Here is a 144179-nt window from a genome sequence, read left to right as displayed (position 1 = left end):
CTATAGAGCTGGAGGCTCGCGACTTTAATTTAATTGGGAATCAACTCTATAAGCGAGGAAATGACAATCAACTTAGAATCTGTGCAAGTGAAAGTGAATACCTGCTGATTCTAGAACACGCACATGGAGGCATAAGTGGAGGCCATTTTTCAGGCGATAAGACGGAAAAAATTGTCTTAATCACAGGAATATGGTGGCCTACATTGCATATGGATGCTGAGGAGTTTGTAAAGCGTTGTGACACATGTCAGCGCACCAAGGTGCCGATAAAGAGAGATGGGATGCCAGTACGGCCAATGATGGGAGCAAGGGCATTTGTAAAATGGGGCATTGATTTTGTGGGACCTATTTCAGCCCCTGCATATTGCACCCATACCCAATATATCATTGTGGCTACGGACTATCTCACAAAATGGGCGGAAGCCAAGGAAACACAAAAATCAGACGCACGAACTACTACACAATTTTTGTATGAGAATGTCTTTGTAAGATACAGGCTACCAATAGAAATTGTCAGTGATCGAGGAACACATTTTCTCAATGAAGTCATTGAATATCTGTTAGAGGAATTCATGGTCATACATAGAAAATCTGCTCCATATCATCCACAGGCAAATGGACAAGCTGAGGCCACAAATAAAACACTATGCACTGTTCTGATTAAAATTGTATCAGAGTCAAGGACAGACTGGGATCAACAGCTACACTCAACACTATGGGCATATAGGGTAGCTTACAAAACATCAATAGGAACAACACCACAACATGGTGTTTGGTCTAAACGCTATATTACCCATAGAGTTTTAAATTCCAACTCTACGGGTAGCGAAACGCTTGGAATGGACCGGGCATGAGCTCTGTTCAAGAATAGATGATCTTGAAAAGCTAGATGAACTTCGATTGAGAGCTGTAGCTTCGATCTATGCTAAAAAGAGAAGACAAAAAGAGTTTCTTGGCAAGCATGTGCGCACGAAAGAGTTCAAAACAGGTGATTATGTACTTGTTTATACCTTTAAGCAACATGCCAAGAAACTTAAAAAGCGAGGGATGGGACCCTTTGTGATTAGTGACTTATCACACAGTGGAGCTGTCAAGCTTGCTACATTAGCAGGAGAAGAAATGCCAAATTGGATTAGTGGGTGTCGATTAAAAAAGTATCATTTACCACTAACACAGGATATGCTTCAACAAATCCATCAAGAAAAACAATGGATAAAAGAGAAACAGAGGGTACGAGAAGAAGCCCAAGCAGAAGCAAAAGAACGCATAGCAAAAAGAAGGCTTCTATGACAACAACAACAATGTGGATCACCGTTGCGAATAAATGCTATTCGACTAACAAATTTTGATGAAGACAAAGTGGAGCCAATAATTGCAGTCAAAGTGGGTAGCAATCAAGTTGAATCGAGAGCATTGCTTGATTCTGGAAACTCAAGCAAATCTGATCTCTTACAGATTATACAAACAGCTCAAGCCCAAAGGTCAACTACATCCTACTCCACAAGTGCTGGAAAGTAGTACATCACATTCGCTAAAAACATTGGACTGGATTATATTACATGTACGAGTACATCAATATATTTACCCACACAAGTTTAATGTGGTAGAGGATGAAAGCACACAACACCCCATGTTGTTGGGACAACCTTGGCAAAAAGAGTATGATGTGCAGATAGATTGGAATGCGGATGCAGTTAAAATTCAGCATGCACAAGAACAACAGGTGATAGCCTTTGCTCAGCAACCCTGGAAGAACCAGATGGCAGCACCACAATCACTGGATAAAGAACCAAAAGGATGGGTTCCACTAAAGAACAACACGATACCCATGGCGAACAAACAGGGAACTGCCAACCATGCTCACTACAAACATAAAACAACATAGAGTGCAGTGCCAAGATCAAGGTTAGCAACACGCGACAAACAAGTATGGGTGCGGAAGGATAGAGATGACATGACAGACAAACCGCAATACAACAAAAGAAGTCAACAGAAGCACACAATTCAACCAACAAACAAGGGAATAAAAAAGATATGGATCCCAAAGAGAATGCTCCGTAACAACTTCAATGCGACTCGCATTTGGATCCCGAAAACAACGCAACAGGAACTCCCTTCAGTACAAGCAACATTGGCATGCAGACACACACTACATATGCAACCGGCAAACCGATCTATGTGGGTGCCAATCAGCAGCACAACAATGACAACCGCGGACGTAGCAATAAACCTATAAGAACCTCCAAAACAAAGCTACAAATGGAAAGCAAAAGAGACAAAGACTATGGCCAATTCTGCCACGACAATTCTCTCCAAGGAGACGACCATAGCCATTTCGATAGAAGTGGAAAACCAAGCAACTTTTGCAAGAAAGACGATCAAACAGAGAGCGGTAGAGTTACAACTTTTACTTGCAAGGAAAATCCGCCAACCAAATCACCAACACACAAGAAACCTCGATGGCGAATGCCAATAAGCATCTTGCTTATACCCTCCTCTTGCACAACATTGACCTTTCCATGCATTAACCGAGTATGCATCATATAGGGCCACATTACACGGCCGAGCATTAGCACAATTTTTAACCCATGCATGGCACATACACTGAGGCGATAACTTGTCGTCCGGGAAGACTCCGGCTAGGAGGGGGAGAGGCATTCTCAAATGCGGACCCAATGGTAAAAAGAGCAAAAAAGGGCATGTTTTTCGACTATTTTAGAGGGTTTTCGTTTGATTGCAAAATTTTCTGGACTAACCCAAGTAAATATGCCCTTATACAACATGAATCTACAAGTATATGGGGCCAAACACCAAATCAAGCCCCTAGGTGTGTGTATATATGTAAAAATAGCCATTTTTCGGGTAAAATATTGGTAAAATGGATAAATCCGGCCATAAAAATTGTATGTGAGTGTATATAGTGTTTTGCGGTGATGTTTTTGAGTTATTATGATTTTTGGGGATTTTTTGGGTTTAATTTGCTATTTTCTTTTTAATTTTACTAATTATCGACATAAAAACTTCAAAAATACAAAAAGCAGGTGAAAAACGATCGTAATGGAAAAAAAAATATGGGGATAATCAATGACTATAAGAAAACCTATGGTACAATGGGGGTGCAATTATGTGAATGGAGCGGAAAGCGTGTTTTGGTCAGATTTTGACCGAAACGTCAAATTTCTCGGAAACTGGGCAAATGGAGTCCAAATCAAGAATTTTGGAGCCTAAACGGCATCTCGCAAGAAGTTGGGAGCACATGTCAAATTTCATGGAAAGTGGTTCGGGGACCCCCATTATAAGATTTTTTCACTTCATTTAAAGCTCATTTTTACTATTGCCTTCTTGAGGAGAGCTCCTGCCACCTAGAGCGAACCGCACTTCCAGCGGCTTCTACAACATGCACAACCACCCGACAGGCTCTAGACATGAGAGGTAGGCTCACCACCTTGAGGTTTTTGCGTATAATTGATGTTTTGTCGCGAAAACTAGCGTAGGGTTCACACGGGAAGCGAGCAATAGAGACCTATAGGTAGAAGTGGCCACCTAATGGCTAACCCAAAAGCAATAAGGCTTCATCCGCGGCTTACCCTAGCATAGGAGACCACTTTTGAATGCCCAAAGGCGGTGGAAAACCATCGGGAAAAGCCCTAATTTCTAGAGCCCTGCAAGAGGCCACCGAATGGTAAATCGGCGGAAAAGCGCCCAAATGCTACCAAAACTCATGGTTAGGAGCATCTTGACATGCTCTTCAAGTCTATATAGCCCACATGGCCATAAGGCGATCCGAAGCGGCACTAAACTTCAGAAACGACATCAGACACACAAAGCATCAAATAGCTCTCATGGCCAAACCGCATGTCCGTTTGCCACCAAACTTCACGAGCGGCTTTCCTAGACCATCAACAACCAAGTCCTATGGTGGTAGACCACCACAAGTCATCGAAGACATGTAAACGCAACCACGGGCGCTTCCAGAGTGACAAATTGCCAAACGGAGCTCCGGTGAAGCCAAAGTCAACAAAAACCACATGGCAAGGATCCCCAAGGGACCGTGAAGCTATGTAGACTAACATCAAGAAATTTCATCGCCGAAAAGCACTCCAAGAGTCATAAAACGGCTCAAAGGTTCTGAAAGCCAAACATGGAGTTTCTTTCTATGTATTTGACTTTTTTGTTGAAATAGGGCTTAAAAGGGACTCAGGGGGGCTCAGTGCAGGAACCAGTAGCACTTATCAAATAAATTTCATCAGGAGACATCCTATGCGTAGGATGTCTCAAGGCCATATCTGGGAACCAAACTCAACATCTCTTATCACACATAGCTTCTGAATATCCTATACATGCTAGCCACCAAGTTTCATCACATTTGGACAAAAATTGACCTCATATGCATCAAAAAACGCAAAGTCAGAGCATAGAGGTAATAATGGGTCATAGACCTACCGAAACTAGTCCAAATCATTGCCAAGCTAATTGTGGGGTCAGATGTGAAAGTTGATGAAATAGACATCCTACGCGTAGGATGTCTAAATGACCGATTTGGCCCCCAGATGGTATTTTTGAGTTCCAGATCTCTTTATAACACCTTCCTAAGCTCATGTGTCAAATTTCAAGCCATTCCCATCACCTTTGGCCCCCAAAACCTCCAAGATGCACTTTTTGAGCCTAAAAACACTACACATGCTCTTAACGACACCAATGCTTATCCAAATCAAAATCCAAGAGCAGGGCCATGTTCCAAATGCTAAGGGCTGCCCCCAAAACCAACTTCAAGCCATTTTGATAAAATAGACATCCTACGCGTAGGATGTCTCCAGTGTGATTTTGACCTACTGTACAGGATCTGACTCCATGGAAACCATTAACATGGTGTAAGAAGCCTGTATATCAACTTTCAACCCATTTGAATATCATTTTCCACCTGTTGAAGACATCCTACCCAATTTGTGAGCCTAAAGCCTAAATCTGCCCAAAATTGCATTTTTTTAATGCCCAAACCCAATTCCAACCACATAGCCATGTTGCACAAGTCAAGGGCCACCAGCCTACCAAGTTTCACAAAAAACAGACAAGTTAGACATCCTACACGTAGGATGTCTAAATGATAATTTTTTAAGCCAGAAGCTACTATGGGAAAATGCAGAGTTTCCCTAGTTTCTTTTAAGTTTTATTTTCAATTTTCAAGTCATTTGGGTAGTTAGAACTCAGTTTATCAGCTAATATGGAAAAAACGCTAACTTCGGACTACTGAGTGCAACAGGACCCATGGCAGCCACAAAATCACCTGCAAAGAAGAAGAGGATGACAATAAAAGACTACTTAGAAGAAGTGGAGCCATTTGTGATAGCAAAGGAACCCTGAAGCCCACCAGCACATGGATTCAAGACAATCTGCTAGAGTCCAATGATTTGATAATCTACCAAGGGGTATTTAAAGATCCTGAAGGAAATGCAGTGGAGCTACCCATGATACCACGGGAGCTCAATGAATTTGTCAGGAGCAAGATGGGGGATTACCTGGAAAAGCTGGATCTACACAACTACTTTGAAGCTTTGCTAGCGGGGATTGACATCAAAAGAGTGTGGGAATTTGTAACCACAATCAAAGAAGATGGAGTGGCCCGAGTCACAGTTCTGCAAGGCAAGCCAGATACCATGATTGTCATCATAGAGAGGGTGGTGGCAGCCGTACTTGATATCTCAAACAAAGGAGACAGTGTGACAAAGAGGCGAGATGAAGTCAAGGTCTACTCGGAAAAGAAGAACAACTACACATTTGAAGATATTGCAAACCCAAAAGTGGCTATCATGAGCGAACTCTACAACCAATACTTCCACATGTGTACAAAGCGGCCATAGAAGTACAGGATGCCACTTGGAGCCATTGCCACCACTTTCACCTGGGCAATGCAGAAGGGCAAACCAAAAGAGATAAATTATGCCGCTTACATCCACAACAACCTGGTGAAGATGGGGAACATAAATCCCACTTATATTGTACCTAGTGAGCTGATAACAAAAGTTGTCTATGGAGCATTGCATGCCAAGGGAAACTGGCACGAACCTCCCTCACAGAATGATTGGCTAATGCTAAAGGAAGATAAAGAAGAAGAACCTCCCAAAGCACCCAGGATAGCCACAGTGCGATTAAAGCGCCGGTTAGAGACTGTGCTAGAAGAGCAACCAGAATCAAAGAAGGGAAAGAAAGAAAGAAAGTCTACAAGTGCCGATCAAAGAAACCAAGTCACGAAAAGCGGCGCGGATAGAAAGATTGATGGAAAGCTTCAGAGCCGAGAGAGAACTTAAAGGAGATTTAAGCGAGTTGTGGAAGCCATCCCTTGAAGCCATGTCGGGATCATCTTGAAGAATTCACCGGGATCAGTTTGAAGACTATATCAAAAGCTTTGAGATCCTAGATGCTACAACGGAAAATATCCTGAATGTCCCATTTACAGAAGAAGAAGTGAATGAAGTAAGATGGCAGCTGCTAGAAGAGTAGGAAGGCCAAGAACGAGAGAGAAAAACCAAGGCAAACAGAGATTTCCAGAAGAAACCACCAACTCCACCATCAAGCCGGGAATCCAGCCCACCCCCATCACCGCCTCCTCTTAGCCCTCCACAAACCGAACAAAAGGAGGAGCTGGACAGACCTGATGAACAAGAAGATTCCAAGCAAGAGAAGACCAAAGAGGAAGAGCAGAAAGAAGAAGTTGAACCAAAAGATGAGCAGCTAGATCTAAAGGAAAGAAATTTTAGAATATTTCTTGATCTACTAGCTGCGGGGTACTCTCGAGAAGAGGCAATTACGGTAGCCTTTGAGTTGACAAGCATAAAGCCCAAGGAAGAGATGCAGAGCCTTCGGTTAGTGGAATTGAAAGAGATGGCCACCGATATAGTGGACCTACAACCATCGACCAATGATTGGGATGTGGTAATGCAAAAGCTAACCGGGCTCAGAGCAAGATCAATGGCCACAGAGAGTGAGATTGATACTCTCAAAACAAATGAAGTGCATATCAAGGCTGAAGTCGACTCACTACAAAAACAAGGCCAAGAGCATATAGAGAAAAAAACAGAGCTGCAAGCCAGTTTAGACACGGCAATACAAAGATGCCAGGAGATGGAACGACAGAATCAGGCAGCAGAAAAGACACTTCAAAGAGCAGAGGAAGAATACAAGAAAATCAACAAGTCATTGACAGATGCAGAGACAGAAAGGGACAACCTAACTCTACAACTTGCTGAAGAATCCAAAGAGGTTGAAACACTGAGGAATGCCAAGGAAAAGGCCAAGATAGAACATGAGGCAAGCCACGATGAGGTAATAGAGCTAAAAGATCATATTAAAGTAAAAGATCAGACCATCCAAAGGCTAAGGGCATCTCCGGCCAGAGTCAGAGCTGCTAGCTCGACTGGCACAACTTCAGAGATTGATTTGTATGAATAACAAATGAAGGAACTCCAAAAGGAGTTGACATTAGAGAAAAAGCAAAGACTTATGCTGGCTGAGGGATCTCTTGTAATGCAAAACCGCTTGGAAGAAGAGAACCAGGCCATGAAAAATGAGCTAGAAGCAGTCAAAAGAAAGATGGACAAGGAATTTCAGAGATGGCAAACAGAAAACGAAGCCATCAAGAGAAAGCTTGAGGAGGCGGAAAAAATTAATGCAGATCTGAACAACCTCCTAGTAAACACGGGAGATCAAGCGGAAGAGACAAAGAAGACATTTCAGAAGCAAATAGATGAGCTGAGAGGCCAACAACAAACTGAAGAGCAACAGTTTAGCACCGGGCCAACATCAATGGAGGGTATTGACATAGAAAATGTGTCAGATCCAGTGGACACCACCATGCAAGAGGAAATCCTTGTGGGACCCTCACAAGAACCCCAGGATCTGACACAAGAAGAAGAATAAAAGCTGCAGAAGGCCATAGAAGCGGCAGTAAGAGACACGGCCAAATATCGAAGATTATGTTTGGTTGTTGTGGGTCCGTTATGGACAGCCGCCTATGTAAGAAAGGTTGTGGGAAGAAGTTGAGGCGGTTATATTGTCAGATTGAGTAATTTGTGGTTATGTATGGATATGTGGTCAATGTATTTTGGAAAACTGCAGCCTTTGTGAGGGTCGAGTGAGGTTTTTTGAAGCCTTGCCTTGGGAGCTTTGGTACCTTGGCAAGATGGATTAGGTACTGGAGCGAACCCCCGACTGGCCCCGCAAAAGACCTCATATGTCGTAGACGTCTATGGGAAGAAGGTGGATGTATGGATATGTGGTACAGGACAGCGCATGGATTGCATTTGCATACACGTCCATGTGGACATTGTTTTAGAGTATTTATGCATAGTACTGAGTCAGTCTGTGGAAAAGTGAGTCAGTGGATTTTCCCTTTGCAGTGAGAGATTTTTTGTCAGTGTTTATGAGCACTTTGGTTGAGATTATACTTGAGATATTGTCTAAATACAAACTAAACTCTGCCAAAATTTTGTCAAAATCCTTTGGAAGAAATTGAGAGAGTGAAGATGGCAGAAAGTTCAACTCAAGTCACACAGATTGTTGGAGAGAAGCTAACTAGAGAGAACTACAGCATATGGTCTTACAGGATGGAGAACTTTATCATGGGCAAAGGTTTATGGGATTACATTATAGGTGAACAAGAGTGTCCCGAGGTTGGTTTGGAACCAAATAGAGAGAATGTTGAAGCACATAAAACATGGCAAGCAGGAGTAGAAGCTTACAAGAAGTGGATCGAGAATTCAAGGAAAGTGATGCATTGGATTTCACTATGCATTAGTGACTTCTTTATACCACATGTGAAGAAGGCTCAATCTCCAAAGGAAGCATGGGAGATACTAGCAAGAATGAATAGCTCCAATACAGACCCACGAAAAGTTCACTTGAAGCAAAGGTTACATTGTGTATGCCGAGGAAATAGATCCATATCAGATTATGTGACAGAGATAAAGCAAATACAGGAAGATCTTGCGAGCATTAATGTTGAAGTTCTAGATGATGACTTAGTTTCAGTGACATTGAATGTTTTGGGACCGAAATACAAGTCATTGGATACATCTATATCTACTCGAGGACACATGCCTGATTTTGAAGAGTTAGTAAACCTTTGTTTGCAAGAAGAGGTGAAGTTAGGCAAGTCAGGTCCTTCTACATCAAATAACAATTCCAGAGATCAGGTTTTTTACTCTAGAGGTCGTGGAAACAATAGAGGTGGAAGAGGAAACTATGGTCGTGGAAACAATGCTGGAAGAGGTCAATGGCAAAATCAACAAAGTCAAAGTTACCATGATTATAGCCAAAGAGGCAGGGGGAGAGCCCGAACTCGTGGACGTGGAGGTGGACGATTTGTACATCCTCAAAGAGATGGATATTGTAACAGATGTGGCATTTATGGTCACTTTGAAAGAGAATGTTACACAAGGCTAAATCAAAATTGTGATCGTGGTGGAAGAGCCCGAGGTTATGGCAGACATGGAGGAAACTTTGTTGGATACAATCCTCATGATCAAAATATATATGACAATAGATCGAGTGGACATTTATTTCCTATGGAGCATGTTGTTGGAAGCATGGTTGAGCCACATCATACAGATGATTGGTATTTAGATAGTGGTGCCACACATCATATGACATATCATGGTGAATGGTTTGACAGAAAAGAGAAGTTAGAAGAGGATGAGTTTGTCGCTACAGGTGATGATACTATGCATCAGATTACACATGTTGGTTCAGTTCCATTGCTAGAAAAAGACGGGACATACAACACATTGGGAGATGTTCTATATGTGCCTTCAATCACAAAGAATTTAGCATCAGTTGGACAGATGACATATCAAGGGTTGCAAGTCCGTTTTAATCGTTATGGTTGCTTCATAGAGGAGTTTCACAAACGCAGACCAGGCAAGATATTGGCACGTGGAAGCAAGAAAGGTCGCTTGTTCTCATTGGAAGCTGGAGATCCATGTTTACACAGTGGTATGTATGCAAACAAATCAGCCACTCCAGATAATTGGGCAGAGTTATGGTATAAGAGGATTGGTCATGTCAATTTTAGAAGATTAAAGCATATGCAATCAAATCAAATTGTACGTGGATTACCAAAGTTTGGCAGATTGAATTTTGATCATGTTTGTGAAGCTTGTCAATTTGGAAAGCAATCTCGTTTACCATTTCCAAAGAGGGAGAGAATTAGCCAAAGTCCTTTGGAAATTGTTCATTCAGATATTTGGGGACCTTGTGATCATGCTACACCAAATGGTTGTCGATATTTTATCACATTTACGGATGATTACAGCAGAATGACATGGGTTTACTTTCTAAAGGCAAAGTCAGAGGCATTTGAGGTATTCTTGGAGTTCAAAGTTATGGTTGAGAAAGAGAATGTTGTCAAATTAAATGCCTACGTACAAATGGAGGGGGAGAGTACATGTCACACAATTTTGATGATTACTTACGTGAACAAGGCATAAGAAGACAGATTACTTGCAGATACATACCACAACAAAATGGAGTTGCTGAGAGAAAGAATAGAGTCATAGCAGAGATTGCAAGAGCCATGATGAATGAGATGAATATGCCATTAACATATTGGGCTGAAGCAGTTCATACAGCAGTACACATTATGAATCGAACACCAACAGCTGCCATTCATGAAATTTCACCTTATGAGAGACTTTATGGGATCAAGCCAACAGTTTCCTACATGAAAGTTTTTGGATGTGTTTGCTATGTTCATGTGTCAAATGAAGCAAGAAAGAAGATGGAGCCAAAGGCAGTGAAGTGTATATTCTTGGGCTACCCAGTTGAAAAGAAAGGTTATAAGTGCTATGATCCTACAACAAGACAAGTTTATGTCAGTAGAGATGTCAGATTTTGTGAGCATGAACCATGGTACAAACCAAAGCCAGTGATGATAGAAGATGAGTATGAAGAGCAAGAGAATGTGCATTATGTTGTTGATAAGCCAGGACCATCAACAAGAACTATTTCAGGACCACATATGGCAGAGGAGAGTATAGGAAGTGTCAACCCATGGAGCGGTCATTTGCGAGATAAGAAGCAAGACGAGAAAGGCAAGAAGAAAGTGGTTGAAGAGAGTTATGGAGATGAAAGCCTCGATGAAGAGCATGTTTTACCACATTTGAGGACACCTGGCAGTAAGCATATTGAGAAATATGTACCCCCATATGCAAGAGTTGAAGAGAAGAGTGCACCAGAGTTGAGAAGATAAGAGAGGGTGCGTTATCCAGTTGATAGATTGACATACAACAGTTACATGCGTACACATTATGCATAAATGGTTTCATGTGTGCAACATAAAGAGCCTACATGTTTTCAAGAGGCAATTGGAAAATCAGAATGGGAGTCAGCTATGGATGATGAGATGGATACTCTTGTGAAGAATGACACTTGGGATTTGGTTCGCTTGCCAAGTGGAAAGAAAGCAATTGGTTCAAAATGGGTATACAAAGTCAAGTGCAAGTCAGATGGTAGTGTGGAAAGATACAAAGCGAGGCTTGTTGCTAAAGGTTATTCACAAACAAAAGGTCTTGATTATGATGAGACATTTAGTCCAGTTGCAAAGATGACAACAGTTAGATTAGTGATAGCAATGGAAAGTATGTTTGGTTGGAAGTTACGGCAAATGGATGTGGATAATGCATTCTTGAATGGTGACTTGGAAGAAGAAGTTTATATGATACAGCCAGAGGGTTATCAACATCCAGAGTTTCCATATTATGTGTATAAGTTGAAGAAAGCATTGTATGGTTTGAAGCAAGCATCTAGAGCTTGGTGTGAAAAGATAACCAGATTCTTGAAGAAGATTGGATTTAAACAGTCTACTGCTGAACACTCATTGTTTTTGAAGCATGTTGATGGAGAGATCGTCGTTATTGTTATTTATGTTGATGATTTGATTCTCACTGGAAGTCATGATGAGCAAATTTTGCATGTCAAGAGGAGTTTGTTGAGAGAATTCAACATGAAGGACCTTGTTGAGTTGAGATATTTCTTGGGAATTGAAATTGTCAATACATTATCAGGAATTTGGATGATACAAAGACAATACGCATTGGATATGCTTGAGAAGTATGGAATGACAGCATGCAAACTGGTTGATACACCTCTTGATCAAAATGTGAAGTTGTTTGATGATGGACATTACATTGAGGATGTCACTATGTACCGCAAGATGGTTGGAAGCCTTATTTACTTGACAATAACAAGGCCAGATTTGAGTTATGCAGTGGGTGTTGTGAGTCAATTCATGCCAAAGCCATGTAAAAGTCATCTTGATGCAGTGAGATGGATTATGAGATATGTGAAAGCCACTGTCAGTTATGGAATGTTTTATGAAAAGAATGGGAAGCTTTGTCTTTATGGTTACACAGATGCAGATTGGGCAGGAGATTTTATGGATAGAAGATCTACAAGTGGTTATGCATTTTCCATTGGTAATGGTATGATAAGTTGGAGTAGCAAGAAGCAATCAACTGTAGCATTATCAAGTACAGAAGCAGAATATCGTGGAGCAGCTTTGGCAGCATGTGAAGAGTCATGGTTGAGAGTACTCATGGTAGACTTTGGTTTTGACTATCATGACAGTGTCATTATATATTGTGACAATATTAGCAGCATCATGTTGGCAAAGAATCCAGTCTACCATGCTCGCACTAAACACATTGAGGTACATTATCACTTCATTAGAGAAAAAGTTTTGGCAGGTGAGATTGAGTTGGTATATGTGAAGACAAATGATCAAGTTGCGGATATATTCACAAAAGCTCTTGGAAAGGAGAAGTTTTTCTACTTTCGTGAAGCATTGGGAATCCATCATATGCAAGCTCACTCCAAGCTTGAGGGGGAGTGTTAAAGAATATGATGTTAAAGAATATGTCCATTGTGCTATGGGCGCCCGGACACTGACTATACTATGTTGTAAATATACTTTGGATAATAGTTCAAAGTGAAGAAGAGAAGAGTAGCTCGTTGAGCGTAGTCTTCTTTTCTACCTTCTCCATCACCTGCGCACTCTACATTTTATAAGAGGGAAAAGAACATAGGACAATAATGCCAAGGGGTATAATGGAGCCTTAAGGGCAAGGTCACATGGATTGTTCTGGGTCATGGATTTTTCTAAAAAGACAAAAATCTTTTCCTATATAAGCTATGGTTGGGTGGAGAATTACACACACTATGCTCATTTTTTATCTTCTCTCTCTCATTTTCTCTTGGAGTGAATAGAGTCCACAGATTTGCCATGGTCGTGTGGGTGTTACTTCTCACATTTGGTATTAGAGTCATGCTAAATGCAACACGGACCTTGTGCTTAACCAAAATTTCACCGGAATATTCCTTTTCGTCGGAATATTATGGTCGGACGGCGGCCGGAAAGTGGTCGAAAAACGACTGGTCGGTTGGTCGGTAGTCAATAGCTGGTGGCCGATGGTCGAAAGTCAATGGCCGGTGGCCGAATTCAAAAGTGGACTTGTCTTCTCAAGGGTGGCCACACATGTGTGGATTGGAGGGTCCGATTTGGACTTATCTACACAAGGGCGGCTACACATGACTGTCTCTCATGAGAGAGGGTAGCCCTTTTGGCCTATTAAAGGAGGCCATTTCTACACACATTTCATAGTGTGAAGTTGATGCAACAAGGTGGGTGTGAGGTGGTGAGAGTGAAGCAAGGTGGGAGCTCTATTAAGGGTATAATCCCTTTGTAAACTACTTCTTGTTTTGAAGTACTAAAGCCATTGAGTGGCTGCTTTCCCATGGACGTAGCCCACATTGGGTGAACCACGTATATCGTGTGCTCTCTCTCTCTCTCTCTCTCTCTCTCTCTCTCTCTCTCTCTCTCTCTCTCTCTCTCTACTCTATAATCTCTTGTGTGTGAAATCTATCTCTCTCCCTTAAGTAATCTACTCAAATATCTATTTGGGTAAAGGCATGTTAACGTGACACGCTTTTTGTGCTAATTAGCATATCCAAAAAAACTTGGGCACACGATAAAATTTTCACAAATAATATCAAAACTTGTCGAAATTTTTAATTTTAGATTCCTTGTTTCATGAGCTTTCTATTGATATATCATATGTCATAGATCCTAGAGATCTAGCTCGTGTTATTGTACTAGTTAGCATATGTCAAAATTGTGCTAACTAGCACTCTCCGGGACATCAAAAACCATGTCATGTTAACATGCTTTCACCCATTTAGCTACGTCAGATTTCCTAACATAATTTCTCTTATTGAGCCTGTGGAAGAAGTAGTTGCAAAACTTCTAAATTTGTTTTAAGTATGAGCCTTTATGTCATTTATTTGTTGTTAATAATTTGTAAATATGTAGCTTTGCACACTATCAACAACTGCTTCACAGAAAGTTTGATTCATATTTATATTCTTTGTCAAAGCTTCCAAGAGAAAATAGTGGCAATGGGGTAAATGGGCGTCTATCGCTAAACCGCAAGCTCAAGGTGGGTTGGGCATCCTTGACCCTGTTACCCATGACCTGGATTTATGTGCTAAGTGTTTTTTCACCCTCACCATTTCTAGTGAGATTTGGATTGTCATGCGAGGGAAATGGTAATGGAAGCCCCAATGAAATCTAAAGGTGGTTTATGGTCCAATCTCAACATACAAAACAAACTTCTCCCCCCCTCCGTAGTAAAGCCTCATGTAGGTGGATTTACTGGAAAGTTTATTGAAAATGTTGTAAAGCCATCATTGCACTCAAGTGGAAAGAAGAGATTAGGTACTCGAAAGGGACAGCTAGGCACTGGTCTCCATGGGGCTCCATAGTGGAAGATTTGAGCCTTAATAACCATTGGTTGGAATTTATCAGGAATCTGAACAACAAGGGCCTGACACCTTGAGATGCGCTGTGGAATGATAAAAAAGGTGATTGGAAAACCTTGGTGCATCTAAAAATTTGTTGCAATATCTTGCTCCAAGAGGAATTCCTCATTGGAAGACGATATCTAACGTAACCCTTCCTCCCTGCTCCACATCGCTTGATTGGAAAGCTTGGAAGTGGTCTAGAGATAGACTATTCAACTCTCCTAGGAATAAAACTATCTATGAAAATTTTTGCTTTGCAGATGAGTGGATCGAACATCTCAACATGGTTTGGTCCAAAAAGTGGACATCAAGCAAATGGAGTCAAGTACTTGGTAACATCTGGAGGGCCAAGTGTGAAGAGATGAACAAAGTCTTCCTCTAGAGAGTTCTGTTTGGTTTCATCCCAACTAGAGATAAAGCCAAACCTAGAGGTCTTGCCAAAGGTACCTGTATCAGGTGCAAGCACTCGAATGAATCCCTCCCATGCTTGTTTTGGGAATATCTAAAAATCAAAGACTTCACAAGATCAATCTCTAGGAGGGTGTGCACTCATTTGGGAACTCCTTGCTTTAGAGGTGACCTTGCTATGGGCTCTAGGTCCATCGATGTTTTGGATCTTCTGACTGAGACAAATACATAATAAGAGCTAATGCATTGAGAGTTATTTGGTTATCCAAAAATGCACTTCTGTTTCAAGGGAAGTGTGATCCCCTAGTCACAAATATTGTTCTGGAAACGTGCTGGTAGAAAATACATTGTAGTAAGAACAACAAGTTAAATAAGCAAGGTTTTTCGGGATGGTCAACCCCTCTGATGTGTTTTTTCTTGGATAACCCTGTGCAAAGTTCAAATGAGAACTTTAAAAAAAAAAAATTCAAAGAGAAAATGAGAGCAAGAGTCTTGTTGTTGTAATAAGTTTTGGGTAGAGAGAATTAAGTACTAGCAACACTTAAAGTAGGTGTGTTGTGTTGTGTTGTGATAATGATGTAGGAGGGTGCTGCGATAGTGGCATATCAGGGTGCTGCAATTATGGCATAAAAGGGTGTTATAGGGAGCTTGAGGTCTTGCATGCAAGCGACCTGTAGGTTGAAAGCCTATCAGTTCTTGCTATGGATTTTGTGCTCCAAGGGTCAGCTCGTTGGCATTTTGCTCCTTGTATGTGAGTGGTGTGGGGGTTTGTGTGTGGGGCTCTGAGTCACTGCATCACTGCCTGCAAGGTCAACCTCATATAAACTTGGATTCTTACTCAACCCACAAATCACTATCCATGCCACGGATCACGATCGACCAAGTACAATAATCTATTGCAACACTGCAACAACCTGCCGAGCACCAAGTTTCCTTGCGAGAGTGGGTGGGTAGACTTCATAAGCTTGGAAATTGTAGGTCTCCTCATCACTGATCGCAATTCATCCCATGGATTGCAATCGATTACCTTCAATAATTTACTAATGAGCACCAACTAGTAGAAGTTAAACTCATCGGGTGACAATACTTAGGGCTTGGTTACACCGATCAGTAAATGGCCATGGAAAATGCAAACAAGCCAGCTTACACAGACGTAGTGGTGGGAGCCCAAGGGGAGGCAAAGGTCCCCTCACTCGAGGGGAACAATAAAGAAACAAAAACAGTTGGGGGCGGCTAGGGTAGGGGAGGTGGTAACCCGAAAGTGACCGCCTCCCAACATAATGGGGGTGCGCATCTTGGGGCTGAATAAAGAGAAGTTGAAAGGGGCAAGGCTCAGATTGAGAAAGAACTGGCTGAGAGTATGAGCATGTTGTCTCTGAACAAAAGGATGTTGGAAGAAGCTGAGACACCCACCAGGTCTCAGGATGCCGCCAAGGGGGACAAGGCCAATCAAGACTTTAAAAAATTTATCGCACAAGGTGTGGAAATGGAGAATGCACTCATCGTTGCGGTTCCTCCTACTTTGATTAAGAAATAGCTTGTCTAGCTTGTTAAATCCAAATTGGTGTTCAATTTCATGGATATGGTGCTTGCCAGAGCTGAGCTTATCAATTGGCTCCACAATCCCAACGTCTTGAATCAGGGTGGATATGTCTCTAACGCTCCATACCTAACAAAAGGCTTCTTCTCTGTGTAATTCAATCAAAGGAGATGGTGGCCAAAGTCTTAACCAAAAGCCCATTGTTTCTAAACGGGTAGCTAGTATGCATGCTCCCTTGGGATCCCTCCTTTGAGTCCCCCGATGCATTCTAGAACATGTGTCCCGTATGGGTGGAATTCGTCAGCCTCCCGATGTGACTGAGAGGTAACTTAAAAGACCTGGCAGTAGCCCTAGGTACCCCTCTATTTGTACCATTGAACAAAGCAGTATGCACTACTGCCAATAAGTTGTGTATCTGTTGGGATCTTGAAAAGTCCCAGCCCAAGAATCTTGTAGTGAACAAGGAGGCTGGTCTAAATTCCATTCGCTGAACTTTGGCACCTTCTTTGGGGCATTCTATTTGGGCCTTTTACTAGATCATGTCTAGCTGCTTTAGTAACGGCCCCATTCTTAGTAGCTGGTGAAAAAGTCATGCAATGGATATTGAAGAGGACAATCTCACCTTGGTGCAAACTTGAAAACAATCTCACCTTGGTGCTATGCAGTAGTCCACAAGCAAGATTTTCACATCCGGCAACCTATTTTGCACCAGATCTGCAGTAGGTGAGGAAGAAAAGAGCAAGAGAATAGGTGCAAAAGAAGAGAAATGCGCAAGGAAAGACTCGCGGGTTTGTTTTTTGCAGGGTCCGTCAGTACAGGTTTCGGTACAGGCGTCAGAACATACATCTATACAGGCGTCGAAAAGTGCATCGAAATAGACGTCAAAAAGCGCATCAGAATAGATGCTAAAAATTCAAAAATGAAAAATTTTAAAAACTTCATCTCCCTCCATACTTACCTACACATATACCGGCGCCCGCCATTGATGCCAGTAATTTGGCACCGAAATTTAAATGACCTCTTGTAGTAATTTATGAAAATTTTGTTAAGACTGCACTAAAATTCTATGATTTTTTCATCTTAAATCTTATCATTATAATCTTAATTTGGGATTAATTTCGGAAAAAGTAAAATTTGGCTATGTTCTTCACCTCATAGCTGACCTAAGATATGAACGTGACCTATGATTTTTTTTTCTAGATTCACCAAATAATTGTGACAAGTTGCTAGAAAAACAAGACACTTTAGTGTCTCAAGACATTTGAGTGTCCGATTACAGAACTAGTGTTAAGGTCTCTTTGGATAGTTTTCACTACGACGTTGAAAATCCTCTTCTTCTTCTTCTTCTTCTTCTTCTTCTCTCTCTCTCTCTCTCTCTCTCTCTCTCTCTCTCTCTCTCTCTCTCTCTCTCTAGTTTTTAGCTTTGTCCTCTCTTGCCTCCTTAGTTCCCCTTCTTTGCGTCTCAAGCTCCCAATACAATCAAGTGCAACGGCCGCTGTTGTTGAGCACCTCCGCAGATCGAAACTACACGAAGGCACCATCCTGCACCATGTGTTCCATTGGTCCTACGTGTGCCTTGCACATTTCTTGAGGCTATCGGAGATCAACTAGCCAGCCTACGCAACCTCCAATTTTTGGCGTTGAGCCAGAACGGCTTCACAGGCCCGCTGCCTACTTCCTTGTTGAGGCTCACCAGACTGGAGTACTTCCTCATGGATAACAATCTGCTCCATGCGGCCCTACCATCCTTCGTACTGGGCGGAATATGGCTGCAACTGCGAGAGCTAAGCATGACACATTCCTTCGGATCCCCCCTCATATATGGGGTCTTTTGTAAAAGATGGATCTAGAGTGTTTGTCGGTTGTTTACTCTATATTATCCAGAGCCAAAAAAAGTGAAGCAGTGAGCGCTCCCTTGGGTTTCCATCCGATTCTCTTTTCTAATACAAATATTCACCGACGCTTTTATGACTCGAAAACACACCAAAAAAAAAAAACCCCCACTTTGCTTGCATATAGTTGTAACATGTGAGCAATGCTTCAATGCTATTAATGAATACACGTCATTGTTTGTGCCACGATTAGACATAATCAATGTCAGGTTCAGATCACAATTGTTCATGCGCATGGGATAAACACATAATAGTATCAAGCTTTATGTTCAAAAAAAGATGTTACATGGAGAGAACAACTCCTCATGCATTTTGAAAGGTGCCGGATGGTCAATTCAAATATAAGAAGTAATGAACGTCATCTATAACGACCTTGTGTAAGAAATGAACAGTGGTGTGGCTCTACTAATTTACTCAGGCTTTCGGCGTTTGATGCAACAAATGGCCCAAATGGACTATTGAATCAGTCAATTATATTGACAGTAAACGAAGACGAGGATGCAGAGACATGTGGAGTAGACCAGTTGATGATGAGGTGGTGGCGAAGGCCGGCGAGAAGCGGAGTTGGGGTGGCGAAGAAAAGGTGCACCACCTTGGCTGCTGCCAATGATAGTGGAAAGGGCCGCACACTTATCACAAGGGTGAAGCTGTTGAGCATTGAATAGCTGCTCCGAGAAAGAAAGAGCAGTGGTGCTCACACACAAACCCAGATTGCCATGTAAATCCACTCAAAAAAATTTGGCCGAGGTTCATGTAGCTGAGGAGTTGTAGCTGCTCCAAGGAAGGAGGAATGTTTCCTTGTATTGTTGTTGCTCAAGTTGATGACACTGATGTTGAAGAGGGTGTGTAGGTCGGTGGTAGAGATGGGTCTGGTAAAGGATCGATTGGGGCTGTAGCACGAAGGCATACATAGTGTTGAGCCTTCGAGGTTGGAGGAGGACTGTCGGGCAGCCAGTGCAGGTGGGAGTTGATTGTGGTGCAGAGCTGCCAAGGCAGCAAAATCAAGTGAGGAAGATAGGTTGTCGAGCCTGAAGAAGGGTGCTTCCAGGAGAAACCGATGGAGGGGTGGATGTTAGCGCATGGCAGGGCAGAGCCGAAGGGTGCTGCAAATGGGATGTGGGCGTCGCTACTGTAGAGTAGAGTGAGACCAAGGCCAAGGAGGCACAATGGTCCACACTGTTGCTACGGACGATGGAAAAGGATGACCCACAGCTCCACTTGTGGAGAGAGAGAGAGAGAGAGAGAGAGACGGACAGACATGCTGCAATTAGTTTGTGAAAATGATTCTCGATCTTGGTTGGTCCTCAGAACTCTCTCTCTCTCTCTCTTCGCACGCTCGCTTGCATCATGTGGTGCCTCTTCGACACTCTCTCTCTCTCTCTCTCTCTCTCTCTCTCTCCAGACTCCCCCCCCACCCCGGATTGGCTCTCCACTCTTGCAGGTCGATCTGAAAATCAGTAGACGGCAACTCTGCAGCCTCACGTTGGTCCCCTCGGATATATAAAAGCTGCCTCTCCTCAATTGGAGTCGAGACTCTCTCTCTCTCTCTCTCTCTCTCTCTCTCCCACCGACCCAGTCCCCCCCCCTTTAAGTGCCACAAAAACCTTAAAGATCGATGGGCCAGTTGAATGAGTGTCGTTGATCCCATGCTTATGGACCCGTGGCACTTAAAGGGGAGGTTCTCTCTCTCTCTCTCTCTCTCTCTCTCTCTCCCTCCCCCCCCTTCCTTTTCGCCTCGCACACCCTTGCCTTTCCAACTCCCAAACGGTCAGGCCGCTCCTCAACTCTAGGCTCCCATCCAAGACAACCATCTTCTTTTTGGACCACGAGGGCTGCTTGAATCTTCATCTCCTTAATAGATAAGGGAAAATTACCAAAATACCCCTCTAATTTGTGGAAATTCCAAAAATACCCTTGTATCTATTTTGGTTGGATTGTTCAATATTTTTTAATCTTTATTCCTTTTTGACAATTGAGATCCGTTTTTGCGTGCTTAGCATGTAATTTGTCACAAATTACCTTGCAAAAGAAGGCAATTATGTCTAAAGATTATGAAGCAATTAATCTCCAAAGCCTACATACTCAACTCAATTTCTAGATTAAGCATCTTATATTGATAAGCAATGAGTCTTCTTATCAAAAGCTACAAACTTTTTAACCTTTGAAGAAATTTAATTCACAACTAGGGGTGTTTTGGGAATTTTGGAAAATTTGAAGGGCATTTTGGGAATTTATGACAAAATCTTAGGGGTATTTTGGGAATTTTCACAAATTAGAGGGGTATTTTGGTAATTTTCCCAATAGATAATAGATAGATAGATAATATACAACCTTTTGACCGCAAGCTAGACCAATGGTGCTCTGGCTTGCAAGTAACTTTTGCAGTTGGGAGTTCACATGCGCAACTTGCAAGGAGAGAAGAAGAGGAGAATCCATATAAAGTACTAGGAAACAAAAATTATTCCAAGAGGTATACATGAAGGTTTTTACATTCAATTTCTCTAAATTGTGTAGATTTTCTCACGATCAAATTTAAAATTAAAGGTAAATTTCAAAATTTGTAGGTGAGAATAGTTTAAACCTAGGTTTTTTTCAAGCAATTAAGAAAACCGACAAGTGCAAAAAAACAAAGAGGTTTTTGGCTTAATTTTGAAAAAAAACACTAAAATCCCCCAAAATTTGTAGGTTTTTTCCAGCTCCAAAGTTTATTTTTAAAGTTAAATTTCAAAATTTGAAGGTGGGCTTACACAGAGCCTAGGTTGTTTTCGAGCACACCATCGGTAGTTCAAGTTGATAGTTCATAGTCGATAATGGTGTGTTCATTGTTGGCATGGCAAATTGCAATGGTGAGATGGGCCTTGATTACAATTGGGATGAGTCCTATGCCCTCATGCGTAGTGATAAAGGTGTAGCGGGTTCAATTAGGGTGCCTTGGCGGCCAAGCCGTGACAAAGGTGTAGCAGGCTCAATTAGGGTGGTGCATTTAGACTGCTTTGGGCTACGGTCTACCAACCTTCCAGCTCTCATTCACACATCAACGAAAAATTGGAGGGTCACTTATAACGAATCAAAAGTGATGTAGTTGTGGCTAGATCTCAAGTAAGGCCACTAGAGTGGCTCACAAGCCACGCCCACATTTTGTGCTGAAAAAGTATGATCATGGGCATGGTTTTGTTCCGGGGCAAGTGGCCACCTATAATCTCTGGTGCTTCCAAAAACGACAATGCTTCACTCTCACTCTAGGCTAGAGCCTGAGTGAATATTCTTACATAGCACCTCTTCAACACTTGATGTTTGGGCCTACTTAGTGAGATTGTGGAGAAAAGTTGAAAATGATATGCTTTACTCTCAGTGAATATCCTCGATCTTTGGGCGGTCTCAACCCTACTTTAATGAGATTGTGGAGAAAGGCCTCCACATAGTTCAAGGCCATCTTATGCAAAGAAACCCAACCTGTCTATAGAATCCTCCGGAGGCCATTGCTTCATAATTTTCTCAATGCTACTGATTGGAAGATTGGGTTTTTCAATGCAAAAGATTGCAAAAGTTTATTTCTACTTTCCATCATAAAAAAGAGTAGAATCTACCCCTCTAAAAGCAATTCTTTGAGAGCCCACCCCTCCACACCAAAACTCAATGACATCTAACATTGTGTTGCACTTATCCCACATCTTACCTCACTTGTGTGGCATTACCACAATCTGACAACACTCCAATCACCACTCACATACCCCTCACACATGAGAGACCATTGTGGAGCACTGTAACCATGGGAATACCTACCACATACGAAGGAGCACGGTAACAATGGGAATATTTGTGCGGCGGGTTCCTTTTAAGGGAGTAGAGGAATGCGATGTTCTATCAAGAATTGTACAAATCCACCTCAAGCTCATGCCGAGCCTTGGGTGAGAGATAGTTACATTAGAGCCTAGCCAACCGTACGACGTACCGAACTATTAACTAACCTTTACATAGGACGACTCGATTGGATGGCAAGAGTGGCCCTAATCCAATCAACTGAGCTTTGCCCGTTTCCAACTGCAAATATTACCTCCTTATTTTCTTGAATTATCTCTGAGAGACTAGCCACAAGTAGGTCACTATCAAAAACCCAGCAGTTCCTGGCCTTCCAAAGATTATTGAAGAAACAATATTTGACAATTTGAGTACAGAGTAGAAGCGTCAGATTTTGAAAATGTTTCCCACCAAAGCACAGATCCTTCTTAAAGAATCCTATCTTCCACGTTCTTTGCATCCATTTGCAAACCTTCCCTGGCAGTCCTCTAATTGTCGGGCATTCTATGCACAGGTGGGGGAGTTCTTCGCTAGCCAAATTGCACTCCGAACATCTATCAGACCAATACCATATGCCTAAATCTTGACACCTGTCGGAAGAACCCCCCACAGCACCTTCCACAAAAAAACCTTCATGAATTGCGGCGTGGCCACTTTGGTTTCCAAATGTTCTTCGTGACTTAAAGCCATCGAGCTTCCAACCATTGCACCTTCCACTTTTTGTTCAAGGGGCCGAACCACAAACATGCATCCTAAGAATAGTATGTGTAATAATTTATAAGTACTACTTCTCAACTTCTTAGAGGCTCCCCCATAGCTCCTCTAAAGGTGTAGATGGAGGGTGCTCAAAGTGGGTGATGCATACCTCATACACCATGGATGTTGCAATTTATTAAAGCACTATTCAATGCTTCATTTTGTTAAGGGGGTGCCTTAACCACCCCCTACCACTCTAAAATATTATTAAACCTCGCTCTTCTAGGTTAAAACCTCTGCTCTTATGTGCATGCCAAAGTTTCAAATTATCTGCAAAGTGTGCATAACCAATTTGTGAGGGGTAGTGTTTGGGAAAGTCTTTTTCCCTAGGCAGCCTTGTTTCTTCCTCCTTAAGATGCAAGTCGGCTCATCTACTAAATTCTTCCAAATTTGCAAGATTTCTGAGCTATTTCCTTGTAATTTTTACCGGTTTTTCTTCCCTTTTTCTTGGTTTCAAACCGGCTAATCTCAAAATTTGCACTAGCTCTAGGCTAAGCTGAGACAGACCTTTCATATCAATGGTGCTAGGTGTATGGGGCTTACACATTTGGTGTTTTTAAGTAAAAGAGTGCATTTCCCTTTGCAGTTCCATTTATAGGACCTATGGGGGAAGTTAAAACTCATACTAATTGGAAGACCAATTGATAGTAGGTTGTAGATAAGAACAGTAAATTGTAGCTAAAAACAAAGTAATGATGGAGTAGATTGGGAGATAAACAAATCTACATGTACTTTATAGAGCTACAAGGCTAGTTAAAGATTCATACTTGCAGTCTTTCCCTTTTTCTTTTAAAGTGCTCTCTCTCTCTCTCTCTCTCTCTCTCTCTCTCTCTCTCTCTCTCTCTATATATATATATATATATATATATATATATATATATATATATATATATATATATATATATATATATATATATAAATTGTGGTAAGGGGAGTACTCTACTCTGCTAGCGGTGCTTGAAAAATTGTTTCTCTTAAATCTTGAAGACCTAGGTATGTAATATATTAGAGGTACACTAACCATATTTGAATATTTCAATACGCTTTCATCCAAATGTTTGGAGAGTTTAGTATTTAGAGGTCAATTCCAAAATTTGTAGGGCGGGTTACACTAAACCTAGGTTCCTTTATAGCATTGCGTATTGTCATGAGGTCGACTAAAGGAAGGCAAGTGTTTCTTCTTTGAGATCCCTAGGTTTATGCGCATAAGGCCTTCAAAGTGGACACATAGGGGTGATAGCATGAAAAGGTGATGCAAAAAGTAGTGTCCTTGACACTTCTTTGTGAGGCATTTATTCATGGCAGCTTTAGCACACTTTTGAAGATGCTCCTGTGAGACTACGCTTTGTGTGTTTTTTTTTTGCAACGTTCACTCCAACCACTTTAACAATTTCTTGAAATGTCTGTCCATCTACTTTCATGCGTGCAGCTGTAGTTGAGCGCCTCCCTTTCTCTCTCTCTCTCTCTCTCTACTTGCATGTTGTTCAACAATCTACCCTCATCTCTCCTTCTCTTGTCTACTATGTCCCACGTTGGTGTGCCTCAAATTCTCTCTCTCTCTCTCTCTCTCTCTCTCTCTCTCTCTAGCAGGCGTATGCAAGTTCTACCATAGGTGCTAGTGCTAATGGGATGAATATCTCCTATGCAGCTTAGCGAGCAAGAGCAACGAGGGCGCAAGGCCTATAGGACTCTTTGTCATAGGCAGAATGGGGCCGATAGCTGTCAACAGAGCTTGGATGTCTATTTTTCCTCCGCGATTTGTGGAGCCACGGTAGCCATGGTGTGAGGTGCATCGTGCAATGGTCGATTCATGGGGGTAGGGCGAGAAGGTGCGACGGGTAAACTTGTAGAGGCCACATAGGCAAAGGGAGGGAGGACATGTCTCCATCTAAGAAAGAAATTGGAAATTGCAAGGAGGATAGGAGCACAAGGGAGGACATAGCCTTGAACCCCTTCTCTTCTCTCTATGAGCATGGTGAGGGGAGTGGGAGCATTGTGCAGATGAATGCGGGCTCGAAATGCATTGAGAGGGCGTGAACACCATGCAAGTGAAAACACTCGGACTTCAGAAAAGCATGAGGAGGGAATATCAATAGATTCCTATTAATGAAATGAGGTAGACCCAATAGTACGTGTAAGGTGTATGTGTGGATGATTTTGAAACATTTCTTTTGATAAGATCAAGCAAGATGCACATGAGAGGTTGAAGCAAAAACTAAATGAAGGAAAGCAAAGTAGAGGCCGCTACAACAAATTTTAAGAGTTTTTCCAAGGATTGAGGATAAAAATTATGTTTGTGAAACATCGAATGATATGTTAAGGTGGATAGGTTAATGTGCCATTCATGGCATAAGCATGATCAGAACAGAGTTAGCTTAGGGCTTGAAATTGGACACAGAGCACAATAGAGTATAGTTACAACAATAATAGACTTAGTTTTATTTAGCATAATGTGCCTCTACAAGTGGCTATGCTTTACACATGGGTTGTAAGAGATTCTTCACATAGGTTATTAATACATCACTTTTCTATGTGGAAGAGGTTGTTCACACAAGAGATGCAACAAAAGCCCGCATCCCAACAATCCTCCCCTATGTGAGTTTTTGTTGCATATCACTCACACAAGATTATCCTCCCCTCAAAACACACTAGGGTGAGGCACACAAAACACAAGCCTCCCCTTGAACAAAACTAGGTGGAGGCACACACAATCCTCCCCTACACACATAGAGGGTAAGGTACACAAGAGAGAATACACACATCACATTTCATTTATTATTTGTTGGAGGATTTTCTTGCCCATGTATTGCAAAGCTTGTTGTAATTTGTTTTCATTGTCCTTGCCATATCTTGATGCTGTTGTTGTCGATGTTTTGATTTAATGCAGTGTGAAAATGCAAAAGAAGACACAATGCACACTTATGTACAATGGAGGGACAAACCACGTGGAAAAAATCCCTCTAACTATTTATGCTATGCAAAAGGACTTTTAAATTATTTTGAATGTGTTGGAGAATGTCCCTCAACGGTTATCCTTTTTTTATAGTTTCCTTTGAGCATTTCTTTTAGAGGAGTCCAATTGATCTTGGATACCTCATATGCAAACAAAGCTCCGGCAAGATCATTTTCTACTACTTCTGTTTTGGGCCCAAAATCGGGTGGATACTTCATGTGCTCATGGATAGCATGCAAGATGTACTTGCCGGGAAAATCAAACCGTCACATTTGTCGTCGTAATTGCATGATTCTATGCTTGACCCTTAAGTGCTGAGAGCAATGCAAAATAGACTTTGAGTTTGTGGCATGTGAACCACCTTTAAATGAGATCGTTTTCAATGGAAAATTTAATGAAAACAGTTAAATTTCTTTCTAGTAGTTGACTTATTGCGGTGGTTGTGGGAATATTTTTATTCTCAGCTTGAAATGTGTGTAGGTTGTGAGCCTATGTTGTCACTGTGTGGGAACAATTCTTATATTTCAAGCCAAATAAAGCAAATAAATGGCCGAATCTCTGACGTGGAATTCAAACGAGGCTACAGATATGGGCACGTGTAGAAATTTGACAGCGTGGTTGGTGGCGGGGCCAGTGATCCACTGCAGCTACTAAGCATCAGGCCACGAGCGTGCTCTAAGATTACGAGGAAATGTTGATGCAAGCAGGTGGCCAATCAACAATGGGTTTCAATTAAGGGCGAGTGGTTTGATGATGGCAATGGATGAAGCTTGACAATCGACAGATTTGACATTGTGCAGATGTATGTCGTGAGCACAGTGAGGTTGATGATGCATGGGCCGCGATAGCTGAATGGGTAGGCAATAACGTAGTCGAATGGTAATCGATCGGTGGAACTCAAGACCTATAGGAAATACTTGCTTGTGACCAAAAAAATCCAAAGAGGCCCAATGGATCAACCTTTCTCAATCAAACAAGAACTTGTCCTTATCTAAGAGTCGTTTTCGCACAAAAGCGCGTGCACACACACACACACATATACACACACCTGGAATTGGCAAAGGGTGATTAGACCTCTGTTTTCAAAGGTTAGGGGCTCTAAACAAAGTATGAAGAGAAGGCTACAAACACACACTTCCAATCCAAATTGATAAGGCTTTGTATAGTATGAAGACTCAAAGAAAATAAGACACTAAAGTATTGCAAAGTAGAGACTACTTAGCACTACAAGCTTGTGGACATTAGCAGTAATTGAGCCAATAGAGGCTCAATTGTAGTAGCCAAAGAGCTCACAAAGTGGGATTAAGCTAGGATGCATGCTAAATAAACATATAATCTATTATAATCACTCTAGCGAGGGTAGTGGCTCGAGGCATACACCAAGAACGTGTCCAAAAATAGTGTAATTAGCAAGCAAATTAACGCTTACCTTACTGCAAATGCAAAGCAGTTGATTCAATCTTGTGAGAAAGAGGGGTCTCACATGATCTAGCATAGAGGGGATGAATAAATGTGGATCGATTAGGGTAATTAGGAAATGATAATCACATTGCAAGCTCTGATACCACTTATAGGTTAAAGGTGGATAGGTAAGTGTGTCATTCATGGCATAAGCATGATTAAAATAGAGTTAGCTTAGGGCTTAAAATTGGAACACAATACAATAGAGTATAGCTGCAAAAATAATAGACTTAGTTTTATTGAGCATAATGTGCCTCTATATAGACATATACAAAGAAGCAGCCTTTTGACACATGAAGGATATATGTGGTTGCTTGTGCACAAACACAAGTGGCTATGTTTTACGCATGGGTCGTGAGAGGTTTTTCACATAGGTTATTGGCACATCACTTTTTTAGGTGGAAGAGGTTGTTCACACAAGAGATGCAGCAAAAGCCTGCATCTCAATAACGAATGCTTTGCCTTGTCTCTGTGTCTCTAGAAGCTTTTGAGGTGACAAAGGAGGCAATCCTAAATGATAGATCTCTCCTTCTCTTTTGATGCCTCTTGCATCTTCTTATTTCTTGGTGTAGGAGATCTCCAGGTGGCAGATCTTTCTTTCTCTGTCTCTTGCCCAGATAGATGTTTGAGGCCTATTCGAGTTAAATATATGCCCATGTTGTAACACGGGCGCCTACGCTTCCTATGTGGTGATGCAATTGAGGGCCTTGTGGATTCGTAGCCATGTGGGGTGATGGCATTACAATCATGGCACCAAGGGGTGGCACCAAGGGGAAGAGATTACCCTTGTGTGTGTGTGTGTGTGTGTGTGTGTGTGTGTGTGTGTGTGTGTTGGGGGGGGGGGGGCATTGGGGGAGATAGTGTAGCGACAATGTCTCGATGAGGGGAGGGACTTGGAGCACCGGAATGCTCTAGGGTGTGAAGGCATCACCATAAGGGCAGCAGGGGAAAGAAGTTATTCTAGGACGAGGAGGCAACATAATCTCAGAAGATTCATACTAATAAGGCCATAAGGAGCCAGTTGTATGTGGCAACGATTCCGAAGTGGGTTTTTAGAGAGAATCTCAATTGGATTTCATGTGAATTAACACAAAAAAAGGGTTTCCACTTAGGCTTTAGCTCAAAAGGTAAAACGAAGCCAAGTGGCAGGAAGGATGCCAGGTGGAGCTGGGTTGTGCAAGCCTCGAGGGAAGAAAAAGAAAAGTAAATGCCTATATGGCGCAAGTGGCGGGACTAAGGGGAGGGTTGAGGTAGCGCAGGTGACAGTCGAAGGCCGTTCGACGTCACCGCGTGGAGGAGATAGACCTAGTGGATTTTTTAAATATGCATGGCTTCACATATGGTACATGCCTCGTGCTGTGTGATGCTGGCTCGGGCCAGTGACCTCTTCTCTGATCGTGAGCTTGTGAGCTCTATGCCTGCATTCGCATGGGAACCCTCTCGCCCTGCCGTGGAGATGTTGTTCCCTTGCCGTTGCCGGCTACTATAGTAGCCATGGTGCGCCCTCCACGTTCCCCAGTATATGCACACAATGCACTGCCTGCATCCTTGCTGCTGCTCGTGAGACAGTCAGAGAGAGAGCATTGTCTCCATCGCGAGAGAGAGAAACGCTCCTCTTGCCCAGCCTCGATCGACTCACCACGAAATCCCTCGCAAGTGGTGATGGCGAGAGCGATTCAGTTTGCAGAGCATTGACCTCCCCCTTTTCATCTCTCTCCTCCACCTCTCATATGTTTACCACCCTCCACGTGCCATCGCGCTCTTTTTCCATCCTAAAACCCATGAAAGAATCTTCCTTTATTCCATCTAATTAGCTCCATTTCGGAAATTGGCAGGGCCTATTTTGGGTTTTTCGTCACTTTTTCCTTGGTATTCCTAGGGTATACTTGCAACATTAAGGTTAGTCAAGAACAACATCCACACCTCAATCTCATTAGCAGAAAACATTGTAGAGGAAGATTAAAGAGAATAAAAAGAGTGTGTGTGCGCTCATTTTGGGGGGAGGGGGAATAAATCAAATACCCCTATATGTGAGTCTATGGGTACATGGTTCATAAAATTGGAGTAGGAAAGAACCATAATACGTGGTGAACTTTTCTTTTTCAAACTCACAAATTGTGAGTGATAAATGTATTAAAAATAAAAAAAGTTACATAGGAGCTATACTCCGCTTGAGCCATGGCGTCTGTCAACATCCTCGTCATAACCACCACATATATCAGCTGATAAAGGGTGCCTCCCTATGATCGTTAACAACAGAAGGGAACTTAGGTTGACTTGGGGTTGTCACCAAGGAGATAGCCCTGCCACCACGGCACACCCCTTGACCGTCAGGCAAGTGCACCGGAAACATAACGTCAAGAGGATAAACAACCAAAATCATTTTTCTTTTTCTTTTGTGTAATTAAACTAAAATGTTCGTCATAGTAACCACAACATGAACAACATGGCTGATGAGACTAAAGCTTAAGGTTTTGATCACCGTCTGCATTCAAGCCAGGTTGACTAGATTCGATCGACATCTCTTGAGCGGGATAGACGAGCGATTTTGGTTTATCTTACATCTCTGCTGATAAGATTACTGTCTCTTTGCTTATCTCACTGCTAGAAGGTCCGATTGGCATGACTGGTTCCTCTTGCATCTCCATCACCGGGCAACCCGTCTCTTCAGTCGTCTCTATTAAAGATAGGTCCTTCTCTTTGGCCTTATCTTCCGGCTTAGGGTCACTTGCAAAGGGCCTAACCTCCCTAGTAAGGCGTATCCAAGTTGTCCCGACCATCGGATTATGGGCAACTTCCATCTTGGGGTAGTCCTTATCATAATGACCAATTCTAGGGCATTTGTAGCAAGCATTTGGAAATGAGGAAAATGTTAACTCTTGCCAAAAGGTGCCAAAACTACCCATACTCAAATCTAGATACTTGGGAATTGGCTTACTCATATTCCATAGAATACAAACCTTTATGTCTAAGCCCGATCTTACTCGCTTCTGCAATTCTGGAATGAAAAGCACCCAACCCAACATAGCAGCAATGGAGTCCACATAGTCATTCAATTAGAAAGGGAAGCCCTTGGAGGTAACCCACACTGAACAGAAGTCCATAAACTCTTCGTTAGGTTAGCAGCCAGGCGTCCAAGAAGGCACATAGCATAAGGAAAGTGTGAAGCTCCCCAAATGGCCCCTCTCATAACCAACTTATGAACAATTTTCTTGGAGGCACACCCTGCCACATAGAAGCCTTTTCCTACCGCAGTAAATTGGCAGATTGCACTTCTGTTATTTTTCGCCACTGCTATCCACTCATGAGTCAACATTCAACAACCCATAAACTAGAGCATCATTGAGTGAGCATAACAAGTCTATAGGCTTTATATCGTTGAACTCTACCTACAACACGTACCCATCTTCAGCTTTATTCTCACTTAGCCTAATTGCCCGTGTAAGATTTCCTCTACCAGTGTACGAGCTCCAAAGTGAGAAGGTTTCAGAATCTTTTCTTGATTAGTAGTGTTTACAAATGACTAAGAGGTCCTTTTCCTCCCTTTTGCAGTGAACACAAAGTCAGTTCGTTGCCTAGAGGGATCTGGCAAAACCACAAAAACACACACACACACCACCACACCCACCCACGGGGGAAGAGAGGGGAGGCGGGGGGGGGGGTTCCAATTTTTCAATTGTGCCCGAATGGATCGCGATCCTTGGGGCATCAGTTCCTCACTCAAATACAAACTAGGCTACGACGGTTCGCGATCCGTGGGAAAAGCAAAGATAGCCACCAATACCTGCAGTACCCTCCACCAACAGAGGAGCTCAAATGTGCAAGCAACGACAGTTTCTGCTGGATCACAATCCGTGACTACTGATGATGGATCGTGATCCACAACCTAAGAAAACTCACAAGCACCACCCAAGTCAGGACTCAGGGAAGTCCTGGAGTAGCTCACCCGCCAACTCAGAGGCACACCTGCTCTGTTATACCCTTCCTGCTCACTAGGCCTGCCAACTCAGAGGCCCTTTCTACTCACTGGACCCGCAAGCGGCAATCCCCTTAGCACTGAGACTGAGCCCTACTTACCAGCACACCATCGCCATTACATACTCTGTCACGCACCATTGCTCGCCTACTCTGTCGCTCACCCTTGTTGTTGTGTAGAGAGCTGTCTCATCTTTTATAGGTTTAATGAGCCCTCTCTTTATGCTTGAGTCCAAAGCCCCTTCGACAAGGGCTTGGTTAGCCAGACTTATAATTAGGGACATGAGATCAGCCTTGAAATCTTTGACGAACTCTCCATAGTGCTTTAAAACCTCAACGTTTTTTTGTCATTGTAGGTAACTCTTTTTTTAAAAAAGAACATCAACAATTTTGACTCTTTTATCTTTGTTATATTAAAGATATCAAGAAATTGTGACTGATAATTGTATTTAAAACAAAAAGAAGTTACATAGGAAGCCATGTTCCACTTGAGCCATGGCATCTGCCCACGTCTACACCACACACCATCAGATATATCAGATACATTGGCTGATGAAGGGCACCACTCTTTAGATTAATTACAATAGAAGAGAACTTAGGCTAACTCGAGGTTTCCACCAAGGAGTTAGCCCTACTTTAGTGCCCCCCTTGACCACCAAGCTAGTGTACAAGAGACATAGTACCGAGAAAAAGAAAATTAACATAACCATTAACCTCTTTTTTTTTTCCTAAAGTAAACTAATAGTGTTAGTCATAGTGACTGAAACATGAACAACATGGCTGACTTAAACAATGTTATTCACAGTGCCTGAAACATGAACAACATGGACTCAAGCGTAAAGAGAGGTCTCATTAAACCTATCCCGAAGCAAGTCTACTACTTGCAATTGAAGAATTGACGTCCCATATCTATGATGTATGTGGCCTATAAAATCATTGCCAAAGCTATCTTCCTTAGGCTCTACCCCCTCTTGGACAAATCCATCTCTCCACATTAGCACGGACATATAAACAAAAGGCCAATTTATGACAACAGCTTGGCAACAATGGTTAAAATTGAGTATGCAACCCTCACCAAGCAAGAGTGAATTCTTCTACAGCTTAACCTGGACAAAGCTTATGACTCGATTACATGGTCTTTCACAGAAGATGTCATGAAATCGTTGGGCTTTGGGCTTGGCTTTGTTGACTGGTTGAGACTCTTGGCGCTAGTAACCATTTTGAGCTCCTATTCAATAATAGAATTGTGGACTCTTTTGAAGTCAAAAGATCTATAAAGGCCATTGGATCTCACCCTCTGATTACTATGCTCGAAGCTAGTGTTGTCAGAGGGAAGATCTAAGGGTTGATCTTGCCTAGAACCCAACTCCTGGTGAGTCTTCTCACGGATGACTCCCTCCTATTCTTGAAAGCTTGCCCTCATATAGTTAAGAAATCTCTAGAGATTGTGCAAACATTTGTTGTAGCCTCGGGATCAAGGTGCAATTTTGAGAAATCAAGTCTGATCTCTCTCTTTGAAAACGACTCTTTTGACCCATCTTTCTGGATGGGAGAGATTGAATCAAAAGGAAATATATTTGATAACATCATGCCCCCCCCCCCCCCCCCCCCCCCCCCCCCCCCTCCCCGCAGTTGTCTAACCATAATTTGCAAGAATAGCAAGGATAAAATGGCAAAAAATCATGCACTACTCTAAACCTTAAAGCTGTAAGAATACCAAACATAAATTGGCAAAATACCCTACACTGCTCTAAATCATAAATTTGGAGGAATACTAAAGATTGATTGGGGAAAACTCTATACTTGGCAAAAATAGGTTGAACAAAACTTTTATTTTTTTGAAAGAGTAGAAATTTGGTTAAAATAAGGATAGAAGAAAATTAGGTATAGCCTCTTTCATCGTGAATCTAGAAAGATGGAAAAACTATGGTACAACTTTGCTCCATTGCTGCCATCTGAAACATCTCTGTATGGAAGAGACATTTACATTTTCATAGGCAGTATCATTGGCTTGGTTACACAAGTGACAAGCTGAATGTGCTAGATTCCTTTTGAGTAGAGACAAAGGAGGTGAAGAAGGATGTTGAAAGACAGTTGCATTTCTATTTAGCCATGTGAACCACATGATATGGCCTCTCCAAATATTCCAAAGGGGGATGTCTATTCCCTTGAAGTTTCCTAGCAGTAGGTCCTTGAAATTCAAAGGCCTTAGTCTTATTTGAGATAGCACATACTATATTCAGTTGAATGATTTCTTAGTTCTTCGAGAAGCTGAACCAGATGTGAGCACAATTTTCATTTGTCAATTTGCACCTACTACCATTATACTTACCAGCTTTGAGAGCCCTTTCACTAGTCCAAATGCCTTGATCCAATTCACCTTCCAGATTCTGTTAAGTTTTTGTTTGAGGGAAATCTCCACTATCCCTTTCGATTTGATCTAGTTAAACATTTGGGAGGCAATGTATGAGATCTTGCTAGAAGAGTAGACTGCTTTTACTCGTATATTTAAACTATTTAAACATTTGGGAGGCAATGTATGAGATCTTTCTAGAAGAGTGAACTGCTTTTACTTGTATCTTTAGCTTCCCCATGCACCTCTTGGCTCTTTGGAGACACCAACTGACATTTGTAGCTAAAATTGAGAACTCCCTTTGAAGAGAATCAAAAGATTTAAGCTAACCATTCTCAAGCACATCCTTTCACTGTGTGATACTTGTAGCATTTGTGGGCCTTCCTACTAATTCCCACTTTGTCCTTTCTTGCAAAAGATCTAAACCAAAAGGAATCCAGCAGAATGGATAAATGGTTAGAAGAAAAGTCTCTGGTAGGTTTCTAATTGGATTTGATAGAGTTCCAAGCATTCCAAAGTCTTCATACCAACTTGTACCCATAAGGGATGCATAATTAAGGAGCAAGCAGTACATCTCTGAGTTGTAGATTAGACCAAGCTCTGTATTTTTGCAGCTTGAATTTTTGCACATCCCTTTTGAGAAGTAGAGCCCAGTAATCTTCTGAGTCTGATGCTTTGTATATCCACTTAGTTTCCATTCTAATTGAAATATGGGAGAGATTGAGAATGCCAATCCTTCCTTTTTGTTTGGGAAGACAGCATATGTCCCAAGGAACTTTAGAAATCTTTGGATGATCTATATTTCCTCCCCATAGGAACGATCTTGCCAAAGTAAACACCTGATTCAGCTGATATTTGAATGGGCACCAACAAGACAAAAAATAGATTAGACAGGGAAGTAAATAATGATTGAGAATAAGGCCCTCAATGATACAAAAGACTGTTGGTACTGCCATTTACTGAGTTTATGTCTGAATTTATGCATGACCCACTTTAATGTTTGAGCATAAGTAATCCTGAAGCCCATTGGGATTCCCAAGAGTCTGAAGACCTGGCCATCCCTAATTTCTTTGCATCCAGCTTGAGGGACTGCCCCTTGGAGGCCTTATATCTAGTCTTGTTGTGATTGATTGCAGAGACACTTTCCATACAGAAGGTGTCCAAGCATTTCCAAAAGCATTCTATTGTTGCATTGTCATTGGACATCAGAGAGTTAGTGTAATCAACAAATTGTTGAATCACTAGATCTTTAGTGGCTCCTAGAATTTTAATCCCTTTCATCATCTCTTTTTATAAAGCATCTTGCACTAGCTATCCTAGAGAGTTAGAGAAAATTGCATACATGAGAGGTGCTATAGGCCCTGTCTTATGGATCTTTTCAAAGGGAAGATATATGAGAGATCACCATTAATAGAGAATCTTGCATAAGCATTGCCAAAAAGAATCTAAATGAGTTTGATAAAATTCCTTCCAAAACCATTATCATGCAGAGATTGGAAAATAAAATCCCAATTCCATCCTGTCATATGCATTGTCAAAATCAATTTTAAAGAAAATAAAAAATCATGTTCATCGTCCTGAATGGTAAGCTGCACTAAGGAAAAATCCATTATGATGTCTGATCATGCTCTTGTCATTTTTTACCTCCTGAAGGATGAATGTAGCTATAAAGTAGGTTGGCCGCATTTGGATCAATCCCTTCTGTCCATAGCAGTTGTTGTCAGAAAAAAGATAAAGGACATCTTTGATGACTCCTTCTTAGGTAATACCTCTACTTTTAAATCTTGGGATCATGTCATCAAGTAAACTCAAAATTGCTTGTTCTCTATGTGATGAAGGACTAGCTTTTGTTGTCTAGCATACGAATGAGTACCGCATTTGGAGGAATTTCAAACTCCGAGCAAACCTTTCCGAGCAATCATAAAAGCGAGCAAAAACTCACAAGATACATAGAGCTTAAATCATAATAGAAACATTTAGAATCAAATTACATACTAGAATCTATCTATCACTGTCTCTAAACGCCTCAAGCATTCCTCATGGAAACTTTAATCATCCACTCTTATAATAAATCCTTGATTATCCAAGGTTATGCTCCCTACTCAGAATCACAACTCATGATCATCAATAGTCAAGCCATGATAGATGCTTGGACAAGTAAAAAAGTGTTTGTGTGTGTGTCAAGAAGGTCAACTAGCGTCATTTTGACTAGCGATCAAATATAAACAGAACCCTTAAAAAAACTCTTTGAATGACTCCGCATTGACGCGGACTCTTTTTGAGAAATTTTCAGAGAACTATGGACTCTTTGAGAGATTTCATGGCGAGTTATAAAAGAGGAGGCCCTTATCAGGAGGACTTCGTGCCAAGGGCGGGGGTGGTGATGAACAAGCTGCCAACATGAGTGGTAATCACCACTTGCAACGCCTTTGCAATCACCTCGGCCCTATCTTTCGACAAGAACTAAGATGAAGAGTTTGTGTGTGTGTGTGTGTGTGTGTGTGTGAGAGAGAGAGAGAGAGAGAGAGAGAGAGAGAGAGAGAGAACAAGGTTTGTCTTCCATAGTTGCGTGCTTACAGCCAAGGAATCCCTTCTCAAAAACTCAGCCTTCTTGGTCGCCTGTCAAGATTAATGACCCTGATACGCCGATGCCCTTGTTCAACAATCCCTTCATCTCTACCTCCTTCTAGAGTTCCACAAAAGCAAGCAGTGAGCAAGTCTAGCCAGTTACGCTCCCTCTCTCCTCTCAGACCAAGCGCATCAACGGCCGAGTTGAGTGCATTTTCAATGTTGAATAATTACCTCCCGCGTATCCTGCTACAAATCCACCTTCTAACCACTTATATTCCCACCCGCACTAGCTGAGCCTGACCGCCTATTTACCACTTTCAACACTCCATATATTCTACCCGTCTCTTGCCCATACCTCTACCATTATGTGCCTTTGAGTTGGCAACACAAATAGATGTAGTCGAGCCCTAGCTCACAACAATTTGGAAGGAGGTGTACCCGAAAATCATGGCATCGAGGCAAAGATTCTGCAAAATATAGAGGCATAAGGTCTTGACGTAGTCGGAGTCTAGCTCGCAGTACTTTGGGAGGAGCCGGCACCCGGAAAACGCTGCAACAAGGTGGTGTGGATAGGGTAGAGATGCATCTATATAGGGAGATAGACTAATATATATGATATCAAGGTCTTCTCTCTCCTCTTCTCTTTCTCTCTCCCATATTTGGGATGCTCCAGCCGGCTCATATTGGCATGCAAAGTGACATGACACACTCACACATGTACAGAGGTGCCTGGCACATGCTCTTCCCCATAACCTTGACTTTTGAACTCTCGCCCGCCTCTCTGATCTAACACAGCGCTAAGTTCAGGTTGCCAGCTTTCCACCCCTCCATCTCATCGCCCCCATTGGCCTCCTCGAAGTCCTCATGAATATACTCTAGTCTTTCAGCTGACCGGCGCTGCCCCTATGAGACCATCTTCAACGAAACTTCATTATCAGCTGCGCCTGCTGTTGTGGGATGGAATGACACTGGCAAGCATCAGGAATGACGCTGGCAAGAATCGAGCTCTAGTGGTAAGACGTTTGCCTGATGTTGGTCCCCATCGATCACGATTACATCAAGCCTAGTACAGGGACAATCCTCATTACTTTGCATTAAAAACTAAAGCTGCTCCGAGTTTAATATCATCAGGCTAGTACCAATGCACGCCTCTTCATGTGAGTTTCAACTTTCCATGTTCCATGAGGAATCTGCAGCAGTCATGGAGGGATTGATGAGCTCATGGGCTCGGCCTGCGCTCCATCAGCTATCACCAAACTGCGACGCAGATTGCCTTCAAAATTGCATGATGCCGCACGGCCATCGTGGAGTCCGATCTACCCACTACAAAATTGCAAGACCTCCTCAGCTTGCATCAAGCGTTGACGGGGATCAACACAGGTCCCGGCACGCTCCTGGCCTGCTACAACCAGGAATTGGTAATGGCAACGGAGCCCCAGAGACCGATGCATGCCGAAGCAGCAACAAGAAATCACCAGGTCCTCGCGTGGCCACCCTTGAGAAGACAAGTCCGCTTTTGAATTCGACCACCTGCCAACCGGCCATTGACTTCCAACCACCGGCCACCGACCATGGACTACCGGCCACCTGCCAACCGGCCAACCGATCGGTCATTTTTCGACCACTTTCCGGCCCCTTAATTTTGGCCGTGAAAATTTTGGTTTCCAGCGAGTGATTTTTATTTCCAGCAAGTGATTTTCCTTCATGCACGATGGCTTCTCCTCATAATGGGGGCCTTACAAATGTGCATTTTTACCACAAAAAATTACAAGGGGTAAATTAGGCTCCATACTTAACAGGAGAAAAACAATACTAGAGACTTGTTGTGGATAGCTAAGAACAAGTGTGAGCAAGCCTTGGTACACTACAAGAGGCTATTCATATTAGCGACGCTCACACAGCGACGCTCAAAAAAAAAAATCCCGGCATCACTATGAGCGTCGCAAATTTTGCGACGCTCATAGCGACGCCGACTGGCTAAAAAAATAACTGAGCGCGCCCAAAAACTCAGATCTCAGATCTGAGTTTTTCGACGCCCTCAAGCAAAGAGCAGGTAACGCTCTCTCTCTCTCTCTCTCTCTCTCTCTCTCTTTCTTCTCCACACACACACACACACACACACGAGGAGAGGAAGGAGAGCCAGGTATGCTCCTTCCCTCTCCTCATTCTCATGTTCCCTTCCCCTCTTTCTCTCTCCCTCTCTCTCTCGCTCACACACACACATACACACACACACATAGTGTTTTTGAGAGAGAGAGAGAGAGAGAGAGAGAGAGAGAGAGAGAGAGAGAGAGAGTACAAACATAAACAAAAACGCATACACACATACATAAACAAAGAATGCACACACACATTGAGAGAGGAAAAGAGAGAGAGAGCATGCATAAACAAAAAAACGCACGCATTGAGAGAGGAAAAGAGAGAGAGAACATGCATAAACAAAAAACGCACACATTGAGAGAGGAAAAGAGAGAGAAAACATGCATACGATCCAAAAAAACGCACACACATTGAGAGAGAAACTAATTTAACGTCGTAGGAAACTAATTAAAATTAAAAGACCTAAAGATCTAGCCGACGAGGAGTTGAACTCAAGACCTATTATTCAAGAGGGAAATGGCATAATCAATCTATCATACTTGGCATGGGTGATAGAAAGGTTATACCATTTATCTCTTTTTATTGGCACACACATCCACACACGCGCACACACACAAGAAGAAGAGAGTTATAACGTCGTAGGAAACTATCCTAAAAGACGTTAAAGATTAGGTTAAATGTAGACTTACGTTAAATTAGATTTAGGTTTATTTAAGTTAAATTAGATTAGATTTAGGTTTATTTTTAACTAGATTTACGTTTATTTACACTAGATTTAGATTACGTTATATTAGATTAGATTTAGGTCTCCATAGACTGCGATGCCTGCATGAAGCGGGTGAAGAAAGCCCTCAATGGAATATAGGGTATTGCTGCCTTCACTCATGGTGGGCTCCGTCGATCCAAAAGTACTGGTGAAATGTCTTCAGAAGATAGGGAAGAAGGTGGATCTTCAGGGCGGCAAGAGTCACTACATCCCCGACACAATGACCATCTAGACAACCTCTAGTCATTCAACAACAACTTCAAAGTTAGTAACAAGAGCAAGAACGGTCTAAAGGGCCAATTGCTGTCGTCAGATGTGGATGGAGATGAGGCAGCGTCACCGCCAGAAGTTAACTCTCACATCTTTAGTGATGAGAATGCCAACTCTTGCCAAGTTATGTGAAAAATTATGTGTTAAATAAGTTTTAAGGTTCTTATAATCCCTGTTAGTTTAGTTCTTTGTTTTTAATATAACATAATTTACGTTAGATTTAGATTTATGTTATATTAGATTAGACTTAGGTTTATTTAGGTTTACCCACACACACACACACACACACACAAGAAGAAGAGAGTTTTAACGTCGTAGGAAGTTCTATCTCAAAAGACGTTAAAGATTAGGTTAGATGTAGACTTACGTTAAATTAGATTTAGGTTTATTTTTAGTTAGATTTATGTTTATTTAGATTTATGCTTATTTACGTTAGATCGAGTCCACGCAAGAATTACTTACGGTTTAGGGTTTAGAGTTAGACGAACAGTGAAAAGATCTACTGTGAAAAGATGTTAAGATGCTGTGAAGTGCTACAGCTAGAGAAGAGGCAAAGGGGTTTTGTCCACTACATGCAGTATCATGTAGACGTGGGTGTGTAGATTTCTTGTACCCACAAATATAGGTATTGACCAATAAAGACGAGATTATAACCCGGTGGTTCTGATCTCCATGCACCTCTAGACCGAGGTGTGCGGGGATTGGACATGACTAGAGAATGTGAGGTAAAGAGAGAGAGAGAGAGAGAGAGAGAGAGAGAGAGAGAGAGATAAGACGAAGAATGCCAATAGAATATTAAATTTGTTGTCCAGGTTATAAGATTTTTATCCTCATTATGAGTAGTGACGAGGATGTGGGACCGTCCAACCGAAACACCTATCTCTCAACGAGGGTCTTATGTCCTTGTAATCAATGCAAGCATGCTGTGCGACGGACAAGACGTGTTTCTTTGCAGCACGTTCGCGAATTTGGCGAGTTCGATCCTTCTATTATAGATCGAGTTGTTGCCAATTATAACTCGTCGGACTCTGACGCTGGCCAACAAGCAGCAATCTTGCAACCCAATAGACGTGCTCGCAGGCGCTTTGGTCAAGCAGCATATGTGAGGCCACAAGATGTAGCCTCTGACAGCTCGGGGGATGATCATGCAGAGCACATTCCCAACGAGGCAATGTTTGAGCCCGAGATTGATGAAATGATTGAGACGATCATGGATTCAGAAAGGCTTATCTATGATGATATGAAAAGTGAAGCCGATACGCCATTGTATAATGGAGCACGTATGTTTAGATTGAAAGCACTCCTGGTTCTTCTCAACATGCAGGCAAAGTTTGGATGGAGTGACACTAGCATCACAGTGCTTTTCAGGTGATCTATTACAATTAGTTTACTTTAATAAAACTCTAAATGTATAATGATCTGATAGATTTTTACACGACTGTATCGTATTTTTATGTTGTGTAGATTGCTTAAAGAGCACATACTACCAGCCGACAATGTGATGTCAGATTCCCGAGATGAAGCAAGAAAGATTTTGCGAAACTTGGGGATGGATTACAATTCTATCCACGCTTGTCCTAATGACTGCATTCGTTTCAGAGGGGAATACATAGACATGGAGAAGTGTCCGAAATGTGATTCCGAAAGATATCGAATAGATCTCCACGGGACAAAAATTCCACAAAAGGTTTTGCGACATTTTCCTCTGCTTCCTCGCATCAAGCATTTCTTCGAATGTAAGTCCATGGCCGCCCTAGCATCATGGCATGAGGAGAATAAATCTTCGGATGGTGTGCTACGAATTCCTGTAGATTGCGCAGCCTGGAAACATATAGATGGAACATGGTCGGATTTTGCCAGGGAAGCTCGAAATTTGCGCTTAGGCCTGGCTATGGATGGCGTAAATCCATTTGGTCAAAGATCAACATCTTACAGTGTGTGGCCCGTTGTCATCGTCAACTACAACATTCCCCCGTGGTTGACTACGAAGAAGGGGCACCTATGGCTAAGCTTGATTGTGCCAGGGCGATATAAAGTGGGGAATATGGATGTGTATCTTCGCCCACTATTGGAAGAGCTACAACAATTGTGGATTGGCATAGAGGTGGTGGATATGAGCCGACACACAGGACGACGGAATGCTTTGATCAGAGGCATTCTAATGTGGACCATGCATGACTATCCCGGGCTAACAGAATGCTCAGGTGATCTATTGACACTCCTCACTAAGACACTCTAAATCTTGTTTTTTCCCATAGTTGATCTATTATCATGTGTATACATGCAGGGCTTCAAACAAGCGGATACAGAGCATGTGTCACATGTGGACCTAGACTGAATGCACGTAGGGCACCCTCACTGAAGAAGCAAATCTACGAAGGTCATCAAGCGTATCTTTCAGAGAATCATGTGTTACGCGACGGCTTTTTGGGAAGAGAGCCACCAAGGATGTCTGCACAAGCATGGTTAGAGCAGAAGGAGATGTGCGATGACGGATTGCCTCCAGGGATGAAGAGACTATCTCTATGGTACGAGTTACCATACTGGCCCCGACTCATGATCAATCACTTGCTCGATCCAATGCACATATTCAAGAATGTGGGTAATCTACTATGGGACCATCTGACCGGCAAGAAAGATACTTTGGGAGCCAGAGTTGACCTTAGAAATGTGGATCGTATGGAGCAATATTGGCCGCAAACAGCGTCTGATGGATCGATAAAACTCCCTAAAGCACCATGGATTTTCACAGGAGCCCAAGAACGCAAAGTAAAAGAGACCATTCGATCTTTGCGGACCCCCGCTGGTGTTATGTGGCTCTGGCAGGTAATATTTCATCCTACAAAGTCTACATCAAACTGGTGGTACGTCATAGAGGTAGCCCCTCGTAGTGCAAGGACGTATGAAGGCTACCATGTGCCAATCACAACGGCATCAATGGAGGAGATCAGAGAAGATGCTCAATCAGAAGCCGCTTCGGTGGTGCCAGACGAGCATCAAGATGCTACTACTCTATATGGGGTGCATGCAGAGGAGCTACAAAATGAAACAGAGGATATGTGTTTAAATGGAGAGCTCTATATAGATATAGGAAGTTATGCCGAGTTATGCGAGGATGAGAGAGAGATCTCTTAAAGCCACAAATATTGTATTTGAACAATTTTGCTCCGTGTTGTAAAAGCTCTGGCTCTCTAAGTACCTTCCATGGTGTATAACGCTCTTTTCTACTCGCGCTCACATCTTTTGATTGAAAATTTTGAGTTTTCGACTTGCCTCTTCTATCACTCAATTCATTGTGTCATTGTATTTATATGCGTCATTACGTCATTGTATTTAATGGTCTTTGCGTCATTGTCTACTCTATTCATTCAATATTAAGTTTAAATATTCGTGTGTTTAATGCAGGTATGGATGATGAGGAGTTTCTTTCTTCTTTGTCACCGCAGCAGAGACAGTGGTACGTGGAGCGTCATCGCTCTGGCGCATCATCGCGCGTTCCTACTCCATCCGCATCTCCCTCTCTTTCAGAGCATTCGGCGCGCTCCGAAGCTTCGGCGTCGACGAGACGAGCTTCACACTCGTCTAGACACCGGCGCTCTAGTGGTGGCGGTGGCGGTTGTTGTGGGGATTCCGCCACCGATGCCTCCACACCGCCTCGTGTTTGACGAGGCTCTTTACCCTCCCCTTCTTTGCCCGCCCCCACACCAGCCACATCATTGCCATCTACGCCAGGTTTTGCACGGCTGACTGTTCCTAGAAGCTACACACCTCTACCTACTCCGCCAGGAGCCACCCCACTCGACACTCCTCGCTTCGGGGCCCAGACGCCGGTGGAGACACTTGACGTCCGTACCCCCATCGACACGCCGCTAGAGACCCCTGCCGGGACACCCAGGTTCACGCATCACCGGCCAGAGGGCTTGTCTTACTCCGTCGACTTCAGCGACGGCATCATCATGGATGATGACGGCAAGAAGGTGATCTCGCGCATGCGTGGTCTTTGCTCTCAGCTGTTTAGACACTACATACTAAACAAATGGAGTGAAGTACCAAGTGATTTAAAAAACAGAGTCATCAGCATACTTCATGATGAGTTTCCCGCTCCAACACGGGATCAGCGCTTCAATGAAGACCTGATGAAGATTCGAATGCGCGAATACTGCAAACACAAGCGTTCCGAAGTGCGAAAAGCAATCAAGAATGGGTGGAACAGGCCAGATTGGCTGGCCAAAGAAGATTGGAAGAATGCGAAGAAAGCAGCGCGCGAGAATCCCGACAAGTGGAAGCAAAAAAAGGATGTAGCCAGAGCGCGAGTAGAGGCAGGGAGCTCGCACCACTTGGGGAGCGGTGGATGGGCATCATTTGAGGCCGATTTTGTAAGTGTTTTCGCATTGCTCTTTATGTTCGATAGTTTAGGGTTTATGAGTTTTTTAATTCTAACATAATGGAATCTTTGTATGTTTTGACAGTGGTCGATGACAGGACGTGATCCCACACCGTACGAGCGCGAGTACGCAGGCAGGAAGGGCTTAAACGCCCTGATGGACATTCTCAGTTCTCGGGCGGCATGGTTAGTATTAGGGTTTACTCTTTTCTATTTTTTGTATTGTTTTATAAATGTCGTTATATGTTTATACTTACTGAAAGCTATCTTATTGTCTTTTTTTGCAGAATCCGACAGATACGCCGCTTGGACGCGATGAGACGTCTGACTAGACGACGTCAGTTTAGTCGTAGTTAGATAGCATTAGTTTAGGGTTTCTCATAGCTTATGTATCATGAGACGGATTTTATACATCTTTTTGAACCATGTATATTATTACATTTGTCACCGCAGTTCCTTTTGCCAATCAATTCTTTATGCCTATGATGTTGTACAATTGTCATTATTACATTTGCCAATCAATTCATTTTGCCTATGATGTGTACAATTGTCAATTTTGCAAACAATGCGTCTTGTGGGTGACTATTTTGAGTCTATTATCTACCCTTGCACTTTTTTAAAAAAGTGAATCAAGTACAATATGGTTGATGGGTGGCAGGGCATTCAATTCCCTGTCACCAAAAAAAATATCTCTCGGGCGTCGCTATTTATGGCTCTGTAGCGTCGCTATGAGCGTCGCTATAGTCTTCTGTGTAAACGTCGCTATAACCGTCGCTATGAGCGTCTCTATATAGCGCCGCTTATAGCGACGCATATAGCGACGCTTGTAGCGACGCTTGTAGCGACGCACGTAGCGACGCTCGTAGCGACGGTTTTAGCGACGTCGGGGGTTATAAAAACCCAGTGTATTTCCGTCGCTAACAGCGTCACAAGAGCACACAACCTCTTGTAGTGGTATTGGTTATGCCATACAATGAATCTAGTACGTCTACCATGGTAGTAGAGAAAGATTGGTATAACCGACCACAGCCTCCTATGGTTGAACCAACTTATATCAAGCACACCCGGAAATAGCACCTATGTACTTTATTTCCAACCAAGGGCCTAGACTACCCATGATGAAACCCATGCCTAAACCAAGAAAGGAAAATTTCCACAATTGTGGATCAGCAAGATGATCATTATGAAAAAATGATTTTCCAAAACCTAATAAAAATTCCAAGCCAATTGAGGCTTATTGTATGCAATGCAACAAGAAAGAGGGTCATTATCCCAAGGATTGTCCTAGGAACATTAAAAGAAAAGGGAAACCAAAAATAAACATAGTCAACATCTTGCCAGCTGGCTTCTCTAACAACAAACTAACAAGTTCCAAACAAAGTAGTTACAAAGGAAGAAGCCAAAAGGCATAAACAAAATAGTGCAAATAAGTCAAAAATTAGTAAAAAATAATCTCAAGATTTTATAAGGAGACATCAACATTATGAGCTTAGAAAATAGAAATTGTCATAAAAACTAATATCTAACCAACCCAAATGATTTTCTCATATTAAATTGATCACTTAATGTGGGAGAATAAACGAGAACAAGGGTTAAGATATCGACATGTGCTTTTAGATCTATCTCAACACGGGGCCATTAGTAAAGGGGCCCAAATGAGAGATGGTCTATCAAAGAGCAAGGCTAACCAATGGAGCATAAGACCTTAGGGTTAGCTTCATTGAAGACCTCCAATAATATGTGTAAAAGTCCTTTGCCTTAGGTAAGCTAGGGATGAGCTTGAGGCGCGGGAACCCGACCCAGCTCGAGGTGCTTGTCCTGCTTGATGACTAAGGTGCTTGAGGTGCTTGATGATTGAGGTGCTTAATGATTGAGATGCTTGAGGTGATTGACATGCTTGAGATGTTAGGGTTGCACTTGAGGTGAGAACCCAACCCAAGCTTAAAGTGCTTAAGGGCCAAGCTTGTGGTGGGAACTGGGCCTATGCATGAGGGGTTGAGGTGTCAAAAAGTCAAAGATTCAATCCCTACAAGGAGGGGGCGAGCCCTACATGAGGGGGGATGAGAGAGAACACCCACACACTCACACAAGGCATGAATGGTACAAAGAAAGCAAAAGGGACACTTGTCAAGTTCCTCCTTATGTTGCCCTCATGGTGTGCGTAAAACCTATTGGTTGGCCACCCAAGGGGTACAATGATAATTTAGGGGATTTAATTAATTGATTTTTCATTTATCAAGTCCTCTCTCTCAAAGGGGAAAGGGGGACACTTGTCTCAAGGCTACCCTTGCTGCTTGTAATGCCTCCTGCTTATGATTAGCTAGGCCTGGAGGGGTCCAATGAGCTTCAAGCATGGGCTCTTTCATTTTCCTTTGATGAGTTTCTAGATATCTTTCTAGTTAGCTATGGTCTATTGCTTCTTTGTAGTTGGTTCATAAAGACCTTCTTGTTCCTGTTTCCCTTTTAGTGACAATGGTCCAACCCTAGTGTGATTGGGTTCAAATGTTTTTATTAGACATACCAAGATTTGAACAAATGTTGTTACTTGATTCTCCTTATTTGTGCTACCGCTTCAAGTAGCCTAATTGGTCTTCTCTTTCACTTGCCTTTGTTGGGTGGTTTGGTAGAAATCTGACTTTTGTAACCATATTTTCCGTGTTTCTTATTTCTTTAAAGGTATTTACTTTGGCCTTTTGTGGTTGTTCTTTCTCCTGATTGAGGTTTTGTCTTACACTAATAGCTCTACTAACTCTTTGGGGAATTTTTGTCTAAGATTGATTATCTCTAGGCTATTACCTTTGGTTTGTTGGACCAAACATTACATAAACTAGAGCAATGATCGACTCATGAGATGCTACCCACCCTATCACCTTTAGTTTTGCTGAGGTTTTTCTTGTGACTCTATTCAAATTGGATCTTTAACTTTAATGGATATTTTTTGGCTTTCTTGGAGGCTTTGTTGCAATAGAAATTTTGGATGTTCAAATTTTTGCTAAGGCTTCCATTGCATTGTGGATAATTTGGTTTTTGATGTAGAGGGTTCATATGAGGTTTGATGGAGACTTGTAGAAGGTAAAGGTGACTTGCCGAGTTGATTTGCTTCAATGTTTGACTTAGCTTTACCTTTTTTTTTCCATGGATGGTTTTGGATTTTTTGCATGGACTTGAGATGCTTCCAGGAATGTCATTGTTGCGGTTATTGACTCTCTATGTCACTGTCCAAAGAATATGTTCATTTAGCTTGCTATTATGGATAGATTCTCTTAGATGTATTGGGAGTCTATTATGTAGTATGTGTCTATAAATGTCCAAAAACTCGCCTCAAATATGGCTTGTGCCATGCCAAAGCTAGGAATTTATGTCTTAGAACTTGTGTACACAATTTCTCCTAGTTCCCATCATTACTCATGCTATGAGACATTAAATTTTTTGTAGAACAAGGATCTATTACACATGAACACCTACATAAGGGGAACTTAATCAATGTAAGTGATAACAGATCTTTCATACTTTCTTTGTTCTTCTCATGATCTTGACTTTGTTGAACATCTTGTGTGGAAGTTGGCAACACACTACTCCTTCTTACGCTTCCAACTGTGCCTTATTTGGAGTTCATCCCTCCAAAAAAACTATTTTATTGATTCTTTGAGTATGCCAATGATGACATCTTCACTTTATTGCTCGTCTCCCATGGTTTATGCTATTGTAGCATGATCCATCACATAGCTATTGTCCCAATTTCTCTGCCCACAAACTCAAAGTTCTCATTTGTTTTTTTCAAAACACTCGACATAAAATAAGGAACTATGTCATAGCCTTTTTTCCACAAAACTTTGCCTCCAACAGATTTTTTTAATCCCTCATTTATATGCATGATGTTTCATTTTTTGCATGCCTCTCTTCCTTGTCACTTGGTTTCTCTTAAATTACTTGAACCGTTCATAGGGACATTGTATCATAGTGGTCTTTTTCACAAATCAGAGTAGGAGCTACCTCATTTACACATACATTGAGTGTTGCAAGTATTTGATCCCATCCAGAAGGTTCAAAGAGATGCTCAAAACAAGACTCTAGAATGTATGATTTGTCCTCTATATTCCTCTCCTACATATATAGTATTCCCTTTTTAAGTCTCAACATTCAAATGCACCCCACATCAAATGGATTTCTTTGATTACAAGCATTCATGAATCTTCAATCCACCCTTGGTACTTGAGTCAAATTCCTTAATTGGTATCTTCATGAAATCTTTGTCAGAGTGGTATTTTAGGTTTATATTTGTTGTCATTTGGTCATGCCTTATGTAGATGTGGTCGTAACCCCAATCGTGAATAATTTTGAGTTGTTTGATAAACGAACATCCCAAAATAATGTCAAAATTATTATCCTTGCCAAAATTCACTATGGCAGATGTATGCTCATAATCTATTCCACAAGAAGTGGTGGTCACCTGCTCCAATATCCCTATGGGTCTTTTAATGTAGCCATCTGCAATTTGTAGCATCATGCGTGTCTATCTAAGGGCTAGTTTTCCCTAGTTCTTCCAAATTTCTTTTGAGGCTATGGCTATCCTTGTTCTACTATCTAAAATAGATGTCATTTTGATATTTGTGTATTCTATCGATATGGTGGTGTCACCATCTTCTCCTTCATAGCATTCGCCTACTTTATTTATTAGTATGGGCTCAGTGCTCTTGGTTTTGCACATTTAGTCTCCTTTTCTTTTGTTTTGATGGTTTTAAAAGGAAATTTTATTTTTCCAAGTTGTTTCCTACTTTCGCGCCCACACATGTGATCTGATTTTTAGTAATTCAAGTAGCATTATGATGCAGTGGATACGAGTAGACAACAATTCTTGTAAAATCCTTGAATCGATCATTCTTGGTGATGGCTTGCACTGTGAGGGTACAACTCCCTTTCAATTTGACTATACGCTCTTCCATGTATGATGGTAGAGTATTCAACGAGTATGGTTTACTCTCTTTGGATGCTATAGATCCAACACCATTGTAAAGTGCTTGGATATCAAGGTTTACATGCTTGTGCTCCATGTTTACCTCGGCAATGGGGGAATATTGAAGGTTGAACTCTCTTCCTTTGCATTTCTTATCATTGTCCATAATTCATTTGGCTATGGCTCTTTTACCTCTAGGATAGGTGACATTGGGTATGACCTATTGTCATCTGTGGTGTATGCAACCATGGCCTCTCCAACCTTCCTCTTGATCATGGATGCCTATAATATGAGAGCTTTGAATAAATAGTGGTGAACTCAAAACATGAAGGCTGTTTGCAAAACTCGCAAACCTTATTTTAATAGCCAATATTCATGCCTCTCAAGGATAAGAGTGAGTTGCAGGGTTATCAATAATCCTAATATGCATGCATGGGGGACCTCCAAGGCTACTCACCAAAGCCTATATAAGAGAGAACCACTGTGTTACTTGACTAGTTTGGAAATTAAAAAATGAACCATAGGCTCCTCTCTAAATATTTCAACAATTACACCATTTTTTTACCATTAATGCAACTTGGATGTATGGGCATACTTTACATATAGTTGACAAAACTTCAATAGTGAGAAAGCACCTCCATTGTAATTCCTTATATAGAGTGGACCTAGAGGCATTAATCCTAACCCTGGTATTGATGAATTGTCTGCTAGTCTCTTTTTATTGAAGATTGTTTCAGCGGCCTGATCTTGCAATAAGCATTCCTTTACTTTATTAGTGGATAGGGAAAGGACTTTTGATGCTATGTGTCAATGATATATTTTGACATCAATTGGGAGAGATTTTCAAAGTGAAAAATGCATTCTTCCCATTTCATTGCTTCCTTCTAGATCTCCTCTATTTCCTACACTATGTTTACTTTCATAGCTTTTTTTGCTTCCATAATTAAACTATTTAGTGGATTTGTTGTGTCTATTTTTGTCTCTGCTGCAGTTATGTGTGGGAAGGAGGTGGTCCCCTTGGTCTCCTTCATAGAATGTAAAAATTGTAATGCCTCGATGTCTTTTGTGGTCGGTTTTGAGATGCCCTCTTTGGTGACTGGAGCTGCTAGGCTATTTTCTTGTGATAATCTTCTTATTTTTTCATGAAACTCAATGAGAAATTCCACCTCAATATTTGTTCTAGCTTGTTTTGTTTCTAAGTCTTTGTTTTCTTTTTCCATTGCTACGAGATTGGGCACCCTCCTGTTGTAGTGGTTAGATGCAATTGGGATAGCTGGCGTAATGGTTAATTATGTGATGTCTATTTATTTTTTAATTGAGTTGATGATGATGATTTTGTAGAGTGGAATGCGGGGAGTTGATGAAAAGGCGTCGGTAATTACTCTTAGCTATTTTATATTTGCACAATATTTTAGAATTTCATTTCAATAAGCCACTATGACTTCGTAAATAATTGTGGTGGGAACTCCCCTTATGGGTCATGCAAGAACTAATGAGCTTCACTCATTTACAAAAGTGAAGTGGTTGTAAAAGAGAAGCCTCAGTTTTGGCACCTTAAACTCACAAATCATATATTAAATACCAACTCCACAAGAGAGGTGCCGTGGAGTTTGGGGCTAGATTTAGTCCTTTCTTTTGCAGATTATTTTTTCTACTCTCTTATGCTATGTTCTATTTGTTGTGTACTCTCTAATCTAGTCTCCATCTTTTACAATTCTCTTACACACTCTTACAAGCTTGTTTATGTCAATTCTATGTTCTTTGTATGTGTGTGTCATAGTCTAAGTGTGTGTGTGTGTGTGCTTGGAAATTGGAAAAAGAGGTAGACAAGTTGATGGTGATGTTTGTGAGCATGTATTGCATGATCTAAGCAATCGGTCTCCCCATTCCAACAATGGTATCAGAGCATCAGATTTGAGAAATCAGGAATCAATTTTCAAATTTGAAGAGGAACCCTCGAATTGGCAACATTAGTTTTTTCACATCAAGGCTTAATTGGAGAGTTAATCGACAAATTAATTCAACAATTTTCTCTTATCGGCTACCGAAAATGGGTATGTGCAGCACTTGATTCAAAGAGATGGCTAACTCTTGTGGAGTGTGAAGACAAAATAACGAGAGTTGAAGAATGGCCATTAACAAGAATGGCCATTAACGTGCTTAAATGAGTTTCAAAAAGAGTTGGTTCCGACTTAAGGATTAAGAAGTAAAAGTACGAGATTAGAAGCACAATTAACCAGGAGGAAGGCTTGTGAGAGATTCGGAGGCTTTCTTGAAAGAGGATTTGCAAACTCAAAAGCTCGAGCACCAACGGATAACAAGAGCAAAAACTTGAGGGTTCGACGATGACAACCACGGGAGACATCTCTTGCATGCAAGGGATCTTTGCCATCAATCACCACCAAGTACTGCAAAGTCTGCATAAACAAGAGTACCTTAAAAAAGAAAAAAAAGGTGAAGCATTTTTTTTCCCTCCTCTCTTCACTTTCTCCATGACGAGGTCCCTCTCTATCTGCTTCCCCTTTTAATTCATGTACTTCACACCTTTTAAAGTTAAAAGGTGTGGCTTATTTTACTCATCTATTTGGTGGACGTCTTGCAAGCCCACTATATAAAAAGAAAAAGAAATAGCTTAAGCCTAACCTTTAAAGTTGAATTTCCCAAGCTCATTGACCTTGTTTCTCCCTTGCTCCAATTTGACCATGATTTTCAACGTAATCCATTTGGCTTAGCCAAAGACATAAACCTTGCCGACGATTCCGAGATCTCATCGAAAAAACACTTCCATTAAACACCTTGTCTATGACCTCATACTTTTGAATAACCGGTTACCAATTATCTTCGCAAGCACATGACAATATATATATATATATATATAAAGGGACAAGTGTGGTGATTACTTGGTCTTGAATTCACCATCATATTGCCAATTACCATTGCTTTTGGGATACGGGAGATTGGGCACCACGAAATTCGACCGACTCGCAGATGCACCGTTGGACCACTCCCTTTTCTGGAAAGTTCCTAGCGCATCGCCATTCCGGACTGGACACCACCGCAATTTCTCAGCTAAGTACATTACATTTTTTTATTTTTTTTACTCCTTCATTCCGCATATTGCATCTGTAAATATCACGGTAAGAGAAAAAAAATATAAAAAAATATCACGAGCATATTGCATCATTATTTTAAAAAAACACAAAAAAAGAAAAAATGAGAGAAAAAAAATATAAAAAAGCTCGTAATCATGGCACACCTTCCTCAGGCACCCACGATTACGGAACAACTTCTAAATCTACAACAATCACTCACATATGAACTTGAAGATAAATTATTGCATTATGCATGCACCAAATCTGCACCGACATCCAAGAAAAACAAAATTAGCAGAAAAGCCTTCACTTTCAAGGATTTTGATGGCACTAAAGATGCTAGCAAGGTTCTAGCATGGTTTAGTCAACTAGATGACTATTTTCATGATAAAGACTTCTCTGAGCGTGAAATGGTAAAATGTGCATCAAATCATCTCACTAGCAGCACTACACTGTGGTGGAACGTCACTAAACAACACGAGAAAATACCACATACCTGGCATGCATTGAAAAAAGTGTTTTTACCCCGATTTTTACCCACACAGTACAAAGCTAAAGCACGACGTCAATGGGATTTAATTCGACACGGTCAAAATGAAGATGTACAGGGTTACACTGATTGTTTTTGGAATTGTTTAATTCAATTGCAAGCTATTGAACATGTTAGTTGCAGGAAATTGAAGTGTAAGTACATATCAGGCTTGGCATTATAAATTGGTGTTGAGGTAGATATGTTCGAACCAGATTCTCTGTCAAAGGCTATTAATTTGGCTCTCAATGCAGAAAAGAAAAAATGTGGACAACCCTCTCACACTGATCAAACTGCTAATACTAACCATAACAAGAGACCTCCTTTCTCTACAGACTTTGACAGAAACAAACACCAAAGCCGTACCTTTTTCAAGAGATGCAGATTTGACAATTCACGTATGACTGCTCAACCTCATACAAGCAAATGAAGTGGAAGCTAACTACGGTGAGGGATATGATCTTGATTATGATAACGATGACAATCCATCTTCAGGTACTCTTTTATCTCCCCACACTTTGTTTAAAGTGCAAGGCATTGTTAAGGGTGAAAGTGTCACCATTCTGTTAGATGATGGTAGTAGCCATGATTTCATTTCCACACGCTTGGCACAACAACTCTCTGTCTCTGAAATCTCATCACCTCACAAAGTCAAAACTATTTTTAATAATCCACGTTTTAATTGTAAAACCCAAGTCATTGTTGAAGTTTGCATTGGTGAATTTACACAAGCACCAATGCTTGTGTAAGGCATTGGTGTGCTAGTGTACTAGGAGTGTGAAATTTCCACTCCTCTCTCACACTCAAGCCAAAGTGCAATTAGAAAACAGGGGAAAACATATCTAGTGTTGGTAAATCAAATTTCTGCTGAAATGGAAACTTCACGTAGCTCCACACACGATGAATTTCTCTCACAATTTAAAGATTGTTTCATGCATGAACTACCACCTGGAATTCCATCTTCACGCCCAGAAGACCACAAAATAGACATTATACCAAGTAGTGAACCTCCTTGTAGAGCACCTTATCGTGTAAATCCAACTGCACACAGGGAGATACAAACTCAAATCACTGATTTACTTGATCGAGGCCTAATCCGGCCTAGTAGTTCACCATATGGAGCTCCAGTACTTCTTGTCAAGAAGAAAAATGGAACCTTTCGTATGTGTATCGGCTACAGGGCTTTAAACAAGATCACCATTAAGAATAGATTTCCTATTCCTAAAGTGGATGATTTGTTAGACAAACTAAAAGGGGCAAACATATTTAGCAAAATTGACCTTAAATCAGGGTATCACCAGGTCAAAATGTTGAACATGATGTCTACAAAAGTGCTTTCAGAACACAAACTGGATACTATGAATTTCTTCTCATGCCATTTGGTTTGACAAATGCACCAGCCACATTCACACGCATGATGAATAGAATTTTCATTGACCATCAAGATTTTGTGATTGTATTTTTTGATGACATTTTGGTATTCAATAAATCTAAAGAAGAGCATAAAGAGCACTTAACACATGTATTTGATCTGCTGGCACAAAATCACTTGTATTTGAATCCTAAAAGAGTTCATTTTTTCAATCTAAAATTGAATATTTGGGATATATTGTATTGGGAAAGGGAATACATGTAAACCCCAAGAAAACATTAGGAGAAATATGGACCTTGCATGGGCCTTATAAGGAAAAATCCTAATTTTTAGGGATTAAGGCTAATGTTGTGTGGGGTTAAGGGGGCAAGGGCGTTGAAGAAGGTAGTTTTGAGTAGGCTTTTTTAACCTTTTTTTTAAGACAAATGTAGGATGTGGACCTAAGGGTTACTTTCTCTCTCTAGCTTTTTTAAAGTGAAGGAAGCATAGGGGTGTGAACACATCAACAAAAATGTGGGTCAATAAGAGTCAAAATTTGACTTTTTAAAAAAAAATCATTTTTACTTATTTTTTACTTAAATCTCCCTCCCAACATATATACATATCCCAAAATCATTTTGTGACCCACAAGCTTAGAAAGTTCATTTTTTCAAAAATCTTTTCCCCCAAAAAGTAAAAAACACTTTGTTCTCTCCTCCTCCTCCCTCCCTCCTCCTCTCTCCCTCTCCTCTCCCTCCCTACCCCTACCTTCCTCCTCCTCCCCAATCTCCCCCTCCCTCCTTTTCTCCTCCCATATTCCTCAATCTCCCTACCCCTCCCCCTCCCCCTCTATCTTTTCATCCTTTGCTTCCTCACGCAAAAGCTTCCATGGTGCTCACGGACATAAAAAATGGCTTGCTTCCACCACCACATACTCCACACACCAAAATCATACATATTGACTTACCCATGGCGTTTGCACCGAAGACTGCATGTGAGGGTGATCAAAAGTCATCACAAGAACGTCGCACCGCTTGTGAGACCAATGTTGACATTTGGGTGGACGGCCATTTGTACCCTTACAATCCTATAAGCCGCTTCCATCCATCCTTTAATAGCCTTTTGATATTTCTTCAATTTCTTGGGAGGAGAAGCATGCTTGTTAGGCTATTTCAAGCGGTTGTGTATGGGTGCAAGTGCTTCTTTGCATATGTGGATGCATGAATGTCAAGCTCTTCACCTTAAGACGACGGCATTACAAGAGAGTGTTGCCTCTTCGGAGAGGGTGGTTGAAACTCTTCAATAACAAATTCAAGAAAAGGAATCCTACATTATGAAGCTTTCCAACACCATCACATACTTAAAAGAAACACCCCTTGGTACAAGGGAACGCAAACGCACGTATTCATCCATTGAAGCTCTTGCGCATTCAGGAGGAGCATGCAAACGACGAGTGACAGCCACAAGGTGATTTGGTCTTTACTTGCATGTTGCATTCTTGCTTCACACTATTTTCTAACATTTATTTTTATTGGTTACTAGAAACTTCATCCAGGAGGCATGCGGTGGAACAAGCCAAGATGATCGAGTCAACTTTCTCACTAGTTGTCTCAATACCCAGGATGTGATTTCTATCTGACAATCACCTGGAGGTAAGCACATTAAGGATGCAGTCACCAAGGACCTTATGCCTAAATTGAGAAATGTGATTAGTAATGATGACGTGCAGCAAGTTTATGATGAGGATGGAATTAGCACCAAAGCCTATTAGGCTATTTTCCAACTCCTAAAGGATGCCCTCAAAGAGCATGTCATTGTGGAAAACCTATTTCGCATTCCTCACAAGGTCAACCTCACAAAGAAGGCCACAAACGAAGATGTGTTCTTCCGCATTGGGACATACCTACACATTGAGGACACAATGCCAACTTTCGTTTATGCTTCGTGTGCAACAAAGACAAGGGGAAAAGGTAAGAAAAAATCCATAAGACCTTCGGAAAAGGGCTTCCCTTACAAAATGTGGAACAATATTTTTGTGGACCTTAGAAGACTTCAACAAGCCATGCTTAGATTTTATGAGTTACCTGAAGAAGGTGACACACTATACTTTTTTCTTTTGGTTTTGTTCTTATCATAGACTTTGAAGTATAAGGTCTTGGCACTATATATTTTGTAGTGCTTGGCACAAAGGTCGCTTTTGTGTTAAATGAGTGTCAAATAGTGAAAGGTTGAAGGCTAGAGAGGCTAAGTGTCACTCTAATGAATGAGGGTCTTTTGCAAACCAAGCGAAGGGATTCAGTCGAGCCATCTCCCACCCCGTCTTTTAGCGTGCAATTAGACATTTGGTGGTTGGGTGTTATTGAGGTGCCCAAAGAGACCAATGGAGTACTTTCATGGAGTTTTGAGAGAACTCCCTGGATCACATAAGTAATACACTCCCAAATTGCAGGTCAGAAGTTGAAGGTTGAGGGTTTTGGTAGCTATGATGTGGAGTGGCACTTAGATGGGGACTTGAAGACCATAAAGTGTTTTCTTGGCTGCAAACAAGGGGCTTCTTATCTTATGCCTTGTCCATTTTGCACTCAAGGGTACAAACCTAACGGACAAAAATCACACAAGAGCATTGCAAAGGTCGGTTCTATGCTTCCATGGCAAGGGCATGGAGAACAAGGGTTGGATTGTCGTGATGTCAGAGATGAAGGTAGAGAATGGGAAGCGTCTATTCTAAGATGTCCCATGCTCAATGCCCCAGACCGTGATCAAAAGGACCACGCTTGGAATCCAATCTTTTCATTTCCTCTATCGAATGTACATTTTTTGTACATCACAGATATTCGTGCCCATTTTTGATAGGCTATTGAAGCTTCACATTGACTATGCTTTCACAATGAAACCATTGGAAAAGTCCCAGGAAGTGATCAAAAGAGTGGAGGTACTCTTGAATTCCATTGGCTGTCACGGTGGAAATGTGTCTATCGTTGCTGCAAAGAACACAGGGGAGGCCTATGAAACTGCTCAGCAAGTGTCAATGAGTGGACAAAAAGCTAGACACTTTTTGAAGAAAGTTTCCCAAGGAAAGCCAAGTCGATATGCTGCTCAAAATAGTTTCAACCAACAGGTAACCTGTGGGAGCTTTGGAAGGAGTTATGCAAAACTACTACTGACAATGATTCAAATGGCGAGCTTGCAAACAAGCGTAAGCAAGTTCGGACACATTTTGATAAAATGGTCGAGCTTATGGGCCTTAACAACACAACAGAAAAACAATGCCAATCATTTCAAGAAGCCTCGGAGGATTTTACCAAAGTCTTCACCCTTTCTTGGGGTGAAACTAACATCACACATTACATGGTAAGCCATGTTACATGGTGAATTTATTACAAGGGATTGTTTTCATTAAATAATGTGGATCATTTACTCATGTGAACAACATATCTTGTTTACGCATGGTGCATTTTTTATGCACAAGTATGGATCGCTTGAAATTTTTAGCACTCAAGGCATGGAAAAGTCCCATTATCGATTAGCGGGGGTGTACTTCAAAAATACTCAACATGGTGGTCCCGCCAAGCATGCTGCATTGTGGCAATGCAGAGTACAACAAGGGTCAAAGTGGATTCTGCGCAAGTCACTATACATGAATGCAGGGTCCAACTCTTAAGGACATGTTCATTTAAAAAATAATAGTTTTTTTTTCAAAATTAGTGTGAACAAGGACCTTTTTAAATGGGCCCTTATAAATATTGCATGCTCTTATAAACCACTCAATTCTTAAGAACATGTGAGCTCTTACCATACCAAATGGCGTGCACCAAACAAACCGCAAAAGAGCATCCGTCTGCCAACAAAAACACCCTCCAAGGATGTGAGAAGCCAGCATGGCTTGAAGGCACAAGAAAACGGACACGAACACATGGCCGTTCCAGGAACTCTTCTAGCAGTGGGCATGGTAGCAGGGCACCAGAGTCATCGAGGGTTGTAGAATATTCACGTCCACAAGAACAAACACCTAGAAAAAGAATGAAGCAACACACCCAGTGCTGGAGATAAGAAGAGGGCCAGCAAACACGAGAGTCCGATAGGGAGGAGCCGCCACGTCACCAATCACAAGCAGGACCATCCAGGAATCGAGGGTTCCATACAGACACTGAATCAAAGATAGAGCCACCATGGTTGCGAGTTGATATACCGCGCACACACCGAGTGCCCGTTAGGGGGAAGACACTGCCTTGAGTCCAGGGAGCTCCCCCCACATCACAAGATCGGGAGCCAAGGGAAGAGGATGAATAAGAAGAGGCAGCAAATCCAGCCCCTAAACATCAAAGTTTTTCAAGAAGCCTAAACACCCCCAGCCAGCAAATGTGCAAGTGCCCCCAAGACAAGCGCAACACCGAAAAATAGCAAGGGCATTCGCAGAAATCCGGCACTACCAGAAGACTACAGAGCTTTTAATTCGATGCACCCCCTTTGCTCGCACAGTGAAGGAGGTGCTTCAAAGCTATGGAAATCAGTATACAATGCAAGCAATAGCGCTAGAGGCTATTCAAAAAGCTACAGAGGCCCACATCATTTTGGTGTTGGAAGATACCAACATATGCGCCATTCATGCAAAGCGCGTGACAATACAACCAAAAGATATGCAGCTTGCACGTCAATTGGGACAAGACTTCAAGCATTAGTCGAAGTTACCCCTCTTTTTGTATTGCACACCCTTATCTTTGTAATGAGATGACTTTGCAATGACAATATGATCAACAGTTATGTCTACTATGCCTATTTGAAGGAGTACGAGTGGAAGTGCGACGCGAGAGAGAGTGCGAGAAGAAGAGCACGACGATATGGTGAACTCGCTCTACTGTAATGTGTAGAGCATAGTGAGTTCTTATTAGGTTTTTACAAAAGAATATGTGTACATACCTGGCGGCCCGCCCACTTACCTGGGCGACCACATTGGTCTTTATACCCCAACAACCTCCCACTTAAAGTCCAATGTGGTACTTTAAGTGTGAGAGAAGCTACTATACAAGCTAATATACAAGAGATGTAGAGAAGTGATGTACTACCCTACACCTAATTGCTTGCAAAAATGCGCAAAGCTCTCTGAGGGAAGTCCTTTTGTAAGTAGATCAGCAGGATTTTCTGTGGTGTGAACTTTGACAAGCTGAAGTTGCTTATCCTCGAGCATTTCCCTGATGAAATGATACTTCACATCCACATGCTTTGTCTTTGAGTGATAAACTGGATTGCGAGCCAATTGTATAGCACTTTGACTATCACAATATAACACATGCATCTCTTCTTTGATTCCCAAATCTGTTACTAGTCGATTAAGCCAAATTGATTCTTTGCATGCCTCTGATGCTGCAACATATTCAGCCTCTGTAGTAGACTGAGGAACACAATCTTGTAATCTAGAACGCCATGATACTGCTCCACCAACCAATGTAAAGACATACCCTGACGTAGACCTTCGATTGTCTAAGTCACCTACATAATCTGAGTGTGTAAAACCCTTTACACTTAGCTCCTGACTCCCATAGCATATACGCATACTCTTTGTAGCTTTCAGGTATCTCAATATTCCTTTTACTGCCTCCCAATGTTTCTTGTCTGGGTTTGACATGTATCGACTTACTACTCCCATTGCAAATGCAATGTCTGGGCGAGTAGAAATCATTGCATACATCAAACTACCCACTGCAGACGCATATGGAATCTTATCCATGTCAGCCTGTTCTTCCTCAGACACAGGACAATCTTGTTTGCTAAGTTTCACATATGGTGGCAATGGAACACTCAGTGCCTTTCCCTTCTCCATATTGAAACGTTGCAAAACCTTGTCAATATACTCTGTTTGAGATAACCAAATCAACTTCTTTGATCTGTCTCTCTCAATGCGCATACCAAGTATATGACTTGCCTCACCCATGTCTTTCATGTCAAACGATTTTGCCATCTTTGACTTCAAAGCTGAAATTTCTTCCAAGTGCTTGCCAGCAATCAACATGTCATCCACATACAAAATAAGGATCAGCCAACTACCATCCTTAGCCTTCTTTGTATATAGACAGTGATCGAACTCACTACGTTTGTAGCCTAGAGAAAGCATAAACTTGTGGAATTTATGGTACCATGCCCTCGGTGATTGTTTTAAGCCATAAAGACTCTTTAACAACTGGCATACCCAATCTTCCTTGCCTTTCTCAACAAACCCATCTGGCTGCTGCATGTAAATTTCCACATCTAAATCACCATGCAAGAACGCTATCTTGACATCCATTTGGTGCAACACCAAATCTAATATGGCAACCGATGCAAGAAAGCATCTCAATGTAGTCATCTTGACCACCGGAGAGAAGACTTCATCAAAGTCAATGCCTTGTTCTTGCTTAAAGCACTTGGCAACAAGCCTTTCTTTGTACTTTGGCTGACTATCATGAGCGGTGATCTTATACCTGTAAACCCATTTACAAGGTAGAGCCTTTTTGCCCTATGGTAATTTAACTAGCTTCCATGTCTTGTTTTTATGCAGAGCTGTCATCTCTGACTGCATGGCCAATTGCCAATTCCCGGAGTCCTTCATTTGCACTGCTTCCTTGTAACATGAAGGCTCATTGCAATCAGTCAATATGACATAGTTCATAGATGGAACAAACCTATCAGGAGGTTGCGTGACACGTCCAGATCTACGCACAATAGGTGGCTCAGGCTCCGCCACAACCTGTGGTTCCACTCTATCATGTCCTTGCTCCTCTTGAGCCCTGACATTTTGTCTTGCACGTGCAGGTCCATATTTTTGGAAGACAACTCTTCTAATCTCCTCAACCCTCTCTGGTTTAGAATGATATTTGGATTCATTAAAGTGAACATCATTGCTGCGGACAACCTTTCTGGATTCGGGATCCCAAAGTCTGTACCCCATCTCACCAGAATTACCATAGCCTAGAAAGATGCACTTTCTACTCTTTGGCTCAAGTTTGTTCCTAAATTCCTTTGGAATGTGAGTATATGCCTCACAGCCAAAGACTCTGAGATGCTTGTATGAGGGCATTTTGCTTGACCATACCATCTCTGGCACTGAATCCTTCTGCAAAACCTTGCTAGGAGATCTATTTACAAGATGAACAGCTTTTGATACAGCTTCAGCCCAAAACCCATTTGGCAGCTGTGCATTAGACAACATACTTCTGACCTTCTCTTGTATGGTCCTATTCATCCTCTCAGCAACACCATTTTGAGGAGGATTGTAAGGAGCAGTAAGTTCACGTTTTATACCTTTTGACTCACAAAAGTCCTGAAAGGCCTTTGAAACATACTCTCCACCATTGTCAGTGCGTAAGCATTTAAGCTTCTTGCCACTCTGATTCTCCACAAGTGTCACAAACGTTTTGAAAACACTAAACGCTTCATCCTTGTGCTTGATAAAGTAAACCCATACTTTCCTCGAGTAATCATCTATAAATGTCATAAAGTAAGAATCTCCCCCTAGAGATAGGTTAGGCATAGGTCCACACAAATCACTATGAACAAGTGCCAACTGTGTATCTCTTCTATTGCTTCTATGCTTATGTGGCTGCTGTGTTTGCTTACCATACAGACAATGTTCACAGAATTCAAAATCATTAAATGAAAAGCCAGGCAAATAACCAGAACGAGACAAGATTTCCATTCCCTTCTTGGACATATGTCCTAACTGGCTATGCCACAAAGAAACGTTCGGCTGCTCGGTTACATTGATTACATTTTTATAGACATTTGATACATAAATCATGTAAAGTCCTCCAGACTTTACTCCATGTGCTATTGTCATAGAACCCTTGGATATCTTCCACATGTTCTGTCCAAAAGTGGTGACGTAGCCAGCATCATCAAGTAAACCTGTGCTGATTAAGCTCTTTGTAATTGCGGGAACATGTCTCACATTCTTCAGCGTGAAAGAAGATCCATTCTGAAACTTCAATTGAACATCTCCAACACCTAAGATCTCACATGTCTGCCCATTGCCTAGCTGAACATGATCTTTAGTGGTCACATAAGAAGTAAACCACTCCTCGTTTGGAGACACATGAAGTGATGCCCCTGAGTCTATAATCCAGTCACTCAGTGCCTTTCCATCAGATGCTGTAAGAAGAGCTGAGTCCATTGTATTCTTCAAGAAGTAGATGTCTCCTGACACTAGACTATCATCCTCTGCAACAATGTTTGTCACATTTATTTCTTGAATCTTCAATGAGGACTTGTTCTTCTCACCATGGTCTTCAGCTTTCTCTTTGCCTTTTTCTGCTTTCCATTCTCTGCAGTCTCTTTTCATGTGACCCTTCTTGCCACAATGGTAGCATTCTATGTCACTCTTGCCTTTAGCACTGCGGGACTTGCTATGAGACTGATTCCTCTTTCCACCTTTGTACTTTTCTTTGGTCCTTCCCCTGACAACTAAGGTTGTTCCTTTGCCTTTGTCCATTGTCTTTCTATTGGTTTCTTCAGTAAGCAGACTTCCTTCTACACCTGCTATGTTCAAACCATCTGGAGGTGCAGAATTACTCAAAGCTGTGCGAAAAGTGTCCCAACTTTCCGGCAATGTGATCAACAGGAACATAGCTCTAACAGGTTCATCAAACTTGACACCTTTAGCTGACAACTGACTGTAGATGGTGTTGAATTCATTCAGATGATTGGACATAGGTGTCCCTTCTTTCATCTTCAAGTCAACAAGCTTCTTAAGCCAGTGTACCTGTGAAGCTGAACTCTGCTTCTCATAAAGATCACTCAGCTTTAACCATGCTTGATAAGCCGACATCTCGTCTGCTACATTGAAGTAAACGCTTTCTGCCAAAGTCAGCATAATGGTAGAAAGTGCCAATTCATCCATTTCGCTCCATTCGTCTTCGTCCATATCTTCTGGTTTTATCCCCTTGAGATTTATAGGTTTTATCTGCTTCTTTTGTACCAACACGTGCCAAATCTACTTCTTCCACAATGGGAAATTGGTTCCATCCAGCTTCTTGATATTGTAAAGAGCAGTGTCCTGTGATCCAGCCATAGCTACGCTTCACAGTGGTTTACTTTCCTAGGAAAAATTCGGCAGAGTTTCCCCTGTAAACTGACCTCTGAACCAATATCAACCTGTCAAATGAACCAAGAAAGCTTCAGATTCTGCATAAATTTCGGCAGAGTCTCCTTTGTAAAATGGCTCTGGTGTACTCAAAAACAGACCAAAAAACAGCTCAAAAAACACTGTCTCTCTAACACTGTAAGCTGTGGGTAAACCTGTCCTGCACCTGTACTGTCTCTCACTGTCATGTCACTGTCCTGCACCTGTACTGTCTCTGACTGTCCTGTCACTGTCTTGTAAGCATAGACTGTGACAATGCCTCAACGGCAGTAAAGCAAAGATGCAATCCCAACTGTCTAACTCACAGTCAATACATCCTAGCTGCCTATCTAAGGGTGCTCGAGGGATCGCTCCAAGACCTGTATCACCGAAAGGATCTCAACATTCGAGAATCCCTCAGCTCAATAAAACCTCACTCGACCCTCAACAAAGGCTGTAGCAAATCTGAAAGTACATAGACTTCCCACAAAGTCATACATCCACAAATTTCCCACTGTATGCTGTAACCGCTGCGGCCGTTGTTTGCTGCGTGATTCACATCCAACAACCCCTCAACAGACATACATCATCTCTGACAATGCATCCCATGTGGAAGTACCTGCAATGTCAGGATGAAATCTGGAATATCAAGCAGCAAACACAAGCTACCTGATGAACTAGTGGATGTCGCCTACAGTCTGTGTGTAGATGCGCCCGTGTCATATGTGGCACACCTCCAAGAACTGTGAGCCGTCCTTCGATGTGTAGACAGCCACAAATCAACACTCTGGGAGTGTCGATATCCTCAGCACCTGCAGTCGTAGGCCGAAAACCCCAAATTTGCAGAGTCGGATCTGCACCCGCTGAGACCACGTAGTTGAAAATGGCCTGCGCAGACCTTTGTCGAAGCCGAACGGTGGCCGAGATGACCTCAGAATGAAATTTTGACAACACCAAGCCCTTTGTGCTTGCCCACGAGATTTGGGGCCATGTCTTCGCCTATCGAATTTCACTCCAATCTGAGTTGGTGACTCTAGCCTCCTGCAGTGCTGCCGCGAGCCTCGATCTGAGCTCTGATACCAGTTGAAGGAGTACGAGCGGAAGTGCGACGCGAGAGAGAGTCCGAGAAGAAGAGCACGACGATATGGTGAACTCGCTCTATTGTAATGTGTAGAGCATAGTGAGTTCTTATTAGGTTTTTACAAAAGAATATGTGTACATACCTGGCGGCCTGCCCACTTACCTGGGCGACCACATTGGCCTTTATACCCCAACACTATTATCCATGTGTTTTGAATTTATGTTTCCGAACATGAAGAGTTAAATATAAATCAAACATTAACTTTGTCGGTATCCTATGTGGTAGAGAAGCCTAGCAGGTGCAAAAAAAGGGTGGCCACAAGGGCACGCAATGGCCAATTTGTGCGCCCTTGTGGCCACCCTTTTTTTTTGCAATTTCAAGCTTTGTTTACCCCATAGGATATCAAAAAAGTTAACATATTGTGAAAGCAGGTGTCTATGCAACATTAAATTAGATTTTTGAAATGTCCAATGTAATTGGGCCTTTTGGTGCAGGGATGTATTAGGTAGAGCTGAAGCAGGTGATAGTGTGCTTGAAAACTTAAATTCAAAGTTGATCTCATCTTTTCTAGTGTCCTTGAGTGCAAACATATGCTCCATATGCCAAAAAAAGGGTGGCCACAAGGGCGCGCAAAGGCCATCCAAAATTGATGGATGGGCCATTTGCGCGCCCTTGTGGCCACCCTTTTTTGGAGCTTGGTAGGCTTCTCTACCCCCCATGATACTTAAAAAACATAAATTAGTTGAAAGCAATTGCTTTTGCATCATAACTTTAGAGAAACCACTTCTTTTTACTCATATGTGTTTTATACTTTCCCTAGAATTAAGGTAAGTTGAAAGAAGTATCATGTGCATCCAACTTCCGTTGTGTTGTTACTTCAAGCAAAAAAGACACAGCTTATTGAAACATATCACCAATTACAACAATTTTCAAGATTGACAAATCACATTTAGAAGAATGTACAAGATAGAGAGACAATTTGGAATATTTTTTATTATTTCCAAAAAGTTGATTTTACATCATGTATCTGAGGAGTTCATAATTTTCTTGACCATTTCCTAGTGCCTCTCTTGCGTGTAAGGAAACTCCCAGTCAAGAGGGACTGTGCTATGGCCTTTGGGTCAGTTGAGCTAATGGAAGCATGTATCCCTATCTGGGCAAGCACTTTACCATGGAAGCCAGTGCCAAATGTTGTGCATACAAGGGATCTACGCACTAGGAACACAAGATGTGCACTTTGAGCAATGGTGCTCAAACACAAAAACTTGCTCAAAGCTTTCAACGACCAATTCAAAAAATGGGCTTGGGGAGTAAATTCATTATGGACAATGGCCACATCGCTAGGGGGAGTTGTCCTAGGTAATGCGCAAGGGAAGACTGAGGTCCAAAGCCCGTCCGCTTGCCACCCGTCCTTGCAGCAAAATCATCAACCTCCACGACGTCCTGTCATAAACCAATGAAGGTTGAGAAAAAATACAATGAAGGATTAAAAAATAACATGAAAATTAGGATAGAGTTTACCTCTTGCTCCTTGTTGTCCTCCTCCATGTTGCCCTTTCCATCCAAGTCAATGCTCCCATGCACCGCAGCTACGAGCTTTGGATCATCAGATGGGGGGTTGCGTAGTGGCATAGGCATACTAGCGGCCTCAACCTTGGCTGTGGCTTGGAATTCTTCCTCAACCACGTGAAAATGCTTTGCTACCAGGACCTCGGCACATACAACTGCAATAGTGTCAGCAACAATAGAGTCCCCAAGTGGCAAGAGCTTGCTTTCTAGGGTATCTGGCGTATTATCTAAGGGACATTTGGTGCTATTGCATAGCATGCTCAAGCATTTATCCATGCGCAGGCCAAATGATTTCTCCAAATCATGCATAAACACATACTCCTCCATTGAGGAGAAGCAGCTGATTTCTACCTCTGGTATAGCCACATCCATCAATGGTAGTGGCATTGGAGTGTCACTAAGGCCAGCCACAACGATGGATTTCTCAACCACTTCCTTGAGCCCCCTGGGGTACTCCAGCCGAAGTGTCTTTCCTTTTGCTGCAAGGTTCATGGGGATAACATCTTGCTCCTTGGTGTCCTTGATAAAGGACCCACCCTGAAGATGTGGTAAGCGGAGCTCCTCCAAATTAGGTTCCTCGCTCACCAAGAAGATAAATGTTGCTAGCTGAGAAAGGTACTCCACCCCTGGGGCTTGCTCCTCCAAGAAATGGACTGCGTCGGTGGCAATTTCTTTGAATTGTTGCAACTGCTTGGAGAATGGGTGATCACCTTTGTGTATGTAGCGCAAAAGATTGCAAGGCACCTAGATCCTTGCATGTGGGGATATAGATACGGAATATTTTATGATGTGCTCCTCCATGAACGCAAAAATCTCGACGAATGCATCCATGTGAAGGGAAATTGTGGCGTCGAGGTCAAGGAGACGAGTAAAAAAGGTGTGGAGGTCCAACCTTGTATTTTGGTGTCCTCGAGGAAGAGGATGAAGCGTGACAAAGGGGTGGATGTGGGTGTAGATGCAGAGACTGTGGAAGGGTCCATGTCTAGCTTGGGGTGTAGATAGAGAGTGAAGGAGCTCAAGAGTTGTGAAAGTGAAAAAAGTGAATGAGTTATGCGCCCCCCCGCGCTTTTACAATGGTCCCTTTTTTAAAGGCATTAAAAACAAAAAAAGAGGCACTTTCACCAAAAAATGATCTCTCATTTCAATGCGAAAAATTATATTCAAAGACATGATTTGCAAAAGCAAATAATGTTGATTACATCGGGGATCATTTTCAAAATTGCAAGAGTTACAAAGTTATAAGAGCAATAGCATAGTTCCATCCATCTCTCTGTCCTCCTCGACCTTCAATTTGTCTTCCATTCTCTTCCCAATCAGCGGACATTCATTACAATAAGTATCCAATGATCGACAAAATATGATGTATTGAAAATGTGGTGGAAGGATTCTCACCTTGTGACCTTGTAAACAAAATTGTGCTTGTTGAAGGGCCTCAAAACCCATAATAACCAAATGTTCTCGCACATTACTAAGAGTCCAATGCTTGTTCACTTGGACTGCCTCCAAAGCATCGTTGGGCATCTTCACTGCAATGTCAAAGCTTGTAATAGCGCCCTCTACACTCTGTAAGGGAGTCCACACTCCAAGCTTGCACATCCAACGATCATAGTGGAATCATATGTACAAGGAGGTGCATGATTTCAAATAGCACATTCCAATACCTGAAGCTCCAACCTTACAATGGTACCGGTCCCATTGTGTATGCCCTCCACAAAACCCCAGTCCTCTTCTAAAAGCCTTCCTAATTCCTCATAATGCACATCTTTACATACAAGCATTGTGGTAGTCTCCACAAATCCAAACTCTTTAAAAATGTGCACAAAACAGTGAATAGGCAAACACCAACTCAAGCCCACAGACCTAGAAGCTTTAAAGTATTTCAAAGAGTTTATTATCATCTTTTGCTTGAAAGATTCTACCGACCACAAATCTTGCACCGGCCACTCCATACTTCATAAGGAAGTTACTTTGATGGGTTCAAGCGTTCCAAACTCTTGTGTACAAGTAGGCACAATATAGGAGTGAGAATAGAAGAAAATACTTCTTTGAACCAGTTTGGTTGGGCAAAGATGTGCGAACATTGTTGCTCCAATATCCGCATGTATAGCATTGAATGTGCTGGAGAGACTATGTAGTGGCTGCTCCTCCACCAACGTGGATGAAAATATGACTATAAATGCATGGCAAATCTTAAGTATGAATTTATAATAACATTACACTGTGATTTCACACCTAGATTTGTATTCTCAAAACATGTACTTATAATGTGTTGGAAATCGAGGTGGTTGTTGCAATTGCATGCTTGACATTGAGAAAACATGTTGCACAATGGCTACGATCCCCTTGTCTTTGCAGTTCTTGAAGCCAAGGAGATTTCCTTTCCAATGATGATCTAATCTTGCATGATTCTGCACACGATGAGGGCCAATAGCAGATGGTTGCATGTATACCCAAGCACCTTTGGTGAACTCTTGTGGCACCCACTCATCATCTATACCTCTAGTGTTCTGGCATGCAAGTGATGTGACCTCATCCTTTGGCCGCCTTTGCGAAGTACAATTGGCCATGGTTGAACAAAGAAAATTAAGAGGAGGAGCAGGAGCTTGCTTGTTGCTACAATGTAAGTGGGATAAAGTGATAGGAGAAGGTGATTAACCCTTGCTCGGTGTGGCAATGGGAGGAGAAGATGGATAATCCTTACTTGGTGTCGCAATGGAAGGTGGTAGGGGAGGAGAGAGGAGCTTCCTTGCTACAGCAATGGAGATGGTGTAGAGAGAGTGTGTTGGAGTAGAGGATGAGTGTGATGGTTACAACCAAGGAGGGGTTAGAAAAGGGGTTCTACAGAGAGAAAATCACTTTTTTCCTACGGTCTACTTTGGGGGGTTTCGGATAATAAAAAAATAATTTTCAAAAGTTTTTCACAAATTTTGAATTTTAGGGTTTTTCTGTGCATGTTTTGACTTTTTGAGATCAAAAAATGCTTTTTTGACCATAAAATAGATTAAAGGGGGGTTTTAAGAAAATAAGATTTGAGTTTTGAAATTTTTGAAAAATTTCAAAATTTTGGTAATTTTTCAGAACCTAATAAAAAAGGAGGGAAGCTTGAGGTTCCATATGGCCCACACTCCCCCCCCCTTCTCACTACGTAAGAGCCCATTAAGAAGTGTAAGACTACTTTGTCCCCCTACAGTTTTGAGGGCATAGAGTGTGCCCACCACCCTCTTCTCATTGGCTGGCTTCTAATTAACCTTAATCCCAAAGGGCCCCTAGAGGGTTCATATTTTTCCTAATGATTGAAGCCATTCAGTCATGGCCTAGACCCAAAAACTTCAATGAGCTACGTTCTTTTATTGGTCTTTGTAGCTATTATAGGAAATTTGTTCGTAATTTTGCTTACAAGTTACATTATTTAACTCTCTTGTTGAAGAAAAACACACCTTATAAATGGACTAATTTACAAGAAAGCTCATTTAATGCACTTAAACATGATTTAACTAATGCACCTATATTGCAATTGCCTGATTTTGAAAGACCATTCTTTGTGGTAGTCACTGATGCTAGTGGAATAGGTATCAGTGCAGTCCTTATGCAAGATAACCATCCACTTGCTTTTGAAAGCCGTAAATTAAAACCTTCTGAAACAAAGTTCAATACTTATGATAAAGAGTTGATTGATGTGGTACATGCATTGAAAATTTGAAAACACTATGTAATGGGTACTGATCATAAAAACTGATGAACAAAGTATCAAAAAAATACTTTCTCAGCCCTCAATAGATGACAAACATATTAAGTGGGCCGCTTTTATTTGAATTTTTCAGCCCAACATTCAATACCAACCTGGTAAAGAAAACGTTAGTTGATGCATTGAGTAGAAGACCCTCACTTAATCATCTATCAACCAGTATGGGAACTTCATTTGACACTATGCCTGACACTTATGCATATGATGATGACTTCAAAACGAAATGGTTGCATATGCTTGACAATTCTGTGCACACCTTTCTTGAATACACTATTCAAGAAAACTTCCTTTATTTCAAACAAAAATTGTGTGTGACTAAACCTTTCCGCACATTAATTGTTGAAGAATTGCACAACCCACCCTATGTTGGACATAGAGGATTTTCTACAACTTTTCAAAATTTATGTCGTGATTTTTATTGGCCTACTATGAGAATGGATGTTAAACAGTATGTTTCCACTTGTTTGATTTGTCAAAAGATCAAAGTAGTGACAGGTAAGAAATTGGGATTTTTACACCCTTTCCCCATTCTTGAAAGACCTTGGGAGCACATTTCAATGGATTTTGTTACTGGTTTCCCACTCACAATGCACAAGCATGACATGATTTGGACTGTTATTGACCGTTTTTCTAAACAAGCATATTTCATTCCTTGTAAGAAAACACTCACAGCACATCAAGCTGCATTTTTGTTTCTTAAGACTGTTTTCCCACATCATGGTTTCTATACTATTGTATCTTCTTAATGGTGCTTAAGAGCTCATAAGATCTCTATAAATCTACTCCACATGGTTCCATCTCATAAAATGGTAGTAAGCCCAATTTTTGGTTGGCTTCCATTGTGTTTGGTGCCTTGACAACATCATAGATTTATTTGGGCATGAGCTATATCTTTATTACTTGATTGTTTGCACTTTTAAATATACCATGGAAGATGGGCACAAGGTGTTCTTTCAACCGAGCTTCTCTTGCATAATTCTTCTCGGTCACTTTGATGGATTCCTCTTCTAGCTGATATGATGGGAGTCCCTATATTTTTTGTTACCATATACATGTGGTAGTGATGTGTGTGAACACACTAGGACCGCCGGGGCATTTTTTCCCTCTTTAGGAGGTTTTTCCCCCCGTGCATTGTATATACGCCCATCACTCTACGGCTATCTATCTTTCCATTGCACACTAAGTAACACACTCTCTATTGTGTGCCTTGAGCTTCCTTCGTCTTCTCCAAGCTGCGTGCGTTTCTCTGCAACCCTAATTCCAACAATTGGTATCAGAGCAGGTCACGTCCTCCCGGGGTTAGTCGCCAGCTGCTCCAGCACACGCCTGCTCACTTTCTCCGATTTCAGTGAGCTTTGGCGAGCATTCGCAGGTCGACAAATATTTTGGGATACCTTGAAGAGCTTGTTCTGCTCAGAATTTTGATTTGGGCTCATTTCGGCCTCCGTTTCCACTACAAGCAGTACTGCACAGGCTATTTCGTCATTTTGTGTAGAATTTCTGTCAGTGCCGTTTTCTGCATAGCAGGTGCCTTATAGTCTTCTACGGTTTGTGCTATATAGCACAGGTTGTTCCCGCTCCATTTCTCCTATTTTCTGGCAGTTTTCACATCAGGTGCAGCATTTACCATGGCTGACAACAACAACACAGATGTGTTCAAGATGTTTGTTGCTGAGGACAGGTTGGATGGGGACAACTACCCTATGTGGGCTTATATGATGCAACATGTTCTTGTGTCAAAAGGTGTCTGGAACATTGTGCAGGGCATTGATGTACGTCCTAGTTCTGAGGATGTAGGCGATGTTGAGGATGTTGCAGGTCTTGCTGCAAGGATTGCAGCTGTTAGAGTTGTTTTGCCTACGGAAGAACAAGCTCGTTGGGATGTTAAGGATGCGCAGGCTCATGCATTGATTGCGTTGTCTGTGAAGCGCACCATTGTTACTCACATCCGTTCAACAAAATCTGCAAAACAGGCTTGGGATATTCTAGCAGGTCTTTATGCAAGCCGCAATGAGGCTAAAATTGCTTTGCTGCGTAAAGAGCTGGAGTCAAAGATTATGCATGAGGAGGATGATATGGACACTTTCCTTGCTAGTGTCAAGGATATCAATGAGCAGCTTATTTCTGCAGGTGAAGTCATTTCAGACAGTTCCCTTGTGCAGACTGTTCTTGATGCCTTACCAGATTCCTACCAGACTTTTGCTAGTACTTGGAGACTGATGACCCAAGGAAATCCAGAAGTTGTCAAGTTTGATGCATTATGCACATTGCTGTTGCAAGAGTCACTGTCCAAAAAAAACAGGACTAGATAGCGTGCAGTTGAACAGCCTTTTATTGCTTCTCAAAGAAAGGGTGGTAACAGCAATGCAGCCACTTCTTATGGTTCTGCTGCGAGTGGCAAAAATTATGTTCTTAATGCTTCTGCTGGCAGCAATTCGTCTGGAAATTCTGGTGATAAGGGCAAAAAGAAGATGCATTGCCATTATTGTAAAGCCAATGATCACTTGATCAAGTCGTGTCCTAAGTTGAAGGCCAAAGAGGCTAAGAAGAAAGAGGGTGGTTCCACTGCAAATGCTGGTTCCACTACAAATGCAGCCATTGTTGAGTCTTCTGTGAAAGGAGACTGTGTTGCTGATGTTGATGCAGAATGGGCTTTTAGCGCAGAGTGCACTTACAATCCTGTTGTCCATGATGCATGCTTGTCAGTTGCTGTAGATTCACATGTTTGGTATTTTGACAGTGGTGCTACAAAGCACATTACCTCACATCGTGAATTGTTTACCTCTCTCGAGTCTGTCCCTCATGGGAATTCAGTCACTTGTGCCAACAACGCCTCTTATCCAGTTCAGGGAGTTGGAAAGATTGTGCTCACTGCTGCTAATGGCAGTTCCTTCACACTTGTTGATGCACTTTATGTTCCTGGGATCAAGAAGAATCTCTTATCTGTATCCGCACTTGCTAGACTTGGACTTGTAGTCAAATTTGTGGATGACAGATGTACAGTTCATGATCTCAGTTTTGGTGATGAAATTGTTGCATCTGGGCTTTTGTGCCGTGGGCTGTATAAGCTCACTTTGTATGACGAGTGCGGACAAAACTTTGCAAATGCTGTTGCAGATTCAAGGGCTATTTCAAATGCAAAACTTTGCCATGCACGTTTTGGTCATCTGAATTTTGCCAGTTTGCTGCGTTTGCAGAAATCTGATATGGTTGATTCTTTGCCACCTCTTGAAGCACCTGTCAAACATGTTTGTGAAGGCTGTATTTTGGGTAAGATTGCAGCGTTCTAAATTTCCAAAGGATGGTTCAGTTCGGGCCACATGCAGGTTGCAGCTTGTGCATAGTGATGTTTGTGGGCCCATGCAAACTCCGTCCTTGGGCAATTACCTGTACTTCGTGACTTTCATTGATGATTACTCCAGGCATGCATGGGTATTTCCGCTTAAAGAGAAGTCCGAAGTTTTTATGTGCTTCAAACAATTTTTGGCTATGGCTGAAAATGTCTCGAAATGTACTATGGGCACCCTCCGTTCCGATCGAGGGGGGGAGTATATGTCTCATGAATTTAATGCATTTCTGGCTAGTCGTGGGATAAAACACCAATGTACAGTGCCTTATACACCTCAGCAAAATGGTGTTGCTGAGAGGAAAAATAGGTCACTGACGGAAATGGCACGATGTATGGTCAAAAGTCAAGCTTTAGCGCATTCTTTTTGGCTTGAGGCCATCATGTGTGCCACTTATGTACTTAACAGGTGTCCTACGAAAGCTTTGCAGTCTATTACTCCATATGAAGCATGGCATGATAGAAAGCCTTCTATTGAGCACATGCGTGTTTTTGGCTGTTTGGCATATGCTTTGGTGCCACAAGTGCATCGCAGAAAATTGGATGATAAGGCTGTAAAATGTATTTTTGTTGGTTATAGTGCTGAAATCAAAGGTTACATGTTGTATCATCTGCAAACAAAACGTATTCTGGTTTCTCGGGATGTAGTGTTTGTGGAAGATTCTGTTCAGCCCTTGCTGTCATGTACTAGAGACAGTAATGTAAGCTCACAGGACATTTATGACACTTTGTTGCCTCTTTTCAGTGGTGGAAATACGAATGTAAGTTCCAATGAGGCAAATGTACAGCCTATGGGGGTTTCTGAAAATGTTTTAGAACAGCCTATTACTGATGCAGATGTACATGACGTACTTGATGAGGAAAGGGCTGAAAATGAGCAGGCTAGAGGTATGCCAAAATGGCTGGTGCACACTTTGCATGACAGTAAATTGGATGCACCTTTGTCTAGTCGTACTCATTCAGGCTCTCGCCATGCATCTTATGCATCAGATTGTTATGCTTTGGCTGTGTCTAGCTTACATGATGTTGAGGAGCCTCTGACTTTTGATGAAGCACAAAATTCAAAAAATTGGATGGCTGCCATGCAATCAGAATATGATGCACTTATAGAAAATGACACATGGACTTTATGTGATTTTCCTCCTGGCAAAAAGGCCATTGGTACAAAGTGGGTTTATAAGTTGAAACGCAAGCCGGATGGTGAGATCGATCGCCATAAGGCTCGACTTGTTGCAAAGGGTTATGCACAACAAAAAGGCATAGATTATGAAGAGAATTTTTCTCCCACTTGTCGTATGACTACTGTGCGTTTTCTATGTGCATTGGTAGCTCATTTTGGTTGGGATGTACATCAATCAGACATTGTTACTGCTTTCTTGAATGGTGACATATTTGAGGAAGTTTATGTAACGTAGCCTCGCGGTTTTGTCATAAAAGGACAAGAGGACAAAGTGTGCAAATGTAACAAGGCTTTGTATGGGTTGAAGCAATCTCCTCGTGCTTGGTATGAGAAAGCTGACACTCATTTGGTCAAACAAGTCTTTCGTAACAGTCCAACAGAAAGCACATTGTATGGAAAGCGTGAGGGTGATGTATTTCTCATCGTGGTTCTTTATGTTGATGATTTGCTGATCACTGGACCAAATGAGAGACATATTGCTGAATTTAAGGCTGATCTGAATGCTACTTTCAAGATGAAAGATTTGGGGCTGTTGCATCATTATTTGGGTATACAGTTTAAGCAGTGTGATGGTGGTATTGCCTTGTGTCAGAAAAGTTACATAGAGACATTGCTATGTAAGTTTGGACTTGAGGATTGCAAACCTATTGCCACTCCCATGGAAACAGGTTTGAAGTTGAGTCTACATGATGCTGGCGATCTTGCTGATGTCACTCTTTACCAAACTGCTGTTGGCTGCCTCATTTATGTATGCAACACAAGGCTGGATATTCAGTTTGCAGTCTCACAGGTCAGCAGATTTATGCATAGCCCAGGGTCTAAGCATTGGCAGGCTGTCAAGAGGATTTTCCGCTACATTAGTGGCACTTTACATCTTGGCTTGTTTTATCCCAAGGGGGGATCATTGCCGCCAGACTTACATGCTTTTTCGGACTCAGATTGGGCTGGTTGTTTTGACACGAGAGTGTCCACAAGTGGTTTTTGTTTCATGTTTGGCAGTTCATGTATATCATGGTTGAGCAAGAAGCAACCTACTATGGCCACTTCGAGTTGTGAGGCTGAGTATAGGGCAGTCTTCACAGCTACGGTTGAGTGTGTATGGCTCAGACGCCTTATGGATGATTTGGGTGTTGGACAAGACACTGCCAACACTATCTACACGGACAGTCAGAGCGCATTGGCAGTTGCGAGGAACCCAGTTTTTCATGCTCGCACAAAGCACATTGAGGTGCATTACCACTATGTCAGGGAGAGGCTCTCAGCAGGAGAGATCAGCTTGGCTTATGTGCCAACACAGGACAACCTTGCAGATCTTTTCACAAAGGCATTGTCTCGTGAGAAGCTTGAAGCTTTCCGCAAAGCTTTGGGCTTACTCCCCTTTGTGGATTGATCCTGTCCTCAGGGCATGGCACTTCCCTTTACTCATGTGCCAGCTCTCGTTCACCGCATCACTCTAGGGGGGATTTGTTACCATATACATGTGGTAGTGATGTGTGTGAACACACTAGGACCGCCGGGGCATTTTTTCCCTCTTTAGGAGGTTTTTTCCCCCGTGCATTGTATATATGCCCATCACTCTAGGGCTATCTATCTTTCCATTGCACACTAAGTAACACACTCTCTATTGTGTGCCTTGAGCTTCCTTCGTCTTCTCCAAGCTGCGTGCGTTTCTCTGCAACCCTAATTCCAACATTTTTTGCTTCATGGTATTTTTCTTTCGAGTAGAATATGGTGATGATTGCATTGAGCCTATGGGTAGCACACAAAATTTGCAAGCTAAGTACATTTCAAAGTTCCATCATTTATGGATCTTCAATGCTTGAGCTTGGAAGTGTCAAACTTACTTCTATTGCTTCAAAATAATCACTAAAACCCATGCAAACATGATGCAACCTAGATAAATCACTTGTGGACAAAAATTTCAAAGAAGGATAATCATGTAAGAGCCCATTAAGAAGCGTAAGACTACTTTGTCCCCCTACATTTTTGAGGGCATACAGTGTGTCCACCACCCTCTTCTCATTGGCTGGCCTCTAATTAACCTTAATCCCAAAGGGCCCCTAGAGGGTTCATATTTTTCCTAATGATTGAAGCCATTCACCCTAAAACTTGCATGAGCTACGTTCTTTTATTGGTCTTTGTAGCTAGTACAGGAAATTTGTTCGTAATTTTGCTTACAAGTCACATTATTTAACTCTCCTGTTGAAGAAAACACACCTTATGAATGGACCAATTTACAAGAAAGCTCATGTAATGCACTTAAACATGCTTTGACTAATGCACCTATATTGCAATTGCCTGATTTTGAAAGACCATTCTTTGTGGTAGTCACTGATGCTAGTGGAATAGGTATTGGTGCAGTCCTTATGCAAGATAACCATCCACTTGATTTTGAAAGCCATAAATTCAAACCTTCTGAAATAAAGTTCAGTACTTATGATAAAGAGTTGACTGATGTGGTACATGCATTGAAAATTTGGAAACACTATGTAATGGGTACTTATTTGATCATAAAAACTGATCAACAAAGTATCAAATAATTACTTTCACAGCCCTTAATAGATGACAAACATATTAAGTGGGCCACTTTCATTCGAAGTTTTGAGCCCAACATTCAATACCAACCTGGTAAAGAAAATGTTGTAGCTGATGCTTTGAGTAGAAGACCCTCACTTAATCATCTATCAACCATTATGGGAACTTCATTTGACACTTATGCACACGATGATGACTTCAAAACGACATGGTTGCATATGCTTGACAATTGTGTGCACACATTTCTCGAATACACTATTCAACAAAACTTCCTTTATTTCAAACAAAAATTGTGTGTGACTAAACCTTTCAGTACATTAATTGTTGAAGAATTGCACAAACCACCCTATGTTGGACATAGAGGATTTGCTACAACTTTTCAAAATTTATGTCATGATTTCTATTGGCCTACTATGAGAATGGATGTTAAACAGTATGTTTCCACTTGTTTGATTTGTCAAAAGATCAAAGTAGTGACAGGTAAGAAATTGGGACTTTTACACCCTTTCCCCATTCTTGAAAGACCTTGGGAGCACATTTCAATGGATTTTGTTACTGGTTTCCCACTCCACAATGCACAAGCATGACATGATTTGGACTGTTATTGACCGTTTTTCTAAACAAGCATATTTCATTCCTTGTAAGAAAACACTCACAGCACATCAAGCTACACTTTTGTTTCTTAAGACTGTTTTTCCACATCATGGTTTCTATACTATTGTATCTTCTTAATGGTGCTTAAAAGATCATAAGATCTCTATAAATCTACTCCACATGGTTCCATCTCATAAAATGGTAGTAAGCCCAATTTTTGGTTGGCTTCCATTGTGTTTGGTGCCTTGACAACATCATAGATTTATTTTTATTACTTGGTTGTTTGCACTTTTAAATATACCGTGGAAGATGGGCACAAGGTGTTCTTCCAACCGAGCTTCTCTTCCATAAGTCTTCTTGGTCACTCTGATGGATTCCTCTTCTATAGCTGATATGATGGGAGTCCCTATAGTTTTTGCTTCATGGTATTCTTCTTTTGAGTAGAACATGGTGATGGTTGCATTGAGCCTATGGGTAGCGCACAAAATTTGCAAGCTAGGTACATTTCAAAGTTCCATCATTTATGGATCTTTAGTGATTGAACTTGGAAGTGTCAAAGTTACTTCTATTGCTTAAAAATAATCACTAAAACCCATGCAAACATGATGCAACCTAGATAAATCACTTGTGGACAAAAATCTCAAAGCAAGATAATCATTGCGATTATTATCTATGACTTGATTTTTACATAAAAATTGAAATGTGTTTTTGCACATGGGTTAATGGCATCATAAATAGGTAGGATTTGGCTTTTGGGGAAATTTTGATGAGTTGGTGCATGGTTGGGGTTCGTTTTTGAACAAAAGGCCCCTAAAAATGGCTAACTATAAAATAGAGTGCTTGGACAATCCAAATTCTTCCAAATTTGGTGGTGGGATTGCAATGATATCCTAGAGCAGTGGGTGATAAAAATGTGAGATTGGACTCTCTAGCTCAGAAGATAATAAGCGCGATCATTATTTGTTGGAATCTTTTTTAACTTTTTTTGCAAAGTTTAACATTGTACAATGATAGACCATGATGTAATGAAGCCTTGAATGTGGTTTTGTTAAATTTTGGAAATGTCTACGTGTCCCTTCGGTCAAATTTTGGAAATTTCAAGCCTTGATGTGATTTTTGATAAGTGAACAAGTAAGAAATGGATTTTTACAATTTTACTCAATATATGGGGACAAGACAACATGTAAGCATGATGTAAAGGAGTTTTGGAGATATGATGCATTTTTAGACAAGAAGATAGTAAGCACAATTATTATTTAGGCTTGAATATTTTTGCCAACTTTGAAATTTATAGCTACACACATGCTAACTAGGTCTAGTGTATAAGTTTTAGCCCTTTTGAACTTGAATTTGATGACTTGAGGTAGATTCTTCCACTTTTCTCTCTAATATTTTTTTTTTCACTTGAGTCTTGATAATGGTGATTCTTCTCACTTTGGAGTACATGGGCTTGTCCCCTACAAGAGAGTGGGATAGATGGTGAGGTAGAGAGGGAAGGTCTAGTCCAAATATTTGGGAGGAAGGGGGGCTTGCTAAAAAGAAATTATATCCAAAAATTTGGATATGAAGGCCCTGATCCCTCTTCCATTTCTCGATTTGTTCAACGAATTTCTTGAAAAGCTCAAAGTTGGTCTGCTTGTTTGGATGAGTGTATTCACAAGTCATCCATGTAAGGTTCTAGGAATTTTTGTATATATTCCTTGAAAGCATGATTCATGAGTCTTTGTTGGAAAGTTTCTAGAGCATTTTCCAACCCCAAATCCATGACTCTAAATGTGAATATGCCCCATTCCATAGCAAAGTATATTTTATGTTGATCTTTCAAGGTCAATGGTCAGTTGGTTATAGCTTGAGAATCGATCTAAGTAGCTATAGGCTTCTTTTCTATTCACTCTTTTTAGAACGTGATCGGTAATAGGAGGAGGATAGTTGTCTCTAATGGTGGCTACATTTATCTTTTTGAGGTTGACATACACCCACAAGGTTACCGAATTTGTGGGTTCAATATCATAGATTATCTCATCTTCCTTGAGCTTTTCAATATCATCTTTGATTTTCTTAGCAAAGGTGTCATTGTAAGTGTAGGGTATTTGTTTTCTTAGCTTGACATCATCTCTCATAGGTATTGTATACTGACAATTGTCAAGATCCATCTCTTTAGATCACTATACCATGACACCACTATACTCCTTTAAAGTTTTGATGAGAATTTATTCTTCTTCATGAGACAAACCAGCTGCAATATATGGAGGGCTTGGATATTTCCCAAATTTTTCTAGGTGAATCTTCTTGGTCTTCTCTAGTCCTTCACAAGATTGTTCTGGTTCCTAGGCCATTTAGTGGATTGCTCCACAATGACCCTTGTATCTTATAGTAGGATGTAATACTCATAGCCTACTTGCATTTATCATTTTTTGGTGGTCCATACCTCTTTCAAGGTCCGTTTTAACTCTTGATACTTAGATCTCCTCTTTGTTTTTATCATGGTAAGTTCTCTTTTCTCTGATTTGTATGTCTTTGTGATTTCTATTTAATTTTAGGCCATTCGATCAAGTTTTTGCTTTTATCTAAGATGAAATATCTTCATGTAATCTTGTCCTTAGTAAAATCATCCACATTAACCATCATCAAAAACTATTGTTTTCGTTTGGTCTTTGGTATAGATTGTTTTTAGCAGTAACATTTCTTGTTTCTTTCTATACATATCTTGTCATCTACGATGTTGATTGGAAAAATCAAAGTATTTTTTCTCTCCTCCTCATATAAAAAAATTCACTCTTATGTGCTCTTTCTTGGAGCTAGAATATTTGGTCATAAGAGATCCTCTCCTAGTTCATCTGTAGCATTGTAATAGTGGTTAGAGAAAAAACTTTGATCATCAAGTTGCACAATGGGTACCATTTGGATTCGAACAATTTCATAGACATCCTCATCATAGACTATGGTGAGTGTTGATTCATTGACAAAAACATTCATGATTGCTAATATTTGACTCCATTCAAATGGCTCAAAAAGATGTTCATGGAAAGGTTTTGGTCCATAGTTTGCATCATTTATATCTCAATCAAAGATACAATCTTTTCATTTTGCAATCCCATTCTCTAAAGCCCTCCCTCACCTTGATTTTAGACACCACCCAATGAACCATTTGGTCTTCTGTCCATATCTCCTTCCTACAATGGGATTTGTCAAGCTTTGAATACTAGTTTAAGAAAACTTGGGTCCTCTCGTGGGGGTTTAGCTAATGCTCCAAGGATTTTCTTTCTCTCCCTTTCATAGCTAGACCCTCTACTTGCGAAAGGGCCTAGACCCTATGCTTGGAGACGTTGGGGGCTTTGAGGTCCGGGCAATCAAACTGGTCATAGGCCTCGACTACGCCTCAAAGATGGAACATTTTGTAGCTTTAGATCCCTGGTGAAGTGTAATGGTAACTTTCTATGAACTTTGAGAGTAGCGGAATTAGGAAATTAGGTGAAGCACTTTTGACAGATTCTTTGTGAGCATAGAGGTTGAACTTAATTGATGGTAGCAACATAAACATGGTACTTAGTTAACTTGGCATGAACAATACTTTTTCAAGAGAGAGAGTTTAGAGAACATGACAATAGTTGAGGACCGGATTCATTTGGAGCCAGCAGTCCCCCCTCCAATAGGCATTTGTATTATAGTTTCTCCCATCAAGAGAGACTTGGTACAATACAATATTTCTGTTCCTTGTAACCTAGGTGATGCAATGAAGATGGAAAGCTTCATGTATCACAAGCATAACATAAACTTGAATAAAGCATTAACTATCCCAAGCCTTAGTCCCAAGGCCTCAAACACCTTCGAAGGTGGAGAGAGCTAGCGGGGAATGAGGATAGGAAAGAGGCAGAAGAAACATTCCATAGGAGAAAGAAATAGTTCCTCACTTATCATTACTCTTCTTGCTAGCATACACAATAGCATAGTAATGAAGAGGGAGAAGATGGTAAGCTTAAGCATTGAAGCATGACTCTTGGTTGGATTTGCATTCCATAGCCAAGAGTGTTGGTATAGGCTTTCACTCTCACAAGCTTGGAGAAGGAGGTGGTGTTCCTCAACTTTCACCAAGTGATAATGGCTTTGCAAATGAGTGTGTGTGTGTGGAGTATATCCCCCTAGCACCCCCCCTTCCTTGTTTTGGGCGAGTGGTGACTTCTTTGCATGTTGCAAGCTCATTGGACCCCTCTCCCCCTAGCCAATCACATGCAGCATGCAGTCAAGTACATGGGTAGTCTTTTGACAAGTGTCCTCCTTACCCCTGAGAGAGAGAGAGAGAGAGAGAGAGAGAGAGAGAGAGAGAGAGAGAGAGAGAGAGAGAGAGAGCTTGAAAATATCTAGATATTTTTTAGATGGAAGTAGAAGCTCATTCGACCCCTCTTTCACCCAACCAATAGCATTCAAGCTCACCATGTGGTTAAGCTTAGTGAGAGTCTGGCATGTGTCCCATGTGCTCTTTTAGAATTCCCCTAACTTTGAGATTTTTATGCATAGGAAGTTTCTCAAGCAACTTCCTCATTAACTGTGTGGGTCCTCTTTTTGACTCAAGCATCTTACCGCCCATGCATAGGAAGCTTCTCAAGCATTTTACTCATTAAATGTGACAAATACCTCAAGTACCTTAGTCATCAAGCATGACAAGCACCTTAGGTGGATTTCCCACCTCAAGCACAACCCTAGCTTGCTTAAGTTTAGGTTGGGTTCCCACCTCAAGCACAGCCCTAGCTTTCTTAAGGTTCCCACCTCAAGCATCGCCCTAGCTTGCTTAAGTTTAGGTCGGGTTCCCACCTCAAGCTCAACCCTAGATTTCTTAAGGTCAAAGGACTTTTAACAGTAACCATTGGAGGTCTCTAATGAAGCTAACCCTAAGGTCTTTTAAGCTTCATTAGTTAACCTTGCTCTTTGACAGACCATCTCTCATTTGGGCCCTTTACCATTGGCCCTGTGTTAAGATAGATCCGTAAGCACATGTCTATATTCTAACCCTTGTTCTCGTTTATTATCCCATATTAAATGATCAGTTTAATATAAGAAAATCATTTGGTTTGGTTAGATATTAGATATTTAATGACATTACCTCTCTCTTGAAATCATAGTCATCCTCGACTATGAGGTAAAATAGATAATGTCATAGTCATTAGTCAATTTGTCTTAGGGGGTAGAGGATCCCTTTTTACCCTACGACATAAACTAATCCATTTGGTGCTTGGGAGATATAGCTACCGCAAGCATGTCTGCTCCTTAGTCCATTTCATCCTCCCAAGTAGAGTGACAAATTCTACATGGTGTTTGAGAGACGTCGTCATCCCAAACATCATGATTCTTAGTATGCATACTACTTAAATTTGTGCACAATAAAGAGAGAATGTTAGAAGCCGGACACACCCCACGGCAGTAACTACCCGGAGGATTATTATTTTTTGTAATTATTCATTCATTGAGGAAAACCTGATTTTTCACCTTGTAATTATTGGGACTTACATAATTTTCCAGATTGTATCCCAGTTTTGATAGTTAGATTGAGTAGATGGTTGATTTTGGAACTTTAGGGTTTGAGAAATTGTAAGGTATATATACCACTTTTTGACCTTAATGAAAGACCTTTTTGTCATTTTAAAACAAGTTTTGAAGTCTGTGAGTGAGCGTACTGTGTACGAGAGAGAGAGAGAGTGTGAGCTTCATCTTGATGCTACGTGTGGTCTGGTGGTCGGAATCTAGTGCGAAGAAGTGCAGCGTGTTTGCCCCTGACGAGAGCTACGCGCCGATACCTACATTGCGCGCGTACGGTCCTGTTTTACGAGCTCCTTCTACGAGCTTCATCGGTTTTTTGGGTGAGCATACGTTGTCCGATTTTGCATTGCAACATAGCCAAGTACTTTTCCATCTCAGAGCTTTTATCATACCCTTGCTCCCTCATCACCTCAAAGCTTCTATGCCTCCACCTCCAACTCAATGCACCAAGAGCAAGGACCACCTCGCACTTCGACTCACCCTTTGAATCGGCCCATTTTGTGCTACAGATGCGGGGAATATGGGCATTACCAAAGCAAATGTCCCTTGCTAGAAGGGTCCCCTCCCTACCGTCATTGCCCTGAAATGAAGGATCACTACAGTAAGGATTGCCATAAAATTCGTGCATCCATGGCTTCGAACCCAAGTCAAAGCCAGAATGAGTTTGCCTTTCCCAAGCTCAACTTGATAGCAATGAGCACCGTTTCTCAACCGCCCCCTTCTACCCACGTGGTTACCCCTCAAAATAAGCAATTGCAGTTGGCAGAGGAGCCATCGGGCGTCCTCACCCGGGCCCAGAGAGCCGCTCTCGGTCTTAGCATTCCATCAAGTTCAACTCCCCCACACATTCTCACACTAGTAGATACCATGCCTGCAACAACTGTTAACAAGCCATCCCCTAGTGCCATGAAAGAATCCAAATCTTTGCTCTCAGATATTGATGAAGATTTCTTGGAAGTAGTTTTCGATCTACAGGAGATCAAGGTACCAGAGGAACAACAGGTACAAAAAGAGAAGCTTACAATAGAGACAGTCTTGAAGAAAACTTTCCAACAAGTGTCCCTCTATGACATGTTGCGGCTAGATGTAAGTTTTAGAAGTGACACCCTTGCTGTTATTCAATCACTTTACCCCGGAGCAAGTCCTAGTGGCGGGCACCTCCCAGTGCGACCATCAGAGTCCTAATATCCACGCGTTCACATTGAGTAGAACTACGCATTAGGCACTTTAGATTTTGGAAACGAAGACCTGCAGATTTTGGCCAGACATCCTACGTGTTTCTGCACCAGGTGTTTTGGGTTGGGATTTTGGTTCATGGACCTTAGGGAGAGCGACCTATTGGTATTAGTAGGGTCTCTTTCAAGTTCTATGGTGTTTCGAGATTGTTTGATGGGTATTCGGCTCTAGAAAGCGTTGTAGGAAGTTTCCTCTTATGCACTCTTGAAGGCTGTGACTTAGACAATTGGTAGAGACCTCTGTAGGAATTAGTTAGGAGTCGGTCGAGTGTAGGTTGACACCTTATGCTTGCTTCGACGCGCCTGCGGGTCGAGCTTCGTCCTTAGCTAACATTACATTTTAGGTGAATTCTCGCTGTGCTGACGTCCGTCGCGGCGTATCCGTCCAACATTGGCGCCGCTGCCGGGGACGAAAACCTTAGGTAGGTGACCGAGACTAATCCTGGAGGATTGGGATTTTTGGCTTGCCAAAAGTATCGCTTTACATTTAGATAGGATTAGAGGGTGGAGGACTCTCTAGGTCTTAAAGGGAGTCTAGGAAGCGTGTGCCTGGCCTAGATCCTTCGACTTAAGTAGATGAGGTAGACTTAGGTAGTTTTAGGTGGTAGTCGAGTTCTAAGGTAGGAGTTGGAGTGGTAGAAGCGGTGAGAGGAGAGCTTGAGAGTCCGAAGAGGCCAAAAAAGCAACCAAAAAACACCATCATCACCATTTCACATGATAGGTAGGAGTAGAGTAAGTAGGACATCATGATTCAGGATCTAGAGCATTTCATGCATGTACACTTGCTTGGTAAAATCATTACAAGTTTGTAAAAGACGCAAAAGTGTGTTTGAAAGCCTAATTGAAGTCCAAAAGTTATTGTGAGTGTTTCTAATAGACCTACAGAGCATCAGAAGCATTCCTGTCAGAATTTTTTTTTAATTTTAAGCCAGGAGACATCCTACGCGTAGGATGTCTACAGGCTAATCTGGGAGGAATTTTGGGATTTTGAGTTGACCAGTGTGTTCAAAAGGTAGGGTTTACCCTAATTTCAACTGGAAAGTGGAAATTTGGCCATATCTTGACAAGATAAGGCCAGATAGACTGAAATTGCCAGACATCCTACCCAAATAGTGCCAAAACATTATTTTGAGACCAAAATCATAAGAGGGCTGCATGAGCATGTCTTGCATGATATATTGAGTGACTGAAAGGGGTTTCACCTCATTTGGGTGAGAAAAATTGGGTCCAAAGCGGACTTTAGCACTTTTGACTGAAAAAGGCAAGAACAGCTGAAATTTGGGACTTTTGGCAACCAAACCAAAATCTTAGCATACCATTGGGTTACTGACATCAAGGGGAAGCTGTGGGACAAGTCTGGGGTCAAACAGGCCCAAAAGACATCCTACGCGTAGGATGTCTTTTGAGTGATTTTGGACTCCAAACTGAATTTTGAGTATACCAAAGTGATCAACAACTCAAGGGGGGCCTGGGCTTTGAGTTTGAAGCCATTCTGATGAAAAAGACATCCTACGCATAGGATGTCTAATGCAAGAAAATGAAGCTAGACTTTGACTTTGAGCATAGTAAGGTGTTGTATAGCCTAAGGCAAGCCTCCTAGTCAATTTTGGTCCAATTTGGAGTTGATTAGACTAATCAATATCAGCAACAGGCTGTCGGAACAGATTTCTGACTCATTGACCAGCTAACAGGTGTCCAAATCAAAAAGTAAAAGCAGTTGTAAACTTAGCACAACAAGGGGAAACAACAGTGCAAAAATCCAGGCAAAACACAGCAGGAGACATCCTACGTGTAGGATGTCTATTAGGGCCTAATGCAAGGAAAATTTGACCTGGCATAGACAGTAAGATTCTATTTGGCTTAGGGGTTCCATAACTTCTTTCAGAAGTGAATTTGGACCTTGTTTGCCCATTTGACGAAGCAAAGACTTTTTCGCGTGAATTGACCAACATCTGAGGGAAGTACTGTTTCAGATTAGTAGACCTAATCCAGAACAGCAGCAGTGTATAAAATACAGTAGTGATTGAGATTAACTCTCCAGTTATACCAATCATTACTAAGATAACCTCTAGCAGATAAATGCTTTGATTCAATTGCCGAAATTAAAACGCTTGTGTACAGGTATATTCAGCAACAAAGCAAGAAGTTGTGCAGAAATTGACCCTTTGCCAGGTGAGTGGTTGGATTTGTGATAAATTGCATTGATAAGTTTGATGAATTTAAGATCAGGAAGATACATTGTTAGAGACCAGAAGGTGGCAGGTGACCAAGGTAGCTTAGTGTCCACCGAAGAGAGTGTAACTCAGGCAAGGCTAGATCCGCTAGCACCGATTATTGAGGAAGGGAGTGATACTGACACTTCTTTAGAAAGATCTTTCTTCATGATGGGTAGCCAACAGCCAGGAGGTTTCACCTATGATGGACCTATGCGAGGAGGAAGCACCTCCCAAAATCCTTTGAGTGATTCCAAGCTCACGGTGATCTTCTTGGAGGGAACAAACTCAAGAGGAGCCCTAGTCTATTCTGACTATCGAGGCCGCAAGTGCATTTGTATCGAAGAGAGGCCAGCTTAAAGATTGGAGATAATCCAAGTCTATGACGATGGAGATAGAGTTTGAGACGAAAAGGGGAACCACTATTTAATAGTTAGTAACCCTGAATATTACAACAGATATGGAGATAACGTGGCGAAAGGGAAAATGGTTTCAGAAACTCAAGAACCGCCACCAAACATTGATCGGCCCGGAGATATTTTTCTGTATGATAAGAAAACAACCAGGGTTCCAACTTATAACGAAAATGTGGGAATCTACAAGCATGAGAGTGAGGGTATAGTCTCTTACTTTCGCAGCAAAGAACTATACATAAACGAATTAAGCAAAGACAAGGTTCTTTACTTATTCTCTTATGAAACTGCTACGGGAAAGGGCATAGTTTTTGTTGATAGATACGGGTGAGAATACCAACGTATTCTCCCAGAGGAAGTAGAGAGAGCAACAGGTCCAGGAGCATCAGCATATGCCCCTAAGGAAGTGCCAAGAGCCACCTACATCCCAAGCAAGTCTACGAGTCCTTTTTCAGATGAGTATGACGCAACCTCACATTCCACCCGACTGCAAGCATTCAACAACCAAGACCAACCAGCAAACCAACCATCATTGCAGGCATGGCTTCGACAGAGCGCAACAATGGAATCAGACCAAAATCGAGATGGTTATCAAGCCACACGAGGGCTTAGGGATTTGAAAGAACCACCACTCTATTGAAGGTATCAGGCAGAGAGTAAACCAAAGACTCAAGGGTCAACAGATCCTGGAGGACCACCCATAGAACGAGTTCGCAGAGAAGAACCACCTCCAGTGAGAACCGTTAGAAATTATGGCTTAGGAGCACCATTGGGAGAGGAACCAGCCTATTACAGAAGGCCTGAGGAGGTGTATCGACTAGAATGGGGTGATCCAATGATGAGGTTTGTAGACCATCGAAGAATTAGACCTTCTCAAGTGCAAAAATAGGTAAATAAGAAATACACAGGAAGTAGAGACCCAAGAGATCATGTAGCAGCCTTTGTGCATGTAATTAGAGCCGAAGAGGTGTTAGATTTTCCTACCCAATTTGCAGGGTTTGGACTAACCCTAGAGGATGATGCTGCCACTTTGGTTTGACTCTGTAGAGCATAGAGACTTTGAGTCGATGGAGGAAGTGTTTGACGAGTTTATCGAGGAATTATCTCAAAGGGGAATAGCTCATAACACCATCTCACAAATCCATAAATTCAAACAGAAAGATGGAGAATCTGTACGAAAGGCAGCCCTAAGACTAAAAAGATATGTTAAGTTTTGTCCTGTTGAAGAACTGCCAACTCAGTCCAGACTTATGCTGATATTCATCCAAGGACTAAGGAATGCAGATCTCTAGAAAGACTTACATATGAAGAGGAGCACAACGTTGAATGAGTTGACCAAGGAAGATCTGTACCTTGTGGACAATTGTGCTATCTACAAAGAAGGGGAGTTCAAGGACCTTGATGACGATTCATCTTCACAGCAAAGTGGAAGCAAGTCTTCTAAGACAGCACTGAAAGGAGAAGTAGCGGTAAACCAGGAGCAGCTTGTAGATGAAGTGCTAAAAAAGATCAACTTGTACGCCAAACCCCAGGCTAAACAGCCCAAGTGGTGTGCTATTGAACAAAAATGGACAAACCATGGGACCGAGGAATGTTATTATAACAAGGGATATGTGAGAGAGAGACCTTACGCTCCCCAAGCTCCAGTAGCTTCCCCTCAACCGATGCCTAGATATCAAGCAGGCAATTTACCAGGACCTGTAGGTGTAGAAAGACCACAACCGGTGTTGGGGCAACAACCACCCCTACCAGGATTACGACCAGTGGGTATAAGATACACACCAACAGTATCTGAATCAGAATATAAGGCTTTGGTGCCTATGCATGCATATTATGAAGATCCCAATGGATATGCGACAAACCTTGTATATTATCCACTGTAAGAACCCTCGACGCCAGAACCATAGCCTAGATGAACAAACACTGATGTTCATAGCCAATGGAGGCATGGGCGGATAGAGACATTCTTACCAACAAAGAGGAGCTCAAGGAGCACCTCAACAACCCAAGGGACCTTGTTACAAGTGTGGTGGAGACCATTGGCTGAGAGACTGTCCTCATGATGAAATCATTAGAGTCAATGCATATTGCCCAGAATGTGGAATTACTCATTTGATTCCCGATTGCCCTAAAAACAAGAGCAAAGGAGCAAAAACCACCTTGAACATGTTAGAAACAGTACCTTCCAGTGGAGGATCGGGAAATGAAACAATCATACCTATTCAGGCGGTAACACGAGCCCAAGCTCAAGGAAGGACGAATGAACCCATAGTTGAAGAACCAAAAATTGATGCCCAAAGTTCAGAAACGAAAAATCAGAGAAGCACTTGGAAAGCTATAAAGGCGCGTAGGAAAGCCAGGAAGGAACGAGAGCAAACATCCCTATCCGAGGAGATGAAACATACCAAGGACAGATTGGAGCGGTTAGAGGATCTAGCTAGCTTAAGCTCACACACCACAGCAACTGTAGCACCTAAGGAAATAGCAGAGCCCAAAAGTGTAGGATTAGGAGGATCTGTACTGGCGGACAAGGTAAATGAGCAGCTGGATGCACTGCTAAAAGCTTATGAAGCTAGACTTAAAAAGAACCAAACCCAGGAGCAAAGGTGGATGACTTATCCATATGCAGAAATAGAAAAACAGAGGTTGGATATGTGTAAAAAGATGATCGAGACGGCTCAATCATTGATGGAAGACCCGCTGGGTAAACCTGCAAATTGGCATGAAGCACTAGCTCCAACCCCTATCCAACCAACTTTAGAGAAACATGTGGAAACAAAGGAAAGACTCACTAATGCCTATGAGTCCAGAGGAGAGCCTATCATAGTGCCAAATACCACCGATGGGGCAGTTCCAACCTAAAATATTGACAGAAATGGGTAAGGACTGTAATGGTCTAGATGATCTGTGGAAGCAAATCTGTGAAGCCAATGAGGCTAATAGGATGAGTAACCACATGAATAGCACGAGAAAGAAAAGAATGTGATCTTACCTCATATTGAAGAATTTGAGGCAAGGTCGCAAATGAACTTTGAAATACATTCACAAGGGGGAGACCAAGGATCAATTAGTTCAGGGCACAGCCAACCAGACTCGCTGAGAACTTTACCCTCTTACCTGGGAGAGTACGAAGCCAAGTCGGAAGTGAGAGCAATCCCATCTCAAAGACTTTCTTCTAACAAGGTGATGGATTCGCAAGGATTGCTTGAGCTGTTATCCACCCCGGTGGCATGCACAATCACATTAGCAGAACTCCTAAGGTTGAGGCCAAACATGTGGACCACAGTAGGAAAATGCCTAGAAAAATTTGGAGTGAAATACCCCACCTTGAAGCTACAAGAAGGGATCAGAGAGTTGGACAGGCCTCAACTAAACACTAGACCAGTACCATTGAATAAGGTTGGAGAATATTGCGAAAGAGAAGATGGAAACACTACGCTACCAATAGAATTCCAAGGAGTAGTTTCCAAAGCTATTCTTGAAAGTGGAGCGGGGGTTGCTATCCCCACCAAAGAAATCTGGAAAAAATGGGGAAAACCGGCTTTGAGGGCTACCAGAATGAAACTTTAATTGGCAGATGGGTTCATGGAGAAGCCTCTATGACTCTTAGAAAAAGTGATTGTCACTTCGTGAGGAATCGAGTATGAGCATACATTTGCAATAGTCGATTTCGACAAGAAGAACAATTATGAGATCATCTTGGGACGACCATTCATGCGACAATTGAAGATGGTCCAAGATTGGGGTTATGACCACATATACCTCAGACATGGCGAGACAACAACTAAAATACACCTGAAAGACCATAGTTACAAAGATGTGAACCAAACACCTGTGGAAGAGTTTGATTCGGCTACAGTAGCAGGATCAGAACTACCATCATGGTTAGGGAAACCAAAAGAGATATGGATGCGCGGAGCTTCTCATTGTGGAAGCTTAAGAAGAGAGGAATGCGTCTTAGAAAGAACAATTGGGGACAAGGAGTATATCCCGGAACCTTTCCCTGAAGATGCCTTGGAACCTCTAGAATGGGAACACATACTAGCAACATTGGATGTTTGTACCATTACCGACAGTCCAACAACAAAATTTTGCGATAAGGATGGCTATGATGTGTTACCACCCTATTACATGGTAAGTGTTATACCAGAAGAAGAGACGGTAGAACCACCAGAACAATAAGAGTTTTACAACTCCTTTGAACATTTGGAAGTAAATGAGGATACAGATAATGAGTGTTCAGACACCTCAAGCGAGCGTGGAAATGAAACCGAGAATATCAAGTTTTATGATTTTGCTAATCAACACCCTAGACACCAAGAACGCTATAGGAAGAAACAAGTAGGAAACAAAGCGAGAGAGAACCTGATGCCCAGGATAAAAGATAAAACTCACTATTTGATGCTGGTAAAAGCAGAGGATTGTGTAAAGGATCAAATATCCCGAAAATTCTCAAAAAATAAAAAAGAAAGAACGCGAGAGGAAATAAAACAGGTATGGAAAGCTAACACCGGAACAAAATCACAAAAATCTCAAAATTCAAAAAAAGAAACAACAAAAGACCAGGAGTGGACCAAACTAGAGCGTAAACAGAAATACCAAGAACTGAAACGGTCTTTGAGAGAGATATGGACCACTGAAGAAGATAGTGATGGTAAAGGGGAGTCAAAAAAGGGGAACATGAATGTACCATCACACTATCGGAAATTTACTATCCAGGACAGAAAAATCATCATGACACCACCAGTAAGGGAAAGAACCAACCAAGAATCTTACGATGGGCCTGAAAATGCAAAAAAGATAAACCTCGCAGAACCAGGTGAAAAGCCTCAGCCGGTCTATATAGCTAACGATTTAGAGCCTGAGGAGGAAGAACAACTAACACAACTTCTCAAGAAGTATAAAGATGTGTTCGCTTGGTCCTATAAAGACCTCAAAGGAGTTGATCCATTGATATGCCAACATACAATTCCTTTGAAATCGGATGCAAAACCTAGCAAACAACGTCCTTATACATATAATGACACATTTCCTAAACGAATCAAAGAAGAGATTGATAAGCTAATGGAAGCTGAATTCATCTATGAAATTGAACATACAGATTGGGTGTCGCCCATTGTGGTAGTTCCCAAAAAGAATGGAAAACTACGAGTGTGTGTAAACCTCAAAAAGGTGAATGCAGCAACCCTAAGGGATAATTATCCCTTGCCAATCACAGAACATGTACTAGAGTGAGTGGCCGGGAAACGGGCTTATTCCTTTCTGGATGGGTTTTCAGGATACAACCAACTGGCAATAGCAAGGGAGGATCAACACAAAACAACATTTGCCACAGAATGGGGGATTTATGCGTATCGAGTTATGCCATTTGGCTTAACTAATGCACCAACCACTTTCCAAAGGTTAATGACTCACGCATTCAAGGAATACCTATGAATATTCTTAGAAATTTACATGGATGACCTATGTGTACACTCTCTCCTACGAGAGGAACATATTAACCATTTGCAAAAGGTCTTTGAAAAGTGCAGGACATATCGAATTTGTCTTAACCCGGAAAAGTGTGTGTTTATGGTTAAGCAAGGACGAATCTTAGGATACATTGTCTCAAGAAATGGCATAACCACTGACCTAGACAAACTCAAAGTCATTGTAGACCTACCTAGGCCTACTAATGCGAAACAAGTGCAATCCTTCATGGGACACTGCGGATATTATTGAAGATTCATATACATGTATGCGGTTATCGCACAACCTCTGTATCGTTTGCTAGTCAATTTCGAGTGGACCGAGTGTGAAACTTCACTCCAAAAGCTGAAGAAAAACCTTATATCAGCACATGTACTAAAGGCACCAGATTGGGAAAAGATATTCCATGTGCACATTGATGCTTCAGCATATGCAATTGGAAGTATTCTAGCTCATCAACCTGGAGACAGAACAATGGATTTTCCGGTTTGCTATGCGAGTCGATAGTTAAATAGTGCAGAAAAGAACTACACAACAACCGAGCGGGAAGGGTTAGGAATGATTTGTGCTCTAAAGAAATTTCGGCATTATTTGCTTGCAAACAAATTTGTGTTCTTCATAGATCATCAAGCTCTTTTGTACCTAGTAAATAAACCTTGCAATACAGGGAGAATCGTACGCTGGTTTATTATATTGCTAGAATTTGACTTCACAGTGGTGGTCAAAAAGGGTAAAATCCATCTACGAGCGGATCATCTTTCAAGGATACACAACGGGGAAGCTCCTAAAGGAGTAGATGATGACATACCAGATGCTTATCTTTTCAACATTGAAATGGTACCCAAATGGTCTCAGGAAATTGTTAGCGTTCTTTCCTTTGGAAATGGGTTTGATAATACGGAATGCAGATCCAAACAGCAAACAATTCGACAAACAAAAAACTTCCAGTTGATAGCAAGAAGGTTGTATCACCTTGGATTAGACCTAATCCTAAGATTATGTATAAATCCGGAAGCATTCGAGTGCTACCTTGAAGAGGCACATGTCCAGGGTTGTGCATTTCATTGTTCAACAGTGAAGACACACCAGAGGCTCAAACAGTTAGTGGTTTATTGGCCAACTATGTATGCGGACACACATTCTTATGTTACCAATTGTTGGACGGGAGCCACTCACACACCCATGAAGTGCATGCAAACACTACCTAGATCAACATAATGTCAATCGAGGACACAGATGACACGATAGGCACACGGAGGAAATCTCTTAAGCTTGTCAGGCTGAGACCATCCTACACTTACAATACTCTGGAAGGCCAACTAAACCACAATCAAGAACTTCACTGCTCTCAACTACACCACCTAGCCACATACACACATACGAAAGGTAACTCACCTAATCATGCCAGATTCATACGAAACTTAAGGAACACCATTCCCTCACTAGGATACACATGTCCCTAAGCTTCTACACTCAAAACCCTCACTCTAAACCCATCTGCGGAAAATGCGTAGGATGATAGAGCAGAATTTTGAAAGTGCCCGAAACTAAAATTTATGAGTACCTATGCATAGCTTATGTCGCCACGATTCTATAGACTACTAGAATGCAGAAAACACACATCATTTGATACACTTACGACCACAAATAGCTCGTAGATGCATCGACGTGTGCGCTTCGTCTAGCGTGGAATGCTTGGCATCGTCCCGTAGCTCTCCTCGAGCCTACATCAATGGTGCAATCGGATCTCCAATGGTGCGTTGAGCGAGCCGGATGTAGCAAGAGGATGAAGCTCACGCTCACCCTCTTTCTCTCTCACACACAGTAGACGGCAGCGCTAAAGTTTTGATTATGATTAAAGTCTTTTTACAAAATGACCTAGGTACCTTATATACTAAGGCTACCTTAGGTTTAACCAAAAATGGGGTTGAAAGGGTCAAATGGCTTTGTATTTACAATCTGGAAGTGCCATTGCACCCCGGCTTCTGAAACTTGAATAACTACTCATTACAAATGACGTTTATAGCCATAATCCGCAGCATTTCATAACTTGCAAAAGATAAGACTTTGGTACGAAACTTGAGTTATGTTGTGTTGTTGACCCAGCGGTCAACATTCCCCCCTTCCACGTTCATGTCGTCCCCGACATGACCTGATTTTCGATGGCAATGTGGTCTTTGCTGTCGTTTTGGCTTCATCTGTTGTACTGCTTGTAACTTTGTCGAACCACAACGAGAACTATGATCCTTTAGAGCGGACATCTATCATCATAACCATTCATCTTTTGAGATCCTCTGATCACTTTTATGTTTGCTCTTCTTCATTGGGGACTTCTTTGTTCCTGTGCAATCATGTTGTTAGTGTTGTCTGCAGCTTTGTCATTGTAGGCCATTCTTCGACTCGCCATTGAGGAGAAGTATGCTATGATCTGAAATTGGTGCTCCAATTCATTTGTCAATTGATTTGAGTATCATTTCCTTATTGTTAATGTAGAAGGAATATGTACAAGAGGATGGTGATAGGTGTCTGTAGATTAGGGTCTAAAACCTGGATGACCAAAGGGAAAAAACCCGGTGGGAAAAAATGCCTTTGGTATACGCTCTTATTGGAGTTTAGCAGTTGAACGTGAAGTGCATGTTCATGAAAGGTGAGTGCTTGGGTGAAACACGGAAAGAGTGCCTGATGCAAGTGCCAATTATGGGACACTCTATATGCATATGAGAAATTTGTCAACAAAAGCATGCAATGTGAAAGAAGGAGATGATGGGTGTTTCGAGGAATAAATGTAGCACATGTGACATCAAAAGATGTCTCAATAGCTTCCACCTTTCCAAGAAGGGTTTTCGATGTAGAAGTTTCTCCACTCGTATCTCACTGTGCTCAGTACGTGAGTGTCTTTTGGACCTTCTCCTTCACTTCACCAGACTTAAGTACTTAGACTTCGACTCTTTTGCTCACCTATACCAGCATGAGCGACACAACGTAAATATGCTCAACTCTTCCAGCTTGAGCAGTACCTAGAATAGCTAAGACGCTTAGACCACAGAGAATATTACTTGAAGCTTTGGGACTAACACCTCACTCATTTTGTGGCGTAGCTACTCGACTCTGACTTGTATGACTTGTCGGTTGCATGTTGACACTGCTTTGTGACAAGTTCTTCGGCTGTTGTAGTGGGGCTGCTAAGACATACTTCGTGAAGTTTCATCGTTTTCCTATACCTTCTTGTCTTTGTAGTGCTCAGGCCTCTCGTCAGTCTTTTCTTCATGTGGATTATGGATTTTTTTATTTTTTCTTAATAATAAACAAAGAAAATCTTAAAACAACTCAACAAAAGAAAAATCATTCAAGTAGAAATCTAAATGCTATGTACACTATACACATGTTCCTAGGGGCTCATATATGGATTTTGTCCCCATACTGCTCTGTAACACTACTATGAGGGCATATACTCTAAATTTCGTCAAAAATTTATCACTGTGGTTTGAAAGTTGATACTGTGGTTGTTTTGGAATCCAAATGAATTCCTGACTTTTTTGTGCTTGAATCAACTTCTTTGGAGCCCAAACCTAAGTTGTGAAAGCTTGCGACTTTGTGATATTCTTACCCGTTCGTGCACGCTTTCCTTGTTTTTGTTTTGGTGTTGGATCTTGTGATTTGTCATTAGGGATCTTTGTCTTCTTGATCCATATCTATTTTTGGCCGATCTGGCTTTTTGGTATCCAGATTTGTCGAGCTTTTTGGCTTTGACTTGTTGTCCTGTTCTTTTGACCTGTCATGGTTGTTGCTGAAGGGGTTGGTGATAGTGATGGCCTGAGTTGATGATAGGGGATGTCGTAAGATTCATCACTATCGCTACTATCCTCAGCAAGGTTGACTTCTTGTACTTTCCCTTGATTTTTTGGCTGGTAGTGGAAAGTTACTGTCTGTTTGGTTGTGGGTGGTAGTTTCTTGGAGGACTTTTCTAGCCCATTGATTAGAGCACTGTTAGCTCGTTGCTCTGGTCGTATTCCTCCTAGCTGAGTCTTTGCATCCTTATTAGGAGCCATGTATGAGGATGCTTGTGGTGTCTGTGTCTTCACCAAGGACTTTGGAATTCACTTTTGATGCACTTTATTCGTGTAGCGATGACATTGATTCCAGGGTCGTTGATCTTCTGGAAGCTCGAAGTGTTCTACAGAGTCATAGAACTCGTCATCTTCTTCATCTTTTGATTCTCCACATTTCTTTGTTTGCTCCTTATTTCGAGAGCTTGTTGATGTCTGGACCTCTTTGTTTTCCTGGATTACACTCACTGCAAAATAAGGAACGACATCATAGCCATTTTCATCACAAAACTTTGTTGTGGGAGCATCCTCGACGGCGCACATGTCCAGAGTAGCCAAGATGTGTTCCCATCCAAAAGGCTCTAACTCTTCTTCAGGAAATGGTTCTGGGATATAGTCCATATCCTCTATAACCCGCTCTAGGATACATTCCTCACGTTTCAAGCTACCACATTGTGAAGCTCCACACATCCACAGTTCTTTAGGCTTACCTAACCAAGCTGGAGGTTCGGATCCTACTACTGTGGTAGAATCAAACTCCTCAATCGGTGTTCTCGTCACATCCCTATAGCTATGGTCCCTCAAGTTTATCTTTGTTATGGTCTCCATATGTCTCAGGTATATATGGTCATAACCCCAATCTTGGACCATTTTCAATTGTCGCATGAATGGTCTTCCCAGAATGATTTCATAGTTTTTCTTCTTGCCAAAGTCGACAACAGCAAAAGTGTGTTCATATTCAATGCCACAAGAAGTAACAAGTACTTTTTCTAGCAGTCCTAGGGGCTTTTCCTTGTGTCCGTCTGCAAGCTGCAGGGTCATTCATGTGGATCTCAAGGCAGGTTGTCCCCATTTTTTCCAAACCTCTTTGGTTGCAATGGCCACACCAGCTCCACTGTCAAGGATTGCCATGGTTTTTACACCATTGAATTCCACAGGAAGGGTGGTGTTTCCATCTTCTCCCTCGTAATACTCGCCTACCTTGTTTAATGGCACTGGCCTAGTATTTAGTTGAGGCATTTCAAGCTCTTTGATGCTCTCCTCGATTCAAGTCATTGGGGTTTTTACACCAAATTTCTCTAGACATTTATCCACATTAGCCCATATGTTTGGTCTTATTCTGAGCAACTCAGCTAACATTATTGTACAGGTGACTGGGGCAGATAGAATATCTACTAGCCCCTTTGAATCGATGGCCTTGTTGGGAGACACTCTCTTTGATGGGACTGCAACCACATCTGACTTGGTCTTGTATTCTCCCATGTAGGACGGTAGTGTTCTTAGCGAATGGGGTTGACTATCCATAGATTGTATAGATCCTTTGTCGCCCCAACACAATTGCACATCTAGATTCATTTGAGATCCAGTCTCAAATTCCTCTATTGGTGGTAGAAACACTCCTCGTTCATCACCAATCTTGCCTACTCGTTTTCTTAGGTCATCGGCTTTATTGGCCTCTCTGACTTGTTTCCACAATTCGTCAAAACCATCTATCTCTTTACAATCCTCAGGTATAGCTTGGTGAAATTCCTCGAAAGAGTTATCCGTGGTATTAAATACTATCCTTGGTTCTAATGCTGGGTCTTTGAGGTTTGGTATGTGCTCATGACTAGAATCTGGCTCTTTTAGTTCCTGGTTTGGTGGGATTACTTGTGTAGGCATGACACGGATCACATCCTCAGGTTTTGCACCTGGTGGTTCTAGGAAAGCTTGGGCTGTTTGAATCATTTTATGGCACATTTCAAACCTTTGCTTTTCTAGTTGCGCATAGGGATATGTCATCCACCTTTGTTCTTGGGTTTGGTTGTTTTTGAGCTTCACATCATAGTCTTTCAAGAGGGCATTTAATGTCTCATTAACCTTCTCTGCCAACACAGATCCTCCTGAACTAGCACTTCTCGGTTTCTCATCCGTGGATGGTTCTTCTAGAGGTTTAACCATCTGTGTAAGAGAAGGTGCCTCCTTTTCCTCATGTTGTTTTATCTTCTCCTCAGCTTTCGTAAGCTTCTCAGCTAGTGATTTTTGCTCTCGTTCCCTGCGTGCTTTCATCCTAGTCTTTCTAGCTTTCCAACTATTTCGTTTGCTCTTGGTTTTCTGACTAGGTGCGTCTGTCTTTGGTCCATCATCTGTCTTTGGACTCGTGTCACTTTCCGTGTTCTTTGTCTCTGGATTCTCATCAGCTTTCGTACGACATTTTCGTTTTCTGAGCTACTAGGTAGCTGAACAATCCCTGATACATTTGTCGTGATTTTCATGATTTGGTTTGGTTTTTTCGGGCAATCGAGGATCAAGTGAGTGATGCCACACTCAAGACAATAGGCATTTACTTCAGTGATCTCCGTATGAGGACATTGTTTGACCAAGTGGTTGTCACGACTTTTGTGACAATCTGTCTCTCGTTGAGGAGATTCTTTTAGAATTTCCTCTTGGCTATAAGCAAGCTTTGACCTAGATAAGCCGTTATTTGCAATGAATCGCAATGTCCTTTCGTCCATTTCATACCTTCTTTCTTTCGGCTGAAACCCAGGAGGTGGAGGTTGTACCGGCCTCACCACTCCATGTGTTTCTCTCACCTTTTGTTGCTCCTAAGGGTAGTACTCATGTTGGTTGCTATACCACATTGTAGCTGGTACTGGCGTTGGTTTATTTGATGCTTCCATCATTGGCATGTATCTCATGTCTACCGGCATTCTAGCACCTGGCAGCGGAGGTTGTTGTCCTAAGACAAGCTGTGGCCTTAAAACTCCTACTGGTCCTGGCGCATTCCCCGTAATGTATCTAAGTGGAGTAGGTGCTTCTGAAACAGGTTGTACATACCTCTCCCTAGAATTTTCCATGCTATAATAGCAGTTTTCCCCCGTATGGTTCGTCCATTTTCTCTCAATTTCACACCACTTCGGATCTCCCGAATCAGACCTTACAAGAGGAATCAACCCCTTGACCAAGTCGTCGATAAGCTTTTCTTGATCAATAGGTGCCGTTGGCTTGGCAATGGACTCACTTATCTGTGAAACACTGTGCTGAGAGGATGTGTCATCTCCTTAACTCTTTAAGTCCTTTTCTTTGTATGCCTCACAGTTATCCACTAGATAAAGAGCTTCTTTGATCAACTCATTTAGCGTCATCCTCCTTATCATATGCAGATCCTTCTGAAGGCCCGCATGTCTCATTCCCTGGATAAAGATCAACATCAGTCGTGCTTGCGTAGGTAATTCTGCTCTCGGACAGAGCTTAACATATCTCTTGAGTCGTAATGATGCTTTGCGTACTGATTCATTCTCTTTCTGTTTGAATCTATGGATTTGTGAGACCGTGTTGTGAGCAATGCCTTTTGGCGAGAATTCTTCAATAAACTCCTCAAACAGCTCATCTAGGGTTCAAAATCCCATTTTTCCACCGAGTCGAACCATGTAGCTGCATCATCTTCTAGAGTCAATCCAAATCCTGCAAATTGTGTCGCAAAATCTGAAACTTCCTCTGCTCTAATCACTCTTCTAAAAGCCGCTACGTGATCTCTCGGATCTTTATCTCCGGAGTATTTTCTGTTTACCCATTTCTGGACTTAGGATGGTCTAACTCGTTGATTGTCTACAAGTCTAACCAGAGACTCTCCCAATCCTTCTCTCGTTATCGCTCTTGAAGGGAATCCTGGTGGCTCTCTTCTTGGAACTCCTATAGGAATTCTCGTGTTTGGCGGAGGCATTTGTGGTCCTTCATTGACCAAATATCCACCTCTTTCTAGTACAGTCTGTGGATTTGTGCTTTCTACAACTTTGTATTCTCGTCCATACTTGTCGAAAACTATAGATCTCCATTGACAGTCGACTCCGTATGTGTAGACATATAAGAGCTTGTAATCCGTTATCTCTTCTAGGTATGGATCTGAGCACCTATAAAGATTGATCTCATTGTCGTCAATGTATCTATATAGTCCTTCACTCTCATGACCAATCATCCAAACTCTCTCAACAAGATGGATCTTTATCAATTGCAAGTTTGGAAGATCCATTGTGGGAGGATATTCCTCTATCGTCGGGATCTCCAAGCTTGTGTAAGCTGCGTTTGAATCTAGGGTAGACATGATTTCTGGGCTTCAGATCTTTGGCTTGGTTCAAGTAGACTTAGTCCACTGTGTTCAAGTGCTTTGGTTAGGGAAAAGTTGAAACTATGTCCAAAACCGCAACCGTTTCGTCACAATTCTCGCAAATTGTCGCTTTTAGACACCCCTAACTTGCGGATAAATTTTGAGGCCTCAAACGATTTTTTTTTCAAAGTTGAACTAAAAGGTTGCTGTCGGCATCATTTAGTTCAAGTTTTGCTCTAAGATCTGTAGAGCCGCTCTCAGGCTACGTTTTGATATAAAAACTTTTCCGATCCGATACCGTTTGTGAAAGTTATGGCCAAAACAGTGAAATGTAGTTTAGAATGGTCAAAATGAGTCCAAATTCAATTTTGAAAAAAAAGATTTGGGATCTCTGTCACACTGTGAACACTTTTGTATGGTCAAAAGTACAGCTGGACCCTAAAATTGGCCTAGAGACATCCTATGCGTAGGATGTCTATATGCTCAGAATTTAACAAAATTTGGTCCAGAGACTCCCTTTAAGTCCAGCAACACAATGGTATGCTCAGAATTTCATTTGGATTTAAAAATGGCCTTGAGACATCCTACGCGTAGGATGTCTTTTTGCTCAGAATGACTTGAAATTTTCACCCCATCTTCTCCTTGATGTGTTGATCACAGTGGTGTGCTCATAGGTTGGTTTGGAGTCCTAAATCAAGCTTGAGACATCCTACGCGTAGTATGTCTTTTTGCTCTGTTTAAGCTCAAACTTGCACTGTAGCTTCCCCTTGATGTGCTAAGCTCACAGCTATTTTTACTTTTTGATTCTGACACCTATAGCTTGGTCAAATGCTCAAGAATCTGTTCCAAAAGCCTGATGTCTTTTCTGATGTATTCCTAAGTCAAATCCACTCCAAATTGGACCAAATTTGCCTAGGAGGCTTGCCTAAGGCTATATGACATAATGGTATGGTCACATTAGAATTTTGGTTTCAAAATTTACCAGTAGACACCCTACGTGTAGGATGTCTTTTTGCTCAAAATGAACCTAAACTTGAACCACACACTCTCCTTAAGGTGTTGATCACTGTGGTATGCTCAGAATTTATTTTAGAGTCCAAAATCACACAGAAGACATCTTATGCGTAGGATGTCTTTTTGGCATGTTTGACCCCAGACTTGTCCCACAGCTTCCCCTTGATGTCAGTAACCCAATGGTATGCTTAGATTTTTGTTTGGATTTCAAAAGTCCCAAATTTTAGCTGTTCTTGCCTTTTTCAGTAAAAAATGCTAAGGTCTGTTCAATCTTCCTTTCACTGACCCAAATGAGATGAAATTTATCACATGCACTCAAAACATCATGTATAACATGAACATGAAGTCACCCTATGGTTTGGTCTCAAAAATTATGCCTTGGGCACAATTTGGGTATGATGTCTGGCAATTTCAGTCTATCTGGCCTTATCCTGTCAAGATATGGTCAAATTTCCACTTTCCAGGTGAAAATAGGGTAAAACCTACCTTCTGAACACACTGGTCAACTCAGAATTTCAAAATTTCCACCAGATCACCCTGTAGACATCCTACGCGTAGGATGTCTATTGCTGATTTTTTGAGACTGAAGTGTCCCTGATGCTTCCTTATGCTCTCAGCAAGTGCAAGTATGCTTCACAATTGCAAAAACATGCAAAAATCACTCAATTTAAGCCTTTTCTGAAATTTTACGTTTTCTGACTCCGCCTTTTGGCTTTTGGTCAACAAAAATAGGGAAAAACACCCAAGTCAATATGTTACTAGGGTAAAACCTACCCTCTGAACCCACTGATATAGTCAGAATTTTCAAATTTGGTCTCCAGAACCCCCTTGAGACATCCTACGCGTAGGATGTCTATGTTTACAGAATTGCAAGTTTTCTTCACAGAACCCTTGCAAATGCTCTTTTATATGCACAGCATCAGTCAGTCATACAAAAATATCCACAAAAGCTTGTTTAATGAATTTTTACCCTCAAAAGCACACTTTTCCGTGATTTCAAATGCAATCAAGCACTTTAGCAAATAATTCAATGCTGAATAGCTCTAGATCAGAATCGGATCACTTACCTAAAGCTACTCCTACAAATCATATGGGGTTTTGCATCTATGAGTAGAAAAACGCTTCACTGCCACACACGGACTAGTAAACGCTTTTATCACCTCACAAATCACTCGACCACCAACAACTACTCTAATCCACAGATCCTAACTAAACCTATCTAGTCGCAGACCCTCGGCAAGACACACACTTCCTGGCTATCCACTTGATCGCGGAATATCCTCTTCCAGATCCACTTAAGAAAAAACGCTTTCTTTAGCTGAAACTAAATCAAGCAACCATCACACGAGTGTTAGTAGGAAACCTACTTAGGTCCTTGTGTCCCCGGCAACGGCGCCAATGTTGGACGGGAGTGACTCACACACCCATGAAGTGCATGCAAACACTACCTAGATCAACATAATGTCAATCGAGGACACATATGACACGATAGGCACACGGAGGAAATCTCTTAAGCTTGTCAGGCTGAGACCATCCTACACATACAACACTCTGGAAGGCCAACTAAACCACAATCAAGAACCTCACTGCTCTCAACTACACCACCTAGCCACATACACACATACGGAAGGTAACTCACCTAATCATGCCAGATTCGTATGAAACTTAAGGAACACCATTCCCTCACTAGGATACACATGTCCCTAAGCTTCTACACTCAAAACCCTCACTCTAAACCCATCTGCGGAAAACGCGTAGGATAACAGAGCAAAATTTTGAAAGTGCCCGAAACTGAAATTTATGAGTACCTATGCGTAGCTTATGTCGCCACGATTCTATAGACTACTAGCACGCAGAAAACAGACATCGTTTGATACACTTACGGCCACAAATAGCTCGTAGATGCGTCGGCGTGCGCGCTTCGTCTCGCGTGGAATGCTTGGCGTCGTCGCGTAGCTCTCCTTGGGCCTACATCAATGGTGCAGTCGGATCTCCAATGCGTTGAGCGAGCCGGGCGTAGCGAGAGGATGAAGCTCACGCTCACTCTCTTTCTCTCTCACACACAGTAGACGGTAGCGCTAAAGTTTTGATTATGATTAAAGTCTTTTTACAAAATGACCTAGGTACCTTATATACTAAGGCTACCTTAGGTTTAACCAAAAATGGGGTTGAAAGGGTCAAATGGCTTTGTATTTACAATCTGGAAGTGCCATTGCACCCCGGCTTCTGAAACTTGAATAACTACTCATTACAAATGACGTTTATAGCCATAATCCGCAGCATTTCATAACTTGCAAAAGATAAGACTTTGGTACGAAACTTGAGTTATGTTGTGTTGTTGACCCAGCGGTCAACACCAATTGTACTATATGTAGTGTCAAACGACCAGTGGACCACGTAACTTTGTTTCAGGTAAACATAGCACCTGCATGGAGTCAATATATCATTGACTTCTTAACCACCAGGATGTTCCCTGAGAACATCACAAGAGCACGGAAAAAAACTATAGAGCTGGAAGCTCGGGACTTTCAGTTAATTGGGAACCAACTCTATAAGCGAGGTAAGGACAATCAACTTAGAATCTGTGCAAGTGACAGTGAATACCTTCTGATTCTAGAACATGCACATAGCGGAATAAGTGGAGGCCATTTTTCGGGCGATAAGACGACAGAAATTGTCTTAACCGCAGGAATTTGATGGCCTACATTGCACATGGATGCGGAAGAGTTTGTAAAGCATTGTGACGCATGTCAACGCACCAAGGTGCCAATAAAAAGAGATGAGATGCCATTACGGCCAATGATGGAAGCAAGAGCATTCGCAAAATGGGGCATTGATTTTGTGGGACCTATATCGCACCCATACCCAATATATCATAGTGGCCACGGACTATCTCACAAAATGGGTCGAAGCCAAAGCAACACAAAAAGCTGATGCACGCACCACGGCATAATTTTTGTATGAGAATGTTTTTGTACAATACGGGTTACCAATAGAAATTGTCAGTGACTGTGGAACACATTTTCTCAATGAAGTCATTGAATATCTGCTAGAGGAATTCATGGTCATACATAGGAAATCCGCACCATACCATCCACATGCCAATGGGCAAGCTGAGGCCAGTAATAAAACACTATGTACAGTTCTCACTAAAAAAGTGCCAGAATCAAGAACAGATTGGGATCAACAGCTATACTCATCACTATGGGCATACATGGTAGCTTACAAAACATCAATAGGAACAACACCATACACCATGGTGTTTGGCCTGAATGCTATACTACCCATAGAGTTTTTAATTCCAACCCTATGAGTAGCAAAAAGCTTAGAATGGATAGGGCATGAGCTCTCTTCAAGAATTGATGATCTTGAAAAGCTAGATGAACTCCGCTTACGAGCTGTCGCTTCAATCTATGCTAAAAAGAGAAGAGAAAAGGAAATTTTTGACAAACATGTGCGTACCAAAGAGTTTAAAACATGCGATTACGTACTTGTTTATACCTTGAAGCAACATGCCAAGAAACTTAAAAAGCGAGGGATGGGACCATTCGTGATTAGTGATCTATCACAAAGTGGAGCTGTCAAGCTTGCTACATTAGCAGGTGAAGAAATGCCAAACTGTATTAGTGGATGTCGACTGAGGAGCTATCATCTACCACTCACACAGGAGATGTTCCAACAAATTCATCAAGGAAAACAAAGAATGAAGGAAAAACAAAGAGTACAGGAGGAAGCTCAAGCCGAAGCACAAGAACGCATTGCAAAAAGACGACTTCTGCGACAACAACAACAAAGTGGAACACCATTGCGAATCAATGCCATTCGACTGACAAAGTTGGAGGAGGAAACAGTGGAGCCAATAATTGTGGTCAAAATGGGCAGCAATCAAGTTGAATCGACAGCATTGCTTGATTCGGGTGCTCAAGAAAATTTGATCTCGAATGGATTATACCAACAGCTCAAAGTCACAGGTCAACTTCATTCTACTCCTCAAGTGTTGGGAAGTAGCACATCACACCCGTTAAAAACATTGGGATGGACTATATTGCATGTACAGATACATCAATATATTTACCCACACAAATTCTATGTGGTGACAGATGAAAGCACACAACACCCAATGATGCTGGGGCAACCTTGGCAAAAAGCGTACAATGTGCAGATAGATTGGAAAGCACAGGTAGCCAAAATTCAGCACGAACATGAACAACAGGTGATAGCTTTTGCTCAGCAATACCAGCATGATCAACTGCAAGCCATGCAATCACTGGGAACAAGGCCAAAAGCACGAATGCCCTTCAAAAACAACATGATACCCGAGACCAACAATCAGGTAAAAGCCAACCATGATAATTACAGACAGATGAAGTCACCGGCCACAATGCAAAGATCTAGGCTACCAAAACAAGGAAAATAAGTATGGATGCGGAAAGATAGAAAGGACATGGCAGACAGACAACAATGCAACAAAAGGATTCCAACAAAGCAGAAGGTTCAATCACAAACCAAAGGCACAAAACAGATATAGATCCCAAAGAAAATGCTTCGACATAACCCAAATGTCACTCACATTTGGATACCAAAGCAAAAGCAAAAGGAACTCCCTTCAGTACACGCAACAACGGAAAGCAGACAGCTGCATTTCAAAACGGAAAACCGACTTATGCGGATGCCAATAAAAAACAAACCAGTGGTAAACAAGAAAGTGCCAAACCATCTACAAAAACCGGCAACAACAAAATACCAATGGAAAGCAATGGAAATACGGCCCTAGCCATTACGGCCCAGCCAATTCTATCCTTCGAATCAGCTACGACTCCATCAACAGTGTCGGCAAAGCAATTGCCTTTTGCCAAAAAGACAATTAAACAGAGAGCAGTAGAGTTACAGCTGTTACTTGCAAAGAAAACAGGAAACCTCGACGGAGAATGCCAATAAGCATATTGCTTATTCCCTTCTCTTGCACAGCATTAATTTTTCCATGCATTGACAGAGTATGCATAAAATAGGGCCGCATTAATCGGCCAGGCATTAGCACAATTTTTTAACCTATACACGGCACATACTCCAAGTCGAAACCTTGTCGTCCGGGAGGACTCCGGCTAGGAGGGGGGGAGGCATTCTAGAGGATGCACTCTCAAATGCGGAACCAATAACAGAAACATAAAAAAAGGGCATGATTTTTTACTATTTTTAGGATTGTTGTTTGATTGCAAAATTTTCTGGAGTAACCCAAGTACATATGCCCTTATACAGCATGAAGCTACAGGTATATGGGGCCAAACGCCAAATCAAGCCCCTAGGTGTGTGTATATAAGTAGAAATAGCCATTTTTCAGGAAAAATATTGGTAAAACGGAGAAATCCGGCCATAAAAATTGCATGTGAGTGTATATAATGTGTTGCGGTGATGTTTGTGATTTATTATGATTTTTGGGGATTTTCTGGGTTTGATTTGCTATTTTCCTTTTAATTTTGCTAATTTTCGGCAGAAAAACTTCAAAAATACAAAAAGGAGGTGAAAAACAGTCGTATTGAAAAACAAAAAAATATGGGGAGGATCAGTGACTATAGGACAACCTATGGTACAGTGGGGGTGCAATTATGAGACTGGAGCGGAAAGCGTGTTTTGGCCAGGTTTTGACCGAAATGCCAAAATTCTGGTAAACAGAGCAAATGGAGTCCAAATCAAGAAATTTTTGAGCCTAAACCGCATCTCGCAAGAAGATAGGAGCACATGTCAAGTTTCATGAAAAGTGGTTCGGGGACCTCCATTATAAGAAATTTTCACCCCATTTTTAGCTCATTCTCACTATTGACTTTGTGGAGAGAGCTTCTGCCACCTAGAGCGGATCGACCTTCCAGCAGCTTCTACGACGCGCACGACTACCCGAAGAGCTCTAGACATGAGAGGTAGGATTACCACCTTGAGCTTTTCGCACATGTTTGTCATTATGTCGCGAAAACTAGCGTAGGGGTCACACACAAAGCGGGTGGTAGAGACCTTTGTAGGAATTAGTTAGGAGTCGGTCGAGTGTAGGTTGACACCTTATGCTTGCTTCCACGTGCCTGCGGGTCGAGCTTCGTCCTTAGCTGACATTACGTGTTAGGTGAGTTCTCGCTGTGCTGACGTCCGTCGCGGCGTATCCGTCCAACAGAGAATTAGTCTTATAAGACAAAAACATTGATCATTTAAAAGAAACATGTACATTTGGTTACTCTAGTGTAGCATTGTAAGCATTGACAAGGTTCATACTATCCTTAATCTGGATTCCTTGCATCCATCTAGCATCTTCAAAAGGATAATTTTTTAACTTAATAAGATACCATTGGATAATCTTACCATGTCATAGTACCTTGTCTTCATGCCGAAGGATAGCTTCGGGTTGTAGTACCTCTTCTTGATCTTCAATTTCGAGGGGGTCTTCAATAATTGGTTCATTTGGAGGCTCTCCTTTGTAGAACTTGAGTAGGCTCACATGAAAAGCATTGTGTATGAGCCAATGGTTAGGTAACTTGAGTTGATAAGCCACCTCATTGATTGGCTTCAAAATTTGAAAAGGACCATAGTATCTTTTTGCTAGTTTAGCATAATACTTTTGATGGCCCGTAGGATTTGTGCCCGTCGTTTGCCTCAATCGAGCCTTAGGAAACTTAATTAAGACCCAATCATTTTCTTTGAACGTTAAGGCCCTTCTGTGCTTGTGATTAGCAGCTTTTTGCCTTAGTTGGGAGATGGATATAGACTCCTAAATCTTTTGAAAAGATGTTTGCAGGTCCCGGCTATACTCATTGGTAGCGAAGATCTTCCCATGTACTTTAAGTAGCAAGGGACTTTTAGGTCTTCCCTCTATGATTTCAAAATGTGCTTTTCCCGTAGAAGTATGGATAGTATTATTATACGCATACTCTACAAGAGGTAAGTACTTTTCCCACTGTGAGCGTTGATCTGCTTCTGTAACATAGGTCTTTAGTAGATCAAGAATCGTAATATTGGCTATCTCACTTTGGACATCCGTTTGTGGGTGATAGGCTGAAGAGAAATTCAATCTTGTACCTAGATTTTCGAAGAGACCTTTCCAAAAATTACTGGTCATTCTAGGATCTCTCTCTGACACGATGGATGTTGGCAATCCATGGTGTTTGAAAATCTGTGATATGAAGAGAGTTGCCATTTGGTGTGCCTTAATAGTCTTCTTGATAGGGATAAAGTGTGCTTGCTTGGTAAACCTGTCGCGACTATTGTCCATATTCCCATATTCCCATGGATAGATTTTAGCAATCCAAAGATAAAATCCATGGATATACTCTCCCATGGTGAATTAGGAATTGGAAATGGCTGGAGTAATCCAGGTTGCTTCCCTCTATCGTACTTGGTCTTTTGGCATACTACACATTTTGAAACATACTCTTGTATGTCCACTTTCATGGTAGGCCGATAAAAGTACGTACTCCTCAAAGAGTAGGCTGAATGCCTCTATGCCCTGCATAGGGAGGAGCATGGGATTCATACATGACTTTCTCCTGAAGGGAGTGGGTAACACATAGTCTATTGCCATGGAGAAGATAACCATCCTGCAAGGTGAATGGTTCCTCTTTCTTCCCCAAAGCAAGGGTTGACATTATGTCTTTAAAGTCAGGGTCAGTAGCATACTCATCTATCATAGAAGATAGGTCGTTGTGAGTTGCTATTGACACAGCATTAACTTTTTTTCGTCGTGAAAGTGCATCAGTCACTTGATTGTGCTTACCAGCAATGTGAGCAATGTGGAAATTAAATTGTGAAAGAAAATTTTCCCACCTCATTTGTTTGTCGGAAAGCTTTGTTTGCGTCATGAAGTACTTGAGACTTTGATGGTCTGTTTGTAAAATGAATGGAGTCCCCAATATATAGTGCTTCCATGTGTCTAGGGCATGTAGAACAGCTAACAACTCTTTCTCATAAATGCCTAAGACCCGTTCATCCGTGTTGAGCCTTCGGCTCTCATATGCTATGGCATGCCCTTCTTTGAGCAAGACTGCTCCAAGGCAATCACCACAAGCATCACATTGGACCTCAAATGGCTTTGAGAGACATGGAAGCATAAGAACTGGTTGGGAGCTAAGCTTCTCTTTGAGCTTCTCAAAAGCACTTTTCTCCTTAGCAATCCATGAATACTTAACATTTTTCTTTGTTAAGTCATGTAATGGTCCTGCTATTTGAGAGAATTTTGCTATGAAGTGTCTATAGTATGCACACATACAATAAAGCTTCTTAGCTCATGTAGATTCCTTGGATTAGGCCATGCTTTTATTACCTCCAACTTTGATGGATCCATATGATACCATCTCAAGAGATAATATGACCTAAGTATTGAATCTCTTGAAGGAAAAATTCGCTTTTCTTTTGATTGTTTGAGAAAAAGTTTATTCTCCCTTAATGCTTGAAAAATCACTTGGAGATGTTGTTTGTGTTCCTCCAAGGAATTGGAGTAGATGATGATATCATCAAAGAACACTCCAGTGAATTTGCAGTAGGATCTAAATTTTTTTTCCATTAATTGATTGAATGTAACTGTTGCATTAGTCAAGCCAAAAGGCATGACTAGATATTCATAAAGGCCAAATGTTGTACGAAACGCGGTCTTAAGGATATCTTCATTCACTATCCTTATTTGATGGTAGCCACTTTTAAGGTCAATCCTACTGAAGTAGGTAGAGCCTTGTAGCTTGTCAAGTAGATCTTCTACCTGAGGTACGGGAAATCTGTTTTTGATAGTGATAAGGTTTAGTGCACGATAGCCTACACACATGCGGTATGTACCATCTTTCTTTTGCACTAAAAGTACTGGAGAGCAAAAGGGAGAGGAGCTAGGCCTCACCATTCCTTTGTCTACCAATTCTTGTACTTGCCTTATGATCTCCTCTTGTTGAGCTTGTGAAACTCGATAGGGAGGTTTGTTAGGTGGTGAGCTTCTTGATAGGAGTTCAATTCGATGGTCATCATCTCCTCATTTTGGAGGTAAGTTCATAGGGATATCATTAATGAACACATCTTGTAATCCTTTTAGAAAGTTATACAAGTCTAACTTTTCTTGATTCCTATCATTCACCTTTGATGAAACATTGGGACCTTTTAGGGATTCTTTGACAAAAATCATTGTCGCAAAAACTGAGCTTTTCATTGATTTATCAAGGGCGAGAGGATTTACAAGTGGTATAGTATGACCGGACTCATTAGCATCTATATACATATTCTTTCCCCTGTAGGAGAAGTAGATTCTCCTTTCATGGAACTTCATGTTGGCAACCATGAGGTTGAACCATGGTACCCCTAGGATAGCATCCTCATGTTGGAGAGGAGAGATAAGGAAGTCTTCTTTGTCGACATAGCTTTGGACATGAAGCCTCAACTTTCCAATCAAGGGAGTAATGAAGGCTTGCTGTCCCTTGAAAGCGGCATCGGTAGTTACATCATCTCCCATCTCAAAATCTTGAATGCCCAACATGGTGGCCAACTCCATTGATATGAAGTTGAGAGTAGAATGAGGGTCAAACAAGATGAAGGCACCATGCTCCCTTACCTTTCCCCAAGCATAGGAGAGAGGCGATCCTTTGCAATGAGTATCCCTTTTGGAGCTTCGATAGTGGAAGCTCTAGGAGTCTCATTGCAAGCATTTCTTTTGGGGCAAGAATGATAGCCATGTCCTTGCTCCCCACACTTAAACATTTGTGATCCTTGCGAAAAGTTTCCAGCTCTTCAGGAGAGAGTTTATTTTTACCTTTGTAAACTCCTTTCTCCTTGGACCGATTGTTGTTGTTGTTGTTGGAATGGCCGTGGGAAAAATTTTGGGCATTAATTTTTCCCTTTGCATTAGTTTTGTCTTTATTTTCCATGGGTTTGACATTCCATCTAACCCCTTGTTGGAAATTGATGCGTGAAGCAACCATGGTAAGGTGGATTAATTTGCTGATAGAGTCATGCCATTGAGAGTTGACATACTCAGCCATCTCTTCAGGTAATCCCACACAGAATTGTTGTTTTTGCTCAGCAAAGTCTATCTTTTGAAAGACAGTAGCCTTGAGATGTAAATCCCAAAACTTGTGCACATATTTGTGGATAGACTCATGAGAGAGAAGCCTTAAACTCCACCATTCGGTGAGCACTTTGTCCTTTGCATCACTTGCAAGGAATTGCTTCATGATGGAAACTCGTAGAGTTTTCCATGTCTTCGGGGCTTCGCAATTGCCTCGAAGGCTAGCCCACCATTGACAAGCCGATTTTTGGAAGTGCATAGCTACATGGTGTAGCTTGGAGGACTCCGTGAAGCCCTCATCTCCAGAGGCCGCATCAAATGGTTGGATGAAGGCCAATACTTTGTCGATAGCACCAAAGGTGCCATCATAGGTGAGAAAAGAGATACTCTTTCCTCCCTCTTTGAACTTCTTGAGCTTTTGTGACCTTCGCCAGGCAGGGTAAGATTTTCGATGTCCTCCCTTCTTATATTCAAGCTAGGAGAATAGCCATAGCTTTCATCGGTAGAGGAGGAAGGTGAAGAAGAAGAAGAAGAGGGTGACCTCTTTCTTGCCCTTTTCTTCCTTGGTTTCCTCTCTACTCTTTTGGAGTGACGAGGAGAAGGACTATGGGGTTAACTGTTTCCTCTTGGGAGGAGCTGGAAATCGTTTAGTCCTCCTTCTTCGTGGAGCCACATCTTTGGAGGAATTTAGGGATTCATTGCTTTCTTGATCTTTGGATTCCTCCTCTCGTATGGGAGAGAGTCTTCTTTTGGGGGTCTCTTCAAGAGGCCTTGTAAGCTCTCTCTCCTCTTGGAGAGGAAAGGAAATCCCATAAGCACGAAGTTTTTTAGTAACTTCGGCTTGCAAAGTGGGGTTGCCCATAGCTTATTACAACCTAGTGACAAGATAATCAACAAACATGATGGCATCATCATTGGCACCTTCATGTGCAAAATCAAAGTTATCAATGTTCATTCTCGTCTCTTGGTTATTGTCAGCCATGCTAATTAAACTTATGTGTTTACTTAGTGTATGCTCTGGCAATTCAAAACTTTAGTTGCTACTCCTCTTAGCCTTTTAAAATAGGCACTTAAGTATCTACACCCACGGCTCGGATTGGTTAATTATAGAGAGTAGTGAAATGAGTCTAACATAGTGAAGTTGTCGAGGGATAGCTCCTTTCGGACTTCTTATGACTCAATAATGGTAAAGCCATAGGCAAGTCTAAAAAGACTCCATTATTAAGACCAAAGCTCCCGAGGTGTGCACCACATCCCACATAGTGGGCTCAACAAAACTGATAATAGATCCCATACCCACTTACCCTAATATAATTAACAAAAACAACCATTAATAGGCTACTTAAGGACCTCTCTTCTTAAGCCAGAAAAGAGAAACCAAATGCTCTAATACCAATGTAATGGTAATTACCTATGAACTTTGAGAGTAGCAAAATTAGAAAATTAGGTGAAGCACTTTTGAGAGATTCTTTGTGAGCATAGCGGTTGAACTTAATTGATGGTAGCAACATAGACATGGTACTTAGTTAACTTGGCATGAACAATACTTTTGCAAGAGAGAGATTTTAGAGAACATGACAATAGTTGAGGACCGGATTCATATGGAGCCGGTCCCCCCTCCAATAGGCATTTGTATTATAGTTTCTCCCATCAAGAGAGACTTGGTACAATACAATATTTGAGTTCCTTGTAACATAGGTGATGCAATGAAGATGGAAAGCTTCATGCATCACAAGCATAACATAAACTTGAAGAAAGCATTAACTATCCCAAGCCTTAGTCCCAAGGCCTCAAACACCTTCGAAGGTGGAGAGAGCTAGCGGGGAATGAGGATAGGAAAGAGGCAGAAGAAACATTCCATAGGAGAAAGAAATAGTTCCTCACTTATCATTAATCTTCTTGTTAGCATACACAATAGCATAGTAATGAAGAGGGAGAAGATGGTAAGCTTAAGCATTGAAGCATGACTCTTGGTTGGATTTGCATTCCATAGCCAAGAGTGTTGGTATAGGCTTTCACTCTCACAAGCTTGGAGAAGGAGGTGGTGTTCCTCAACTTTCACCAAGTGATAATGGCTTTGCAAATGAGTGTGTGTGTGTGGAGTATATCCCCCTAGCACCCCCCCTTCCTTGTTTTGGGCGAGTGGTGACTTCTTTGCATGTTGCAAGCTCATTGGACCCCTCTCCCCCTAGCCAATCACATGCATCATGCAGTCAAGTACATGGGTAGTCTTTTGACAAGTGTCCTCCTTACCTCTTAGAGAGAGAGAGAGAGAGCTTGAAAATATCTAGATATTTGTTAGATGGAAGTAGAAGCTCATTCGACCCCTCTTTCACCCAACCAATAGCATTCAAGCACACCATGTGGTTAAGCTTAGTGAGAGTCTGACATGTGTCCCATGTGCTCTTTTATAATTCCCCTAACTTTGAGATTTTTATGCATAGGAAGTTTCTCAAGCAACTTCCTCATTAACTGTGTAGGTTCTCTTTTTGACTCAAGCATCTTACCCCCATGCATAGGAAGCTTCTCAAGCAACTTCCTCATTAAATGTGACAAGTACCTCAAGTACCTTAGTCATGCAGCATGACAAGCACCTTAGGTGGAGTTCCCACCTCAAGCACAGTCCTAGCTTGCTTAAGTTTAGGTCGGGTTCCCACCTTAAGCACGACCCTAGCTTGCTTAAGGTTCCCACCTCAAGCACCGCCCTAGCTTGCTTAGGTCGGGTTCCCACCTCAAGCTGAGCCCTAGCTTGCTTAAGGTCAAAGGACTTTTAACACTAACGAAGCTAACCCTAAGGTCTTTTAAGCTTCATTAGGTAACCTTGCTCTTTGACAAACCATCTCTCATTTGGGCCCCTTTACCATTGGCCCCGTGTTGAGATAGATCCGTAAGCACATGTCTATATTCTAACCCTTGTTTCCGTTTATTATTCCATATTAAGTGATCAGTTTAATATGAGAAAATAATTTTTTTTGGTTAGATATTAGATATTTAATGATATGAAGAATGAGGAAAACCTCAAACATCTTATTGGTATTTTAGGAGTGTCTTTGTTTATTCATGATGGCAATTTAGTTTCAAATTGAGGTTTTGGAATCACCTCTCTTGGATGGATGTTTTGAGGACAAACTTGTGAGAATTGTCTTTTAGGTTTACCCTTGTAACTGATCCTACTTATTTTAGATACAGGTAGTAATTTTCTTAATCATGGCTTAATAGAAATGCCTCATAAATGATTTCATAGTTTATTTTGTTTGAAAATTTTATAGTGGAAAAGGTAGGATGGTAGTCAATCCCACAAGAGCTAACTATCATTTTTCCATAAATTCCATTGTTTGTTTAATGTGACCATTTGCCAATTGCAATTTCACTATTGATTGTCTTATTGCTAGTATCCCACAGGCTTCCCACATTGCTTTGGTGGCTATGGCAATGCAAGCCCCACTATCTAGTACAATCATGGATTTGACTTTGTTATACTCCATAAGAAGTGTTGTATTCCCTTCATTTCCTTCACATTAGTTTTTACTATGTTCATCGGAATAGATTTGACAATAATGTCTTGAGATTCTTTTCCTTGCAACTCTTTGCCTTTTTCCCTTTGTTAATCCTATGATTCCAACTTTTTCAAATGTGTTTTGCAAATCCTTTGATAAGTGTGGTTTGCTTTTGAATAGTTTACCCAATGTGATGGTACACCAAATGGATGTTGATATTATTGGTGACTGAAAATTTTCTACTCTTAAGGTTTGCTTTGCTCAACTAAATTTTGTGGTGTTACACAAAAAACAAAATCAACTAAATTTTGAATAGTTTACACAATGTGATGGTACACTAGATGGATGCTGATATTATTGGTGGACTGAAGGTTTTCCACTTCTAAGGTTTGCTTTGCTCAACTAAATTTAGTGGTCTTACACACCAAAGACTTTTCTTCATTCTTACATAGGGATGAGGGTAGAGGTTTATGAATGTTTGGGCTTTGGAGAGGCTTGACCATTCTAATCCCCAATCTTCATAAAAACATTATCTATCCAATTCCATAGGTGGATGGTCTAGCCATACTTCTTCAATTAGAGCTAGTTTCAAGGTTAATCTTTTGTCATTAACCTCTCTCACTTTCTCCCATAGGTTTTCATGCCAATATTCCTCCACTAGGGAAATTCTCTCTAACCCTTCTTCGCTATTCGTAACTATGATTTAGGTTCCTCTTTTTCAACTAAAGTACCATGTGGTTATTTAGTGACTCTCATCTCAATTTGTCCCAATTTTGTTTTGCCTTTTATAGGGTTTCCAATTATTTCAACTTTTGGCTTTTATGCTTCAAAGCATTGTTTGTGTGATTCTCATTAAATTTTGAAAAGCTTCCAGGTTTTCTGCTTCCATATTAGGGATTGGATAATTTGTCCATCTGGTTTTCATGGTTTGAACCACTTTTAATCCTACTTGGAAGGTTTCGAAGATGGAATTTATGGGTTCATAGATTTTATCCATAAATTTTGGTTCTAGCTGTTTGACCTCTGTCAAAATTGATTTTTTCTTTCTTGAAATAACCTTTGAGCTTTTTCCTCAATTTCCTTTCTCTATTTCTGTAATGGAAATGGCCTATGAACTTAGAGAATAACGGAATTAAGAGAATTAGAGTGAGCAACTTTGAGAGCATAGATGGTGAACTTAATTGGTAGTAGCAACTTAATCATAACACTTAATTAACTAGGCATGAGCAATACCTTTGCAAGAGAGAGAGAGAGAGAGAGAGAGAGAGAGAGAGAGAGAGAGATTTTAGAGAATATGACAACAGTTGAGGACCGGATTTATGTGGAGCCGGTCCCCCCTCCAAAAGGCATTTGTATTATAGATTCTCTCATTAAGAGAGACTTGATACAATACAATCTTTGTGTTCCTTGAGACCTCTTTGGCAGTATGGAGATGGAAGCTTTATACACCAAGCTTTTGCATAATATCAACAATCAATCTTAGGTTGAAAACAATCAAGAACTTGTGAACATCATTAGTCTTTGTGTTCCCTAAATCATTTGAGTGCATGAGGATGTATACTTTTATGCATCAACTTGTGCCTAAAGCAACAATTAATCTACCTTGCAATACAATTAATCTACTTGCAATAAGTAACTAATCTACTTGCAATAAACCATTAGCCTTCTTGCAATAAGCATAACATGCACTTTGTGGAAAGCATTAACTATCCCAAGCCTCAGTCCCAAGACCTCAAACACCTTTGAAGGTGGAGAGAGCTAGTAGGGAATGAGGGTAGGGAAGAGGAAGAAGAAGTATTCCATAGGAGAAAGACATAATTTGTCATAAAATCTAATATCTAACCAACCCAAATGATTTTCTCATATTAAATTGATCACTTAATGTGGGAGAATAAATTGGAACAAGTGTTTAGATATAGATATGTGCTTATAGATCTATCTCAACACGGGGCCAATAGTAAAGGGGCCCAAATGGGAGATGGTCTATCAAGAGCAAGGCTAACCAATGGAGCATAAGACCTTAGGTTTAGCTTCATTGAAGACCTCCAATAATGTGTGTAAAAGTCCTTTGACCTTAGGTAAGCTGGGGCTGAGCTTGAGGTGGGAACCTGGCCCAAGCTCGACGTGCTTGACCTGCTTGAGGTGCTTGTCGTGCTTGAGGTGTTTGTCCTGCTTGAGGTGTTTGTCCTGCTTGAGGTGCTTGATTAAGGTGCTTGAGGTGCTTGACTTACTCCATGCTTGAGGTGCTTGACTTGTCGCTTGATTAAGGTGCTTGAGGTGCCTTGACATGCTTGCCTGAGATGCTTGTGGGAATACCCCCTAGTCCAAGTGCTTTGTCATGCTTGATGACTAAGGTGCTTGAGCTCCTAAAGTCAAAAGCATCCCTACAAGAGGGGGGGCGAGCCCTTTTCCTAGGGATTAGAGAGAGAACACACACTCACACTCACAAGGAAAGCCCCTGCTTGAAGAGGCAGCAAGGACACATGTCAGGTCCCTACCCATGTTACCTTCATGTGTTGCTTGAAGCCTATTGGCTAGGCTTTAAAGGGGTCCAATGATAAATTACTTGAATTATCTAATTGTTTTTTTTCATTTATCAAGTCCTCTGTCTCAAAGGGGAAAGGGGGACACTTGTCCCAAGGCTACCCATGTTGCTTGTAATGGCTCCTGCTTGTGATTGGCTAGGCCTGGAGGGGTCCAATGAGCTTCAAGCATGAGCTACAAGGGGGGGTCGACCCAAGCAAGCTACGGGGGTGCTTAGGGGGTATACTCACCCACACACACACACAAGCACTCTCATTGTGTACTATGCAAAGTGCAAGAGCTCCCTCTCCTTCTCCAAGCAAGTAGAGGTTGAGAGCCTACACCAACACTCTTGGCTATGGAGTGCAAATCCAACCAAGAGCCATGCTTCAATGCTTAAGCTTGCCATCTTCTTCTTCTTCATTACTATGCTATTATGTATGCTAGCAAAAAGAGTATGATAAGTGAGGAACTAGTTCTTTCTCCTACGAAATGTTTCTTCTTCCTCTTCCCTACCCTCATTCCCTGCTAGCTCTCTCCACCTTCGAAGGTGTTTGAGGTCTTGGGACTGAGGCTTGGGATAGTTAAAGCTTTCTTCAAGTTTATGTTATGTTTGTGATGCATGAAGCCGTCCATCTTCATGGCATCACCTAGGTCACAAGGAACACAAAGATTGTAATGTACCAAGTCTCTCTTATGGGAGAAATCATAATACAAATGCCTATTGGAGGGGGGAGCGGCTCCACATAAATCCGGTCCTCAACTGTTGTCATGTTCTCTAAATTCTCTCTCTTGCAAAAGTATTGTCTATGCCAAGTTAACTAATTGCTATGATTATGTTGCTATCTTCAATTATGTCTACCCGCTATGATCACAAAATCATTTCTTCAAAGTACTCTCATTAAATTCCGCTATTCTCAAATTGAATAGGCAAATTCCATTACATAATTCCTCACTTATCATCACTCTTCTTGCTTAGCATACATAATAGCATAGTACTGAAGATGGAGAAGATGGAAAGCTTAAGCATTGAAGCATAGCTCTTGGTTGGATTTGCATTCCATAGCCAAGAGTGTTGGTGTAGGCTCTCAACTTCTCAAGGAGCTTGGAGAAGGAGATGGAGCTCTTGCACCTTGCATAGCACACAATGAGAGTGTTTGTGAGTGTGTGTGGGTGAGTATACCCCCTAAGCAACCCCCTAGCTTGCTTGGGTCGACCCCCCCTTGTATCTCATGCTTGAAGCTCATTGGACCCCTCCACAATCATAAGCAAGAGGCATTACAAGCAGCAAGGGTAGCCTTGAGACAAGTGTCCCCCTTTCCCCTTTGAGAGAGAGGACTTGATAAATGAAAAATCAATTAATTAAATCCCCTAAATTATCATTGGACCCCTTGGGTGGCCAACCAATAGGCTTTAGGCACACCATGAGGGCAACATAAGGAGGAACTTGACAAGTGTCCCTTTTGCTTTCTTTGTACCATGCATGCCTTGTGTGAGTGTGTGGGTGTTCTCTCTCATCCCCCCTCATGTAGGGCTCGCCCCCTCCTTGTAGGGATTGAATCTTTGACTTTTTGACACCTCAACTCCTCATGCATAGGCCCAGTTTCCACCACAAGCTTGGCCCTTAAGCACTTTAAGCTTGGGCTGGGTTCTCACCTCAAGTGCAACCCTAACATCTCAAGCATGTCAAGCACCTCAAGCATCTCAATCTTTTGGACGAGTCTTGATCTCAAGATCTAATAATAAAGAGAGGGGGAATTGCAATATTTTTGAAGTGATTACAAAACCTAAAGTACACCCTCATCTACTGGACGAAAGTCTTGATATCAAAAGTCTACTGGACGAGTCTTGATCTCAAGATCTAATAAGAAAGAGAGGGGGAATTGCAATATTTTTGAAGTTATTACAGGGACTAAAGTACACCCTCCTCACTTCTGTGCACGCATGTACACACATACACACACACAACCCCTAGAAATATGTGTATGTGTGTGACACAATGGCCATGCTTTCTTAACTGTAGCAACGCACGGGTCACACACTAGTACTATATATGAAGCAGCTTAAAATTTTCAAGGAAGGAGAGGGCCTCCATGTGTCACTCCCTGGTTCACTTCAAGAAAACCTTATAGAACATCTAATCTAGAATGCAAAAGTGAAGAGTAAGATTGTAAGAAATGTCAGCCTTTGCAGAATGTAAGAAATAAGAGCCTTTTCAAATGAAAAGTCAAAAGACTTTCTATTCTATATGGAATGAATGTTCCACTTTGATTGCACATGACAAAAAAGGGATAAGTTTAGTTGAGGTTTTGTTACTTAATGTAAATTTACTTTTTGAAGATATAACACAAAGGAGGAATTTTAGTGCAACTTTTTCTACTTAATGGAAATGTAAATTTTGAAGATATATTTAGCTTTATCTTTTCAAGGGACTTTTTTCAAGACCAATATTGATATTTTTTAGAAATTTTTGGAAGTATGTATTTCTTTAAATAACTTGTGAAAAGGAAAAAACCTCGCCTAACGCTCTTTTGAAGAAGGATAAACATATTAGCATAAATTCCTTTTGGAGGGGGAGGCGGCTCCAAAAAGCCTAGCCCTCATCTGGTGTCAAATTGTGTGTGTGTGTGTGTGTGTGTGTGTGTGTGTGTGTTTTAGCACATGTATGTGATGTTTGATTTAAATCTAATTTAATGCTTGCTTTGCAATTATCATGCTTGAATATGCTCTCTGTATTATGCTTGAAGAATAATCATATCAGCACAAATTCCTTCTGGAGGGGGGGGCGGCTCCAAAAAGCCTAGCCCTCATCTGGTGTTGAATTTTCTCTCTCTCTCTCTCTCTCTCTCTCTCTCTCTCTCTCTCTCTCTCTCTCAATTTTAGTACATGTATGTGATGTGTGATTTGAACTAAGTTAATGCTTGCTTTGCAATTATCATGCTTCATTAATTATTCTAGTTAATATTTGATTTTTTGCACTTTAATATCAATTCTTTGACATAAAGAATGATAATGCCAAAATCGGATTGGAAAGAAGATCAAAATATTTCTTTTAAGGCTATGACATCAAAATGGTCGTATAAAAGCTATACACACTGCCTCTCTTAGATATGGTAACCCTAACCTAGAAACCTATCTCTTTCGACTAGGCTATTATGTGAATCTAGACCCAAGGTTTGACAGTCAACAAAAAACCTTGCAATTTGGTGACTACATTTACCTACACCTTCGGTCACGAAAAATCTCTCTAAGTAGCAGTAGGTTGCGGGAAAGTCTAAAACCCTTGATTGTAGAGTAGACCTAAAACCCAAGGTTCATAAGTACATCAAAAACTCATGGTTTATAGAAGAAAAATCTCTTGAATGTCTTATTGTAAAATGGAAAAATTTTGGCTTAAGGGGCTGATTGTTGGGATAAGCCCAACTTGTTTCTAGGAGAAAAGACTCTAGAAAAATCTCTCTAAGTAGCAGTAGGTTGTGGGAAAGTCTAAAACCCTTGGTTGTAGAGTAAACCTAAAACCCAAGGTTATAAGTACATCAAAAACTCATGGTTTATAGAAGAAAAATCTCTTGAATGTCTAATTGTACAATGGAAAAATTTTCGCTTAAGGGGCTGATTGTTGGATAAGTCCAACTTGTTTCCCAACGCTAAGGAGAAAGGAGTCTACAAAGGTAAGAATAGACTCTCTCCAACAGAGCTAGAGTGTTATCGTAAGGATAACAAATGCTACAAGTGTGGATAGCAAGGGCATGTCTATCGTGCTTGTCCCCAAATAAATGCACGCAACAATCCACCTTGAGTTTCTATGCTGGAAACTCCAAAAGAGGATGCTCATAGCAAAAGGCTTTTGTTTTTCCTAAGCTAGGAGATATGTACATACATGTTTATGAGTTGAGTAGCATCCTATACCATGTAAATATGCATGCTTTTCGTAAGTTAATGAAAATCTGTATATTCATATACATGAATTTTGTTGAAAAGTCTGTAAATGAATTCAATGTTTCAACCAATAACAATAAAAAAAAAGACGGGAATCAAGAGAAATTAGAATTTTCTACATTCCTAAATGGATTCCAAAATGTTTTTATTGATGATACCCCCGTGAGCTATCTCCACAATGAGGGGACAATGACCATGAAATGGAGCTTTTACCATGAAGCTCACTACCTAATAAGCCTCCTTATTGAGCTTTATAAGCTCCACAAGAGGAGTTCAAAAGGCAATAGCATGAACCGGTAAGTTTTGAGAGAGATTAGGCTTTCCTCTAACCAAAAGAAAAGTGGATTTTTTTAAAGAGATTCAATAATTAGGTCACATTATCTCTAAAGGTGGTATTTGTATGGAGCCACAAAAGGTAGAGGTATTTAAAAGATGGCCTAATCCAAGGAGTCTACATAAGTTACGAAGCTCTAAAGGTATGAGTGCATACTAGAGATGCTTCATAGGAAGAATTCATGCTTATAGCAGGTCCAATACATGACTTAACAAAAAAGAACGTGAAGTGTACATGGACTACAAAGAGAAAAAAATACTTTTGAAAAGTTCAAAGAGAAACTTATCTCTCAACTTATGCTTATACTACGGGATCTCTCAAAGCTATTTGGGGTCCAATGTAATGCCTGGATGCATGCCTTCAAGCAAAAATTTTCTTCAAGAAGGGAATACCATAGAATACAAGATTCAAAGACTCAAATCCAATGAGCGAATGCTGAACATCATTAGGAAATTTCGGAGGTCATTTGGAGGGCCATATGAAGAGAGAGAAAAATAGAGCGCGTCCAATGAGCATGAAGGCTACGTTACGTAGGAAAGTACCTGGAAAGACTCAAAAAATAGGAAAATAGCATAAAACTTTCACGAAACTAGGATTGTAGCATAGTAATTTCCTTCCTTTTACCGAGCTTTTAGGTGCTTGCGTGTGGTCCCACTTCTGATATTCTCTCATGGTCATTAACGTACTGGAGGGTGACCATTAAGCCCGCACAAGATATTGGAATTTTAAAACACTTTCCCTCCATTAGAATGCTTTCAAAGTGAATCTCCCTCCACTAAAGCTTTTCTCTGAGAGTTATGGCATCCACGTCTTCTCGCCCAAGAGCCTCAAGGTGTTTACTGTCTCTCACACCAACAACCAACAACGGCACTTTGCCTAGAAGACCAAGTAGTAGCATATCCTCAATTACAATACCAGCTTCAATAAGTGCAGACAACCAATGGGTTGGACAAAGGATAAACAAAGGTTCATGGGTCCTCATGCAACCAAGAAGACCCAAGAGGTCTAGTGGTATCAACGTTTACCACTCAGCATGGAAGGCCAGGGTGTTGGATTTCAAAGTTGAGATCGGCAAAAGATCTGTAAAGGAAGTTCTTGTTCAACATGTGTTTACCCATCCAGAGGTGATAGCAAACGGTGGAAATGTATCAGATATACATCAACCACGTTGCAATTGTAAGTACTCTTGACATGTGAACTTACTGATACTCTCATTATAACTTTTCTTATATATTTTGCAATGTTTCTCCCGCTTGTTATGAGTAATGTCTCTACTCTTCACAACTCAATTACATTAGATTTGTCATTTGTACTTATTGATACTCTTAGTTTAACTCTTCTTATATATATTGCAGATGTTTATCCCTCTTCTTATGAGCAATGGGAGCCTGTGGAGTGCATAATAGGCCTCTTCCATGTTGTATATGCCCATATTGGTTCTCTACAGTACTGAGAGAGGAGCAGCAAAAGATTGGCTGATGAGGGAACTTACTGATACTCTCATTATAACTTTTCTTATATATTTTGCAATGTTTCTCCCGCTTGTTATGAGTAATGTCTCTACTCTTCACAACTCAATTAAATTAGATTTGTCATTTGTACTTATTGATACTCTTAGTTTAACTCTTCTTATATATATTGCAGATGTTTATCCCTCTTCTTATGAGCAATGGGAGCCTGTGGAGTGCATAATAGGCCTCTTCCATGTTGTACATGCCCATATTGGTTCTCTACAGTACTGAGAGAGGAGCAGCAAAAGATTGGCTGATGAGGGAATCTTTTTTTATGACCACTTTTACCAACTCAGCTCAGGGAATAAGAATGGCATGTTGGTGAAACTGCCTCTACCAACCGATTGGAACACTGTGGACTGGCCAGTTCCCGAGGAAACAATGGTGGAGGCAATGCGAAGTAAGCTCTACAAGGATATACAAAGGTCTCTACGTAGCTCTATTCCTACCAAACTGGTTAGAATTGCAAACTTTTGTCCTGTTGCACTCTTCATAGAGCTGTTTCATAGCTACAACATCAGAGTTACAAAAACTATGTTCATGTGCAAGTCATTTCAGCAGTCATCCTGTTACAAACTTCTTGACAAAGGATGGTATGCAAAGGAAGAGATTGGTTTACGGTGCGAGGTCGCGCTTGATACTCTAGTTGTCAAGTACATGATTGCAAGTCAATCACTGTTACTCTCATTTTGGTATATGCGATCACAAATGCTAAACGGTAAGTACATTCCTATGGACCAGGTTTCTGCAGGTTTGGAAGATAATCCTACTGTGGATGTGGAAGTGATTGATAAAGAGCATGGCCTACTATTGGTGGTTACAATAAGGGAGCTATGCAATCTTCAGCATTTGCGAAATGATATCATTGAAGAGTCAATGGATTGGGAACTATCAGATTTTTCCTTTTTCTTAGCTGGCCGTAAGGTGATGCGGCGAAGAGAAAAAGATATTTTGTGCAAAGAGTTGGATGGTCGGGTTGAAGTAGTGTCAATGTAACAGATATTCTTGTAAACCCAAGTGTATACAAATGACTTTCAAGACATGAAGTTTATTGATCTCATTTTTCAATTGTGCCCTTTGAAAAAGTGTGCTTGAAATACATTTCTTTACCACGTCAAATCTCTCTCTCTCTCTCTCTCTCTCTCTCTCTATATATATATATATATATATATATATATATGTTAGACAAGACAAAGACAGATAGAAGAATCATCTTAATTCATTAGAAAGTACAAACTCGTTCGTGAACAATGGACTGAGATACAATTTCTGTAAGTATGGAATCAAAATGTCTTCAAGGTAAAAATCGAAGGAATGCCCCTCGAAAGAAGGTGGTGAGATAGTTGTTCCCGGCGGATTTAGTTCTCCCTTTTCAGGAGTATCGTCAATTAGTAGTGTATTAGTTGCATCAAAGGGTACACCGATTTGGCTAAACGGTTTGTACAAAAGAGGTAATCCTGGTTTTTTAGGGTGGTAGTGGCCCTCAACGGTAACGCATTTTCTTTGATCATACAAAAAGGCAAAATCTGACGTGTGAGCTTGGCATACACTGCAAACTATTGCAACTAGTGGCGATAAGTTTTGCCTTTGCATTGAAGACCATATGCCAACTCTGAAGCGCGGAAGAAGAAACTGAATAAATTCCTTGGTTCCTGGACGAACCACGACTCGACAAGTTCCCATCCGAAACGTTTGCAAATCCTCAAAGGGTCCTCTGTCACCGCGAGGCACCCGCATCAGCAGCAATCCATTGACGTCCAAGATAATCAACCTCTGTAAAAGTTGACAAGTACATATAAGTAGTTAGAAGCTGAACATATTTTACCATACTTGAATAGACATTACCGGAACAACCGTATCTACAGGTAGCAAGGGTCCATACTGGGTCTCTGTAGTGTTCATGTCGTTGTTGCTCTCCTCCGCTTTATCTTCATAGTCATCATTCAAATCTTCATGAGGGGTCTCCCCCATGGCCCTTTCTGCCTGATTCAAGCTTGATCGGGTTGCCTCATACATCCTTCCCTGATCCATATCATTTTGCTCATCCCTAGGCCTGCTTTCCTCATCCATATCCTTTTGCTCATCTATAGGCCTGCTTTCCTCATCTTGGGTTTCAGCCATAGGCTCTTTTGGCTCTTCCACTGGCTGACTTGGCTCTTTCATTGTCTCCTCCGGTTGAACCTTAGCAGCTTCCATATGCTCATTTGTCCTTTCCTCATCCTCAACTCTTTGATCTTCTGCTGATATGACACCCTCGGCCCGATGCGATTCCACTGTATCGGATGTAGGGGTTTGTCGTGGTGGCACGTCATGTTTTGTAAGATCAATAGTGCGCTCATCCAAGCCGCTATCTTCAAGCTCTCTAGGGCTAGACATAGTAAGCAGGTGTTGTATTAAACTTACCCGGTATCTTTGCAAATAATCATATGTGTAGTTTTTTAAAGCACTCTGCAAAATTGAAAGACCACATGATCAGAATTCTTTTATAGACTAAACCAAAACTAACTGAATGCATTGCCAAATGGGTACCTTAGTCATGAAAGGTTTTAATGCAAAGTAGCTTTGCAGGACATATTCTGCATGGAGAAGACATCTCCAGCCGCAAGAATTCCCATCGGTTTGATTTGGGACAGGTACTTCTTTGATTGGGGCCTTGTATAGTTCATACCTTCCACATAGCTTGCCATAGGCAAGCAACAACCTCTTTATACAACTGCACAAAGCAATGTCAAGATGTTAGCATGAGGCTTCAAATTTACATGGATATCTATAATAAACACTTTTTGATACAAGACACTTACAGCCTAATTTCAGGGTGGGTTCCTTTTATTGAATTGAACACCCACACTACTGGTTGGTCAACATCAAGGCATATGAGACTCCAGTGATGGTTGTTCTCATATGGGAAGATGATCACAGTAACTTCCAGCATAGCACAGTGGAGAAACCAGCTCTCAAAGGTCCCAGATGGACTATTCTTTTGTCTAATAATTACAGACATTTGTGGATCAAGGAGAAACACCTCTGTGTGAGTGTGCAATGGGAAGTGACTTTTGATCAGGCTGCAGAGACTCTACCTGAGTTAGCAAACCTATTATCTGAGTTTTCAAAGCTAGCAAGATAGTAACACTTACTTAAGGCAAGCATAGATAATTGTGTCTGAAATCTCAGCATCTGGATTTTGCAATAAATCAATGTCCACCTTTTCCAGAGCTAGCTTTCTGGTTCCATCTACAAATGGTAACTCTGCAAGCAAACCATTCTTCATTGAAAGTAGAGTTTCTTGATTCATTGCCTCTATAGACAGGGTCACATTGCACTCTGTTTGTTTCTGGGACTCCACTGCTACTTTTGCCTTCTCCTTAAGCTCTGCTTCCCTCATTTCCTCTGTTTGGCGAGCAATAGTCTCTGCCCTTGCCCTTGTATTCACATCATGTGTGACATCTACAACTGTGAGCTGTGGCACTAGCTCCGGGGGGTATAACAAAATTTCCCTCATTTTCTTATCCTTGCAGACATTGGGGACCAGCAGTTTGTCATACCTCCACCTTATTCTTTTCAATGTCTCACTATCTTTGTCCATTATAGTAACCCTGTGGCCATGGGCTGCAACAATGGTCATGTCACTGAAGTACTCCAGTAGGAAGTCCTCTGCTGCTTCCTGTAGAGCCATTAATGCCACCACCTTCCACCTTTTGGTGCCCCAGGTAGCTTCATCACATATGGACCTCACCATCCTCTGGAAGGGCAGCTTTGGTATGCATAAATATACACATTTCTGTGCCTTTCTGATTTCTCTGAAAAGTCCCATGCAGGTTTGCAGCTTCTTCATCCTTGACCCTTTCAGAATTTTATTTGGTTTTCCAAGTCTTTTCTTTGGGGTTGCAGACAAGAGCAAGGCTAACCACTGGAGCATAATACCTTAGGGTTAGCTTCATTGAAGACCTCCAATAATATGTGTAAAAGTCCTTTGACCTTAGGTAAGCTAGGGCTGAGCTTGAGGCGCGGGAACCCGACCCAGCTCGAGGTGATTGTCCTCCTTGTCATGCTTGATGACTAAGGTGCTTGAGATGCTTGATGATTGAGGTGCTTGAGATCTTGTGACTTTTGATATCTGTTTGGATTGCTCTTATGACAATAAAAATTCTCTTCTTCTCTCTCTATCCTTGCCCCCCCCCCCCCCCCCCCCCCCTCTCTCTCTCTCTCTCTCTCTCTCTCTCTCTCTCTCTCTCTCTCACACACACACACACACACACACACACACACACACACAAAGTTTTTAGTTTAATAGTTTTCGGGTAGATCTTTGGGATCTCTCTCAGTGAATAAGAAAAGGAAACTATAGTAACCTTTGAGTGTGGTAGATTGGTTATCACAGTTCTCTCTTAAATACCAGGTCTTAAGTTCAAGACTTGTCAAATAGAGCTTTGAGATCTCTTGATGTGTTTCTATGACATCAAAAATTCTCTTTCTCTCTCTCTCTCTCTCTCTCTCTCTCTCTCTCTCTCTCTCTCTCTCTCTCCAGCTTCAAGTCTTGGCCAAATTTAAGTTTTTTGGAATTCCTTTTTTTGGTGGGTTGGAATTCTCTCTCTCTCTCTCTCTCTCTCTCTCTCTCTCTCTCTCTCTCTCTCTCTCTCTCTCTCTCTCTCTCTCTCTTTCACACTTATGAACTCCACCCACACCACGTGACATGTTCATTTGGTCCCATAGGTCATATTTGACCTCCCAGGACGATAATAGAACTATCTATCTATCTATCTCTCTCTCTCTCTCTCTCTCTCTCTCTCTCTCTCTCTCTCTCTCTCTCTCACACACACACACACACACACACACACACACACACACACACCAAGGGATCTCAACTTGAACGCCTGTGTGTGCGTGTGTCTATTATACTCTTCCATTTTGGGGCTATTTGAGATTTCCAATGTTTGCAAAGGTTTAGTGTATTTTTACCACTAAAAGTGTAAATTTTTGGCTAGATTTCAAGCTCACCTTGAAAAAAATTGGTAAGATTTTGTAAGTTTTAGTGTAAATATCCTCAATTCTTTAAATTTCAACTTAAAATTCAAAAGATTTTTATCGTGTAAACTTTTTTTATAAGATTCTCTTGATTAAAAAATACTTTTTTGGTAGGTCCTATTCAAGATCACTCTCTCTCTCTCTCTCTCTCTCTCTCTCACACACACACACACACACACACACACACACACACACATGCCAATTCAACTCTGACACCATTCGACTATGTCCCTTTGCACAAAGCTACAATGTGCAATGTGCACATTCTTGGGGCTAGAAGGACAATTATACATGGAGGTGCCAAGTGCGAGATTTTACTTCAACGTTATACAATGTGTGGAATCTTTGTAAGTTCTACATTTTTTGAAGCTCAAGTATAAATTTTAAGGCTAGGCGTGCATTTGTATAGAAAGGAAAAGGGAGTTTTGCACTATCTAGCACGGGCACATCCAAATGGGATGGATGGTGGGGGTCATTCTTGGATCATCAGACTCAAATTGTTGAGTTTGATGAGTAAATTCAGTGCGAAAAAGTAAATTTGGGCCAGCAAGTAAATTCAAGCCAGTCAAGATTGTCTCACACCTTGCACGTCAAAGCCACGACTTGCCCCGTTCAAGGCATGGACTCTAACCACCACGCCCGCATGCTTTTACTGAAGAGCATGGTACTCCAATGCATTACATTGGAAGTGCAGACTGATTTGTAAATTTGTGTGTTGATCACATGGTCTACAATGCATGCATGTCGTGATCCCTCACCTCCACCCATGATCCCATTTGAGCATGCACATGCCATGTAGTGCTTTGCAGTCTTTATGGCCTTCAAAATGCAAAGTAGAGCAACCCTTTACAAAATACAAGTAGTCACCCTTCAAATTTGAAGGTTAGAGTCGGTGTTAAAAAAAGTGTCTTAGATTCGCCTTGAGCGGGCTGAAAACTCAAAACAATTCGTTGAAGGGAGGGGGAAAAGAAAAAACTATGCTTGAATAATTTAAGAAAATAGAGGTGCATTGTAAAAAATACCGATTATTTTGAAAAATTTCCTCTTTGAATCTACCCTAAAGAAAATTTTGTATGTTGTGAAATTGACTTTTTTGAACAGTGGCTGGAGTGAAACTTCATGGCCTTGACAAGGACTATAAATAATATAGATATAGATGAAGTACTAAACTTTTTGACAGAACTCAAGACTATGTCTTTTCATTTTCTACTTTTGCATTTCAACCCAAATGTTTTCTAAGGCTTTCTCTGAAATGAACCAGAGTGTGACATGTGGATGCCCTCTCCTTCCTAGAAAATTTTAAGCTGCATTATATATAGTATAGATATGGAAGTATAGACAAGGGTATTTTGGGACTTTTTGAGATTGAAGGGGTATTTTGGATTCTTTTGCAAATAGAGGGGTACTTTGGTAATTATCGCTACAATCTATATATTGTAGAGTTCACAGGATTAAAGTGGATCAAACTGAGTGTGTCTCTCTCTCTTCCGGCACCTCCTTATATTATCATGAGAGGTAGTTACAACCATAACATGTCCGACCACACTAGGTGGCCGGACTCTACTTGCACGACCACACACCACACCTCCCCCCTTAGGGAGGAAAAGATGGACATCTTTTTAAAGTTTTGGGTTGAGAAAGTGCCCGTCTCCTCCACATTGGTGGAGGAGACGGGCACTTTCTTGATTGGGTGGGTTAGTTTTTCTAAGGTTCTTGGGTTTGCTTCTACTGGCATGGCAACCTTCCTCCTTGACACAGGCTAGCTGCCACCTGATTGTAGCTCCCCATGGAACTCGCCAACCCCATAGATGCCCCTTTCTAATTGCTCATGGGCCTTGGCCTTGGCTTTCTATTTGTTTCTCGCTGGTGGCCTTGGCACACAAGTGACGCTGCTACATTTTATAACTTGCCGCGGACAACTCCCTCTGCATCCCCCGCCTTGGACTAACAGCCTGTCCAATATTTACTGCGTCTTTGAGCCCTTCCTCCCCTTTCCTCATACCCGCACCTGCATTACGCATGCCCTGTGAAAGAAGCTGAAGCATCGGTTGGAGGAGGCTCAGCAACTTTGCGTCATCATTACGATTGCTGTCTGGAGACACTACGACCTTGGAGCTAGTCTCTCTCTCAGGTGGTAATGCGCGTCTCTTTCTTGCAGCCCTAGCTTGCCTGATTGCAGCCAGCTCTCTGCATTGTTTTTTGCCTTCATCGACCCAAGTTTACTGTGACTTGGTGATAAAGGTGGTAGCTACTAGCCAGCCTCAATTCTGCGTCCGGCATCATCACGACACTGCGCCAACCTAAACTCTGAGTCCGGCATCATCACGACAAGATCAAGAATCACTACGTCACAGCTTTGAAATGTGACAAAGAGTATTTGATAGGAGCAAATGTAATAGTGGAGAGTGATTGTCTACCCCTTCTTGGACGCAAAACACTGCTGCTCCACTTTCTGTTCGGTTCTGCATTCCCAGCAATCAACACCCTCGTGCTCTGAGCCCTCTTGAGTTCTTCTGCAAGTTTCCTCACCATCTTGAGTTCTTCTGCAAGTTTCTCTCCTTGCCTGCACTTTGCACAGCCAGTGCATTCCTTTGTAATAGTTCTCATCGCACTGACTTCATTGACGTCATGCAAGCAGAGAAAGAAGCCGAGAGAGAGAGAGAGAGAAGCAATTCAAGGAGTTAAAAGAGCCTGACCACATTATGCTCATTTCCTCATATTACGCTACACTCATGAGTTCGTGCTTGCTTGCCTTTCTGCTTTCATCAAGAAAGGTATGAGAACACCACAACGAGTACTCCCACCATCAAGGCCAGAGTGCATTCGTCCTTAGCTGATTCATGGTGACTGGTTTTGGAGGTCATTATTTTTCACACTGATGCTCGCCAAGTTTTCCTGCATGTATAATTCAGTCTTGCCCTCCAAGAAGCCATAACGATGGTCAAACATGCTTCTGCAACCCCAAAGGTTATGCACAATCTTGAGAAGTTAAAACAGCCAAAAAGAAGTCCTACTGATGAGGTCTATTTTCAGTCATTACTGCTTTCAATACATTTGAACAAGCAGGAGATGTTGCATCTATTTTGCGGTCATTGTTCACAGACATAGGAGTTGTTGCATCATTGGTGCAGAGGTGTCCAGTCTTTCATAATTGTGATCGAGAGTCGCAATCCCAGAGTTTATCCTTTTCTTTTTAGGTGTTTAGTGATAGTGTTTTCATCTTTGGTTCCTTTCGCAATGTAGTTTTTGTTGAATAACCGTTACCATCACACCAAGCTCCTTCGGGAAGGGATGTATGTCGCAAAAATATCGCCCCCAGGCCTCATTCCTTCCTCGTCTTGTCCATTTCATTGGGATAGAGACCTAATGTTTGCACAAGCGAGATGTATGAGTTCCATGCCTTGACGATTTTGGCATGATGATGAGTCTAGTCCCCAAGTTCAGTCCCTAGCCCTTAAGCCGTTGTATGTTCACTCCCCCTGGATGAGGCGTTGGAGTTGATGCAGTCCTTTTAGTCATGTCGAGTCTAGTCCAAAAACCTACTTGTAACTACCTCTCAAGTTAATATAAGGAGCTGCTCTCGGATGCAAGGGGAAGCCTAGTTTGGTCTTCATCCCGTGTACACCACAATATATATATATATATATATATATATATATATATATATATATATGAATAATTCCTTCTCCCCCCACCCTCTCTCTCTCTCTCTCTCATGTTCAAGTGGGCACTAGCGCCCACCCCTTTGATAAGCACGGAAATTTTTTGAAGAGATCATGCAGTGATGATTGGTGAGCTGTAAAGAGGAGATTGTTTGTGTGCCCCAAATGCTATGGAGTGTAGAATTTGAAGCAGGGTCTTGCTTTTTGGTACAATAGGGGTGATCCTCATAGCTGAGAGAGACACCCGCACTTTTCGCTGCAAATAATTCACCTTGTACATTAGTTAAAGCAAGGACCAAGAGCAACAAGCTCATCTCCTCGCACCCTTTCTCTGCACAAAGCATGCACTCGCACCAAGGTATGGCTATGGCAAGAAGCACTATTTCCAAGAGCCCAATTGGGTCTCTCTCTCTCTCTCTCTCTCTCTCTCTCTCTCTCTCTCTCTCTCTCTCTCTCTCTCTCTCTCTCTCTCTCAATTGACATCTTTGTTTCCAACCATTCCACTATGAGAATTCCATGCAAGGTAGCCAGAGATGATCAAAGGAAAAAGGTAATGCATGAGAGGGATTCCCCTTTCTCTTCCCCAATTCTCATGTATGCTATGGAGTGTGGAATTTGAAGTAGGGTCTTGCTTTTTGATACAATAAGGGTGCTCCTTGTAGCTGAGAGAGACGAACCGCACCTTTCACTGCAAATAATTCACCTTGTACATTAGTAGAAGCAAGGATTAAGAGCAACAAGCTCATCTCTTTGCACCCTTTCTCTACACAAAGTGTGCACTTGCACCAAGGTAATGCATGAGAGGGATTCCCCTTCCTCTTCCCCAATTCTCATGTATGCTATGGAGTGTGGAATTTGAAGCAGGGTCTTGCTTTTTGATACAATAAGGGTGCTCCTTGTAGCTGAGAGAGACAGCCGCACCTTTCACTGCAAATAATTCACCTTGTACATTAGTAGAAGCAAGGATTAAGAGCAACAAGCTCATCTCTTTGCACCCTTTCTCTGCACAAACCGTGCACTTGCACCAAGGTATGGCTATGGCAGGAAGCACTATTGCCAGGAGCCCAATTGGGTCTCTCTCTCTCTCTCTCTCTCTCTCTCTCTCTCTCTCTCTCTCTCTCTCTCTCTCTCTCTCTCTCTCTCTCTCTCTCTCTCTCTCTCTCTCTCTCTCTCTCTCTCTCTCTCTCTCTCTCTCTCAACTGACATCTTTGCTCCAACCACTCTACTATGAGAATGCCATGCAAGATAGCCAGAGATGATCAAAGGAAAAAGCTAATGCATGAGAGGGATTCCCCTTCCTCTTCCCCAATTCTCATGTATGTTTGTTGAGTTTTGCCACATCCGGTGAGCTATTGTCTTCTAGACTTTTCCCTTGATTATAATCTCTTTTGCCCATAATTTGGACAAAAAGTTGAGTATAATCCCACCTACAAAAATAAATCTTTCTAAAGCTCTTTTTAAGTATGTTCTGGACCTCTTCTTAAGCTTGCATTCATCATTGTGAGCATATGAGTAGCAAATCCAATCCTGAAGAGCGCAAGAGATGCTTGATGATGGATATAATCTGCAAAATAGAAATCGTCACAAAAATAAGGGTCTCCAGTCAATTTAGTACAACAAGGGGCAACTTTAAAACCCTCGCGGATGAGACTTGACGTGGAAACCTGTGATTGCCTGCAAATGAGATGAACCCATGTCCATTGGTGTGTAAAATGGGGTATTATAAAAGATTGAGCTTAATACTATCTCTTAACTCGCTCCTCTACCTTACTCCCTCGATAGAAAATATGCTAGTTTGACTCTCTCTCTCTCTCTCTCTCTCTCTCTCTCTCTCTCTCTCTCTCAAATGTGTTTGTTGTCTAAGAAGGCTCCCCAATAGACCCCATAAAGGCATTGTAGGAGGCCCTTCCAAGGAAATATACATGCTCCATAGCCTACTATCAAGAAAATGCACCAACTTGTTGAGAAGTTGGGGGTAACATGACTTTTCACTGGGGGTGCTTGAAGGACCCCCTACATTAACCATTCTCCTTTACACCTAGTTCCCATTCCACAAAACTATGCTATGTGCCAACAAAGAGGGGCTGACGCATAAGAAATTGACTATTGAGGGGGTTTATGGGCACCTACGTGAGTGCATTTGAGCCCCCTAATATAGATGGACTCTCCAAAGTAATTAGCTTACGGGAGAGTGCTCTGACATTGTGAAGAGATCTAATTTGTCTCCTCTTTCTGAGCCTTAGATGGTCATGGTTTGGTAGGAAGCTATTTTCTCACTCACTTTTTCTTAATAGATAGTGTGAGCAAGTCCGTGGTGTGTGTATGTAGAGAGAGAGAGATTAGAGAGACTTTCACACGGTAAGCAGTTAAGGTAACATTTTCTTTTGAATAAAATTTTTGTTAAAGGCAACACCGCCATCGGAGTGGCGGGAAATTATACTTGTGTGTGTACACACACACACACACACACACACATCTATATAAATAAATGAATATATATCTATATATATATATATATATATAGAGAGAGAGAGAGAGAGAGAGAGAGAGAGATAGATGGAGAGAGAGAGAGAGAGGGGGAGAGAAAGAGAAAAAAAAGCTCGCTCCAAAAATTGATTTTGGAGCGAATTGAGCTTTTTTTAAAATTTTGTTGAGTTGAGCAAAAATCTAGAAAAAAAATCCCTCAAAAGCTCCCTCTATTCCCATCCCCTCAAAGCAACACTCAACTGCACGTCAAGCAAAAAAAACTAGTCACGACGCCACAAGAAAATCGCATCAATCCACCAAACAAACGAAGTCCCTGAACTTATAGAAAGGATAGGCAACCGCTAAAGTTCTACCTTTGATAATTATATAAAAGGTTTTTGGATTAATTTACCATTTTCCTCCTTTTATTATCCCCTAAAATTAATGTAATTTTAATGAGATAATTAGATAAACTAATTATCTGAGCTTTAAATAATTATCACAGGTTTTCTAAGATGTGATGAACCTCTGCTAAATAATTCAAAGCATTTAAAACCAATTTTCTAATTCCTCTCTTTTCATTTGTCCTAAAAATAGAGTAATTCTACTAAAGTAATTAGGTAAATTAATTATCTAAGCTTAACATAATTATCACGGGTTCCCTAATATCTAAGTAACCTCTAATAAATAACTCAAAGCATTTTGAATCAATTTGCTAATTTCTCCCTTTTAATTTGTCCTAAGAATATAGTAATTCTGCTAAAGTAATTAGGTAAATTAATTATATGAGCTTAACATAATTATCACGGGTCTCTTAACATGTAATTAACCTCTGATAAATAACTCAAATAATTTTGAATCAATTTGCTAATTTCTCTCTTTTAATTTGTCCTAAGAACAGAGTAATTCTTCTAAAGTAATTAGGTAAATTAACTATCTGAGACTAAAATATTTATCACGGGTTCCTTAACATGTAATTAACCTTTGATAAATAACTCAAAGCATTTTCAATCAATTTTCTAATTTTACTCTTTTAATTTGTGATAAAAACAGAGTAATTCTACTAAAGTAATTAGGTAAATTATTTATTTGAGCTTAACATAATTATCACAAGTTCCCTAACATGTAATTAACCTTTGATAAATAACTCAAAGCATTTTGGATCAATTTGCTAATTTCCCTCTTTTAATTTGTCCTAAAACCATGGTAATTCTGCTAAAGTAACTAGGTAAATTAATTATCTGAGCTTAACATAATTATCAAGGGTTTTGTAACATGTAATTAATCTCTGATAAATAACTCAAAGCATTTTGAATGGACTTGCTAATTTCCTCGTTTTTATTTGTCCTAAAAACAAAGTAATTCTGCTAAAGTAATATGATAAATTAATAATCTCAGCTTAACATAATTATCATGGCTTTCATAAAAAGTGATTAATGTCTGATAAATAAATCAAAGTATTTTGAATCAACTTGCTAATTTTTCCCTTTTAATTTGTCCTAAAAACAGAGTAATTCTGCTAGAGTAATTAGATAAATAATTTATCTGAGCTTAAGATAATTATCACCAGCTACCGAACATGTAATTAATCTCTAATAAATAACTTAAAGAATTTCAGTATCAGTTTTCTAATTTCCCTCTTTTTATTTGTCCTAAAAACAGAGTAATTCTGCTAAAGTAATTAGATAAATTATTTATCTGAACTTAAAATAATTATCATAGGTTTTTTAACATGTAATTAACCTTTGATAAATAACTCAAAGCATTTTGAATCAATTTGCTAATTTCCCTCTTTTAATTTGTCCTAAAAATAGAGTAATTCTGCTAAAGTAATTAGGTAACTTAACTATCTGAGCTTAAAATAATTATCACAAGTTTCCTAACATGTAATTAATCTCTAATAAATAACTCAAATCATTTTGAGTCATTTTGCTAATTTTCCTCTTTTAATTGGTCCTAAAAACAGAGTAATTATGCTAAAGTAATTAGGTAAATTAATTATCTGAGATTAACATAATTATCACGGATTTCCTAACATGTAATCAACCTTTGATAAATAACTCAAAGTATTCTGAATCAATTTTCTAATTTCCCCATTTTAATTTTTCCTAAAACCAAGGTGATTCTGCTAAAGTAATAATGTAAATTAATTATTTGAGTTTAACATAATTATCACAGGTTTCATAACATGTAATTAACCTCTGATAAATAACTCAAAGCATTTTGAATGAATTTGCTAATTTCCTCGTTTTTATTTGTCCTAAAAACAGAGTAATTCTGCTAAAGGAATATGGTAAATTAACAATCTGAGCTTGAAATAATTATCATGGCTTTCCTAAAATGTGATTAATGTTTGATAAATAAATCGAAGCATTTTGAATCAATTTGCTAATTTCCCTGTTTTAATTTGTCCTAAAAATAGAGTAATTAGATAAATTAATTATCTGAGCTTAAGATAACTATCACGGGTTACCTAACATGTAATTAACCTCTAATAAATAACTCAAAGCATTTTCAATCAAATTTCTTATTTTCCCCTTTTAATTTGTCCTACAAATAGAGTAATTCTGCTAAAGTAATTAGATAAATTAATTATCTAAACTTAACATAATTATCACGAGTTTGCTAACATGTAATTAACCTTTGATAAATAACTCAAAGCATTTTCAATCAATTTGCTAATTTCCCTCTTTTAATTTGTCCTATAAATAGAGTAATTCTGCTAAAGTAATTAGGTACATTAATTATCTGAGCTTAAAATAATTATCATGGGTTTTCTAACATGTAATTAACCTTTGATGAATAACTCAAAGTATTTTGAATCACTTTGCTGATTTTCCCCTTTTAATTGGTCCTAAAAACAAAGTAATTATGCTAAAGTAATTAGGTAAATTGATTATCTAAGATTAACATAATTATCACGGGTTTCCTAACATGTAGTTAACCTTTGATAAATAACTCAAAGTATTTTGAATCAATTTGATTATTTTCCCTTTATTTTTCTCTAAAACAAAGTGTAATTCTGCTTAATTAATTATGAAAATTACTCAAAAAATTATAAGATGATTTTTCTAGCTTAATGACTATCTAATGTAGCTCTAATAATTATCTCAACTTAATCTAAACTTAATTAGTATATTTTCCATTAATTTATGGTTAATTTGAATAATTTCAACCCTAATATGATATAATAATTAATTAGCTTAATATCCCCAAGCTTAATTACAACAATCAGCAGAGAATATTTAATTAATAGAGTATTTTTTAGTATACATAGGTTAATCTTTAATTTATTAAGAAAATAGGTAACCTAGCTTTGCTAAGTAAGAAGGATTAGGCTAATTACCGTTTAATTTAATCAACTAGATCTTGATCTCTAGTGATTTCTGCATAGCGGTCTCTCTAGATGACAGAGTGTGTCAAGGCTTCGAGTCTAAATTTTTATGAAGGAAAGGGGGTCTTTTTATAGTTTTTATGGGCCCCGGGCTGTTCCTGGCAGTTTTTGACACCCCAAGCAGGCCCCCAGCTTCAAGATGGCGCCAAATATGCTGCTATTTCAGTCTCTCGCCGGTTCCTCCCCTAGCTCCACACTACCCCCATAGCTTCCAGAATCAATTTTGGTTGATTTTACTGATTTCTAATGATGAAAATTGGAATGAGTTAATTCTAGAATCTTAGGATAAGAAAGTCTTTGTTAATAATAATTACTGAAACCATCCAATTTTTATTAACTAATTGAATTCCTAGTGAAACCTTTCAGGGCCCGTAACTTCTCCTGATAATTTTGAAAATTACTAACCATAGTAAAGCTCTGCTTATGATTCCAGAAATACCAATATCAGCCATGATTGAATCATTCAACAGTGGTTTTTAATTTAATTTTATAATCTTTGTATAATTTTTAAGGTTTCAAAAACTGGAAACCTTACAATCACCCCAACTTAAGGAATTGAGATGTCCTCATCTCAACCGAAATTGGAAAAATCTTTGCGAAGTGATACTTCATCCTCCCAGGTGGCGTCTTCAGTAGGGTAGTCTTTCCATTTTACTAAATGTTCTCTAATAACTCTGTTTTGTAGACTCCTTTCCCTAGTGTCGAGAATACAATCCGGTTGAAGTTCAAGAATTCTATGCTTCTGCATCACAATCTGTTCGTCATCTAGAGTGTGATTGGGATTTGGGATGTAGGGTTTTAGAAGACTAATATGGAATACAGTATGGACCTTGAGGTGCTCACGTAATTTTAGTTTGTGAGCTTGATCACTGATTACTTTAATCACTTCATAAGGTCCACAATATCTGGGGCTTAGTTTTTTGTATTTTCCCAAAGATAAAGTGCTTCCGTTTGGCCGTACCCTAAGGAATACTTTATCCCCTTGTTTGAAATACCGATCAGACCGTTTTTTATCAGCATATTGTTTTTGGCAGTCCTTGGCTGCTTGAATGTCTTGTCTTATGGCTTTGGTTTGGGCATCCATCTCCTCCAACATTTGCTTTGAAGCTTCTACTCTTGTAGTAGGGTCAGGAAAGTTTAGGGGTGATATACATTCATGCCCATAAAGAGCATTAAGTGGTGACATCCCAATGCTTTTATGAAAGGATGAGTTATAGGCGAATTCCACCAGAGGAAGGAATTGGATCCATTTCCGGGGTTCTCTACTACAGTAGGCTCTAAGGATGTCTTCAATAACTTGATTCGCTCTTTCCGTCTAGATGTCTGTCTGAGGGTGATAGGATGTACTGAAACATAGCTGGGTACCTGAGGATTCAAATAAAGCTTTCCAGAAATTTGAAGTGAACTTTGCATCTCTGTCACTGACTATTCTCTTAGGAAGTCCGTGTAATCTGAAGATCTTCTTGATAAATAGACGGCTTATGTTTGATGCAGTGTGAGGTGTTTTTACAGACATATACTTTAGTTAGCATATCCACTACCACCATAATGGAGTCGTAACCCCCTTGAATAGTGGGAAGGCCTGTTACAAAATCCATGCTAATGAGTTCCCACTTCATTTGAGGAATGTCCAGAGGTTGAAGTTTTCCTGGCATCATTACTCATTCAGCCTTAATCCTTTGACAGGAAAGACATTGTCTGATGTAGCGAAGTTTATCTCCTTTCATTCCTGGCTAGAAATAGCTTTTCCTTATGGCATTAAGGGTCTTTGCATAACCACGATGGCCGGAAACTGGAGCGTTGTGTCATTCATAAAGGATTAATTCCTTTAATGTTGGATTCTTAGGAATGTAAAGCCGATACTTATAATAGAGAAGTCCATCCTCAAGTGAATAATCCTTGATTCTGTCTTTCTCTTTCTCTTTTAGATCTTGTTGATTGATAACCTGTAGAAGTTTTTGATAATCCTTATCTTCTAGGGAAGCTTCCTTAACCTTCTTTAGGATTGAATTGTCGACTGTGGAAATAGCCCCAAGAAAGACCTTACGGCTAAGAGCGTCAGCAACCACATTCTCTTTCCCTGGTTTATATTTTATTTCAAATCATATTCTTGTAAGAGTTCTATCCATCTTCTCTGCCTCATGTTGAGTGTTGCTTGAGAGAAAATCCATTTTAAACACTGATGATCATTGATTAACTGGAACTTCCCTCCTAGAAGATAGTGCCTCCAGAGTTTTAGAGCATGGATGACAGCTAGGATTTCCAGATCATGAGTTGGATAATTCAGCTCATGGATTCTTAATTTTCGAGAAGTAAGGCGACTGGTCTGCCTTCTTAGTTTAAGACTCCTCCTATAGCAAGACCGCTGGCATCTGTTACTACTTCAAACTCTTGAGCGAAGTCAGGAAGTTTGAGTACAGGGGTTGATGTGAGATTTTGTTTTAGTTTGAGGAAACAATCCTCATGTTCTTTTTCCCATGTAAGTTAAGCAGTTGCGTCAAAGGTGCGACGATGACTGCATAATCTTTGATGAAGATTCTATACCATCCTATAATGCCCAAAAATCCTCGAATCTCACTGACCGTTTTGGGTTGTGGCCAATCTATTATATCCTTAATTTTTGCGGGGTCTACTGAAATTCCTTCAGGGTTTATTATAAAACCAATATAACTAACTTCGGGCGTGAAAAACACACATTTACTCATCTTGGCATATAACTGATGTTGGCGTAGAAGATGAAGTACTTTACGTACATGGTCTTCATGCTCTTTTTCATCCTTGGAATATACTAGAACATCGTCGAAAAACACCAACACAAAATTATCCAAATATTCTCTGAATATATCCTGCATGAGACAGTTAAAAGTAGTTGGAGCATTCGTAAGACCAAAAGGCATCACAATGAACTCATAATGCCCATACCGGGTGTTGAAAGCAGTTTTGTAAATATCTGCCTCCTTAATCCGGATTTGATGGTAATCTGATCTGAGATCAATTTTTGTGAATACTTTGGCTCCATGTAATCTATCAAGAAATTTATCGATGCGAGGAATAGGATACGTATTCTTTACTGAAACCTGGTTAAGTCCCCTATAATCGATGCAGAGACGTAAAGATCCACCCTTCTTCTTTTGGAATAGAACAGGCGCTCCCCAAGGTGAAATGCTTGGTCTTATGAATCCTTGTTCAATAAGCTAACGAAGCTGTTCTTTTAATTCAATAGCTTCACAGAGGGACATTTTGTAGGGTCTTTTTGAAATTGGTTCACTACTTGGAAAGGTTTCTATTTCGTGGTCTATATTCCTTGGAGGAGGTAAATTTGAGAGATCTTCCAGAAATATATCCGAAAATTCCTTAAGCCATTCTGGAGTTGTGTTGTCCCTTAAATCATCTACCTTATTAATTTTTACTACAAAGATCTATTGCCCCTTGCGTAACCCCTTCTGAAGTCGACTAGCCTTAACTAAATGAGCCTTAGGCTTCCCATTTGATCCTTGTACTAATGTTTCTTCACCTAAGTGATTTTTGAAGGTTAAGTTTCCTTGAGCACAGTGAATTTGGGCTTTATTTTTTATTAACCAATCCATTCTTAGAATGCCATCATAGATTCCTACTGGTAGAGTCTAAAAGTAAGATGTAAGTAAGGGTTCCTCCTAGTTCAAACTCAACTTCCCCAACTGTAAATTGAGATAGAACCTCTTTCCCATTTGCTAGTTCTACCACTAATTTCTTGGTGGGATATTGGTTCAATTTTAAGTTTTCTTAAATATTTAGGGGAGAGAAAAGAGTGAGTGCTGCCACAATCTATAAGTAGTTCAAATTTTTCATCTTCTCTGTTTGCAATGGTTTTGATGACAACATAGGGTTGCCGAGCTCCAGGGTTATCAATGGCGGCAAAAAGAGTAGCTCTTTCATCTTCCTCATCCAGCAAGGTATGCTCTCCTACTGCAGCATAAGCTCTGGCTCCTTTACCTCTTCCTCTGCCTCGTCCTCTATTTTCTCTACCTCTTTGATTATTCCCTTGTCCTATCTGAGTATGAGGAGTGGTTCCGATAGCAACTCTAGGATTTTGCCCCTCGGGGAATTGATTCCTGTAGTGTCCCATTCTATTGCATCCATAGCATATGATGTTTGGAAAAGTCTGCTCTATAGTGGTTGCAGCTGACACTGCCCTTCGTTGGTTTCCTTGGTTGTAATTTCCTCTTTCTCTTCCTCTAAAGTTATTGTAGTTGTAATAGCTCCTTGCAGGGGGGTTTCCTTCAGCTGCAAGTGGTTTAGCTCTTAGAAGAGCATCTTGAATAGAGATGGGTCTCATAGCTTCCAAGCAGTGACTTAAAGGTTTGTTTAGACCTTGACAGAAACGAACAATCTATTGTTCCATAGTCATTGGTGGTGCATAACGTCGTAAAGACACATATTTGGTGTAGTACTCTTCCAAAGTAAGCCCTAACTGTTTGAGGGCGAAATATTCATTCATTTTAATAGATTGGTGAGCTGGAGGAAGATATCTTTCTTTCAATGCGTGCTTCACTCTTTCCCAGGAGGGACTAATGGAAGGGTTATCTCTACAGTATTGTTTCCACCAGAGTTTTGCATCTCCGGTGAGTCGAAACATTCCTAACATCGCCTGATTTTCCGAAGCAGTTCTTGCTACCAAGAAATAATCATCCATGGCGTCGAGCCAACAAGCTTCGGCATCACGTTCTAAGTTGGTTCCTTCCCCCTTGAAAGTTGGGAGTTGAACTTGTTTTAACAATAGTTTCTTTTCCTGGGTGGGAGTATAGAGGCTTTTTGCATTACCCTGAGCTTGTAATTAATGAGAATCTTTTAGTGATAACACTACTTTTGTTTTATCATGCAAGTTTTCTACTCTATATATATTTTTACAATTTTGAATGAAGACAGAAATCTGACAATCACTATCACCATCTCAATTTAAATTACACAAAGAATATCATAAAACCATGGTATATATTAGAGTTAATACAACGCTGACTCGTACTATGTACAAGATGGACTCATGCTATATACAAGATGGACTCATACTATGTACAAGATGGACTCATACTATATACAATGTGTAACTCTCTATATCAAAATCCTATTCACCACTGGTGGGTCTGACAGGGGATCAAAAAAATGACATCTTTTGGTCCCCTAATTTTTGGGCCTACCCTCATGGGCCTGATCCTACCTAGGTATATTACCTTGGCTACCTGATCATATACCCACTGATTTTGTGACACTTCTATCCCATCTATAATAATGGTCTGATCTGGATCTTCGGTCCCACTGAAAAAGAAAACTTCGATGGTCTGAAGTGTTTCTGCCCACTTGAGTCTTTTCAGATTAAGTGTCAACCCTTCTACTTGTCCCGCATCAATCAGGAAAATTCCGCCAAACTGTGACCAGTTGATTTCCCATATAGGAGGAGGGGAAAACATTACATCTAATAATTGCATGATGCTCTTGCGAAATACAAAGTTATTGGAGCTGCAAGCAGCCTCGAACATGATGTTGAAAATCACAAACTTTCGGTAAGCTTGGCGAATATTTTCCTGTATTGATAGGGAAATTCTCATTTCAATATATTATAATTAAAAATGCAATATAACTTGCGCCTATTTTTTCAACTTTTACCCTCCTAAGGTCAGGACCTTATTAAACCATGCTCTGATACCACTTGTAAGGTCCCCAATCCCGCCGACACCAAAAACGGGATGGTACCATTGACAGGTCTCTAGGCCTACTAAGTCAGAGTCCTTAAACAAGAAAAATTCAAGGGAATTCACCCTTACCATTGACAATGGTTTAGGTTTATAGCCCTAGAAAGAGACCTAGTCTTGTCTCGCAGTGGAAACGGGACCAAAAACAATTCTGGCCCTATAACTTCATCATTCAGATTATGGTCTCCTTAGCCAATGCTTTTTTCCCCCTAACGTATGTGAGGGCACAGCCGTTGGTGGATTCCTCTTCCAAGTGAAGAAGTTTCTAAACGTTTTAGTGCACGGGAATGGATAGTTACCTGACTAATCAAGTCCACCCGTCCATGATTGACAACCTTAGTCAATCCCCACTTACCACCCCGCACTCACACATAATTTCTGTGTTATTTAATTACTACCACATTCTTTTCACAATCAAAACAATGATTCCTTTTAACTTTCACAAAATTGGATTTTATTAAGACAACCTTTGAAAACAGTATTGAAGACATTCTTTCAACAAACAAACATCTTAGACTTAAGACAAGGTACTGTCATTCTGAAATATCTCTAACCAGTACTGGCTTGTTTTAAGACCACCTATACAGGGGTGAAAAAACGGCACCCATTCCTGATTTATAAAAACCGGGGTGGAAAAAGTCATCACCCCAAAGTCCGGGCACCCATACGCCAACCGGTTGCCCATACAACCGGGCGGTTCCTCTAGGATAAACTTGAAATCTTAAGTAATATCCACAAACACAAACAAGCACGGGGTAAAGACTCCACGCGCGCTGAGGAAACCGACTCATCCATGGCAGAATCGTCATCATTACTCATTACCTGGAGTAAAATATTTCGAAAGAATCAGAGGTGTCTTGAGACAAGCTGTCTTAAGGATGGTCAAACATTTCTTTCCTAGGTCAATCAGTCATAACCCAATCATTTCTTTCCTATTTAC

Source organism: Adiantum capillus-veneris, chromosome 22 (assembly GCF_014529385.1).
Source record: "Adiantum capillus-veneris isolate H3 chromosome 22, ASM1452938v2, whole genome shotgun sequence".
Lineage (NCBI taxonomy): Eukaryota > Viridiplantae > Streptophyta > Polypodiopsida > Polypodiales > Pteridaceae > Adiantum > Adiantum capillus-veneris.
Note: the sequence above shows the minus strand (reverse complement) of the source record.